The following is a 124,411-nucleotide window of genomic DNA, read 5'->3' on the forward strand; positions in this document are numbered from 1 at the left end:
TTGAGTGACCAAGGACAGCCCTCTCTTTTATTCTATATAAAAGCATGTGAAATGAAGTCTGGCTCTGTTTGAATAGAACCTGGTGTGAGAAGTCTTTTCCAGTAGATGAAACAGCTTGTGTAAAGACAGGAAGATAGAAATGGCTATTCTCAAATACTGCTTGGCACTATGTTTATTTGGAAATCCAACTCACCTTCCCAACTGAATTCTGAATATTAACTTGATATTCTATTTCTTAACATTAATTTAAAATAAAATAATAATAATAAGAAGAATTACCATCATCACCACCATCACCATTACCGTCATCACCACCATGAGAACTATGTTTAACAATTACATGCTAACTACAGTACTAGATGCTTTTCTATACTTGTTTTTTTCCTAATCCTCAAAAATCTTTGAAATTTTATAGCTGAGGAATTTGAGGCTCAGGGAAGGTGTGTTCTTTAACTTGACCAAAGTGATTACTTAGAAGACACAGACAGGGGAAAGACAAACCCTACAGAGATATGCTGGTTCCCAAAGTCCCTTAATCTTGAAGCTCAAGGCCTCTTTAAGAACATGGTTTCAACTCTTGCCTTGCTTGTTCAATGAAAAAGGCTCCCTGTGATTGGTATTGGAAATCCTCCTCTAACCCCTTCCCAGTCATCTGTAACTATTAAGTTGTTAGTGCAGTCCTGAACTAAAGATCTTTAATAATGACTTTGTCTATCATGAAGGTTTCTAGCTCTTTAAAAGACAGAAAATCATTATTTCTTCTGATAAGCCCTTCTTCAAATGGGATCTTAATCCTCAAACCTGAAGGAATATTGACACTGGGAGGAAGTCATTGCTCAGCCCCAGTTAGCACTGCTAATCTTTGGGCAAACTGCTTCTTTTAAAGTCATTTCCTTGACTTGGCTTTCTGTGTAAAGAACCTGATTACAGAGAAAGCATAGGAAGGGCTTTGCCACTGATACTGATCAATAACCTTCAAGAGGCAAGGAGGAAATGACAGGCTTAAGTGGCCCCTGGCGACCCTCTTGAGCCAAATGCACTTTCAAGATATGTACAACAATGGATTTTTAAAGATTTTATTTATTTATTTGACAGAGAGAGATTACAAGTAGACAGAGAGGCAGGCAGAGAGAGAGAGAGAGAGAGGGAAGCAGGCTCCCTGCTGAGCAGAGAGCCCGATGCGGGACTCGATCCCAGGACCCTGAGATCATGACCTGAGCCGAAGGCAGCGGCTTAACCCACTGAGCCACCCAGGCGCCCAACAATGGATTTTTAAACCCAGGTCCGTATTCAGAGAAAAATATTAATTTGTGCATTTGTTGCAGTCTCTGAGATTGAATCTTTGGGCCAGCAAAAGAAACTGTCTCATCTCCATTCTCTGACTCATGGTCCCCGTATACCACTTAAATGACTCAGTCTGTAAAAGAAGAAGCAGGGCTATGGACAAGGACTGTGGCCCAGGAAGTAATATGAATCACTCCAATGTGGTACATGGGGCACCACCTCTCGTTGGCATTAAATTCCAACTCTGCCCTGCACTCAGCATCCCCTCCCACTGTCTGCTCTGGTGATTTGTCTACCACACAGTCTCATAAACATAGCTCTGAGTTGGTTGCTAAGACCAATTATTGGCATCTATATAACTCTTTGTAGTTAGCAAGGCATTTTGAATCATTTGTCAATCCACCCATGCATTCATTCAGTGAAAACGTACTTAGTAATAATAGTAATATTATGGGCCCACCATGGGACAAACATTGTGCCAGACATAGAAGGTATAGTGATAATCAAAAGAGTCATACAGTCATGGTCACTGCCATTATGGAGTAGGTAGTCCAGGGCAGAGGTTTTGTTTGTTTGTTTGTTTGTTTAAATGATTCAGTGAAATTCAGTTGAATTCTGATATAAAAGGTATTTCTTACTGAGGATCATGGTCAAAAACACAGAAACACACTGGTTTAGTGAAGGGTATTGTCAAAGATTCCTCTAACTACCCTTCTCAAAGTCACTGGAGAGTTCATGGAGTCTCATGCAGGAGACAGAAAATATTACTATTCTTACTTGTAATAATATTCATCAGGCATTGTACCTTGCAGGGTAAAACAAAGGTTATCAAACACATCTGTCCTAGCCTTCAATCCTTTTGGGACTCCCCATTACCCTCAGGATGAAGGCTCAACATCTTAGCCTGGAGGATCTTGTTTCTCTCTCTCTCTCTCTCTCTTTACCACTATTCATACTGTTCACCTTCATCCTTCTCAAATGCCCTTCTGATCCCAGCTGCCTGGAAATACCTCCTCACCTTTGAACACTCAGGTTAAGTGTCACTTCCTCTGTGCCGTTGCTTCTTGTTTGGTCTTTCGCTGTCACATCTCCTTATATCTTCTGGTTAAGGCACCCTTTTTTCATTAGGAAGTCCCCTCAACCCCACCACCACCACACTCAATAAGGTGCTGATGATAGGCAGGGCTTATCAGGTGGTCTCGTGATCCAGACCTGGAACCCCATGTTCTGGATATTGCAATTGGTTCAAGGATGGCATACAATCCAAGCAAGGCCAGTCACAGTCTGTGAGCCTTTTGTGTTAAGACAGTTCAAGTTGGGTCCCCAAATGGTCATGAATATACAATGTCTAACTTTATAGCACCCTTATTTGTCTATAACATATCTCCTACTGTACTATAAATTCCCTCAAGCAGAGACTGTTCTTTGATTTAAAAAATATGTGTGTATGGCTTTGTGTGTGTATAAAAGTAACATATTCTCTTTGTAGAAAAGTGGGGGATAATTTGCTATAGAAAAATTTTAAAACACACAAAAACATTGTTAAACACCTATAATCCCCTCTCTCCCAAAGACATTCTTTAAAAGATTATTTATTTATTTATTTATTGTAGACAGACAGAAAGAGAAAGAGAAGGGGCAGATGGGGAAGGAGAGGGAGAAAGAATTTGAATCAACTCTGCACCAAGTGTGGAGCTCAATGTGGGCCTTGATCCACGACCCTGAGATCATCTGAGTTGGATGCTTAGCTGACTGAGCCACCCAGGGGCCCCTCCCAAAGACATTTTAACAGTCTTTTTATAATGCAGATACACACAAAACTCACATTTTGCATACGTACAATATAATTGAACATATGACTTTATAACTTCATTTTTTCACTTACGTGATACACTGTGAAAACTTTCCCATCTAATTAGCTGTTTTTCCTCATGATTTTTCTTGGTTATCAATTATTCTTAGTCAAGTAGAAAAGGTATCATGGGCAATTCATCAAAACTCTATTGGAGGGGGAGGAGTCAAGATGGCGGAGGAGTAGTAGGCTGAGATGACATCACGTAGTAGGAAATCAGCTAGATAGCTTATCAAACGATTCCAAACACCTATGAATCCAACAGGAGATTGAAGAGAAGAAGAGCAGCAGTTCTAGAAACAGAAAATCGACCACTTTCTGAAAGGTCGGACCCGCGTAGAAGTGAATCCGAAGCGACGGGAAGATAGACTGCAGGGGGAGGGGCTGGCTCCCAGCAAGTGGCGGAGCAAAAGAGCAAAAAATCAGACCTTTTAAAAGTCTGCTGCACTGAGGGACATTGCTCCAAGGCTAAGTGAGGCTGGAGCCCTCACAGGGACAGCATGGTCTTGGGTCCTGCAGGGTCACCAGAGGATCGGGGATGTCTGAGTATTGCACAGCTTACAGGTATTAGATCAGGAAAGCCAGCTACAGGGATGGAGCTGAGGCGTGAGCTCTCAGCTTGGGGTTACCTTAAACATGATCTGTGGCACTGTCAGACCACTGATCTTTGAGCAGGGACTCCACAAGTGGCAACTCCAGGGACAGCTCCCTGGAAAAGCGGCAGTGATCTGCTGGGTTTGGGGACTTCAGGTGAGGCTGTGTGCCAGAGACAGAGACACTGGGTTGCAGACTGGGTGAGCTCAGCGCGTAGCTGGAGGCCAGGGAGATGGGAGTGATAGAGCGCTTTTCTTCAAGGGCACACTGAGGAGTGGGACCCTGAGCTCTCGGCTCCTCTGGGCCAGAGATTGGGAGGCTGCCATTTTCATTCCCATCCTCCAGAGCTCTACAGAAAGCATCCAGTGAACAAAAGCTCCCAAGAGTGAACCTGAGCAGATTACTTAGCTTGGGCCCTGGCAAGGGCAGTGCAATTTCGTCTCTGGCAAAGACACTTGAAAATCACTGCAACAGGCCCATCACCCAGAAGATCAGCAAGAAATATCGCCCAGACCAAACTCACTTATCAAGGAGAACAGCAGAATTCCAGAGAAATTCCAGAGAAAGCAAAGCATGGAATTCATGTCTTTCTCTCCATGATTCTTTGGGTTGGCAAAGTTAATTGATTTATTTTATTTTATTTTTTTCTTATTCTAATTTTTTTTAACTTTTACTCTTTCCTCCTTTAACGTTTTTTAACTAGTTTATCTTAACAATACCTTTCATAAAATTTTTTTTTGAACCTTCATTATTATAGTCATATTTTAGCCCTCATTGTATCTAACTTTACTTTTTGTGTACACATAGGGTCTTTTCTTCTAAAAAATGTTGGGATACAACTTCTTCTAATAGATCAAAATATACCCTAAATCTAGCACAGGGCTTAGTCTCCAGCCTGAGCAAATTCTCTCCACTTTTTTTTTCTTTCTTTTCCCAACCAACTTATCAACTCCTTTTTTAGAATTTTTTTTTAAATTTTCATCTTTACAGTCATATTCCATCCCTTCATCACGTTTACACTTATTTGTGTGTGTGTGTGTGTGTGTGTGTGTGTACGTGCGTATGTGTGTGTTTCTTACCTTAAAATTTTGGGAGGTAGTTTCTTCTAGAGACCAAAGTACTCCCAAAATTAAGTGGGTGGCTCTGTTCTGTTCACCAGGCTAATATCTATATTTTCTTAATTTCTTTTTTTTTTAATTAAAAAAATTTTTTTGAACTTCTTTTTACCCCTTTTATTTCCCCCCCACACACACAATTTGGGGTCTCTTCTGATTTGGTTAGCTCATATTTTTCTGGGGACTTTTCCACACTTTTAGTATTTCATCCTCTCCTTCATATATTCTTATCTGGATAAAATGATAAGGTGGTAAAACTCACTACACACACACACAAAAAAGAATAAGAGGCAGTATCGAAGGCTAGGGACCTAATCAATATGGACATTGGTAATATGTCAGATCTAGAGTTCAGAATGACAATTCTCAAGGTGCTAGCTGGGCTCAAAAAAAGCATGGAAGATATAAAAGAAGCCCTTTCTGGAGAAATAAAAGAAGTAAAATCTAACCAAGTTGAAATCAAAAAAGCTATTAAGGAGATGCAATAAAAAATGGAGGCCCTTACTGCTAGAATAAATGAGGCAGAAGAGAGATTTAGTGATATAGAAGACCAAATGACAGAGAATAAAGAAGCTGAGCAAAAGAGAGAAAACAACTACTGGGCCATGAGGGGAGAATTCGAGATATAAGTGATACCATAAGACGAAACAACATTAGAATAATTGGGATTCCAGAAGAAGACGAAAGAGAGAGGGGAGCAGAAGGTATATTAAAGAGAATTATTGTAGAGAATTTCCCTAATATGGCAAAGGGAATAAGCATCAAAATCCAGGAAGTGCAGAGAATTCCCCTCAAAATTGATAAGACTAGGTCTACACCCTGTCATCTAATAGTAAAACTTACAAGTCTCAGTGACAAAGAGAAAATCCTGAAAGCAGTCCGGGACAAGAAGTCTGTAACATACAATGGTAAAAATATTAGATTGGCAGCAGACTTATCCACAGAGACCTGGCAGGTCAGAAAGAACTGGCATATATTCAGAGCACTAAATGAGAAAAACATGCAGCCAAGAATACTATATCCAGCTAGACTATCATTGAAAATAGAAGGAGAGATAAAAAGCTTCCAGGACAAAAAACAAAAAAATAAACAAAAAAATCTAAAAGAATTTGAAAACACCAAACCAGCTCTACAGGAAATATTGAAAGGTGTCCTCTAAGAAAAGAGAGAGCATAAAAGTAGTAGACCAGAAAGGAACAGAGACAATATACAGTAACACTCACCTCACAGGCAATACAATGGCACTAAACTCATATCTCTCAATAGCTACCTGGAATGTAAATGGGCTCAATGCCCCAATCAGAAGACACAGGGTATTCAGAATAGATTTAAAAAAAAAAACAAAAACCATCAATATGCTATCTACAGGAAACTCATTTTAGATCCAAAGACACCTCCACATTTAAAGTGAGGGGTTTGAAAAACAATTTACCATGCTAATGGACATCACAAGAAAGCTGGGGGTGGCAATCCTTATATCAGATCAATTATATTTTAAGCCAAAGACTATAATAAGAGATGAGGAAGGACACTATATCATACTCAAAGGGTCTGCCCAACAAGAAGATCTAACATTTTAAATATCTATGCCCCTAATGTGGGAGAAGCCAATTATATAAGCCAATTAATAACAAAATCAAAGAAACACACTGAACAATAATACAATAATAGTAGGGGGCTTTAACACCCCCTTCACTGAAATGGACAGATCATCCAAGCAAAAGATCAACAAGGAAATAAAGGCCTTAAATGACATACTGGACCAGATGGACATCACAGATATATTCAGAACGTTCCATCCCAAAGCAACAGCATACACATTCTTTAGTGCACATGGAACATTCTCCAGAATAGATCACATCCTGGGTCACAAAGCAGGTCTCAAATGGTACCAAAAGATTGGGATCATTCCTTACATATTTTCAGACCACAATGCTCTGAAGCTAGAACTCAATCACAAGAGGAAATTTGGAAAGAACCCAAATACATGGAGGCTAAAGAGCATCCTACTAAAGAATGAAAGGGCCAACCAGGAAATTAAAGAAGAATTGAAAAAAATGCATGGAAACAAATGAAAATAAAAACACAACACTTCAAAATCTTTGATCTTTGGGACACAGCAAAGGCAGTCCTGAGAGGAAAATGTATAGTGATACAAGCCTTTCTCAAGAAACAAGAAAGGTCTCAAATACACAACCTAACCCTACACCTAAATGAGCTGGAGAAAGAACAACAAAGAAAACCTAAACCCAGCAGGAGAAGAGAAATTATAAAGATCAGAGCAGAAATCAATGAAATAGAAACCAAAAAAACAGTAGAACAAATCAACAAAACAAGGAGCTGATTCTTTGAAAGAATTAAGAAAATTGATAAACCCCTGGGCAGACTTATCAAAAAAAAAAGAGAAAGGACCCAAATAAATAAAATCCTGAATAAAAGAGGAGAGACCACAATCAATACCAAAGAAATACAAACAATTTTAAGAACATATTATGAGCAACTATACACCAGCAAATTTGAGAATCTGGAAGAAATGGATGCATTCCTAGAGAACTACTGCAACTGAACCAGGAAGAAATAAAAAACCTGAACAGACCTATAACCAGTAAGGAGATTGAAGCAGTCATCAAAAATCTCCCAACAAACAAGAGTCCAGGGCCAGACAGCTTCCCAGGGGAATTCTACCAAACATTTAAAGTAGAACTAATTCCTACTCTCCTGAAACTGCTCCAAAAAGTAGAAATGGAAGGAAAACTTCCAAACTCATTTTATGAGGCCAGCATTACCTGGATCCCAAAACCAGACAAAGATTCCATCAAAAAAGAGAATTACAGACCAATATCCTTGATGAACACAGATGTGAAAATTCTCACCAAATACTAGCCAATAGGATCCAACAGTACATTAAAAGGATTATTCACCACAACCAAGTGGGATTTATTCTAGGGCTACAAGTTTGGTTCAATATCTGTAAATCAGTCAATGTGATACAATACACTAATAAAAGAAAGAACAAGAACCATATGAACCTCTCAATTGATGCTGAAAAAGCATTTGACAAAGTACAGCATTCTTTCTTGATCAAAACTCTTCTAAGTGTAGGGATAGAGGATACATACCTCAATATCATCAAAGCCATCTATGAAAAACCCATAGCGAATATCATTCTCAATGGAGAAAAACTGAGAGCTTTTCTGCTAAGGTCAGGGACATGGCAGGGATGTCCATTCTCACCACTGCTATTCAACATAGTACTAGAAGTCCTAGCCTCAGCAATCAGACAACAAAAAGAAATTAAAGGCATCTAATTTGGCAAAGAAGAAGTCAAACTATCACTCTTTGCAGATGATATGGTACTATACGTGGAAAACCCAAAAGACTCCACTCCAAACCTGCTAGAACTTGTACAGGAATTCAGCAAAGTGTCAGGATATAAAACCAATGCACAGAAGTCAGTTGCATTTCTATACACCAACAACAAGAGAAGAAAGAGAGATTAAGGAGTCAATCCCATTTACAGCTGCACCCAAAACCATAAGATACCTAGAAATAAACCTAACCAAAGAGGCAAGAGTCTATACTCAGAAAACTATAAAGTACTCATGAAAGAGATTGAGGAAGACACAAAGAAATGGAAAAATGTTCCATGCTCATGGATTGGAAGAACAAATATTGTGAAAATGTAAATGCTACCTAAAGCAATCTACACATTTAATGCAATCCCTATCAAAATCCCACCCATTTTTTTTTCAAAGAAATGGAACAAATAACCCTAAAATTTATATGGAACCAGGAAAGACCTCGAATAGCCAGAGGAATACTGAAAAAGAAAGCCAAAGTTGGTGGCATCACAATTCCAGACTTCAAGCTCTATTACAAAGCTGTCATCATCAAGACAGCATGGTACTGGCACAAAAACAGACACATAGATCAGTGGAACAGAATAGAGAGCCCAGAAATAGACCCTCAACTCTATGGTCAACTAATCTTTGACAAAGCAGGAAAGAATGTCCAGTGGAAAAAAGACAGTCTCTTCAACAAATGGTGTTGGGAAAATTGGACAGCCAAATGCAGAAAAATGAAACTGGACCATTTCCTTACACCACACGAGAAAATAGACTCAAAATAGATGAAGGACCTCAATGTGAGAAAGGAATCCATCAAAATCCTTGAGGAGAACACAGGCAGCAACCTCTTCGACTTCAGCTGCAGCAACTTCTTCCTAGGAACATCGCCAAAGGCAAGGGAAGCAAGGGCAAAAATGAACTATTGGGATTTCATCAAGATCAAAAGCTTTTGCACAGCAAAGGAAACAGTTAACAAAACCAAAAGACAACTGACAGAATGGGAGAAGATATTTGCCAACGATATATCAGATAAAGGGCCAGTATCCAAAATCTATAAAGAACTTATCTAAGTCAACACCCAAAGAATAAATAATCCAATCAAGAAATGGGCAGAGGACATGAACAGACATTTCTTCAAAGAAGACATCCAGATGGCCAACAGACACATGAAAAAGTGCTCCATGTCACTTGGCATCAGGAAAATACAAATCAAAACCACAATGAGATACCACCTCACACCAGTCAGAAGGCTAAAATTAACAAGTCAGGAAATGACAGATGTTGGAGAGGATGCGGAGAAAGGGGAACCCTTCTACACTGTTGGTAGGAATGCAAGCTAGTGCAACAACTCTGGAGAACAGCATTTAGGTTCCTCAAAAAGTTGAATATAGTGCTACCCTACAATCCAGCAATGGCACTACTGGGTATTTACCCTAAAGATACAAATGTAGTGATCGGAAGGGGCTCGTGCACCCGAATGTTTATAGCAGCAATGTCCACAATAGCCAAACTATGGAAAGAACCTAAATGTCCATTCATAGATGAATGTATAAAGAAAAGTGGTATATATACACAATGGAATATTATGCAGCCGTCAAAAGAAATGAAATCTTGCCATTTTCGATGACATGGATGGAACTAGAGGGTATTATGTGAAATAAGTCAATCAGAGAAAGATAATTATCATATGATCTCCCTGAATGAGGACGTTGAGAGGCACCATGGGGTTTTTTGGGGGTAGGAAAGGAATAAATGAAACAAGATGGAATTGGGAGGGAGATAAACCATAAGAGACTCTTAATCTCACAAAACAAATGAGGGTTTCTGGGGGAGGGGTGTATGGAGAGGGTGGTTGTGTTATGGACATTGGGGAAGGTATGTGCTATGGTGAGTGCTGTGAAATATAAATCTGGCGATTCATAGACCTATACCCTGGGGTTAATAATACATTATATGTTAATTTTAAAAAAAAACCTCTATTGGAAATTTAGTGGTTTTTACTTCTCATTATTATAAAAAACACAGTGTCTGATTTCTGCCAAAGATGACACTGCAAAGAATGGTCTTTTCCTTGAATGATGCTGATTAATGAGATACCCATATGGCAGGTGTATTTTTATCTATTGCTGGGTCACAATATTACCATAAACTTGTACTTTAATGCAATGTAACATGTTATCTCAAAGTTTCTGTAGACAAGAATTTAGAATGGCTTAAGCAGGCCCTCTGCTTCAGGGTCTCACAAAGCTGCAATCAAGGTGTTGGCTAGGGTTGCAGTATTGTTGAAGTTTCAACTGGGGAAGGATCTGCAATCAAATTCATGCGGTTATTGGGAGAATCCAGTTCTTTGCAGGCTGTCAAAATGAGAGCCTCAGTTTGTTTGTTTTTAAGATTTATTTATTTATTTTAGATAGAGAGATAGTAGGGTGAGGGGAGGGGTAGGGAGAGAGAGAATCTCAAGCAGACTCCCCACTGAGCATAGGGCCTGAAGCAGGTCTCTATCCCACAACCCTGAGATCATGACCTGAGCCAATATCAAAAGTTGGATGCTTAACCAACTGAACCACTGAGGCTCCCCAAGAGCCTCAGTTTTCTGTTGACTCTTGGCTTGAGGCCATGCTTAACCTCCTTGCTGCATGCCTCTTTCCATGGAGTAGCTCAGAGAGAGACTCCTCCCTAATTGGGTGCTACAATTTTAAGTAACATAATCACATACATCCTGTCACCTTTGCGATATTTTATGAGTAAGAGACAACTCACAGATCCCACCCACACTCATGAGGAAGGGATCACCCTAGAACATAAGCACCAGTGTGGGAATCATAGCGGCTGCCCTCGACTCTGTCTCAGTGAGTTTCCCAAACTTGCTTGATACATGGCACCTGTAATGTCTCAGTAACTTTTTTCATGGCACCTATAGCCCAGAAAAAATACCTAACATTTTTTTAATTAAGTAGTTAGATCCAAACAATTTAGTAAATATTTATATCCTAACAATTTCATAATCATTTGAAAAAATAGTATATATAATTTGAAAGAAAAATAGTATTTTATTTTACTTCAAAGCAATCACAATATTTGTTAATGGGTTTATACTCCTGTTGGGCACTGTAGGGCTTCTTGGGCCTTGAATCATATTGAACACCATTTCATACCTCCGATTTCAAGGGGCATTTACTTTTACCACAAGCAACTTCAAAAAACCCAGCTTTGCAAAAATATGATATCATTGAAGAGAATGTAGTATGATTCAATGTTAAACTGTGAACTACTTACTCCAAGTTAATAGTTTTTGTGGTATCCAACAGGTGTCACTGTGCTTCTCTCAAAAATGTAAAATATCTTCCAGCACCCTGTGAATTCACTATGGCTTCCAATGGTCACTTGGTACATGGTTTGGGAACCATGGCCATATGGAAATATTTCCTAGACCTTTACTTCATACCGTAAACAAAATCAATTTCTGATAGATTGCTTATGTAAAGGTAAAATGAAAACAGTAAAGCTTTTAGAGGAAGAACATTTTTCTGATCCTAGGCTAGTGCACAATCTCTTGAATAGGATTCAAAAATGTACTAAACATAAAAAATTAATAAATTTGACAATATTAAGAATTTTTTTTCAATCAAATGTGAGTAAAAAGGCACCTTAAAAAGGGAAATAGATTTGAACAGACTTTTCAGAAAAGAGGATATCTAATGACCAATAATTCTAGGACGTTTTCAACTTCATTAATCATCAGGAAATGAAAATTGAAACCACACCTCGATACTGACACACCCACCAGATGGCTAAAAATTTCTTAAAGTTTCATCAGGGATGTGAAGAAACCAGAACTCTCTTACAAAGTTAGTGGGGGTGCGAACAGGTGCGATCATTTTGTTCAACTACGTAGCACTATCTACTAAAGTGGATCATATGTGATTACCCAGCATTGTCACTCCCAGTTATATACTCCAAAGAACTGCAGATATATCTTAACCACAATACGTTGACAACAGCACTGTTTACAACAGTCTTGTAGTCTGGAAACTACCCAAATGTCCAAAAATAGCAGAATAGTAAATAACTTGTGGTATATTCCAGTAATGGACTACTATAGAGAACAAGCAGCTTATAACTACATAAACAGTATAGTGGAATCTCACAAACATAGTGTTAAGTAAAAGAAGCCAGGGCATCCCAACCTTCTTCCTTCTCCCCCCACTCTGTGCAATGTAAACCACATTCTGTGTGACTCCATTTACATAAAGTACAAAAAGAGTAAAATTAATCTTTACTGTTAGAAGTCAAGCTAATAGTTCCCCTTGGCGGGAAGGGCATCTGTGAGTAGAAAGGGGCAAAAGAGGGCTTCTGGAGGGCTGGGCATGTCTTCTTTCTTGATCTGGGACCAATCATGGCTGTGTTTAGGTTGTGAAACAGGTGAGCACTATACTTTATTATATGTTTACCCAATACACACATGTATGTCATACATTGATACAAAGCTGAAGAAATGCTGCAATGAACATTCTTGTAGCTGTATTTTTGCAGATATACCTTTTTTTTCTCTTTTGACTAAATTCCTAGAAGTGGGATTGCCAAATCAAATGGTTTGAACATTTTTACAATTTACAATATATCTTGCCAACTTGTCAGGGACTGCTTTTATTTGTCTCTGTCTCCCTGTGCTTAGCATCATTCCACGGACTAATTGACATTTGAATGGGTCAGTGGATGAATCAATGAGGGCCTTCTTTCAATTCCTTGAATGAATTGGGTTTTTTCAAGCCTAAGAGCAGGTCCTATTTGCTCTGCCCAGAAATCTTGTTCCCCTATTCTTCGTACTTCTAACTCCCAGCTTTAAAAATACTCAACTGAGAGCCTTCCCCACCTATGCTGTCTAAAGTACTCCTCCTCTTATTCTCTGGCTTAGCTTCTCTTGTTTACAAATCCCAATGAAAAATTATTATATTTGATTTATTTGTGTAGTTGCTTGCTTGTTACTATCCTCCCACTAGACTCTAAGTACCATTGAAGATAGGAATGATGTATGTCTTGCCCACTATTTTAACCCCAGCACATACCTAGCACACTGCTTAGGAAAGTGAGAGCCTTTATGTTAATGAGACATTTTCAACCACAAGAGTGGCTCAGATGGACTCAGATAGAATTAAACAAAAAAAAAATTTTTTTTTTGGCTCATGTAATTGAGAAATTCAAGGGGTAAGTTTCCTTCAGATGTGACTGGATCCACAAGTTCAAATAATATTATTAGGCTCTTGTTTCTTTCTATTTCTTGTCACTATTTGACTTCATTTAAGACAGGTTGTTTTCTGACAGAGGAGCAAAAGAACTACCCACATAGTCCCAAGCTTACACTGCTAACCAGCTCAGAAGAAAAGGAAGCAACTTTTTGATAGCGTTGTCAAGAATCTTGGGGAGGATGTTCATTGTGCCAGCTCAGAGCCATATACCCATTACTGAGCCAAGCATAGTGGGTATGGGGATGGAGTTCTACACCCAGGCCTTGGTTCCTTGACTGTCTCTGAGTGGGTGGATGGGTGAGAGAGGAGGCTCTACCCCATCCAAACCACAAGCATAGATGTGCACAAGTGCAAGACCACTTGGAGCTAATTACTTGCCTAACTCCCAGTCCTACTTACCACTTGATGAGCTGCAGGGACTCAGCTCTCTCACTGGGCATATGCAGCCATTAACCTAAACCAGGCAGCTGAGACCTACAAGTAATTGAACTATTTTCCAGCTAAGTGAGGCCAGCTAAAATTAAGTGCTTCCCTGAACCTTGATTGCCGTTTTTATTCAGGCAGTATATTGGCATTCCCTGAATGCCTTTGCCCTTTGCAATGTATTTGGGTTTTAGGTGGAGGTCTGCCCTTTGTAACAAACATAGGTGTGGAGTTCATGTATAACATTTTCCTCCTTCCCAATCCTTATCCTAAACTAAGTCTGTTTATACAGTTTTCTTGATCTGTTTAAATCTCATGCTCCCACCCTTCTGTTTTATCCACCTCCTTCACCTGCTTCAATCAGATCAACCTAAAATTGACTGAGCTAAGTGACAAATAGGAATTTTCTCATTGGTATGCAGAAGTACATCAGATACATAAACTCACTGGCAGCCTTAGTATTCATTGCCTTGCAGACTCATCACTTTAGACTTCCAATTTGGCTCCTTTTTCAGGGTTTGTCCATGACCTTGAGGAAGTCAATTCCCTCTTTCTGGACCTTGGTATCTCTAGCTATAAAATGAAATAATTACCCCATCTGCTGAATAAGATGGTTTCTAAAGTGTCCCCTCAGATATCAGATCCCAGAATTATTTTTCTCCCCTCCTTAGCAATCTGGTGATAAGAAGGTTATCATTAAGTGTGAGGTGGCTCTAGGACCAGCCACTTAATTTCTGGATTCCCATACAAAATGTCCAGAATTATTAAGAATTTCAAGGTAGCAACAGCAAAGCCTTAAGCCAAGTATGGGGCCCTTCTGAGAGTGGAGTCTTGTGCATCTGCCTGGGTTCCACTTCTGTGAAGCCAGCCACGGATGTCTGAATTAATTTGATAGGATTAACCAGCTATGCTGATGACACTCCTCAAAATTCTGCATTATATATCTCTGCCATCTTTTGGAGGGGTAACAAAATCAAATATCTATAAATTAATGAGTGATGTGGGCTGGGGTTGGTGGTGACTGTGATAAAATGGAGAACAAATGTTCTCCCTAAAAGGAGCAACTAATATTATCTGCCAGTTTTCACCATGGGAGAATTTAGGCTTATTATTATCCAACCTTTTAAAGTTTCAAAAGAAACCAGGATCAGGATTAAAAACAAAACAAAACAAAAACAACTCCCGAGTTTTTTTTTAATGTTGGTAACTGTTGACAAAAATTATCTAAAATTTGTCAATGAGGCAAAAGGATAATTGCAATTTCTTTTAATGGCACCCAAGAACAATGGTTCTCAAAATATGCATTCTAATCAACAACATCAGCACTACCTGAGAACAAAGAATTAGTATATATATGCTTATATATAAGTGATATGAATAAAAACAATGATACAAGAGACAGAAGGGAAGAATTGAGGTTATTTTGTTATTATAAGGTATTCACACTATCCTTGATGTGGTATAGTGTTATTTGAAAGTGGATTTGTATTAGTTGTAAATACATATTGCAAACTCTAGAACAACCACTAAAACAATTTTTTAAAGTATTGAAATACAATCAATACACTAAGAAAGAAAATGGAGTCATATAAGATGTTCAAAAAACCCACAAAACGGTGAAAAAGACTGGAAGACAAAAATAAGAACAAAGAACAAGGACAACAAATAGAAAACATAACAAATATGACAGATATTAATCCAACTATATTAATAAGCTCTTGGAATATCAATAGTCTAAGTGAACCAATTAAAAAAAAGAGAGAGAGAGAGACTGTCAGAGTGAATAAAAAGACCCAATTATATGGTGTATACAAGAAACCCACTTTAAATATAAAGACATGTATACATTGAAAGTTAATGGATGCAGGAAAATATAACATGCCAACACTATTCAAATAAAAATAAGAGCATCTTTATTAAGTTCAGAGAGAGCAGATAACAAAACAAGGAAAATTATTAGGGATAAAACAGAGCATTACATAATGATAAAGGGGTAAATATCCAAGAAGACACAACAATCCTTAATGTGTTTGTGCCTAACAATAGAGCATTAAGGTATGTGAGGCCAAAACTAATAGAATTTCAAAGAGAAGTAGATGAACCACTATCATAGTTGGAGACTTCAACACCCCTCTATCACAAATGGACAAGGTTAGCAGGCAGAAAATCAGTAGGGACACAGTTGGACTCAACAACACCATCAATCAACTAGATGTAATGGACACCTATAGACTAGCTTATCCAACAATAGCAGAATACATATTTTCCTCAAGATCATATAGAACATTCTTCACCATAGACCACATTCAGAGCCATAAAACACGTCTTAACAAATTAAAAAGAATAGAAATCATACTATGTCAATACTCAGACCACAGTGAAATTAAATTAGAAGGCAGTAACAAAAGGATAAATGGAAAATTTCAAAGCACATGAAGATTAAATCGTACACTTCAAAGTAACACATGGGTCAAAGAAGAAATCTCAAGAAGAATTAAAACTATTTTGGGTTAAATGAAAATGAAAAACAGCTCATCAAATTTGTGAGATACAGTGAACATAGTGATTAAAAGATAATTTATAGAATGTGTATATTAGAAGGGTGAAAAATCAAAAATTAATACCTTAAGCTTCTGTTTTATGAAACTAGAAGAGTAAATTAAATTCAAAGTAAGCTGAAGAAAATAAATAACAAAAATTAGAGCAGAAATCAGTGAAACTGAAAACAACAAATCAATATAGAAAGTCAATTAGACCAAAAGCTGGTTCTTTGAAAAGATGAATAAATTGATAAGCCTCCTAGGTTAACTATGAAAAGAAGACAGAAGACACAGATTACCAATATCAGAAATGAAAGAGGGGACATCAGTACAGATCCCATGGATATTAAAAAGATAGTAAAGTAATACTATGAACAACTCTATACTCATGCATTGGAGAACCTAGAGGAAATGGACTAGTTCCTTGAAAGATCCAATTTGCCAAAACTGACACAAGAACAAATAAACAAATTTCCATTAAAGAAATTGAATCAATAATTAATAACTTTCCAAAACAGAAAGCACCAGACTCATGGATTCACTAGTAAATTCTACTAAACACAATAAAGATGAAATTATACCAGTTTTCTATAATCTGTTTCAGAGAACAGAAGCAGAAGGAACACTTCCTAACTCATTATATGAGACCAGCATTACCCTTACACCAAATCAGGTAAAGACATTGCAAGAAAAGAAAACTACAGATCAAAATGTCTCATGAACATTGATGCAAAAATTCTCAATAAAGTATTAGCAGATTAAATCCAACAATGTCCAAAAAGAATTGCATACAGTGATCAAGTGGGGTTTATCTCAAGTATGCAAGACTGGCTCAACACTCAAAAATCCATTAATATAATCTGTCACATCAACAGGCTAAAAAAGAAAAATCACATGATCATATCAATAGATACAGTAAAAGTGTTTGACAAAATCCAAAACCTATCCATGATAAAAACTCTCAGCTTGATAAAAGCTATTGATAAAAAACCCACAGCTAACATCATACTTAATGATGAGAAATGGAACATTTTCCAATAAGATGAGGTAAAGGCAAAGATGCACCTCACCACTCCTTTGCAACATCATACTGGAAGGTCTAGCTAATGTAATAGGAAAACAAAAGATGTACAAACTTTTGAAGGAAAAAATAGTTATTTTCAATTGCAGATAATATAACCATCTATGTAAAAAATCTGAAAGATTGACCAAATAAAGCTCCTGGAACTAATAGGTAATTTTTGCAAGGTTGCAAGATATACAAGGTTAATACACAAAAGTCAATCACTTTCCTATATACCAGCAATGAACAAGTGGAATTTGAAATTAAAAATGCAACATCATTTATATTGGCACCCCCTAAAGTGAAATGCTTAGGCACAAATTTAACAAAATATGTGTAAGATCTACATAAGGAAAACTATAAACTTCGATTAATGCAATCAAAGAACTATGTAAATGGAGAGATATTCCATGTTCATGGATAGAAAATTCATTATTGTCAAGATATCAGTTCTTCCCAACTTAATCTACAGATTCAGTGCAATCCTTATCAAAATCTTGGCATGTTATGGATATTGACAAAGTCATTCTAAAGTTTACATAAAGAGGCAAAATACCTAGCAAAGCCAACACACTATTGAAGGAGAACAAAGTTGGATATTACTCAACTTCAAGACTTACTATAAAGCTACACTAATCAAGACAGTATGATATTGGCAAGGGAATAGACAAATAGACCAATGGAATAGAATAAAGTTCCCAGAAATAGACCCACATAAATATAATTAACTAATCTTTGAGAAAGAACAAAGTGCAATACAATAGAGCAAAGGTTTTTCCTTTCCACAAATGACATCGGAACAAATGGACAACAATATACCAAAAAAAAAAAAAAAAAAAAAGGACTTTAGATAAAAGCCTTACATTCTTCACAAATATTAACTAAAAATGGATCACAGAATGGAGGGTAAGATAGGAAAAAACCTAGATGTCCTTGGGTATGCAGTGACTTTTTAAATATAACACCAAAGACACAATCCATGAAAAAAATAATGGATAAGCTGGACCTCATTAAAATGAAAAACTTCCCCTCTGTGAAAGACAATATCATTAGAATGTAAAGATAAGCCACAGACAATATTTGCAAAAGAAATTTGGTAATATACTGTTATCCAAAACAGAAGTGCCTGAGTGACTCAGTTGGTTAAGCATCTGCTTTCAGCTCAAGTCATGATCTCAGAATCCTGGGATCAAGCCTCATGTCAGGCTTCCCACTCAGTGGGGATTCTGCTTCTCCTTCTCTCCCTGCCTTTCGCTCTGCTTCTCCCCCTGCTGCTCATGCTCTATCTCTCACTCTCAAATGAAAAAAAAAATTTTTTTTTTAAACAAAGTATACAAAGAACACTTAAAATTCAACAATAAGAAAATAAACAGCTTGATTTAAAAATGGTCCAAATTTTTAACACCTCATTAAAGAAGATATACAGATGGCTAATAAATACATGAAAAGGTCTTTGACATCATATTTTGTTAGGAAATCACAAATTAAAATGAGATACCACTACACACCTATTAGAATGGCTAAAATCCAAAACACTGAACACCAAGTGGTGACAATAGTATGGAGAAACAAGGACTCTCATTCATTACTGCTAAGAATGCAAAATGGTACCACCACTTTGAAAGACGGTTTGACAGTTTCTTACAAAACTAAACATACTCTTTTATTTATTTATTTATTTTTATTTTTAAAACTAAACATAGTCTTAACATACAATCTAACAATCATGCTCCTGGAAATGAATTGCAAACTTATGTCCACACAAAAACTTGCACATGTTATATATAGTGTATTTATTCATAATTGCCCTGAACTGGAAAGCAACCAAGATGTCCTTTAGGTAAATAAGCTCTGGTATATCAAAACAACAGAGAATATTGTTCAGTGATAAAAAGAAAGGAGCTAACAAGCTATGAAAAGACATTAAGGGACGTTAACTGGATAGTGCCATGTGAAAGAAGCCAGTCTAAAAAGGCCATATATCGATGATTCCAACTATTCAACACTCCAGAAAAGGCAGAACTAGAGAGACAGTAAAAAGATCCATGACAGGCAGTTTGGGCTTTGGGGTGAGAGATGAATAGGCAGATCACAGAGGGTTTTTAAGGTAGCAAAACTACTCTGTGTGATATTTATAATGGTAGATACACACCATTACACATTTGCCAAAACCCATAAAGTTTGTAACACCAAGAGTGTAAACCAGATACTTTTGGCAGATAATGATGTTATCAGTGTAGGCTCATTTCATCAATCATAACAAAGGTACTACTCTGGTGGGGGATGTCAATAGTGGCATAGGTTGTGTGTTGGGGGGGAAGGGAAGTATAGTGAATTCTTTATGCTTTCTGTTCCATTTTGTTGTGAACCTAAAACTTCTCTGAAAAATAAAGTTTGTTAATTCGAAAAATATATTTCCTTTAGGGTCCTGTACAAAAAAAAAATATCAAAACCTTTTCCTGGCTGTTCTGCCAGCTGTGGAGTTACCACCACCCTGTTCTTCTCAGAAAAACCTGAATTCAGCCCAGTTTCCGGAGCGACAAGGAGGAGATGAGGAAAAAAGGCAATGTGGCCAGGAGGTTGAAGCTGGGGTGCCCTGTGAACTCGGGCATGGTAGATCCCACAGTCACTTCAGGCAACCCCACTTTGTCAAGCCGCAGTGGGCTCATCTGTAATAATACCACAGCAGCATAGTGGTTACAGACCATAATGGCTTCAGGGGCTCTGAAGCTCCTCATATTTCAGTTTGAATTTGGGTTTTTCTCCAATCTAGTAAGTGCATGAACATGGCTTCCATTGCCACCCACCTCTAGCTTCAAAGTACGAATATCAGTTGTACTTACGGTGAAGGGTTGTCCCAAGGATAAAATGCGATAATGCACCTGGCACATGGTAAGCCTTGTGCAATTGATCATAACTACTATTATTAGGTGGACATATTACATTGCCAAAGTTTGACCCATTCTGACCTACAAAATCAACAATTCCATGTGGTTTGACCTTATATCTCTTATGGGACTATTATCACTCAAGGAGATAATATAGGCACTGAGCTTGCTACCATCTGAGGTGCTCAATACATGATCATGATTATTATTATTATTATCCACAATCCTAGGGACAGCACCTGTTGTTGAGAAATCAAAGGACCCAAGACATACATTAAGAAACTTGATCATTCTCTGTAACTGTCATTTCATTTACTGCCCAATTCCTACTCCCATCTCTCTTTTTCCTGACCCCTCTCTACCCTAATTATTATAGTGAAGACCTTGTCTTAGAAATCTTTGTATTTGCAGATTTTAGCAAATGCTACGCATGTAATAAGTGCTCAAGAAATGCTACTGAATGAGTGATTCCAAGAGTTTTATAGGTTTCCTAGGGGTTGGGAGGCTTTGCTTCTCTTGTGGATTACTGGGGTCAAAAAAAGGAATTAAAGACTAAAATCTTGAACATAACCAAGGGACTTGAGTAAAAGACCTCTTTAGGCTTTAATTCATTCTGTCAGAATGGATCCAAGAATCCTAAACTTGTTCCGTCACAGAGTATTTGAATTACAAGAGTGTTGCTGGGAAAATACACATCTACTAAAATGGCTAAAATTGAAAGAAGTGATGATACCAAGTTCTGACGAGGATGAAGATCACCTGGAACTCTCTTATATTTCTGGTGAGAATGCAAAACTGTACAACCACTTTGAAAAATACTTTGTGTAGTTTCTTATGAAAGGAAACATATATTTAACCACAAGACCTAGCACATTCACCCCTAATTATTTTCCCTAGAGAAATGAAAACTTACATTCACATAAAATTTGAGTATTTCTAGTGATTTTATTCACAATTGTCAAGAACTAGAAACACCCAATGTCCTTCAACTGGTGAGTGGCGAAAGGAAATGTGGTACATTCACACAAGGGAATACTACTGAATAAGAAGATGGGAACTACTGATACATGCAACAGCATGGATGAATCTTAAATACGTTTTAATAAATGAAAGAAGCCAGACTCAAGCTAAATTCTGAATAGTCCCATTTATATAATATTCTGGAAAAGGCAATGCTATAAGGGCATAAAGCAGATCAGTAACTGTTAGTGATTGGGAGTGACAGGAAACCGGAGGGAAGTTTTTGGAGATCCTTATTGTGGAAGTGGTGATTTGATTGTATGTATTTGTCAAAACTCATAGTCATGTACACTAAAAAAAAATGGAGAATGTTAGCATATGTAAATTATACTCATATAAACCAGACTTTTAAAAAAGAGCTAGTTGCCGAGGAAATGGTTTACAAAGCAAAGTTATCACTGGGTCAACATTATTACCATAGTAAGGGCCAATGGAGACAATTCTCCTAAGAGCAACTTGGAAGAGTTCTGAGCCAGAATGAAACAATAATTATTAATTATTTAACTTATAATTTATTTGATTAAACATTTATTGTGCTTTCCAAATGCTAGGGGGATGAGAAAGGAGTCAGGGCATCTCCTATTCACAAAGGATTCACAACATAGTGGGAGTGGGGTAAGAAAAAGAAAATTACGGTATAACATAATTGTTATCTTTGATAATAATTAAAGAACAAGCATATAATTAGACTCTTCACACATTACACAATTAAAAGGACAAGCTAAGAATTAGGAATACACTCCTTATCCCTGTACTTAATAGCAGTAGAATGAGGATAACAAAAGCTAGTATTTAATGGACTGCTTACTTTGTGAGAGGTGTTATTCTAAGCACCCATTTAAATCTCACAAAAACCCTATGAACTAAGAGCCATTATAGAAAAGTTTATTTACCCCTGGTCACTCAGCTGTAAAGAATAGCAACGGGAATTAAACGCTGGTGTGACGGCCATCTCCTAACCATGACCGAATACTGGAGCTAGAGAGGAACAGTGACCTGCTCACCTGAACTCCCCAAATTGGGAACTGGTTGTTCTAACTCTACCTCAGTTTCCCTAACATCAGAGGGAAGAGTCAAGCATGCAAAACTCTGTGTAAGACACCAGGGTAAACTGTGATTCCTCTTGGGATCCTTTCCTGTGCTTGCTATTTGCCCACACTCTCCCATTAATAAAGTAATATGGAATTATTATAAAAAATGGAAGAGGCAAAAAAAAAATAAAAGACAAACAAAACCCAAGAAACCAACTTAAACAAAAAAAGCTTCATCCATTCATAGTCTCACCACCCAGAGGTAAATATTGCTAACATTTTGGCACATTTCCTTCTAGTCTTTAAAAAAAAAAAAAAGTATTTTATTTATATAGCTGAGATCATACATAAATGTAATTTTGGACCCTGCTTTTTTTTTCACTTAAAATCAGAGCATGAACCCTTCATAAACATTATTTTAAATGGCTATATAATAATCCATCATATAGATATTCTACAATTTATTAACCGCTCCTTCACAGTTGCATATTTAGGTCATTTCCAATATTTTCACTATTATAAATAACACCACTATTAACATTCTGGTCCATAAATCTTGTAGATTACTTTTTTAGGATAAGTTTCCCAGAAATGTAATTACTGGGTTAAATGTCAAGAATATTTTAAAGATTACACAGAGATGTAGTATTCTTTAAAAACAACAAATATATTCTTTACAAACAAATGGAAAGGCTTCTACGGGGTCAAAAGTTGTTTGTATGTTTGTGTATGTGTAAGTATGGAGGGGGTTGGATGAGAGACAGAACTGGGAACTCTATCAGTACTTGGTCAGTGCAGTAACTATGTGACCTTTTCTCTTGTGAGCTACTGCTCAATTTTCAGGGCCACATGCTGATTAAATATTGTTCCCTGAATGCCACCAAATGGAAGCAAGTTTCAGGTATGGAGTTTGTATGCCTTTTGCAAGTATATTGTCCATAGAATCAGTGAGACTTGGCACCTGTGTTTTTCACCAGGCAGAGCACTTTCACTGCCATTAATTACCTCAATATCTTCTCATAGCTTCTGGGTGAAATGGGTTGGGACAACCGTTACCATTCCCAGGTCATTGGTTAGAAACTCAGGCCCAGAAAGAAGTGACTTACCCAAAGTCACAGAGCTTGTTGGAGAGAGCTGGAGCTAGAATCCTCGTCTCATGGTTCTAAGGTAAAAGCCCCTGTTATAGAGTGAATTATGTATCCACCCCCTCCCCCCCAATGCCCCATCCATACGTTGAAGCCCTAACCTGCAATGTGAACTGTATTTGGAGACAGGACCTATAAGGAGGTAAAAAAGATTAAATGAAGTCATAGGATGGGGCCCTGATCTGGTAGGATCAGTGTCCTTATAAGAAGAGGAAAACCAGAGCTCTCTCTCTCTCTTTCTGCACACCCACAGAGAAGAGGCCACAAGAGGACACAGCAGAAGGTGGCTGTCTACAAGCCAGGAAGAGAGGCCTCATTAGAAATCAACCCTGCCAACACCTTGATCTTGGAATTTCAGCCTCCAGAACTGTGAGAAAATACATTTCTGTTGTTTAAGCACCCAGTCTGTGGTTTTCTGTTATGGCAGCCTTAGCAGATTAATACAGATTTTGGTACCAAGACGTTGTTGTTGTTGGTGGGGTTATTGCTGTAACAAATGCCTAAAAATGTGGAAGTGTTTTTGGAACTGGGTAATAGGCAGAGGCTGGATAAAATTTGGGGTACATGTTAGGAAAAACACCTAGATGGCCTTAAAGGGACTGTTGGTAGAAATCAAGTGTTAAAGATAGTTCTGGTTAGGGCTAAGGAAGAAAAGAGAAGAACTGTTAAAGAAAGCATCTATTATTTTAGAGAAGACACACATCATCATGGACAGAATGTGGTAGAACTGTGAACCTTAAAGGCGTAGAATTCTAGTGAGGTGTCACATGGAAATGCAGAACATGGAAATGGAAACTGGCAGAGAGGTGATCCTAACCGCAAAGTGGCAAAGAACTTGGCTGAACCATGTTGCAGTGTTTTATGGAAAGTGGAAATTGCAAGTGATGAACTTGGATATTTAGCTAAAGAGATTTCTAAGCGAAGTGTTGAAGGTGCGGCCTGATTTCTCCTTGTGGTTTATAATAAAACATGTGAGGAGAGGGATAAATGGAAGGGACTGCTAAGCAAAAAAGGAAACAGAATTTGAAGATTTGGAAAATTCTTAGCCCACCCATGTGGCAAAAAACAAACAACCACCACAACAACAAGAAAACACAAAACAAACAAACAAAAACAACCAAGAATGCATGTCTTAGGGAGGACACCAAGGGTGTGCCAGGCCAACAACTCTAGAAGGAGAACCCCCCATGCAGTTCATCAGACATCTCAGCAGAAACCGGTAATAGAGATGAGAGGTATACTAGCAAGAGACACTGCCACTTTGGACCAAAGGGAACAAAGAAGGGACAAAATTAAGAAGGCTGTTGCACTTCCAGGATTCTACAGTACAGGATGGCTGAGCTATTTGGCAGTGAATATGCTTTATTCTTCAAGAGACAGGAAGAATGAGCTTGAAGGAGATTCAGAGATCATCAGGGCTGCCATTCCCACTATATGCCTAGGGTACTCAGCCCAGAGGGCAAGGCTATTTCCTTCTCAGGTTCAGAGGGTAAGGCCTACTCTTGGTTTCAGGGAGTTGGACCATCCCTGCCATGTGCTTCAGATGCAGGGCTGCACCAAAAAGCCACAGGGATGGGGTTGCTGCCCAGAGTCGAGGAGGTGGGGCTCCTGCCTAGGGCAGAGGGATGGCAATAGAAAATTCAGCTAAAGGATTATTCTAGAGGTTTAAGATCTGTGTGCTAGGTTTTGGGGGATTTGTCTGGAACCTGTCACCCCTTCCCTCTTTCTGATTTCTCCCTCTTGGAATGGGAATGTCTATCTTATACCTATATTTTGGAAGCACATAAGTCATCTGGTGTCCAGGTAGAGAGGCATTTTGCCTCAGGATAAATCATGCTTGAAACTGCATCTGTATCTTATTTAGGTGATATTTAGATGAGATTTTGGACTTGGAATTGGTGTTAGAATGGGTTAAGACTTTTGGGGCTGTTGGGATAACGTAAATGTATTTTCTATATAATGAGCACATGAATTTTAGGGGGTGGGGTCAAAGGAAAATGTTATGGACTGGGTCTCCCTCCAATTCACATGTTGCCCTAACCCCCGCGGTGACTGTTTTTGGCAATGGGCCTATACAGAGGTAATAAAGATTAAGTGAGGTTATAAGGGTGGGGCTCTGACCTGATGGAGTTAGTGCCCTTCTAAGAAGAGGCAGAGAGAAGAGCTAGCACCTTGATCTTGCACTTCTAGCCTCCTGGAACTGTGAAAAAATAAGTTCCATTGTTTCAGCCCCCCAGTCTGTGGTATTTTGTTATGGCAGCTCAAGCAGACTAATACAGCGTCTAAATACATCAATGGCAAGACGATATCTTTTATTTATCCCCTGGGTGCCCAGTGGTTTTGACAGACCCACCTACCTAGTCATCATCTTCAGGAGTGTCTTGTCCATCCCAATACACAGTATTTTGTTGACTTGTGCAAACCTGGGTTTAAAGAAAGAGGCTCAGTGAAAGGAACAGACGACAAGAGGTCTGAAGCTTGGTTTCTAGAACCAGGCTTGGCCAAAACTTGCTAAGGGATCTTAGGCAAGCCACTTCTCTCTGATTATCATTATCCATCTGTAAAATAAAGTGTGCTGCATCAGGCTCTGAAGTTATACAGATGTGGCCTCAAATCTAGACTCTGACATTAGTTGTGTGACCTCGCACAAGTTTGCTTTTCTCATCTCTAAAACAGAATAATAGTACCTACCCCAGAGATTACTGGTTAATTAAGAGATGATGTATCCGGAGTCCCCAGCACATTTTAAAGGACAATAAAGGTAGTTATTTTCTTAGATTCATTAATTAATTAAGTTAATGTATGCAAAGTGCCAAGGACAGTTTCTGGCACTTAGAAAAGGCTGTATCCATCTTAGTTGCCTCCCCCCACCCCCGCCTTATTCTAGCAGATAGTTAAGTCCTCAGTAAGTAAGATCCTTACTATTATTTTCAGGCTTCATCTCCTTTCATTTCCCTCTAAAGCCCTAAATCCTAACTTTACCTAATTTTGTTTCCCCCCAATACAGCCCCTAGGCTTTGCTGCCCTAGTGTATTTGTCTACTCCGTTTTCTCTGCCTGATGCTCCATTTCTTTTCCTCCAGAGCGCAGCTGTCTTCTCCACTGGGAATCCTCTCTCCACTACCCTCCTGCTCCCAGGCAGAGGACTGGCTCCTTGATTTGTGTCTTGCTAAGAAAACAACTCCATATAGCACTTAGCTCTTTGTGCCTGGTGGTTCTGTTAACTCTTTCAGAGCCTGCCTCCACGAGTAGCGGCCTCTGAGGCACGGTGCTGGATGAGCAGCCTCTGGGTGTCACCCAAGACGTCTAGCACAGTGCGGGACAGAGGAAACGGCCCCCAGGGCAGAGAGGGGTCCAGTTTAACTCCTAGAAGCCCGAGCCTCCGACCCTCCCCAGGCCGCGCCCACCGTGAACCCTGCCCCTCCGCGGGCTCGCACCCTCCCTCCGCTGCTCCCCAACACCTGAGTCGACCCGGCTCCCAGGGGTCCTCCGGGCTCCTTCCCGACGGTCCCTCCCGCCCCCATCCTGGCGGGCGCGTCCCCTCCTCCACCCCGCGGCGGAGCCCTGCGGAGCTGAGGGCGGAGCGTCGCGGCTGATGGCTGGGAGCCGGGCTGGGAGGTGCTGGGCGAGCAGTGGGCTCCAGACGCGCCGCCGCCTGGCCGGGGGGCTGGCATGGCCGCGTGCTTGTGAACGCGGAGCGCGCGAGGGGCCGCTGCCACCATGCCCCGGGGCGTGGGCGCCGTCCGGCTCTGCCTGCTGGCGCTCGCCCTGCAGGCGTGGACCAGAAGTAAGTGGCGGGGTCCGGGGAGGGGGTCTGGGGGAGGATGGAGGCGGGTGGGCTCGGGGGCCCGAGGACCTGGGAGTCGCCCCCTCCAAGTCCGCGGGGCTTTCCCCGCGGTCGCGCAGCCTGGGAGTCCGGGCTTTGTTCCCACGTTGTGCGCCCCTGGAGGTGGTGGGGGTCCGGGAGACCCAGAGCAAGCAGAAAACAGCCGGTCCCCTCCCTGGCTTGCTTTTCTCTGTTTTCACTGTTTTTCTGCGTTTGGTTTCTCTTTCTGCTGCTTTTCCTCCCCAGTCTTGGTGTGTGTGTTCCTATAAATATATATCGATAAAACTGGAACCATACCATATGTACAGTTTTGTGCCTTGCATTCTCCATTTCACATTATGAGCCCACAACGTTACAGTCTCCAAAAACATGATTTTAATGACTGTAGATTACGTCAAGAAGTCGCAGAAGTGTAATTTTCAAAAAGTTAAAAACATAACATACAAATATAGGATGAATGGGAGGAAGACATTCCTTCAATTCATTAATGAGGTGGTGAGTAGAATGGTAAAGCTAGTGCAAAGCTCGACAAGAATGGGTGCTACAAGCACTGAGAAAAGGTTGAAGTCGCTGCTGGGACAGATACAAAGTGGTCAGTGCCCCCGTAGGGTCAAGGGACCTTAATTCTTCGTTCTCTTTCTATCATATGGAAGTCATTTGCATCTCTACTAGACAAAAATCTACAGCTAACATGTAACTTCACAGAGTATGTTTTTTTGATTTGTTGTAAAATTAAAAAGTCAAACCAAGGGGCATTCCCCTAGAAAAATGTGGTGATCAGTGGGAGGGCCTGTTAAACAGTGCTCCAATGTGACATTGAAAGGACAATCCTGCTTGCTTTTTGCCTCATATGCTAGTTTTGAACAATTTTTCTTAAGATGTACTGTGTGCCTCTATCACTTGGCCTTGCTCTCTGTACTTTTTTGGCAATCATAAAGATAATTTCATTCCTTTAAACATTCCATTAAATATCATATAATTCCTTTTTATTGCAAAGAATCTAGACTTACCAGAGCCACCAGAGCAGGAATATGCCTCTCTGTTCCCCCATGAATATCAAGCACCTAGCGTAGTACTTGGTTGCTAGTTAAGCATTCAGAAAACACATTATGAATAAATGAGTACATTGCTTCTGATTTTTACTAGTACGATGGAACTAACCCTTGTCTAATGGGATTATTTTTCAGATGTATTTGACTGAGAATACATCCTATCAGTAATCTGAAAGCAACATTAATCACTCATAATCCTGCCATTTTACCAGCACAACTGTGGCTGGCTTTCATGCCATTTATTGTATTCTATGTGATCAATGTGGTTGGTTTAGAGAGAATAGATTTTGCATTGGGGAAGGTCTGTGCTATGGTGAGTGCTGTGAAGTGTGTAAACCTGGTGATTCACAGACCTGTATCCCTGGGGCTAATGATACGTTATATGTTAATTTAAAAAAATTAAAAAAAAAAAAAAAAAGAACAGATTTTGAAATCCTCACTCCTACCCCGGGAGTCCTATGGATTTGGTCCCTTCTTGTGAAGACTAATTGGTCTAGGTCTTGGGGAATTACTGCTTTATTAAGGGGATCTGCAAAAAGTAATTTGAGGTCAGAGGTATGTAGAACAAGTCTTTCCCCAAACAAGTTTCAGCTCACCTTTCTTGGAAAATAGAAGTCCTGCTACCCGTCTTGTCTTGAGGATGACAAGGGTTGATTGATAGTGATTAAGAAAGTAAAAAGTGATCTACAAAGACAGTCTTGCCGTTAGGAAGCTCGGGGTAGTGTGATGATGCTTTGTGGATGTGGGAGCAGTTTCATGGTGACTCTGTCCAGTACTGCTGTGAATAGGCAGGCTGGTATCACTGTCTTCATATGACAGATGAGCAAACTGCAGCTCAGGAGGAAAAACCCATGGGCCTGATTTCCAGAACATACCCAGAATCTGACCACTTCATTCCTCTTTACTGAGCTCATTTTAGTCTGAGCCACCGTCATCTCTCACCACGTCTCCAGACTTGCTCTCTTGCTTCTATTCTTATGCCGACCCCTCCCCCAGTGTACCCTCCATCTCCACCCAGCAGGCCGAATGATCTTTTAAAAACCTGAATGCAGATCATATTGCTCTGTGTCTAAACCCTCCAGTGTCTTCCAAGACTATCTATAATAAAATCCAGACACTTGTCATGGCCTCTGGGATCTCAGAACCATGGCTGTTTTGCTGATCGTGTCTCCTACCAGCTTCCCTGTTCACTTGCTAGATTCTAGCTAGCTCTGCCTTCTGCATGTTCCTTAAATGGGCCAAGTCATCTTCCACTCAGGCAGGACTATTGCCCTTGCTGGTCGTTCTCCCTGGGGGCACTCTTCCCCCAGGTCTTTTCATGGCTGCCTTCTTCTGGTCTCTCAGCTCTCAAATGCCATCTTTGCTCACCATCCAGTCTAAAATAGGCACCTCCTCTTCGGTGTCTCTTTACTCCATGACCCCACTGGCCATTTGAGAATATTTGTGTATTGTGCATCTCCCACCTCTAGAAGGTAAACTGTGAGGATTACAGAGACCTTGTTTTCCTTGTTTACCACTATATGGCCAACAGCTAACAGTGCCTGAATTACAGTAACTGCCAAGAGCCTGGCACCCAGCAGGTAGTCTAGTGACCCAGGAAGGGGGTTGTTCCAGTTGGCAGTGCATGCTTAGCTTAGCTGGGGTGCAGAATTCTGAAATGCCAATGGTTGTGCATCCTGTTTTGGCAGGAGGGAATGGGGAAGGCAGCCCCCAGCTACAGCATGAACGAATAATACCTCAGTGGAAGACTGCAGGAAGCCCCACCAAAGAAAAGGTAAGACACAAAATATCTCATTTTCAGAGGCAGGAGCTGACAAGTCCATTCTGTGACATGCAGGGCCCCCTTCTCAACTTTCCTGAAAGGCCAGTCATTGCTATTAGTTCTGTTTCAGGCCTACTCTGTCCTCTCTGTGCATTGGTTTTGAAAATCCCAGATGGGACTTTCCTTCATTGTGTGACAAATTTCTAGAACACTTCCAAATGCTATTAGTTGAGGAAATGAAAATTATTAATGCTGACACAAGCTAAGTGCAAATATATGTCACAAAAATCACCAGCTCTCAAATGGAATTGATTAAATATTGTCACTGTTATCTTTGCTTTATATAATACATGCTTTACTTTATTGATGAGATAATGTACTTGGAGAGAAAAATAATAATTCAAGCTATTTTTAAGAGACAAGGGAGGGATCTCATACTGGGGGATGTATCTTAAAATGCAATAGTGTCCTTGGGCCGTGACACCAGGAAAATGCACCAGCTTTATCATGGGGATTGGGAACAAGACAGAAAACATTAACCTATTATGCAAAGAGGACCTGGATATTCTTTGTGGTTCTGGTCTTTACAGTTCAAGTGAGACATGAAAGAGCTAGAAAGGAGGACAATTGCTGTGTGCCAGAAACCAGCTATGGGACCTTCCCCTTTCTGAACTTCCAATTCCTCATTTATAAAATAGGGATTCTAGGGGATAGCAATAAAGAGGGCTGGGGAGAAGCGATAGTTAATAAGGTCCTTTAGGGCTCAAAAGGACAATGATTTATTGGGCAGCATATAAAAAAAGCAAGATTATAGTAGAAGAAAATGGAGAGAGAACTGTGTCAGGAAAATGTTAGAAATGGAGAGGACAAATGCCTGGAATCCTTGAAGTTATGGCTAGGGTAATACACACATGTCCATAATGCTTCCCTTTGAATTTATTAAGGGAATTTCCAGCAAAAATTTTGGGAGAAATGAAAGTAACATTTTATCCTAAAGACAATAAATGTGTGGACCTTATTTCATCAAAAAGTAGGAAAGACTGAAAATAGCTTCAGGAAGAATCTAGACAGATTGATGGATGGCCTTCCTAGAGCAGGTTATTTTTAAAAATTAGGATCTTGGATAGTCCAACATATCTGTTATTTCTTGAGGAATGGATCCAATACTTTCTGTAGAGGCTCTTTGTTCCTTCCAGATGTGGGTGCCTGGCATCCTCAGGAAGGGCCTGAGAAACAAAGTGGAGCTCCAGATCCCGTCTTTATTCCTAGCCATTGTCTGCCCAGAATCTGGGTCATTGTATTTTGTAGGAATAGTCAGCACAGTGCCTGGTGCCAGAAGTACTTGTTGAATGAACAAATGAATGAATGTCAGAGAGGGTGTAGAAGGTAGACTTCAGTCAGGACTCTTATTCTCATTTCTGTAATTAATTCATTCACCAAACATTAATTGAACACTGACTGTATAGTAAGTATTGTACTAGATCTTAAGTGGCGGGTGCACATACACAGGACAGGTTTCTGATACTCTATGAAGCTGAAGATCTATTTAATCTACCCCTAAAGAGAAAGGAATTTTAACCTTTCACGGGAAGTATAACCAGCGGGTTGGCTCCCTCCACCTCCTAGGAGAGGTGAGCTTGCCTCTTCCTAGCGCAGAGTGGAATGGCAAGGGAAAAGCTCAGCAGGGGAGATCCATAGATCCTGACAGAACTGTGTCATTGTTTTGCTTGAGTTGTCCCTTGGAAACAAGGGACAACATATTTTAAATATCACTGAGCATCTTCCACACCAGAGAGAAATATTTTTGGATTACCCACTTGTAGGCATTTGTTACTCATGTTGCAGCTTGTGTCTCTTTGGAGGAGAGGTGACAGTGATTTGATGTCAACTTTCCTTTTCTGTGTGGACTGTCACGCTTGAATAAGGGAACTGCTGCAGTTCTGTTGCTGTGTACTCTTCCTCAGATGCCCACTTGCGACTGTGTCCCTGATGCTTAATGTGACTGGACAGGGTCCGTCTTCTGGAATATCTGGCGTAAAGTGGCAAAGCCTCAGCTACCAGAATAGCAGTTATCGGGGCTGAATCAGGGCGTTAGAGGCAGGGATGTGGATCCCTTAGTGAAAGTTATTGGGCAAACAACCACCTAACTTCCTCTCCCGTGGTTTTGAAATGTCCTTTTTTAAGAGAAGTCGGTAAGATGAATTCATACAAAAATAGTAAAGGACAGGGTTGCCCAAGCTTCCTGGATCAGAATGTTCAGATCTCGTTGGAGCCCTTGGTGGCCTGAATGTTTCAGGGATGCCCAGTGCCTAGGACCCTAAAGGGAAGTGCAGTTTGGGGCAAATAAAAAGAGGAGTGTGCTTGGAAGAGGAAGGCCCCCAACCAGGGGTGGCAAAGCAGTGGACCCACTTTCTCCAATGCTGAAACTAAGCTTTGGGGTCAACTTCAGGAATTTGTTAGTTCCTTGGTCCCAAGTTAGAGAACATATATTTAAAACACACCAAAGAATTGAGCCTGTTTTTAATATGCTTAAAAATGTAAGTATCTCATTTTAAATAAATAACTGTACCTTCGAAATAAGCTCAACCACCTCAAGCTGAACTGTTGAAGCATGGAAGTTTGTTATGACTTGAAATTTTTTTCCTTTTTTTAAATTTTTAAACATTTTTTTAATTTTTAATTTTTTAATGTTCAGTTAGCCAGCATATAGTACATCAAGTCTTTGTTGTAGTGTTCAATGATTCATTCGTTATATAATTTTCCACAATAGTAAGGTAAAAAGAGATGAAAAGTCCCTTACTTAAAAATATCAAAGCAATTCTAAAAACATGGAAAGATCCACAAAGAAAATAAAATTAACCCATGGTACTACTGCTGAGAGGTCACTGTGGTAACGTTTTGATTTATTTTGTTCTACAAAAGTATATTTAAATAAAATATATAGTGTTGTTTTGAGCCTCTGTCTGCTTAATAATTATCATGTCTACTTTCTTGATAGTTTAAAAATTATTTCAAGTCATTGTTTTTAATGACTGTAGAGTACTTTGTCATATGATTGGTCATCATTTATTTAACTATTCTTCTATTTTTTGGACATTCAAATTATACTTCATTAGCCATTATTATAAGTAATGAGTATCCCTGTATATAAACCTTTGCCTGTTTCCGTTTGTTCTCTTCGGACAGAGTTTTGTCTAAACATTTAAAAACTCTTGTCCATCTGTCAAATTATTTTCCACTGAGTTGGTATCAATTTAAATTCTTACTGTAGGGTATGAGAGTGCCTATTTTTCAGTGTGCTCATTGTGACTTAACGGGTTTTTAAAAATCTCTGTCACTGTTTTTTTTTTTTTAAGGTATCTTTAAAAATTTTTCCTTTTCGGTGGGGAGCAGTTACCACTGATGTTGAACATGTTTTTTGTGCTTATGAGCCATCTGTATGATATCTTATGTGATCTCTTCTGGGTGTGCTGCTCTTTGGCCATCTATAAGTTTTTCTCATGTGTAAAATGTGTCTTCTCCCAGCTGTCTCCTCTGAAATGGTTGGGAAACTGAGACCCAAAATGAAACTGAGAGCCAAAATGAAATAAAATACGAACTCACTTGGAAGAGTGGTCTCCTGGTATTTTTTATAATACCCAACAAGTATCAGTGGTTTTCTCTGCGCCAGCTCTGTGACAAATTATTTACATTTGCTATGTCACTTAGTTGGTACAAGATTCCCAAAAGGCTGACTGTTATTATCTGTTTTACAAATAAGGAAGCTGAGTGGTAGGGTGGTTCAGTAGCATGCCCAGCTTCACGTACCTGGAGTGTGAAAGCCAGCCCTGGAATCCAGATCTGACTGCACAGAAAATTGACCATCCAAGATCGTTGAGCGTGTGCCTTGATCAGACCTGCATGGAAGCACTTACATCATAGTTCAGCCTGGAGTTCCTTTCCTTTGTGTGTGAGGAGGAGGCAGATGGGGGAGGGGAACCGGGTCCTTTGGGGGTTGAAGTCATTTCATGTTTGGGCTGGAAATGTAATTGACCCTTTTTCGTTCACTTCCTGTGGATCAATGTCAGAGCACTGTGCTAGATCCTGTGCCTGTTCCAGGGAGCCTCGTCCCCCGCTTTTAGGAACTGACATTCTTTTGTTGTTGCTTTCAGCATCCACACAGAGCTGAGCTCAGGATAAAGGCCGAGGGGCGAGAATTCATCTTGGACCTCGAGAAGAATGAGTAAGTGGACTCCTCATTTATCCATAATGAAACAATTCACTTCCATGTCAATGCCGGATGCAGGTGCCACTGTTTTGGAAGGAAGCAGTTTGTGAAATCACCAAGCCCTCAATCTGTGGTTCCTTTGCGGGGAGTATCTTGCAAAGACAGCATATCCACAATCTCTTGACTTGCTGTGAAATTACTGGACTGTTTAACGTCTTCCTTGAATTTCCTCTGACTGTATTTCCGGGGCCTCCTAGAGTTCACTGCAGGCACACAGGGGTGTGTGTGTGTGTGTGTGTGTGTGTGTGTGTGTGACGAAGGGAGGGATGGAATGGAGGACTTTGGCAGCTGACTTACTAGCTCCAGCACAGCGCATGGCAGGAAGTGAAGATTAGAGGAAAACAGCAGAAAGCAGAGAGAGAGGCAGGGTGGAGTGTTGTGGGATTTCGTGCCTGGAACACGGGCTGCTCCATGTGTTTTGGGTCAGATAAGTCTGAGCTTCTGCCGATAAGAGCATGGTCAGCAGTCTCTTGGCTTCATCAAGCTGATTCCACCATCTTCCTAACCTCATTCATCTCGGGTGGCTGCCTGGCTCAGAATAATTTCCACATTGATTTGCTATCGAGCGCAGTTGTGTCTTGATTCATGTTATTGAGCAGGTGAGTAGACATAAAGCATGGCTGCTCGGGGGCCATTCCCAATCTGCCTGGCCACCCGAGCACTCTCCTTCCTTGGCTGGGGGATGCTGAGGCCTCTGGTATTTTCCCACTAACTAGTTCTGCCCCGCAGACCTCCCAGATAAGACTGCATGGCTCAGAGAACTGCCTGCCTCCTCTTGGCAGCCTCTGGAGTCCCCTGGAAGCAGATGAGTAATCAGACGCATCACTGCCAAGAAAGGGATGGATAGGGACCTTCCCGTATCCAGAAGGATGGGAATGGCTGCTAAGCTTGGATAGGAGGCAAGAACATAAATTATTCCAAATTTGGGCTTTTGGATACTTGCAAAGGAGGGTGAGTCGTGTTGGTAGTGTGGTAAAAGCATGCCTTAAGCAGCATGGACAGGAATTGGCTTCATCCACATCTTTCCTCTGCCTCCAGAATATGGTGACCTCCGGGAAGCTGGAAAGTTGGGCATCTTGATCATTTTTGCTGCTTTCCTCCTAACAGTGAAACCACCACAAGAATGGCTTCCTTTTGTCCCATTTGATTGGAACAGAATTGGCTGGCTGTGTCCCCAGAAGGTGTCGACCCTGCCTGCCTGGGATTTCTCCTTGTGTTGTTTTCCTCTGGTCCTGCAGGAAATGCCTTCCGAGGGTCTCTTCTTGGTGATTTCTCGGGAGTCTGCTTTCGTTTAGCCCTTTAGCTCCAGGCTGAATGTCCCTCTTGCCACCCGCGGCTAATCTGTCCTATTTGGCCTCAAGAGGATCCCTTGACCCTTCAGCTTCCTCTGGGCGGTCCAAGTGATGGGGGGATGTCATGGACAAATGGGATCCCGGGACTCATTCTTCCCTCACGTTTTGGAACCTGCGCAAGAGGCCATAGGAAGTTCAAGGAGGAAGATGTCTTAGAAAACACTGGGCGCAACGGTCTTACGCTGTTGGCCATTTGTGTGATAGTCTTAGAAACTTTGAATCAGAGAGAGATAGGCAGGCACTTGTCTAAGGTTGCACAGCAAGTAATTGAGAGAGGAGAGACTAGGATCATTTGTGTTCTTGGCTTGGGTCTGGAAAAAACACCGGTTTAGTTCCTAACTGTATAACCTGGGTCAGCTTGCTACGACGTATGTCAGCTCAGTGTCCTCATCTATAAAACGAGGGTAGTAAGCTACCGCCATAGGGTGGCTGTGAATGAGGCAGTGTGCTCAAGACAGAGCATGGTGAGTGAGCAGCAGGGTGCTGAGTTTTACGGTCCCACACTGACAGCTTCCGGAGCAGAGCCCTCCCGTAGTTCTACTGTCTGCTGCCCCACGCAGCCCTTTGGTTTCCCAGCGAGCAGCGGGGGGCTGGATACGGTTCCTGGCCTCCTTGAGCTGGCAGAAGGCAGGAGACTTGACAAAAATGGAAGCAGCCGAGCCAAGCAGTATGACCTCACCAGGTATCCCTGGGGGACGGCTTCCTGCTATTTTTGTCTAAATTGGGCTTTTTGTTTTTGAACATGTGTTAGCAAGCGGAACTCTAACTGCACACGACTTCCTAGTGTGTTTATTTCCCCAAGCCTGTTCATTCATGGTGCTTGTGAGTCCGGATTCAAAACAGCTCAGTGGTGGGGAGGGGTCAGGGAGTGAGGCTTTTCTGATTTTTTCCAAAGCGCTGCGTTAAAGTTTTTGTAATCCCATGATACTTGAGGGGAAGCTAGGCCCTGTGCCAGGTGACTTCTCAAGCTCTGGTTCTGAATTTCCTCAACAGATTCATTCATTGTTATTCGTCCATTATGCATTTATAGCATTGCTGGCCCAGCGTCCCTACTGGGGACCTGGCTGTAAGCAGAACAGTTCTGCCCTTGTGGAGCTTATATTCTAATGGCAGGAACAGTAAACAAAAGAATAAAGGGAACTGTGGTATGCCCCAAGACCACAGTGGGGGGCGGGAGGACAGGTCTGGAGGGAGGGCCTTTTCAACACAGTGGTCAGGAAAGGCCTTGGTGGTGAATTAGTATTGGAGTCAAGACCTGAAAGAGGTGAGGAAGTGAGTGTGTGGAAGACGAAGAGAAGACAAGTCCAAGGAGAGGCAAGAGACAAGTTCAAAGCCCCTGATGGGTTATGAAGGTTCCCTTTCTCCGCAGCTCACCAGCCCCCCCGCCCCATGCATTTCCCCATATATTGACTTCTCGGGCCTCTCAAGGCAACGGCTGTGGGCAAGGGCTTCTGGAGCTTGTGAGGGAAGGGAGAGGACATTTCTAATTTATTTTTCATCATCCCGAGGTGTCTGGCCTTCTCCCATCAAGTCAGAGCCGGCGTGCTAATGTGTGGCCCAAAATAGCAGTGAGCAGGCCTTTAATGGAATTCACACTTGAAGAGATTGCCAAGAATGGTGAGGATGGAGGAGCGGGGGGTGGGCCAGGAGAGCAGGCACATAGCAAACGGGCCCTCAGCTCAGGAAGCAGACACCCCACGTTGTCTTAATTTGATAACATGACGACCGGCAGCCTTTTCCTTCTGTGAAGCAACTCAGGATAAGTGGATGCGTCCGCATTGGAGGCACACACGCTTTACTGAGAAGGAGTGGCGCTCTAGGGCTAATCTTAATATGGCTTTCATGTCTGACAGTCCTAGGTTCAGATTCTAGCTCTGCAGCTTACTAGCTGTGTGTGATCTTTAAGTCTCAGTTTCCTTCTCTGGGATATAAAGATAGTCCATGCCATGAACCATGGGAGGATGAAATGAGATGGTGTGTGGAAAGCCAGCACGCTGCCTGGCTTCAGTCCTACTCAGTAAATGGCAGCTACTATTATTTCTTGCTCAGGATTTTTTAACTGTGAAAGTAATTCATACATGTCGTAAAACATGTAGCAGTACCAAAATATGGTAAGTAAAAGAGTGAAAGTCTCCCAACCTCAAGAAGAATCCATTGTTAGCAGTTTGTTGGGATACCCTGGACCTTGTCTGCATGTGTGAGAACATGCACACAGATACTCGAAAACACAATCTCACACTGGCAGCTATTTTTGTCGGGGAGGGAGGAGCAGGGAGATTATACTATGTATCTTGTTCCATACTTGTTTTTTTAGACTCAACTGTACATCTGAAGGTATTCTACTCTAATAAAAGTATTATGTTGTTATGTTATGTATTATGTTGCTTCATTCAACAGGCATACACATAATTTGCAAAGGTTGGTGCAGAGCTGTTATTAGGAGAGCCTTACTTGTGATTGAGGCAGTGTGGTTTGTGGAGTGAGGACTGAACTCCGAGACAGACAATGATGATCAACATGCCAGCTGGCTCTCCTGGAACTCAACATTCTTCATCCGTAAAATGGGGATTTTGACCCCGTTGAGCTCTAAGAGCTTTTTCTCACACTACCTATTTAAAGGACTTGGTGTCAGTAGAATAATAGAACAGAACTCCTGGCCTCAGGGAGTTTTCTTTTCATTTAGTTTAGAGACATTCAGTTTAGAGACATCTTCGAAACCAGGGCACTGGGATAAAGGCAAATGCCGCAAAACCATGGACCTTGAAGTTGAGAATGAACTCCTAGCTCAGGATTCACCACTTAGGCAACATAAACACAAGAAAGGAAATGACAGGGAAGAAATTATAGGCTGCTATTTCTACAAGCCACAAATATTGTTTCTGCATATAATTTCCCCCATGCCCTGAGGACTGCCTCATCAACCCAGAAGCTGTACTGAACAAAAATTTGTTTGCTGAAGTTAAATGGAATCCTCCTTAGCTGTAAGCATCTAGGGAGATGAACACCTCCAGGAAATGTAGGCTCTGGCTCACTCCTTTCTCCTTTATATACTTTTCCCCAAGGAGGGCCTACTGAGCTGTTGAATCAGCTTGCAGGATGCTCATTGGACTGCATTACTCAAGGGCAGGATCACTAGGTTACAAGGTCACCTTCAAAAACATATGAGCAGCTCAACTAGTGGGCACTCTGCCCAGAGGACCTTTGGCCATGCACTTTTCTCTGCTGGTCTCTTGAGCACATTCTGGAGCTCTTAATTTCCTCAGTATACTGTCCTTCCTTGAGTCCAAACGATGATAAGATTCAGATTTTGGCTTGGGAAAGGGAGAGATATCTTTTGGTCTCATTCCACTCATTGTGCTCCAGCCCAGCTAGCGAAAGGGAGATCCTGTTTGCACGAGTCTAGCTAATAAGAATGGACATTTGTTTTCTTTTGTGTGTATGTCTACCTCCAGACCTCATGGAGAACAATAACTGTTGAGGTAGAACTTGGGCCTTTAGAGGCTCAGTGATTGTGGCGTCCACCGTTACTTCTGACGTTCATCTCTCCTCATCTCTCTAATTTCTTTTTTTTTTTTTTTTAAGATTTTATTTATTTATTTGACAGAGAGAAATCACAAGTAGATGGAGAGGCAGGCAGAGAGAGAGAAGCAGGCTTCCTGCTGAGCAGAGAGCCCGATGCGGGCCTCGATCCCAGGACCCTGAGATCATGACCTGAGCCGAAGGCAGCGGCTTAACCCACTGAGCCACCCAGGCGCCCATCTCTCTAATTTCTTATTAGTCCCTCAGAGATGTCACTGTGAAGCAAACTGCTTTTGTTGTCCTGGAAGTCAAGAGACAACTTGGAAAATCAACATTCATTCACTGCTAAGGGAGTGATCTAGAGCCCTCATTTTCTCCTTTCCCCTGCAATTCTATTTGAATTCTATAATACTGGAGGATTGGAGAAGGAGAGAAGAGCAGGCAAAAAAGGAGTTTTCAGCAAGACACAGGCTGGATTAGTTGCCACCTCTTAGTGTTCCACTTCTCTTCCAAAGAAGCCTGGTGGAAATACATAGCTGATCCAGAGTAAGATCCTGACTACATGCAGGCCACGGCACTCTCTGCTGCATCTACCTCCCCAGCTTCCTCTTGAGGTGGGAGTAGGCTTTAACATCTTATCTAGGATAAAGGACTGCTCTGTTTGACCCTCTCTTGTCAGGAGCTTCATTTGTTGTTGGCAAAATTCAATTTCCTGGATCAAAGAGAAGCTTAAGAAAGGCTTAGGCGCTATCCCAATGCTCTTGGTAAACCATGCTTCACGGAGTCTCATTGAAATGAGTCAACAGACATATGGATTACATTTCACTTAAAATACACAGGGCTTAAGAAATTAGAGGATATCATTCCTTAACCGAGTATTTGGCAGATCTAAAGCATTCAAAATGTTTTTCCAAACTCGGCACGCAGCTGGGCTCCCCATTCCCTGCAGTGGAGATCGTGTAACCCAGAGAGCCCGGTGCCGAGGAAATGGTTGAGTGGATGGGTGGGGACACCAGAATTTGATGAGAGCTGCCTCTGAGGGTCTGGAATTTACTTCAAACGTTTTCTCAAGCATAGGGAACTGAGTTAACCCTGCTGTGTTGACTCTGAGGCAGGGAATGTGTAAGTGGATACAAATTCCAAGCGCTGTGCTAGGCACCTTGCCTCAGAGACACCTCGTGGTCCTGTTTGAGATGTAGTTTCCAATTGTAGCTTTGTAGGCTGAGATTGATTTCATCTGCATTTCCCCTGTTGTCCAGAACCCCTGGAGTTGAAGACCATATGGACTGCCAGCCAATTTAAGGTGATCTTTTTGCCAGCCGAATTCTCTCATAAGCAGGTCTTTATTATTTCCAAACCACTGGAGACATGCTATTGCTGTCTTAGGGGCCATTGCATAAATTCAGTTTCGGTAATTAAGAGTGCTGCTCTGAAGAGATGCAGCCATACGTTTGCCACACAGAGTATGAGGGAGGGTCTAGAATTGAAATAACCTAGGTGTGTTGATTCTGAAGGCCAGGAGCATGTAAGCCCGAAATTCCATAATCCATAGAGTAGAACAGGTTCTGGCTTTGGTGCCAGAGAGACCCAGATTTAGTTCCAGGCACTGACACTTCCTGGGTAGGTGTCCTTTGGCAGTCACCTGCCTTCTGAATATTTCTTCATCAGTATTCATAATAATACTCACTCCTTAGTGAGTATGTACTGAGAGCTCGTCACTGCAGAGGCACGTCAGTACTGTTCTAGATAATCCTCATGGCACCCCTTCGAAGAGGTGTTACTGTTATTCACATTTTATAAATGAGGACACTCAGATGGAAGGAGTTTAAGTAATTTACCCAATGTCAGCCAGAGCCAGGAGTCAAACTCAGTTGTATCCATCTCTTACTATCTTCTACCACATGCATAGAAATTAGATATTAATACTTTCATTGCAGAGTGGGCTAAGTTGGAAAAGGCTGCCCTCCCCAAGACATTCACATTCTAATCACTGGGACAGGAGAATATGTTACCTTATATGACAAAAAGCAGTCTTTGTGAATGTGGTTAAGTTAAAGATCTTGAGAAGAGATTATCCTGAATTATCTGCGTGGGTCTTCGGTGAAATCACAATTATATTTGTAAGAGGGAGCAGAGGGATGCTTGATCGTAGACAGGAAGAGGCAGTGCGACCATTGAGGCAGAGACCGGACTGATGTGGCTACAAGCCACGGGATGCAGGCAGCCCCTGGGAGCCTGCTGAGGCAAGGAGTGACACCTCCAGAGGGCATGCAGTCTTGCTGACCTGGTGATTTGAGTAGGACTATTGTCATTTTTCTGGCTGCCAGGACCGGGATTTCCTGTTGTTTAAAGCCACTAAGTTTTTGTTAATAGACAGCAGCCACAGGAAACAAATACACCTCATGAGGTTTAGTGGTAATGTCTTGGGATGTGCTCGGTCTAATGCCCAGCACATAACAAGCAGGTTTCAATACACGTTAACTTTTATTAATGCAAAAGCAAAAACAAATATTTTCTGAAATATCTGGGTAATGCATAGCATTGCATGTGGCCCCTGTGGGCTATATCTTCAAGTATGAGGTGACAAGAGAAAAACATATTGAGAAATAGCATGTGTGGTTATCACTCATCAGCATTTCCTAAGTTCCGGTCATGTTCTCGGATGCTCCATCTGCCTTCAGGTCGCTTCTGGCTGAGGATGATGGTCACATATTAATAACGATGTCAGCAATTACGGTAATCGTAGCTATTACCATGTAGAAGTTGCCTATGTAGCAGGAACTGTTCTGAGGTCCATAGATGGTTCATCTAAGTGAATCCTCACAACAACTCTGAGGCGGAGGTACTTGGATCAGCCTTATGTGGCAGATGAGGACCTTGAGTTATGGAGCAGTGTGACTTGCTCAGGGGCCCATGCGTGGGAAGGGGAGAGCCAGGATGTGAAGCTAGATCTGTTTGACTCTGAAGTCCAGGCTCTTAGCTGGAGCTGTGAACAGACAGATGTCTTCAGATGCCTTATTCTTGCTTAGTAGGCTCTGTCTTGTTAGAACTGGCATTACTTCCCCATCCTATCCTCCCGCTTCCCTTTTTTCCTAACTGTCCTAGGCCCTGATTAGTATCCGGACTTCAGTGTGGGATAGTAGTATCGTCCAGGTGTTTGGACTCGGAGCTTGGCTCCTTGCACCCACTGGCAATGTAAGCTTTGGCAAGTCGCTTCACCTCTGTGAATCTGTTTCCTCATTCACTCGGTGGGGCTCATGATAGTGGCCACCTTGCTGGATGTTGTGTGAATTCGATAACGTAATGCTGCTAAAGGATGTACACTGTGCCTGGTGCGCCATGAAAGTGCAATAAATAGTCGCTATTATTTGTATGTTGCAGGGTCGGAAAAACAGTTAAGAATGAAGTAAGAGGGAATTCCCCTGAGTTGGTTTCCAAATGTAATTTGGAAGGGTTGACCTTAAAACCCATGGCCTGAGAGAGGAAAGTCACTCCTGCTCTCCAGCTACAGCCAGTTTGATCTCACTGTATCTCATGAACCCAGCTCTGCAAGGCTCTCCAGCCAGCCAAACTGTACGTCTTTTCTGTGCCTGCGGACTCAGTGCCCATCTACTCCCTTGGCAAGGCCCTGAACTGTGCGATAAGGAGGCCAGGATGTGTTCGCCGGTTCCGGCTCTCTCTCCTTCCAGGGACCCACAGCCAGGGCTGCCTGTGTAGCCAGGAAGGATGTCCATGGCTTTCTTTTGTCTCAGGCTTATTTCTCCTGGCGGCCCTGCAGCAGGAGCACGGGGTGAAATGAATGGGAGGAAGCTGTCAGCTGGCCTTAGATGGACCATGGTCAGAGCAAAGGGAAGCAGTGCCCTTGGAGGAAGTCAGGATTGATTTCTTGAGTTTGAGGATCCCTTTGCCATCAGGTTGTTTACCTTAAGATAACAACGATCACGGGCTTTCCGGTGTGGGAGCATTTACCCCGAACTTACCATTTTACGTAGGTTACTTTTTTTAACCCTTTGTAAGTTTCCATGTAAATTTACTCAAATGGGGTTATACTGTATCCTCAGTTTTATGTGTGTATTTCTTTCACTTAGAAATAGAGCACAGACAGGCATCAAATCATTTAAAAAATTTTACACAAGAAATTCTTGGAGTGTGTGAAAAGTTTGATAATAAAATACTAGGAAAAAAATTACACACGTAATAGAGTTTCAGAATAAATGAGATTATGCTCTCTATGCTCTGCCATAGTTGGCTTTTTTATTATTTATCTTCGATATCTTAACATATTAGCATATTTATAGGTCTGTCTCATTCTTTTTAATGGTGCCATAAGATGCCACTAAATGGATGGATCGAAATTTATTAATTTCCCTATGAATGCACAGTTAGGTTTCTAATTTCTTGCTATTACAAATAATGCTGCAGTAATCAGCTGACACCTTGTCTTTGAGAACACTTGCAAGCATCTCTGTAGGATGGATACCTACAGATAGAGTTGCAAGGTCATATAGCATATATGTTGAAAATGGTTTAAATTTGCATCAGTTGTACCTCCCATTCCACAGTGTCTACCCCCGAAAGGCTGTACCATTTTGCAGTCAGAAAGCAGAATGTGAGAGCTCATGATAGACACATATCCATGTAAATTTACAGATGATTTTTTATGCAACAATTCTTAATAGCTGTTTTATATTCCATTGTATGTGTATGCCATAATTAACTTTGAAAATTTCTTATAAGAAAAATCATCAAATGCACACAGAAGTAGAATAAAATAGTGAATCCCCATATACCCACCATCCAGATTCAGTAATAATATAGATGTCACCATTAATGTAATTACCCCATATTGATGGGCATTCAAGCTGTTGTTTCTCCTCCTCCTCCTCCTCCTCCTCCTCCTCCTTCTTCTTCTCCTTCTTTTCCATTTTTAACAAACAGTGTTGAAGTGAACACCCTTGTATTCTTTGGAAGGTACTTCTAGAAATCACCTTCTAGGTTTCAGTCCCTGGATCAGGAAACTACATGGAACACATGGATAAAGGCACATTTTCTTTGGCTTCTCTCCAAGTTACATCCTCTAGACTTGTGGAGAGAACTTGTTTTCATACACTTTCATCAAGGGGTTGATTTTGGAGCTTGGGGACACTCTTTAAACCCAGCTCTCCTGCCATTTTTAAAAACAGCTTTATTGATCTATAACTCATATGCCAGATAGATTATCCACTCAAAGTATACAATTGAGTGTTTTATAGAGTTGTGTAACTCCACATGTTCTAGTTTTTGAACATTGTATCACTCCAGAAAAGAAGCCATTAGTCGTTTTATGGGTTCAGTGTGTCCCCTGAACTTGTATGTTGAAGCCCTAACCCCAGGACCTCAGAATGACCTTATTTGAAAATAGAATCATTGTGGATTTAATCAGTTAAGATGAAATCATGCTGGAGAAAGGCGGGCCCCTAATCCAGCATGACTGGTGTCCTTATAAAAGGGGGAGATTTGGCCACAGACATGTGCTCAGGAAGAAGGCTGTGTGAAGATTGAGGTCATGCTGCCACAAGCCAAGGACTCTCAGAAGCTGGGAGAGAGGCCTGGAGCAAATCCTTCCCTGGTGCTTTCAAAGGAAGCATGGCTCGCCAGCCCCTTGATCTTAGACTTCTAGCCTCCAGAACTGTGAGATAATCAATCTGTTTTTTAAACCATTCAGTTTGTGGTCATGTAGGCAACCCTGACAAACTAATATGAGCAGGCATTCCTCATTCTCCCACACACCCATCAGCAACAGGCAACCACTGACCTACTAATGTCGAGATTGGCCGATTTGGGATATTTCATATAAAAGAGATTATGTAATTGTGTGTGTGTGTGTGTGTGTGAGTGTGATTGGGCTTCTTCACTTTACAGTAATGTTTGTGAGTTGTGTCCATGTTGAATAGCATGTATAAGTACTTCATTCTCTGTTGTTATATATTGTCCCATTGCATGGATATACCATATTTTGTTCATTCATTCATCAGTTGATGGATCTGCTGCCTACTAAGCCAGAGCTAACTTGGGTCCATTCCCCAAGGTTGATTTCAGCAAATGCTGGTTGAGCACATAGGTGTACACTCCTACGCTATATGCTGTAGGGAGTATATGCAAACGCACCATCCTTGCCCTCTGGTAGTTTGCTCTCTGTGAGACGGAAAACATGCAGGCAGCATAACTCAAGGCAAATTACAAATTTAATAACAGAGTTGAAAATACAGGGCTGAGGAGGCAGGTGGGAATAGAGACTTTCTGGCTGGGGTTAGAGAAAGCTTCCCTAAGGACAGTCACTTGGAGCTCTGTCTTGCAGGAGCAAGGTGGGGAGGCTGTTTTTTTGTCTTTTATATTGAAATATAATTGATGTACAATAGCCTATTAGTTTCAGGGGTACCTGGCTTGATATTTTTATACATTATGAAATGATCCCCAGGATAAATTTAGTTACTATCTCTCACCATGCAAAGTTATTATAGTATCATTGACTATATTCCCTATGCTGGGCATGACAATCCCATGACTTATTTTATAACTGAAAGTTTGTACCGCTTCATCCCCTTCGCCTATTTCAAGCCCCCCCTCCTCCAATAACCAAGTTTGTTTCCTGTTATCTATGAGTCTATTTCCGTTTTTCATTTGTTTTTGGCTTTTAGGTTTCACATGAAGGTGAAGTTACATGTTATTTGTCTTTCTCTGTTTGACTTATTTCACTTAGCATTTTACCTTCTAGGTTTGTCCAAAGGAGGGGAAACTTTGGATGAGGGAGGGAGGAGAGGTGAGTGGAAGAATGAGAAAGGAATTCAAACTGAGAAATTAATATATAAATATTTGATCTGGATCAAGGGGAGCCAAAGCTGTACTAATAATCTCTTAGGAATTCAGTATTCCAAATAGCCAAATCATTTTAATTCAGAAGGGTATTATGTAGGAAATAGGGAAGGTCTTTATTTTTCCTTCCACATCTTGCTACCGAATGATTTCAGTGCCTTGAAGCTCAATTTTTTAGTCTCTCTTATTGTTGACGTTGAGTTGGACTCTCTTCCCTCAGGTAAAACCATGTGATCAGGGAAGTAGGTGGGGTACTTCCAGGAAAGATGAAAGATGCTTGAAGTACACTCTAAAGTTAGGCTGTATTTTTTTACACATGGGATGAGAAGAAGCTTTTCCTCCTGGCCTCCCCAATGAAGGAAATTCAGGTTGAGTCAAGTAGATGGAGTCATGGACTGAGGGGTGAGCCTAAGACAGACAGGGGTGAGTCTAAGTTCTTCCCAACTTAGGGATTGGAGAAAGCCTCTTAAGAAGTGGAGCATGGTGGGCGGGATGCAGATGGATGCGAGGATGTACTTTTGGGCTTGGGAGAAGTGTGGAAGTTCCACTTTCAAGACTTCTATTTTCTCCCTAGCTGCTAGGATGCATCTAGGCTCTTCATCTAGACTCTCTAGAAGTTGGAGGATATTTCCACTCCCCAACCTTTGTGCTTGGGCAATGGAGCATGAGTATCCCAAGAAAAATCTAAGGGAAGAGGGGGTCAATACTGGAGCCTCTGGATCGGTTCTGTCCTAAGAAGGAAATTGCATTTACACTTCACCCGGGAAATACTTTGATTTTAAGAAAATGAGCTTACTCTTTCTCTGTGTGAAACTTAGTGCCATAAACAGACCTTTAGCTGACACCTTGAATACTAAATAAATCGGCCCTTGGGCACCATGGTACAAGTTGTAGGTCTTGCTCAGACTCAGCTGTGGGGAGACTTTGGATCAGAGAATCCCTGGTTCTTCTTTTTTTTTTTTTCTCTTAAAGTAAGCTCCATGCCCAACATGGGGTTTGAACTCATGACCCTGAGATCAAGAATCGCAAGGTCTACCAACTGAGCCAACCAGGCACCCCAAATCACTGACTTTTCTGATGAGAGTTTCTATTGTACTGGGCTTGAGTTCTAGACTACTCACTGGGGGTTCTTAATTTCTTGTCTTTCCTTCCTTCATTTAACAAATATTGTGAGCGCCAGCCATGTGGCAGGTGTTAGGCTGGGTCATGGGTGTTCCCAGGAGAGCAGTGGTAAGCAAAACACAGTCTCTGTTGTCACGGGGCTTAGAGCTTAGTGGAGGAAATAGGGAATCAAATTATTACGGAACAAGGTAGGGCTGTCTTGGAGGAAGAGGAGGGCATTGTGGGACCTGGGGAAGGGGAACAAACATACTCTGAACTGGGGAGAAGGGATGGCTTCTGGGAGGAAGTGAAGTAAGGAAGAAGTAGGGTTGGGGGGAGGAGGATGTGATAGAGTTGTCATATTCAAGCTGCACAAGTGGCAGAAACAAAGGCCTAACAGCAAGATTAACATGTGGAGATGTAAAGAAGTTCTTTGTGGTTAGAGCAGAGAGGGAGGGGACTGGAGGAAGCGGTGAGGGAAGAAGTTGGCTAGGTAGATAGGGTGAATCCTTGGAGGACCTCAAAGGCTTCTTAAATGGCTTAGCTGTTTACCTTGAGCGCAATGGGGAACTAAAGAGTATTTTGAAACTTAGGTAGTAATAGCCCCCAAAATGCATTCGAGAAGGACTACTTCAACTGAAGTGTAGGAGGGATTCCAAGGGGCAAGACTAGGGAAGTTCTAAGACCCATTCAAAAGTTTAATCATCATCTGAGTGAGAAATTATGGTGGTCGAATTTAGGGAAGAGGTAGCTGATATGAAGAGAAGAGGATGCATTACAGAGGAGTTTACAGCGGGGAGTCACGGAGACTGAGAGATGCGTTGACTCTGGGCTGAGAGAGGAGATGGATTCCAGGGCCAATCTGAGCGTCCTGACTGAGTAGGTAGCAGGACAAAGCTGCCAGTCCCTGGGTTTGTCCTTAGCTCGTGCTGGGACCTCAGACAAGCCACTTCTTTTTTTCAGGTTTTTAATTTTCTCATTAGATAAAAACAATAATCTCCAGTCACCAACTTTGTGGGATCATGGTGGGGATCCACAAATAAAATCTAAGTGTAAAGTAGTGTCCTGTTCTCTTTCCATGACCGTAAAAGGCTGGGCAGAAGCAACGTCTGTCCTTACCCTGGTTATCTTTGTAATTTGGGCTTTTACATAGTTTTCCCTCCTTATCTGTAATTCTAAGCACTTAATCACCCAGGAACTGGTGAGACCTCTGCCTGTTTAGCCGCTGAGGCCTCACTGGGGGCCTTTCTGGGGGTTCTCAAACCCGCTTTTGTTTAAAACAATGATATCATTGAGTGGGTGGGGCTGGGCCAGGCTTTCCTCAGCTGGTTTAAGGAGAAATAGGGTCTTTATGACTTCTGTACTTATGGCTCTTTTCCAGTCCTTTCCATAGCTCCCATGTGCCCCACTGCCCCCTTTCCTTCTTTCTCCCTGAGGTTACAGATTTGTGGAAAACTGGCAGCCTCCACATTTTCTCCTCTTGCATCAGTCTCCCCAGAGAGAGGTCCACATGGGCCACAGGGGCTATAATGGCTGCATTATATCAGGCATGGTTCTTTTTCCAAGCCCCCTCCTCCCCTGAAAGGAAAGGCAAGTCATGGGAAGGGATTACTTTGGAAGGGAGACTGGAATGCTAGGGAAAGAGGTGATCTAAGTGTTGGGAGAGATAGCAGGCTTCTTGTATTCTAGAAGCTCTTTATCTCTTGAGTTCTTGGTGCTAAATTTGGGGCTTGGGTAAGGGTGCAAAGACTGAACTAGACTTTCAGTTATGTGGTGGGGGGAATACGGCTGGGGGAAGGAAAGCAGAAATGTTGAATAAGGACCCTTAGTTCCTATTCCTTTACTCCACTCTTCCTCTCTGTCCTCAACACACACTCACTCACGCACATGGACGGACGCACACACATGCGCACGCGTGCACACACACACACACACACACAGAGTTGCATAAGCACCCTTCCTCCATAGATGTGTAGGCAGCTTGTTAGGGGTACTTGGAAGCTGGTTAGCTAATGGCTTTGCAGCAATTCCAGGAAGGAAGGAAGATAGGCTGTTTAACAGTGACTTGGCCTCCAGCGACCAGATGGTCATACCCACCTTCTGTGTGGTCTGTTGGTGTTTGCCAAGTGCTTTCATAGCCGACCTTGTAGGAAAGGAAAAATCATTTTCCCTCTACCTTTCTAAGTTCTTGGCTGGGAACTCTGTAACAAAAGACAGATTAACGAGAAAAACAAACAGAAGTTTATTAACGTGTTCATAAGAGATACCCAGGGAAAAATGAGCAGTAACTCCAAGAGGTAGAATTCAGGCTTATGTAGCATCTTTCCCAAAGAACAATAAATCTGTAGAGAAATGACAGGACAGAGGAAAGCAGTTAGGTTTCCAAAGATGGTAAAATGTGGAGAGGTAGATATATGGGGAACTAATGGGAGGCAGAAGAAGCTAGTCAGTAAAAAAGCTGAAGTTGTCTCTGGTGATTAACTTTTGTCCTTCCTGGTAGAGAGGGGAGGAGGGACACCTTTGAAGTTTTGTCCTACTTTTAGGCAAATAGGGGGAGGACAGAGAGGTTTTGTGGTTTTGTTTGGTCGGATTGATTTTGGGTTTTTTGTTTGTTTTTGTTTTTGTTTTTGTTTTGTATCTGCTGCTTCTCTTTCATCTTCAGTGCAAACCAATCCTCGTGCTAAAGTGGCATATTTGTTGAGTGGCCTATTCTGCCCCACTTCTGCCTCCTCTGATCTTCGTGATGGGAGATGCAGGTGCTGGGTGGAGGACGGAAAACCTGTGCTTGCTTCACTCACATCCCCTAGTCTCCTGGCAGGTGCTCAGCACACCCCTGGCCTCAGTCAATATTTGTCGAATGAGTAAATGGGTTTACAGATGCAGAGCCTGAGGCTCAGAAGAGGTTCTGCCGCTTGGTGGGTGACCCAGCGCAAATACAGGGTGAATTCAAACGTGGAGGAATTGGGTCTTGCTGGGGCTGTGTGCCCCGCAGTTTGCACGGCATGATGCTGTTCAATAAATGGTTAATGATGCTCCTGCACAAATGTCCTTCCTTCCTCTCTGCCTCCTGGGAGTGTCTGAACGGCCAACTCTAGGATTACCTGCCACTGACCTTTAGCTGGCTTTTGTTTATTGAGACTGATGGGTTCAGAAGCAAAATACAACTATGTGATGTTGGGTGAGCTGCTTTTGCTCTTTCTCAAATTCTATAAAAGTGGATTGAGGGGAAGTATTGGACAGAGAAGGTAGCAAATAAAGATGCTTTTGTGGCAGTCAACTCTGCCATTTGTATCCTGAAACATATAGAATGTGTTGGGAAAAGAAACTGAAGTACTAGGGCTCAAAAAGGACAGGGTCTAGGAATTCATAGGCAGCCTTTTCAGGTTCCACCACTGGGGTGATTCTGCTCCAGCCATTTTCACCAGATGTCACCCACCATGGAATTCGGTGAAGTAAGACCTGATTGTCCTGGCTTGTCACTATGACCCCAGGTGCCTGCAGTTAGTATGCAGTTGAGAGGAGAACACTTTTCTCAAGGCAAATCGGGGCAATCTTCTGCCAAGGAGGTGGCAGGGATGCGGGAGGCTGGGGTGATAGCTGTTTGCTACGATCGAGGAGGGCTTTCCAACATCTGACCTTCTTGACTGTGCCAGAGCTATGGTTTAGGAGGCCAGGAAACATGGGATGAGGTTTTTCAAAGTTACTGGGATATTCATTCAGAGTCTGAAAGGGATCAAGCACACATTTAGGGCAGGTTGGTTTGTGGTCTTCACCCATGTGCTGTTTGTTTGTTTGTTGTAGGATGGTCCTCCATTCCCCTTTTTCCTAGCATATTCTCAGAGGCCCAGTGATCTTCCAGAGTTTCCTTTTCTTCACTTACCTTTTGTCTTAATCACAAAGTGTATCTCTACAGTATGCCTGTTGCCTCTTTCTTTGGCCTCTCCCTTCAGGTTGATCTGTTAAATGGGCACTATGGTTATTTATCAAAATTTGGTATTTAGGGATGCACGGGTGCCTCAGTGGGTTAAGCGTCTGCCTTCAGCTCAGGTCATGATCCGACGGTGCTGGGATTGAATCCCGCATTGGGCTCTCTGCTCAGTGGGGAGGCAACTTCTCCCTCTGCCTGCTGCTCCCTCAGCTTGTGCTCACGCTTGCTTGCTCTCGCAAATAAATAAATAAAATCTTTTTTAAAAAAATGGGTTGTTAGAGAGGCAGCTATCTGACAATGTTTTCATTTTTTTGATTTTTTTAAGAAATAGAGATAGTGCCCCATTTCCTTTAATGGTGGTGGTGGTGGTGGTGGTGGTTCCTCTTCTTCTTCCTCTTTTCCTTCACCTTCTCCTCCTCCTTCTTTTTCTTTCGTAGTCCAATAAATGCTCGTCATGGGCTTTTCAGCACACTGCAGAACAAATTTATTAACTCTTGGGTGAGCCATTTTTAGGTCCCTTACCTCAGGTTCCTGACAGTTAAGCTCCCCGATCCCAAGAAATCAGCACTGTTTGCACAGAGAGGTTACTCATTTTTGTGGAGTTAGCCAGGAGAGAGGCATGAAGAGGATTAAATAAAGACCCTGCTGGTCAAAGGAGTAAACAGTGCTCATCTAAACATCCTCTGGTATATAAAAGCAAAACACAGGACCAGGAGCTGGTCGGAAGGATGCCAGGTCTTGTGCGGACTGGGAGAAGATGTAATGAGAAGCAGTTGGTGAAAATGAGTGTTGACTTAATGCATTGTTTGGAAACTTCCTTAATAAAAGGTTAAAGAAAACATGCCATGTAGCTTCGGCCTCTTGCCAGGGTTATGGGTGGCGCCATCTTGCCTCAAAGTGTTGCTTCTGGGGCTGGTCTTCTGGCAGGAATGATGATACTTGTTCAAGGAAGTCCTTGGGATAGGAGGAGATCCCCACTCTTGAGATTAGGACCAGTGTTTAAAGTTCCTATTTCCTTGGCCTTTCTGTTCCCTCCAAAAGGAACGCTTCTGCCTGTGGGCCCCTGGGCTTGTCAATCCTTATTTGGAGGTAGGGCCCATGCCTTTGGCTTGTTGGTTTGTTTCCATTCCTCTGGAGTCAGAGGTGGAATGAGCACTGGTTTGGAAATCTTGGTTCTGAAACAGCTGTCTCTTCTCCCCTTTACTTTCTCCTTCGAAAACAAAAGAAAACAATACTTACTGAATTTGTTTTTTGTTCCAAATATGGGCAAACATTGGGCATTACATTAGAACAGCACTCAGCTTTTCAAAAATCCTTCCCGTGCCTCCCTGTCCTAGACTATTTCTGCTTGATTGAAAGGGGGACTAATGCCAAGTAGCTTGTGATTGGCATAATGTCCCCTAGCCAGTTAAAAAATTTTAACACTCAGGGGCACCTTGGTGGCTCAGTTGGTTAAGCATCTGACTCTTGATCTCAGCTCAGGTCTTGATCTCAGGGTTGTGAGTTCAGCCCTGTGTTGGCGTGGAGCCTACTTAAAAAAAAAAAAAAAAAAAAAAAAAAAATTAAGCCCCATAAAGAAAGAGACTAGTATTGTGAACCCTCAGATACGCATTTTCGGGATTTACCAATTATCAAGGTCTTGCCACATGTGCACCTAGCTATTCCTGGAGAAAATTATAACAATGATTTGTAGAACACAAATACTTTATGCTTTACGAATAGTTCTTTCATAGTTGTTGATTTTACTTGACAAAATTTCATAGGCTTTTGACAGCAACCCTGTTAAGTAGACTCTAAAATTCTTCCTATTTTATAGATGAGAACAGAGGCACAGAGAGGTTAACTGACTTGCCCAAGCTCCCCTGAATTTGAAGTGTCAGAGCTAGTGCTCGAATGTCATTTTCTCATTTGATCCTTTCAGCGATGCTGTGAGATAGTAATTATTACTCTGTTCTTTTTGGTTGGATTTTGGTCAGCTAAACCTTGGAGGTGGATTAGATGGCTCAAGTTCCTTTGGTCAATGACAGTTAAAATGCTAATTAACACTTGTCAAAGTTTGATTTATCTCATTCATGGGGGAGCCAGAAAGATGTTAAAACTGGTTTAAAAGTTGGATAAGGGAAACATATACGTAGGCGTGTATTTTTTTTTTTAATAGTGAAAAAATGAATGTTGAGATAAGATCAATAAGTTGGATCTAAAACTGGTTAATATCATTTTACGGGAAATGTAACCACAACCTTTGGAGTCATCTTTTCTACTGGGTGGAAATCATTTGCATCTCTATCGTACCTCATTAGCCTTTGACAAGTTAACATCTCATCTTTCAGGGTTGTAGCAGAGCAGCCTTAATTGACTAGTCTTTCAAAAACTAAGTGGTACCCACCCCTCCGCCCCCCCCCGCCCACCCCCATGGAGTCTGAAGACCCTTAGCCTGGCCTCTCTGAGCCTTCAGCTCCATGAAATTGAAAGCAACTGTGGTCATCTTTGGCCTCATTTCTAGGGTTTCAAAGGACAGTCATCTAGAGAGCAGTGTTGATGGTACTTAAACCAAAGCTTTCGGAGACTTGACTTGTCCTCTACTGGGCTGGTATCATCTTCCGGTTTGGAGGGGGTGATCAAGAGCCTAAAAATGGGAAAAAGAGATCTAGATCCAGTGGAGCAGGAGAATTCTCAGAGCCTGGAAATGCATCACCTGGAAAAACTATTACAAATGCAGATTTCTCCGTCCTCTGGAGAATATAATTCTCAGTGGGGCCAGTATGCGGCCTGGGATTTTATAGTTTTTCACAGCGCTTTCGGGTGTTGTGCAGTTCCTGGTCTAAGTCCCATGACAACGGCATTGAGAGTATGAGCGACAGATGATGGAGGCTTGCATTATCATCGGCATGGGTGGACAGTGTGAGGATCCTCCGAGGAAAATGAGAGCGGCCAGCAAGGTTGTACCTCCCCAGTGTTTAAGCACCAGGATACTCTTGACAGACCTAGAAGGAGCACGTTCTGGGGGCATGAGGTGTCCGTGAGACTAACCACTGTGGGATGAGCTCAGTAATGTTGACCTGTGCCGAGCAAGGCTGCACAGGTTGTTATCACTTTGTCTTCACCGGGTGCTTATCTCAAGCAGAGGAAGGAGGGTTGAGCTCCGAAAAGCTGTTTTTTTGAGCCCTGCTGCCTCTCTCCCCAGAGGGAGTTTTAGAGATTGAAGTTCGGAGAGGCCATTGAAATGTGTCTCATAGCGAATGGAATAGTCGTTAAAGGGGTTGTTCTGGTTTTGAAGGTGCTGAGCCTCTGGGGAGAGGGGTCAGGGCTGTTTCAGACTGTGGTGTACTTTTGGGGTCTGGCTGTGCCTCCGCATAGGGCCCCGGCCGCCCCCAGGCAGCTCTGTTGTCTTTCCCAGGAGAGCACTCTTATGTCTAGTATTTGGGGGACAGCTTCTTTTCCCAGGTGGGATTCGGAAGATGAAGGTTTTGCTGGAGGACATAGGGTCTGATCAGTCTGGTTTTTGCCCCAAGTGAGCATTTCTGTGGTGGCTTCTATTAGCACTGGAATACTGTCTCTGCCTGCCTTGTGGGCTTGTGAGCCCAGAGGGTGTATGTATGCAGTGGGGGAGAATGTCATAGAAACTGCTTTTCCATCAAAGCCAGAAAAAGGAGGGGGTGGGGTGGGAAATCTTGGATAGTCCTTCTCCCTTCCTGGACGCACTTCACTCACAACTTGTTTCCTGAAAATCCTAATACACTCCAGTGGTGAGAGATGGCTTCCTGCTGAGCTGCTGAGCCAGCCCCTTGTCAGGGAGGAGATGAGAACAAGATGTGGCCGTAGAAGGGGCGGATGGGCCAAGCTGGGCTGCTCATTGACCCCCTAGCCCCCTCTCTGAGTCCCAAGAGCACTGCCAGGGTACCACCTGGACACACAGGCATGGGCGGGCCTGTCCAGGGCTGTGGGGAGGATATGAAAGTGGTGTTTTGTCTCTCAGTAAAATTGCATGGATGGTGGCGATGAAACGTGACCCTTTTGCTTCTGGAAAGAAGGACCTTGGCCAACATTGGCAACCCCATTTGGGGAAAGGGTTGTTGTTTCAAAAAACTGGCCCCGAAGTCCTTATGTATTCATCATCTTTCTCCTGCTGCGTGCTTTGCTTACCCATATTTTTCTCTGCATATATGCACATCTAATAGCTCATGACATTTTTGTGACATCCCGTATGACCCCAAGGCTGCTATCGTTATCATCAAATTGTGGTCTGGACACTGGTTCCTGGAAGTGTTTTAGTTTTATGCTTCCACTTTCTAAGAAAAAAACAGAGCAGAAAAGTGCTTAAAAAGTATGGTCAGGGCCAACAGCCCCGGGTCTGAAACCTGGCCCTAACATCATGCCGGGAGAACTTGGACAAGTTAAATGTGGAGTTTCCAGGGTCCTCAGTCACACAGTGGGGAAAGGGTTAGGACCTACCTCAGGAGTCTGTTGTACGTGGGTATGTTTGATGGTTTAACACTTAAATATGTGTGAGCTGTTTTGATGGAACTTTTCTGGGTTTTTCAGGTTCAGAATGATCCAGGATGTGGTAGAGGCAGGAAGATGATGGGGGTTTGGGGAGTGAGACACTTTGATATTTCTGAGGTGTGCCTACCTCAAAAGTTAACTCACTAACTTGTGGTCTAGGGTGGTGCTTCTGCATCAAAATCACTTCGGGAGTTATTACAAAAGATGGCTGAGTTTCTCTCTGCCCCAGTACATCTGGGGTGGGGCCTTGCAATCTACATTTTTAACTAATTCCTAGACGCTACTGGTCCTGAAATGGCTGTTAGGCGGAAAAAGAAGCAGATCATTTCATGTGGATTCAGAAGACAGAATGAGGCCAGTGGGCACCAGTTACAGAGAGGTTCTGTGTAAGAACTTTCTCTGACTGCTAAATGGGTTCCAAAATGGAGTGGGGGCTCTCATGAACTCTGTGTCGCTGGAAATGTCCAGTATTGAATGGCCATCTGGCAGATTCCCACACAAGTAGAAGATTCATTCATTCACCTATTCATTCATCCATTCATCCACTAATTCACAGAGTAAACTGGTATTGCCTGCTGGGAGGTGCTGGGAGGTGGGGAGAAGCCTCGAACAAAGCACCTGTGCCCTTGTTCTCAGGGAACCCACAGTCCAGTGAGTTTGGCTAAATGATTACAAAAGTCCCTTTTAACCCTGAGGCTCTGAGAGTCCTATGATGAGATCCTCAACATAAGAAGCTACAGAACAATGCTTACCCTGCTGAAGACATGGCCAGGGACTGACAAGAATGTGGCCATCTCTGAGGTTCAATCTGGAATGTTCTCTTCGGAGCATCTTCATGTGACTGAATCAATGATTCTCCCTCCCTAAGACTCAAAAAGAGGTTAAAAATGTATTTGCCAGGAGTGCATTTCCTGTGAGAAAATTCAGATTTCCCACTGGCACTGAGATAGACCATTAAACTCTGAACCCATGACTAGCTGTCCATAATGCTATCTGAAAGCAGACCCAGGAAATGGGGTTGTGAGAATGAGCTAATTGTTTTTTCAACTCTCTCAAGTGATCAGCTGGAGGATTAATGGCTGGGGACAGTTAGGGGGAAAGAGGTACATTCCATCGGTTTTTTCTGGGTTCTTCTGTCATTATTCCTGGTGGAAGCAATGATGATGATTGCTGACCTTTACTGAGCTCACTCTGTGCGTCTAGGCTTGCCGTTAAGCTTTCTTCACGCATTTTCACTTAATTCTTTTTTTGTTAGATCCCAATTTCTCTTCTCTTAGGAACCTTAGACACCTCTTTGCCCCTGGATTTCAATTTTCTATAGATGCGTTTTGCTTTTAATGTGGCTGAGCTAATTGAAACCTCCACTTGGCTCTTTTATTTTTCTTTAAACTTTTAGAGAAATTCTAGGAACCTTGTTTGGTGTTGCCTTTGCCTTTGGTGAGAGATTCTCAGCCTCAGCCCAAGGGGTCTGTGGCAAGGGGGAAACCAATGTCCAATTTTAGAAAAGAAAAGAAAAGAAAGAATTATCTGTAAGGGTAATGCACAGAAGCAGCAGGTCTCAAGAAATCTGAGCCACTAGGTCTCAGAAAAGGCAGGCAAAGGCCGTGCGGGGAAGTCACGCAGCGGGAACAAAGGAACAGATGAATGACTCCCATCTGGTCAGTTTTTGCAACGTCATTCCATTGGCTTAGTTTGGATCGTGGGACACCGTTGGCCAGGGCCAGGTGGGACACTAAGACATGCAACAGGAAAGAGAGTTTCCCTTAAAGAAAACCTGGCATACTGAAAGCTGGTGGGTGCCGTGCTAACATTACCAGTCAGTGTAGGTCCCAGATCCGAGTCCACGGACCTTGGCAAGTTCTGAGGATGTGTTCGCGTGTGTATATTCTAGGTTGCAGAAAGCGTTGCAATGCTGCTTTAGTTTTGTCTGCTTCATCTGGTTGTGTCCAAACTAGGTGATGAACCCACTGAATACAAACTAATCCCCTTCCTCCTGGTTTTCTTTTTGTTCCTGAGGCCCTTATGGCGGCTTATTTTCCTGTGCTAGGAGAAGCTTGGGTGGTTCTTCCTGGGTCACTGAGAATGGCTGGCCGCTGTTTCCAGGAGGGCAGAGGCCATCACCTAAAGAGACAAAAACCTGTGTTTATTCTTTGCAGGTACCTTTTTGCTCCAGCCTACACGGAAACCCATTACACTCCAAGTGGCAGCCCTCAGACCACCAGGCTGAAATCTGAGGTAAGTTCAGGTCAATAGAGATCTGCAGTTGGCCTATCCTTGTCCCACCCCTGGGGAGTGAGGAGATGCATGGTGGAGACAGACCCCCCTTTGAAGGGTTTGTTTGCCCTGACCCAAGACCAAGGGCGTGAGCAGGAGAAGCATTCTGTGAATTTGTTGTCTCATAAGGCTTCCCTCTCCTCTGCTGGCTAAAATGGTCAGACGAACAGTAGTTTAGGTAATTGCATCTGATTAAAATTGGTATAAATAATTACAAAGCATACATTTTCTTTGTTGGATGTTAATCACCCACATATCAACAAAAGTGTAAGTGAAGGAAATGAGTTACCAGGGATCCTGCCGTGTCACTTAATTAGATGTTTAATTGATCCTTTCCCATATGGATGGATAGGGTTTTGTAGTCTGCCTTCTCAATGTGATTTCAGGCTATGCAGATTTTCTTGTTTCGCTGCCATGTTTATATTGGATTCTTTTTTTCTTTCAAAGTGTTTTTGAGTTCAGATATTTGCACAAAGATTTATCACTTAAAAAATGGTCTTTCAGGGTCTTTCAGCCAACTGGATGGCTCAGTAGGTTTAGCATCCAACTCTTGATTTCAGCTCAGGTCATGATCTCAGGGTCCTGGGATTGAGCCCGAATTGGGCTCTGCACTCAACTTGGAGTCTGTTTGTCCTTCTCCCTCCTCCTGCTGGACTCTCAAATAAATAAATAAGTAAAATCTGTTTAAAAAAAAAATAGTCTGTCAAATCGTTTGTCAGATGGATGCATTTTAGTGTGCTTCACCACATGCCACTGGTGGGCATTTAAGGTAGTGAACTGTACCCATTTCACAGTTTGCTGACGTTTCCTACCAGGGAACCGTTAGTGTTGGCGGGATCAGAACAGTGGTTCGTAGCTAGGAGTAATTTTGCCTAAATCATCTCTTTTACTTAAACTTTTGTTAACGTAAAGAAAGTAGGTTTCATGTTGATGAGGTCAATTTTAATCAGATGCAGTTACCAAAAAATATTCTATTTGTTTGGTTGACCATGTCAGCCAGCAAGGGAGGGGACTCTTGGCAGCGTCTGGAGACAGTTTTGACTGTCACGACTGGGAGGTGGATGCTACTGGCATCTGGTGGGTAGAAGCCAGGAAAGCCGCTAAGTGTCCCATAATACATAAGGTGGCCCCTCCACAACAGAGAGTTATGCGGCCCCAACAGTGCCCAAGATGAGAAACTCTGGATTAGAGTGAACTTTCTCAGTGTGAGCAGATGAGATAGGGTGAAGGAGGGAGGATGGACTCCAGCAGGAGCAGCAGTGGTCTTCTGCCTTTGGGGCAGGACATCATGGACGTTGGTGGCATGCAGATGCGGAGTGTGGTGTATAGGGTAACAGGATAGGCCCCTTAGCCTCCGTGTTCTTCTGGAAGCTTCTCGTGGAATCAGAGAAGCTTCATGGGTTTCCATGACTCATCTTTAAAAGATCTCTGCTGCAGCACAGATGTCCAGAAGACAATGACTGCCACTCTCCGTCAGTAAAATCTCAGATTAGTTTATCAGATTAGCCTTAATGGGGAAAGGGACCCAGGACTTCTACGTTTTGACAGATCTGAAAGTTTGGGAGCATAGTGATCAGGTAGCTGAGGAGCTGTGTTCCATCAATGCTGTCTTCTTCACCAAGACCTTTCTGGAGGGGGAGGAGTTGGCAGTGTGGCCTGGACCCACGGCGGGCAAGTTGGCCTTGTCTTCTCATCTCTGGGGAGGCTCTCCAGGTGTGGCTCCTCACCTTCTTCAGTGCCCCTTGGTCGAAACTCCCTCCATTATGGAGACCTCCACTCTCTGCCTCCAGGGAGACAGGGAGGAAGCAGGCGTGCCTCGAAAGCCCCAGGACCTCACCAAGCACTGTCCTCTGAGTTTGGCTTTGGCACTTCTCCACCCGCAGCTCAAGAATGGGTCTCAGTGCACAAGTTTGCCATGAGCTCATACTTCCTGCTGTGAAAGCCCCCTTGGGTGGCCCCCTCAGGCCGAGAAGCTGAGAAGGAATGCGGTGACTTCATGACTGTTCATTTACTTGTTCTTTGTGCGCTCCGAGTCAGGCAGAGACGCTGTGAGGGCCTTTCAGAAACAAAGGAATGGAAGAGAACTTCCCCTCACCCCCAGAACACCCCTCCTTCCTGAAGGTCCTGTTGACCAAAACACATCCTAGCTGCAGTATGGGACGACCCATTATTTTTGTACATCCCTCCTACTGGACTCTTGCAAAGCCCCCATCCAGCCCCATGGAACTCCTACTCCGCTTTCTTACCTGGGAGCTGATGACTTCAAAGAGATATGAGAATAGAATACACCATTTAGCTGTGTCTGACCCAAACATGGAGGGCTACGCCCTGCAACCAGCCTTGGCCTGGGCTACTGGGAGCCCTGGGAACCATCAGACCCATCCTTCAAGCCAGCAGGAGTTCCAGATTTGGAGTCTGAGACCAGGCATGTAGACTTGCCTTTAACCAGCTTTGTGACCTTAACCAATGCTTTTGTCCACACTGGGGTTGAGTTTCTTCATCAGAAAATTGGATATATTAAGATCTGACTCTCAGAGCTATAGAAGGGTAAGATGAGTCACCGAATTTGTGGGAATTTGTAAACATATCTGCCAGCGCTACATTTTACTCATGAGGAAATTGAGAAGGGAGAAAGTAACATGTTTATGTTCAGATAACCAGCCAGTGGCAAGGCTTAGACTAGAATTAAGTCCCTGGTGGGGCTAGAAGGGAGTAGAGCTGTGACCAGTTCATTCCTGCACACTCTCCTGGGGCTGCTTTTGCTCGGAGAGGCTGCTGAGTCTCGAGTTAGGCTGCCGTGGTTCCAGTCTCCTCCTGGCTTGTGTGACCTGGTGAGCCACAGGAAACCTCTCCCACCTTTAATTTCCCTTTTTAAAAAATGGGAGTTAAAATACCTACCTCATAAGGCTGTGAGATTATCAGAATTAAAGGAAAAAAAATCTCCATTAGTTTTTTTTCCAGTCTGCAGGGCTGGCTGGATGTTAGCCTCATGGTTTACAACAGAAATGGCAGGTATCATTAGCATGTGTGATGATGTGTGTGAAAGCGCTTGGTCGATCTAAAGCATGTTATTAAAGTCCGCTGTTATGCTGTTTGAGAGGGCACCTTGGTGAACACTATTAGCATCATCTCAAAGATGGGAAGAGGCCCGGGGAGTCTTCGTGTCCATCCCTGGATTTGAATTCTCTTGATTTGTAGAGGGACCCGGATTTTTGAAACTGTAACTGATCGTCATTTCTGAACTTTTTGACTCTCCATCATTCCAACATCTGCAAACCCCACTGACCCTATATGGGCCTGGCCTCGTCTTCCACCGGTGAATGATTTGGGCTGTGGAGTTCATGGCCCTGTGGCTGAGTTCTAAGGATCGGTTCAGAAGCTGCGAGTTTGATGATATGTCTCCACGTCTTGGGAGTCTGGCGGAGGGGGAGAACCGTGTGACAGGCCGGCATCTGCCAGCGGGTGGAATCCTGGCTGGAAGGAGGGTTATGCCTCCTTCCCCTTCCTTCACAGGTGCCGGCACAACGCCTTTCCTCAGTGTTCCTCTGAATGCCGGCATCTGGCGCATTGGAAGTCCAGGAGAGTTTGATGCAAAGAGAGAAGCCGCTGCCCATCTCTTGTCCTGAGCTAGAACGGGTGGAGGAGCCGAGCCACACTGCCAGCCAGCGGGTTGTCGCCACGAGAAAGGGCACCAGTGCTCTGGACCCTGCCCCTGAGCTGAGTTCCGGCCTGGCCCGTAGCCTGTGACCTGGCATGTGGCTCAGCTGTGTATGACCCAGAACTGGTGTAGGACCACTGAGGGTTCAGGCCCTTGGTGGGCTTCCGGCTCCCTCGTGGCCATATCCCACCTTTGACGATGAGACTTCAAGGCCTGTATCACGACCACTAAGATTTGTTGCCTGCCGCAGGTCCTCAATGGAGAGTTTTCTCACAAGCACCTCTTGAGGTAGAGACCAAAGACACTGGAGGTCGGAGGGAGGTTGTGGAACTGTTTCGACCGCGGGCAGGTGTGGGCGCTTGCATGTAGATCCAGCCCGGCCGCACCAATGTGCCTGCATTTAATCATCAGGCCACTGCCCTGCCCAGAGCTGGGCAGGAGGCGGGGCCAGAGAGTGCAGACGAATGGGTTTGCGAACAAATGGGTTTGCGGCCTCCTGGGTCCTGTCCCTGCCGGCTTTGGACCGAAGAACGACCTGAGGGATCGCTGGGCAGATCCGTAGGCAGATGCCCGAGATTTCTGATTGGACCTGCCTGGGCACTGTGGGGAAAGAGAAAACTCCCGGGTCTGCAGCTGCGTAGCTCAGACCCTTCCTAACACCTTTGCGAAACCCGGCTCTGCCCCGGGGATTTTTCCTTCTCTCTGTTCTGAGCAGCTGAGCTCCCTTGAACTATGTGGGAAGAAGTTTGTAGGAGTGTGCCCCTATGTGTGCTGGGGGACAGTCGTGGGCTGCGCCCATCGGTCTCTTTGGTGCTTCGCTGCTCCCAGCTGTGTCCCGGGTGGCCTCGTAGATGCTCTGGTTCCCCTACTTACAATACACTCTGCTGGCACCTCCAACTTGGATTTCAAGCCTCTCTTCAGAGTTTGTAATTAAATCTCTGTATGGCTTTTTAATTAAGATTGGCTCTCGCAAGACGCTAAGTCCCAGGAAGGCTGGAGACGTGCGTGCTCTCTCCTTGTTGTGTCTCCCGGACGTAACCGGAGGCCTGGCCCGGAGCGGCATTTGGCAGCTGCTTGTAGTCAAGGGGAGCCCAGCCAGGTCGGGAGGACCAGATGGCTGTGAGACACACCGATGCGAGAGCAGCATCAGCCCTCCAGGCGTCTGTGGGTGCAGGGGCCAAATCGGGTCTGATCCAGGCGCACAGGGATTCAGGGAGGTGGGCAAGTGAGGAGCTCTCCGTCTCCCCAGGGCTGCTGTGTCGAAGCACTGTGAGCTTAGAGGTGCAGAACACAGTTCCGGAGGCTGGAAGTCCAAAATCACGGTGTCAGCAGGGACAGGCTTCCTCTGTGGTCTCTAGGGAAGGATGCTTCCTTGCCTCCTCCAGCTTCTGGCGGCCCCCGTCAGTCCACGGTGCTCCATGGCTTGCAGCTGGATCTCCCTAATCTCTGCAGCTGACTTCAGAGGGTCTCTGCTCTCTCCCTCGGGCTCTCTGTGTCCGCCCTTCTTTTTCTAAGGACATCAGTCCAGTATGACTTCATCTGAACTTAATGCCATCTGGAAATACCCTGTCCCAAAGAAGGTCCCATTCTGAGATTCTGGGAGGACACTCATCTCAGCTCTGCTGGGGATCCTGGAGGTGACTCGAGCGGGGAGGCAGGCTCTTCAGAAGCCATCGTGGCGTGTAGCCACGTGTCTTGGCAAGAGCCCTGAGCTAGACCTGAAGTCCTGGCTTCTCTAACAGGGAGAGACCTTCAGCAAATCTTTCTGCTTCTCTGAATCTCAGTTGTTCATCTGTTCACTGGAATGATGACATCTGCTCTGTCCCAGGACTATTACAAGGATCACATAAAAGGGTGGTTTAGGAAGCTCTTTGCAGACTGTAAGTTAGGGCATGCATAATCGTCCCTGACCCTCACGGGACATGAACGTTGCCAAGCTTATCAGTGTCCTTTCGCCTGACCAGCCCCCTCTTCTCCTCGCTAGGACCACTGCTTTTACCACGGGACAGTGAGGAATGCCGAGCAGTCCAGCGTGACACTCAGCACGTGCCGGGGAATGAGGTAAGAGGCCCTGGCAGCGCTGGGGGGCACCTGTCACACCCCGTACGCGTGGAATTTTTAGGACAAGCAGGGCTGGCCTTGGGCAGGGACCTTGAGAGGCTGTCCATTGAGAGTGTATGCAAGCCAGTTCTACGAAGGGCTGAGCTTCAGAGAGACAAGGAAAGTCCCAGATAATCCACAGATTCACTGGGCTTGAGCTTTCTCTTTCTTGAGGAGCTTGAGGTTTCTTTATTATTTAGGCATGGGGAAGCCAGCAGGTCAGGAGATGACTATGACTGAAAAAACAGTTTGCTGTTCTCAAGATCCTAAGAGAAGGGGCACACCACACAGGGAAGCACAGGGGTCAGTCAGGGGCCAGGGTGTGGGAGGTGAGGGGATGTGGGCAGGAGTCTTCACTTCAGTTTCTATAGGAAGAAACCGGCACGGCAGGGTAAGCTGGCTTTGGATTGGCCACTTTGCAGTGGGATCTGGGGCAAAAGGGCTGTTCCTAGTTGTCTGGCACCAGCTCCCAGGGTGATCAGGGCAGGGGGACTGGCAGATCGGGTGGCACCTGCCCCCGGGCTGATCTGGGCAGGGGGACTGGCCGAGAGGGTGAGAGCCTGCATCTCAGAGTTGTTTACCGTCCCTAGGAATCGGCTAATCCTGAGAAGGGCAAGGCCCCAGCTGTCAAAGCATCATAACACAGAAAATAAAAGTCATGGTTCATGCGCTTGAAATGAACGTGAGCGCTTATTCCCACTTCTCCTTTGCTCTTTGCTGGTCTCAGAACTAGCAGGAGATGAAAAAGGAACTGGGCATTTAGGAGAAGAGGAGGGAGGAAGAGAAAGGAGAAGCTAGGTGATTTTCAGGATGACAGGCGAGGCAGAGAATCTATGTTAGCTACGGCCCTCTACAGTGAAGCCCTGTGCTGAGACTTCACCCAGGCTCACGTGCAAGTGCAAGACCCCTCGTGCTGAGATCCCATGTGTTTGTTTATAAATTGGGCCATGTCTCCTCTGTAAGGCTTCTCGGTGCGTCTGCCGGAGGGAATTAGGCAGGAAATAAGCTTTGGCTGGAAGACCATAACCGTGGCTCCCAATCCTCTGCTCAGATGACCCAGTTGAGTCAAGCCAACTGGTCTCCAGTGGTGTTTACAGGCCCAGCTGCCACCACCTGCAGTCTGCAAGTAAACAACGTCTGTCCCAAGAAGGAAGAAAGGGAACACGCAGGTGTGACTCGCTTCTCCCTGCCTCTTCCTCTGTGTCCGTGGTCTGGAGCAGTGGGAACTTGGCTTGGGTTCTCACAAATCATTCCCGCAGCCGTGCTGACAGGGGGAAACCGGGTGAGCCGCCCATGTGTTTGTGTTCTGCACGCTTCCCTCTGCTGCAGTCACCCATCTTACTTTCCCAGCCTTCTCACTGCACACCTGAAGAACTGAAGGGCATCTGAGGGCCCGGCTGGCTTAAGAGCCAGAAACGTATACCAGATGTCTCATTCGGACCCTAGAGAAGGAACAGCTGCAGCAGCAGCAGACTTCAGACCCATGTAACCCTCAAGTCCCTCCCCACGGCTCATAAAGCCATGCTTCGTGGAGGAACCTCCATAGTGACGGCGCTTCTCTCCTGGGCACATGCTCTTTTGATTAGAGAAAATAGGTAGGATTTATATCAAATGGAATCTTTGGCTGGTAATACAAATACAGAGGAGTTCCCCTGAGTTTGCAGAGTTTCCAGATTGTTGCGGGCCCCCCTCTTCTCTCCAAAGCAATGTTTGAGTGACTTTAATTGGAGCAGTGATCTATGATCATGGTAAAAACAAATTCAAGTAGTACAAAAGAGAGGGTACAATGAAAGATGGGGTCTTTTTTCACCCTGAATTTCCAGGCCCCCCCTCCACCAGAGGCAGCCATTGTTAGCAGTTTCTTGTTTATCCATTTAGAAATATTTCTTGTGAAAAAAGAACATCGGTAGGTCAGATCCTGTTTTACAATCGTATTTGGGCTGCTGACACCTTTGAGAATTGTGTGACAGCTATGGATCCTTACGAAAAACACCAGCAGAAAGATGGGGCATACCATTTCACTCGGGATGTTGGGTGTCCAGGCCTCCCAGCCTGTCTCTGATCAACTACTCATCCTTTAAATGTTCACCTGACTTCTTGCATGCACAAACGCTTTGCAGAGGAGCACATAGAATCAATGTAAGGAGGGATGGTTATCTGTGAAGGAATCCAGACAGTATCAGGATGAAGTGACCGTGAGTGAACCTGTGGGTTCTAGGAGACACGCTGTGTGTGTATATGCATGTGTATGTGTCCCTAGCTTGCTCTCTGCCAGCAAGAGAGGTATGGATTGCAGTAAAACTTTTTTTTTAACCTCATTGGTAAGTTGCTTATTTTTAAACAAAATGCTGTTTAAAAGTTATTATTGCATAACTGATGTGTTAACCATTCAAATAATCTAGTGTCAAGTTAAAAGAAGTGGAAGTTACTTATCCCCTCCCACTGTTCCAACCAGTTGCTGTTGGGGATATATATAACTGAAAGACATAAGTGTGTGTATACATGGTGATTCTTAATCCAAATAAGATAACCCTATACATAACGCTCTGAAAAGTTTTTCTCACTTAACATTATGCCTTAGGCACACATAGATCTAGCTCATTCTTCGAATGGCTAAATAGTGTCTTTATGAATGTCAGGCAAGTTTAATTACATTGAAGGTCTTTCAAGGATATATAGTAAATCTGATAGCAGCTCTGTCCTCAAAACCCTGGGCCCCACGTCCACTGTGGTTATACTGACCCTTCGCCCCAGGATCCAGGTCTGTGGGAGAGGGCAGGAGAGAGAACATGAGATCGAAAATGCGAGAGAACGTGTAAGAATGTGTGCATGATGGCCTGGAAGGAGCTCAGAATTTAGTCAAGGGACCCACCTTTGAGGCTCCACACCTCCTGGAGATGGGGACTCTGAGTTTTGCCTTGGCTGGACTGGGGTCTCCCGTGGGCCTTCGTCGTGGATGGTGCTCATGGGGCAGAGGCTGGAAGGGGGCCGTGGGTCTGGGGTCCAGGGGCTGGGGTCAGGGCCCCCCTGGGGAATGAGGAGCCTGTTCACCAGGAGGCTGGGATCTGCCCCAGCTCTAACACTAACTCACTGGGTAACCGTGCACGTTCCTTTTTCCCTGGGCTTTGGATCCTCTCATCTGAAAAAGAAAACAGATCAGATCATGCAAAGGACTGTTGAACGTTGGAAGTTCTGAGCTACAGAGAGTGCCTGGGGCAGGAGGGGGTGGCTCCTACGCCCTGCAGCAAGCCAGCCCTGTTAGCCCCTCTCCCGGGGAGGGGCATGGCCTTCTGCCTTTGAAAACCTGGCCTGGCTTCTGAAGAACACAACATAAATGCTGCCTCTGTGTCCAGCACAGAGTAAGCCGTGGACGTGTAGCTCCTGGAGTTGAACCAGTCTCAGTCTAGAACCTAATTCCCCGGCATCGGTTTTCTCGCCTATAAATTGAGAACATTTGCGACACCTTCAGTGGATTTACATGAGGGGATGAGGGCGGTCTCCTTGAGAGCAAGGGACTCCTTTCAGTCCTATTACCTCCGCGGTGCCGAGAACAGTCCCTGGCACATTGTAGGTTCCGTATATGTGTGCTGAGTGGCTAGGGAACAGCTCCCTGTACTCCGGTCAGTTATCACAGCCACCGTGAGAGCCGGCCAGCACTGTGGACTTAGCACAATGCTGGTAGACAGCAGCCGGAATTTGAGCCCAGGTGTGCTCCCTCCTGAGCTTACGCTCTCCACTTGTGCCTTGGCACCCCATACCCAAGGGAGCACATCACCTATGTGCCTTCTTCCTTCTGTGCCGATTTTGATGCTCACAATATTTTTTACTCATTGGATGCAGATTGTGGCCAGGGCGGGGAGGGGAGGGAAAGAAGGGGAACCAGGGTGGTTACCTCTTAGGGCAGCTCTGGATGTAGGGACCTGGGGTGTGTCCCCTTAGGTTTAGCTCTGAATGGACACATTCCTAGGAGGCACTTCTTGCCTAGGTTGTTCAAGGGTGCATTTGGGTGAGACCCGTGATCATTGAGGAGTTAAGCGTGCATCACCCACCACTGCCTGCCTGCACTTCCCTGCCAAGGTTCCTCTGTATAATTTCATTTATATCAAGCTCTTAACAATGAGCAATAGGGTGGAGAGTGGACTGGAAAATAGCGCGTGAGGTCCCAGCCTCCCAGCTTCCTGCGTCCCCCTCCTGTGCCCCCTGACTGAGCTCTGCCAGTGCTTACATTTAGCAAATTAGATCATCTGAGGCTCCTGGAAAGATAAATGACCTGTGGGTGCTCGGAGGAGAGCAGCTAGCAAGATTTTGGGGGTGGTGATGGGGGTGCCACGGGAAGTGGATTCTGAGACATCCCCTGACCATCGTGGGAGCCAGTGCTCACTGTGAAGTGCTGGGGTTCACGCCAGCTACTCCTCCAACCCTGGCAGTCGGGGAGGACTGCAGCTGTGCCATGGGGCCGTGACCAGGGGCCACAGTAGGGGGAGGGGTGGGGAGTAGCCACGAGTTCTCAGTGTCCTTCTGAGACCTAGTATCGGCCACTCTCCGAAGCAGCATCATCTGGGCCTTTGTGAAAGGACAGGCTTCTGCCCCCGAGCCTGAGCTCCAGGCCAGACTTCCCGAGTGTGCCTGCGCTGGAATTACCGCTCGACTTGTTTACGCTGCAGATACTCCAGCCCCAGAATCAGAGTCTCCGACATCTGTCACGTTAATGTACACCGCAGAACAGTCTGATAGGTAGCTCTGGGGGCTCTGATCCTGGAGATCTATGACCCCTCGGTTTGGAACTCACTGATGGAGGCAGATGGCCCAGAGGCTGCCAGAACTTAAATCTTTGGCTCCAGATACCCATCAGACCTTGTTATGCAACCTCTCTGGGGCTCAGTTTCCTCATCTATAAAATGGGACTCATGATGATGCCTTATAATGCTGAAAAAAAGAAAAAAAGAATGATGATTATAAGCCCAGAGCCTGGCCTATGGTTAACTCTCAAAAAAATGGCCTCTAACAAGGAAAATGGGCTAAATGCCTCCTTTGTCTTCTTATCTCCCTGCAGACTGGTATCTTGCTTTTGACAGGCCGATCTCACCTCTGCGGGGAGTTACTCATGCCTGTCAGCTGTAGCCATCTATAAACCGGGAGTATCTTTCTGCCCCACTCTACAGGGCTGTGTGACGGAGGTAGTGTGACAGTGTGGTTAAGGTTGTGAGACCTGGGACCAGACTGCTGGTGTTCTTGCCTGTGTGACTTGGGGGCAGTTTATTAACCTCACCTAGCCTTAGTGCTCTTGTTTGCACAATGGGGGTCAGAAATGTTAGGGTGAAGAAGGAAATACTCAGCACAGTGCCTGGACCATAGCAGAACCTCCACATAGCCACCATGATTAATATTACTCACCATGGATCAAACTTTGGCTTGATCTCTGCTCTGTTTGACCCAGAGGCATGTTCAAGTGATGCCTGCCTGGTCAGCCACACGGGAACCTTCACTGGTTCCTGTGCGGAACTTTCCACTCACTGGGTGTTATCTTCGCAGCCACAACCTGATGGGCATAAAACCATCATCTGACTTGCTGTCAAGCCCTCTGTTTCCAATGTTTGGAGTCCCTGGGGGAAACTGAGGTCATGGGAGGGGCCTTGGTCAGCTGAGATGAGCAGAAAGCTTGGGAACAGGATGCCCACAGTGGCTCTGCCCTCTACCCTTTCCTGTCTGGACTCGAGAGCGGATGTGACCCTGGCTGTTCACCCACTCCCACCTCCAGCTGTTCAGGGAGCACCTTGGGTGTCCTGCCGAGGGGATTGCTGTGTCAGCCTGGGTGAGGCAGCCGGGAAGTCGTCAGGCTCCCTGGCACCGGAATGAGGTCAGCCAGGGATGGGTTCCAGGAAGGCTGCTGCTGATCCGCCTGGCGCTATCTCTCCAGCAAGCATCACAGGCTCTTCCCAAAAGGGAAAACCTGGGTGGGGATTTGAGGGGGTAGGGGTGGAGGGGGAAGCTGGGGCAGCCAGAGAGAGGTCCTGCCAGTTTGGAGAGGCAAAAACCAACTTGGAGATATCTTAGCTTTGAAATTTCTGGACAGATGAGGGCCTGAGGTTTTGGAGCCCATACTGGTGCCCTGGGACTTATTACTAGGCTTCTTCCTCCCGCAGAGCCCTGACTGAATGCCTTCCTTTGCTACAGTATTCATCTCACTGCATCAAGGAAGGTAGACGCCTGCTACATGGGCCCATACTCATCCTTCCATGGATTATAGTGTGGTAGTGATCAGTAGAGGGTCATGGCCTTGGAACCCTCATTGATGTGATGCTCCCAGGCAGCTGTGTCCAATCCATTCGTGTTAGGGGTGATGAAACCTTTGTGCTCTGTTATATACTCTGTTTTGTACTCTAGTGGTTTATTCCCAGGTTCAGAGTCTAAGCTCCACGGGGTCCGGGACTCTGTCTGTCTTGTTCGTGTCTCCATCCTCCTCATCTGGCTCGATGCCTGGCACATAGCAGGAGCTCAGGAAACACTTGTGGAATGAGTGACCGTCCTGCAGTGAAACTGAGAATGACTTGAGGACGGGGATTATGTCTAGATCACATCTAGTACAGGTGAAAAGTTCAGTGAGTGAAAGAATAAAATGAATGAACACATGTCCTTATTCTGAGTTCAGTGTTTGTGTCTATAACCAGAAGCCAAGAATAGTCTCACATCCTTGGTTGTGGACATAACTTCACTGAAGAGCGGCCCTACTCGGGCTAGTAGCAATGACATTGGTGATGCCTCTAGTTTCTTCTGTACACAAAAATCTTTCCATTTAACCATCTGGAGTCCTGTTAAATTAGTTAATTATCATTTGCATTTACACATGGGAAAAGTGAGTGATTTTTTTTTTTAAGAGGTTTATTGAAGACCATTTGACAGCTTAACGTTGGAGTGAACACCAGAACTTGGACTCCTCACCCTCAGGCCACTGTTTTCCTTTCCAGTCACCAGATCATCATTTTCTCAGTCTCCAAGTTTTAACTTTTGATTTGTCATATGCCATGTTTGAGTTGGGGGGCTTTTTGGAATCCTTGTCTTACCATCCTTTATATATTAACTGTCCTTGGTGAGCCTTTTTAGACCCTTTCAGCTTCTTTGTAACCAGCTTTCAGTACTTGAAATTGTGTACCACCTTTCATATACATGTACAGATTTCCCTGGAGAGAAGTCCAAGTTGGTGTCAGATTCTTACCAAAAGTTTCATGACCCTATAGTAAAGTTGAGAACCAACGATCAAAACCAACCATGTCACTTTGCATATGGAAAACCTGAGACCTGAGCAAGAAACTTTTCCAAGACTATAATCTTTGATCAGAGATTCTGTTTCTCCCGTTGACAGGGGACTGATTGTGGTGAGCAGTAACCTCAGCTACATCATCGAGCCCCTGCCTGACAGCAAGGGCCACCACCTTATTTACAGATCTGAACATCTCAAGCTACCCCTGGGGAACTGTGGGGCCGAACATTCCAAGTCCACCCCGGGGGACTGGGTCCTTCATTTCACCAACCAGACCAAGAAACGACCTCGCAGGGTGAGTCTCAGTGCAGGAATCAACCTGGGGGTAGGTTTGTCCCCTCTGAGTATCCTTCCTTTGGATCCAGGAGTATTTCCAAATTAAAGGAGATGGCCAGGGAGGAAGAAATAACCTTTCTCTTAGAATAAAAATTCTAAGTCACTATCTTGTTCACTGCTGTGAGATACACTTGTATTGGATGGAATAACTGTTTTGGGGAAAAATGCTATGACATTGAAAACACCCTGAGATGCTGATTTCAGAAATTTTAAAATGTGAGAAAAAAAAATATGTCTCTCCTTTTGGAATAACCGCTTAACCATACGCACAGAATACTTGTATTTATGTGTACTGGAAATAGAGGTATGTGGTTTCAGTGCGTTTTGGGAACTTGGTTGTCAGCATGTTGCCTCACAGTTTGGTGGCCCCTGTACTTGCCAGCCCAGCTCATTAGTTTTTGAGTATGAAGGACTGGACCCATAGTCCCAGAGCAGCCCCAGCAATAACCAAGATGGTGGGCGGAAGGTGTCGTGACGGTGGTGGGGACTATGGCCAGCATCAAGTGTGAAGTCAGTGGGGGGGGGGCACTGCTTATTAACCAGTACCATTTCTAAGCAGTTTGTTTTAAAATGAGGCCACACCCACCACTTCTACAGCTCTGATCCGCTCACATCTCTTTCTTAGATGAAAAGGGAAGATTTACACTCCATGAAGTATGTGGAGCTTTACCTCGTGGCTGATTATGCAGAGGTAAGGGGGAGGCAGTGGGTTTTAGTGGAAAAGCTACTCTGTTGATAGCTTCCATTTCAGGCTTCCAACCACTTTGGGGACATGCTGAAACATTCCTCTTTCTCCAGTATGTCATGTGATTTTGTCCTTAAATCTGACCAAGGGCTCTTCTAGCTATTTTAAATAAAGTTGGGGGAAAAAAAAAAAAGAAAGAATCTCTTCTGGCTCAATACATTAATCAAATAGAAGATCGGCAACTAGCATTATTTGGATTAATATTTCTTTATTTTTTAAGATTTTATTTATTTTTTTTGATAGAGAGAAATCACAAGTAGGCAGAGAGGCAGGCAGAGAGAGAGGGGGAAGCAGGCTCCCCGCCGAGCGGAGAGCCCGATGTGGGACTTGATCCCAGGACCCTGAGATCATGATGTGAGCCTAAGGCAGAGGCTTTAACCCACTGAGCCATCCAGGCGCCCCTGGATTAATATTTCTTAAACTGAGTCTTAAGACCTTTTGGTTCTAGTGCTTATTCTTAGGGAGCCCATAAATTCTCTACAGAAATTGCCAAAAAAATTTTTGCAAAGATAGTAAGGATAATCAGTCATCCTATTGAATACAATTTTCCTGCCCATGTGTGGGTCCATTTTTATAATCCCCTTGGTGCCAAATTAGATCCATGGGAACCAAGGCATCAGCAGAACCTGGGAACTTTTGAGTGTAAATTCTTGGGCCCCACCCCAGACCTGCTTGAGTCCTAATCTGTGGGGCCGGCGTCCAAGAATCCCTATTTTAACAAGCCCTCTGGGTGATTCTGGACACAAGCAAGTTTGACAACTACTGACCTAAGGAATAGCTGTTTACCCTTTAATTCTGTATTTCTCAAATGAGCCAGCTTCTCACGGGCCTTGGCTCCTCAAAGTTGACGAACACTCATCTCTCACTCTTTCATTTCATCTGTTCATCAACGAAATCTTGGTTTTCTCATGTGTGTCAAACACAGTGTTTGGCCTGAGAAGATTAAGACAGTCCTATCCCTGACATCAGAGTTTACAATAGCAGCACAAAAACTCAAGTGTGGTGACTGCCAAGATTGATCGTTATGGAGGATTAGAGCAAAGATCATGAAAGATCATGCTTTTGGGAACTGGGGAAAGCTCCAAGGGGAAGATGTTGGCGCTGACACATGAGAGTAGGTTCAGGCTCCAGAGCACGTGTTTCCCTCCACTAGCCATGTTTCACCCCCAAGTCTCACTCTATGTAGTGACTCAGCCACAGCTAAGCACATCTGGGCAGGGACAATCACCATGAGCTGAGCACTCACCATGATCTAATGCCACAGCCTTGCCTGGGGCTCCCCTAGGACAGAACTCATCAGAGCTCCGTCTGTCTCGTGTCCTATCCAGATGCTGTAGTTAGCAGCTCCCCGAAAAGACCTCATCCCAAGGCAGCTTTATCTAGTCCACACTCCCAAAGCATGGGACCTGGAGCAGAACAGGTCATGGAAAGAAACTAGGCTTCAGGCCTGAAGAGCTGCCTTTAAGAACGCTAGTGACAGGAGCAAGTGGACTTGAGCTGCCTTAAAGGGCAAGGGGGTCTTAACTGGGCAGAAGGGTGTGGGTGAAGGGCATTTCAGGCCGAGGGAACATCAGGTTCTGCTTTGAGAAGAATTCAGCTTTGTAACTGATGTAGGTATTGGTTTTTCCAGCACGCTTTCCTTTTTTAAATTTCTCTTTTGTTTTCCTTTCCAAAGGCTGGTGTGTGTGTAGGACAGGGGAGTAGTGTGGGGGAGCAAAATCTAAAGTTGATTTAAAAGCCGAGGCTCCACGGTCAAGGGGAGAGGTTAATGACGCTGGCCCTGCCCGGCAGGATTGCCTTTGCAGTGAGAGGGCTGCTGGAAAAAAGCTGAGCTCCTCTGACTCTAGGACATTTTTCCATTTAAGCTTTTGTTAGATATCTAAGATCATCTCATATAGTGGTCTTGAAACTTTCCTTTATATATATATATATATATATATATATATATATATATATTTTAGCCACAGAATCATTTGTACAGATAAAGCTCCTAGGCCCCCCAAAGCTCCTGCTCTAATGTGAAGGTGGGATGATCCTCCCCTTCAACCCTGCACTTGGCCCAGTAGCATCTGGCTGGAGGGCTCTAAAACCTACTGGGTGTGAAACTCGGGAAACTGAAGTTGTGGGGGTGGGGTAGGGATTGAGCATCTTCAGTCTCATGGCATTAGGGGTCACAACAGAGCCCCAGGAGGAAAAGTGGCCCCCAAGTTGCCTCTAGGACTGTGGTGTGGTCTAGGGCCATCTTGTTCCAGAGGAGAGAGCCTCCAGCGCTGGCCCCATAGGCATTGACTACAGGGAGTGACTCGTTCAGGGAGTGACTGTGGGTCGGCCCGTGCTCGTTGCTCAGCGTCCTGGGCTTCGAATGATTCACTGGAGGGGGTTGTAATCAGCCAGGCTAGGTTCACAGGCTTCCAAATCCCTACCTCCTACACCACCTCTCCCAGACTCCCTCTCCAAGGGGCAGAAGTGAATTCCTGACAGTTAGTTAATCTGAGAGGTGGGGAAGACAGGGAAGGGGAGGGCTGCCTTATCTGTGATTTACAGCCTGGTGCTGAGACAGGCCAGGCTTCTTCTCTGGGCTCTGAATTTGGCCCAGGGTGCACAGCCGCCCAGAGAGCCCAGTAAAAGTGACCAAGCAGCCTGGGGCCACTCTCCCTTTATTCATTCCACAGGTGAAATAGGAAATCTAGGCAGGGAAAAAACAGCATAGTCTGTTGCAGGAGGATGTGGGATGGTTGTACAACCAGGCCTGCAGACTGCTGTCGTGCTCCGGACACCTAGTGGGGTGGCCGGCAAAGGCCAGGTGATGTGCCACATTTTACTTCCTTTGTCACCCTAGAAAGTATAAGATTGAGATACTTCTTTCTTCCCATCAGAGGTCCGCAAACTCTAGCCTATAGCCCACCACAGGTTTTGTAAATTGAGTCCTACTGGCCGAGATGCTTCCTGCTTGTATGTGTTGTCCGTGGCTGCTTTGAGCTGCCGCGGCGGAGTGGAGTAGAAGGGACACGGCGTGTCCGCAGAGCCTCAAGTATCCACAGTCTCGCCATTTACAGAAAGTTTGCGACTCCTGCTTGAGTCTTCTCTTCTGGAAAACATGGTACATGTCTTCAACTACAGTGGTATTTATCAGGCAGTTGTTGAAAGACAGGGTTAATAGATTTGAAAAACAGTGAACTCTGACTCTGATGTTCTAATAAATATTCAGTAAATGTTGCAACCCTTTCTCTGCAGTGAGACCAATTTAGAAATGGGACGACCAAGAAACTTCAGGATTCACAAGTCATAGGTCCAAGTCATAGGGCTTTGCATCGAATTGCCCTCTAAAAAGCAAGGGTCAAGTGAGAGGACGGTTCAGGTGAGCCACAGTTCCGAAGAAGCCCAGGAAAGTCCACAAGCAGTGGGAGAATAGAAACAGTGGCTTTCTCGCCGGCTCATGGCCAGACACACCCTAGTCCCAACAGATATCCCAGGGTGTTTTATCTGGCTGTTCTTTGTGATTCTTGCTTGAATGTTTTTCTGGGATGGGATGGAGGAAGGATGCGAAGTGTTGGAATTGAAGTACCATATACAATGTGTGCGAGGTAGATCAGATAGGCACCCTGATTCTCTGTGACAATGGCAGCATACAGGACATGCCCATATTTGCAAATTTAGGTTACAGTTGTAGCAGATTTTCTCTTTACACTGTGAAGCTTTCCTTCATCATTGCAGCTGAAGGAGATCTATTCCCTCTCAGGCAGGAATGATAAATGTGAGGCTACCTACTGGAATGTCTCCTCCCTACTGGTTCCCATGGCAGACATTTGTAATCGAGCACAACACTCTTTCCTGCTGAAGCCCATGCCATCTCAGAATTCTTCTCACTGTAGAAGGCCCTGCCAGTCGATCCAAGTGGCATATCAGACGAATCCTGTGTGCCGAGGTCTTACGGTCCTGGTTGCCAGCCCCCAAGTGTGTCATTCACGTGACTTCCCATTGCCATTATTTATGTGCCCATTTTAATTGTGTATTTCTTAAATACAGATTCTGCCATTGTTTTATTTTGGGCTTTCTTTCTTTCTTTCTTAAGATTATTTTAGAGAGATAGAGCAAATGAGCAAGCAGGGGGAAGGGGGAGGGAGAGGAAGTGGGAGAGGATTCCCAGCAGACTCCCTGTTGAGTGCAAGCCTGATGCAGGACTTAATCTCACAGCCCTGAGATCATGACCTGAGTGGAAACCAAGAGTCAGACACTCAACCGACTGAGCCCCCCAGATGCCCTTCTCTTTCTGTTTTAATGGAGGGTCCTCTGGACCATTACCAGGGTCTCACACTGTGTCCCATCTAGTGCCAAGCATAATGCCTTGCACATGGCAGCTTTTAGCAGCAATTTGATCAGTGATGATTGATCACATGTAGGGAGGCCTCGTGAGATCCCTGTGATGATGGCTTCATGTTGGAGCGATGACCAACACAAGGATCAGACTGGTCCCTCGTCTAAACCCCTGTGAGAGTTTGCAGGAGACCTGGTAATTTGGAGGACTGGAGAACGGGTTTGACTTCAAGGCCTGGAGGAAGAGAATCCAGTTTACTCTACAACTATGACATGTCTACTGTGTGTCTTGCACTGAGCTGGTAGCTGGGGATACCAAGATGACTGTGACCCAGGTTCTGCCCTCCTTGAGCTGACACTGTAGGGAGGGTGTGGGGAGAGAGGAAACTGTATAAAAATAACTGCTCTCATAGAAGCCTAGAGAAAATAAAAGCTCATTGAAAGACAAGAAATGGGGTCCAGGAAGGGATTCTGGGGCCTCACCTAGCTCTGCTTGCTCCATTTAGTTTCAGAAGAATCGACGAGACCAGGACGCCACCAAACACAAGCTGATGGAGATCGCCAATTACGTTGATAAGGTGAGACCAGGTGTGTACTTTGTGGGAAAGGTGCCAGCACCTCCGAGGGGCCACAGGACAGGAGATGGCATGGCACCTGAGCTGCCTCAGGGATTGGTCACCCCAGCCAATCTCTGAGATGGAATAGCAATGCCATAGAGGCTCAGGGTGGTCACGACCAAGCTCTCAACTCTGTGACCTTAGCCAGGGAGCTATCTTCTTTGGGTTGCAGTTTTGTGTTATGTTTAAATTTACAAAGTAGAGGGGCTGGCTTGAATCAGTGGCTTTCAAAATTTTTGTTTTTCTGGTGGAACTCTTCTTTTCAATGAAATCTTATGCCGTGTCTAATATAAAAGATAAAAACGGACTCTCAAGGCAGGGGTGAGCATCCAGGGTGCGGTCCTCTTGCTCCTTCCCCTCAGCCCTGCAAATGGCTTCCAGGCAACATAAGACACAGAAGAGCCCAGCTGAAGAAAGCTTTAAGGTTCTCTAAGGTTCCTTCCAGGCATAAAGCCCAGAAGTTTTCTGAGTTAGGGGAGAATTGAGGTAGGTGAGCATGGGAAAGGTACAAAGCCTTAGAAATTGAGTATATAGTCTTCATCTATACACTTCATGTATCATGAAGACTGTGTGGTCTTCATCTATAAAATTGGTTCTAAAATTATTTCTCTCTCAGAAACACAATGTGAACGGTTAACTTTCCTAGACCAGGTCCTTTTAAAACATGCCTGTAGGAAATACCCAAATTCTTGAATTTTACTAGAATAGTCTGGTCTGGGACTTGGAAATACTCTGTTTTTATAAAAAAGGGCCTTTGTTATACTGCAAAATGCAGTAGAATAGATAACCTTAAATTACAGTATGCTCTGGACAGGCTAGTAGTAAATAGTTTTTAAAACTAGATTTTAATATGTTCAAGGTCACAGGTCTCTAAGAATCTGAAAACATTTATTGTACAATTTCAGGGCACCTGCAGTGCTTCTGCAGCTCTGGGCCTGTTCGGGATTCATGGAGCCCAGGTCCAAAGGAGAAATTATTTTTTTCTAAACATTAGAAGATCAAGAAGAGAACTTAAAAAAAAATTTTTTTTTTAATGGATTTACAAGCAAAGGTGGTAGCACTCTGAAGTCATCAGGCGGGAGAGTCTGTGGTCTATGTTTTTGTTTTGCCCTAGATGGCTCTGGAAACACTGGTGACAGGTGAAAGTCATGAGCATTTCCTGGAAGGAAGGCCTCCAGGGACACAGCTCAGTCCTCTCTCTAGCTCTCAGTTCACTCAACAATAACATTTAAATGATCCTACATCCCAAACACTCAACATCTGGGAAAACAAGAGAAGCTCATTTCCTGGGGGGTAGACGGGAGGCAGACCCTGTTCTCACCCACGCGCGGTGTCTATTGTTCTGGAGACCCAGCAGGTGGGAAGCTTGGCTGGGTCTCCCCTTTGTGAACTCTCCAGCTGGTCTGCGGGGGTAGAACCAAGGGTGCTGATGAAAAGTGGGAGAGAGACGACACTACACCTCAGCCCTTACGTGAAGCCCCAAGCCTTGCTTAGCTGGTCCCTTCTGGGCTTGATTTTCTCCTGAGCAGCTGATTTTAGTCACTGTGGCTGGGGTGAAGGAAGGCACTTCTGAGGCTTGCTGACCTAGCTACATGAACTGAGCTGTTGTTGAACTAAAACTGGAATGAACTGCACTAAATTTGCTGAATCAGGAACCCAATCCAAAATGTTTTTCCTTAACTGTGAAAAAAGCCAAGTTTAAGTCTTTAAAAGCTCCCTCATGAAGCAAGTTCAAATTGGAATCCTAAATAAAACCCTTTATTTCCTGTTAACGATTGACCTGGCACAAAAACGGGAAAATCAGAATTTCCTTGGCAATCAACTGCTCTTTCACCAAAGCTGGAACCCATCTTAGGCTGCAGCTTCTTGGGGGCAAGATGATTCTCTAGATCTGTGAATATGCCGGCCCCGAAGTCAAGAGGGTCTTGAGTGACTCTGAGATCCGATCTCATCGTCTAGGCCTTAATCCCGCCTCCACCGTCCTCCTGCTGAGACTCTGGGCCAGTCACTGAACTTTCCTAAGCTTCTGTGCTTGGGACATAGAATGTGCTCAATAAACATCGATGTGACGATTGTTGTTTTTAGCTGCCACACCACCCACCAATTTTGGATTAAGATGGTATCTTCTGCTCACGAGACCTGGGTTTCTGTGCAATTTTGTTTTCAGAGTAACTGCCTCAGTAATCTCTAGGGTAGGCCAAAGAATCCCTGGGACCGGTGCCTTCCGGTGGCACTTAGCTTTGCAGAGGACCCTCTTCCTGTGTGTACGTGTCGGAGATGAAAGAGACCACATCACAAAGCCCAGGTGTCGCCCTCCTCTGAAAGAACCTGAGGGTCGGGTCTCGTTTCTAGAATTTCAGGATCTCTGGACAGAACTCGAGAGGTGATCTGGGACCTTTGCAGCCTAATGCTGGCCACTTGTTCGTGGTATTTGTGACCAAGTCCGAACACCTCCAGGGACGAGAAAGGAAACTTGCGAATGAGCATCTCTCTCAAGGTGTAGGAGACCCCACACAGTAATGCATCCATCCACAATCCGGCATATCCATACAGCGAAATGCTGTTTAGCAATAGAACGAAGGACAAAGTGATACAGAGGCCATGAGGGAGAGGAATCTCAAAAACACGCTGAGTGAGGGAAGTCAGACACAGACACCTCATGTGTGGTCTGGTCGTTCTGGTTAGAGGAAACATCTAGGAAGGGTAAATCTGTCGAGGCAGGAAGCAGATTAGTGATCACCTGGGTCTGGGGGTGAAAATGGGAAAAGACTGTCAGTGGACATGGGGGTCTTTCTCAGTATGATGAAAATACTCTCTAATTGGATTGTGGTGATCATCTTATAGCTTGGTAAATTTACTAAAAATATTGATCTGTATGCCCCCCCCCAAATGGGTTATGTAAGTTACACCTCAATGTTTAAGAGGAATTTTGTATAATAGAACTTTTTAGACATGTATAAAAAAGATAAGTAACCATGTAAGGAACTGGGAGAGAGGATTGTGCTGGATGCCTGGACCCAGGGTCCTTATCACAGACAACAGCAGAGCTTAGCTCTGAGCTTCCTTATGACTAACTCTAGTTACAAGGATTTTTTTTTTTTCCTATTTTAAAATGAAACGGGTCTTCCTGTCTGTCATACCTATTGGCCACGCCCCACTTTAGGAGCAGTTTAGAGACAGCATTGATGCTGTCTACACAGGATAGCCTTGTCCACGTGTGGAAGCAAGTCTGTGTCCTGTGCCCTATCCTTCCTCCAAGCTAAGTGACCCCAGCTCTGCCTGCACAACATTGGCCATCTTTCTCAGGGTCTCACTGCTCTCTCCTGAGAAATGTGACTCACAGCCCCTGTCGCCCCCCATGCCGGTGGGGGGGGGCATGTGCCAAAGAGAAATCTGGGATCCACTCTGAATGCCGAGCCTAGGAAGGGGCATGTAAATCTCAGGGTGGTGTTCACAGCTGATGCCGTGGCTCTCTGTGTGCGTTTTCAGTTTTACCGATCCTTGAACATCCGGATTGCGCTCGTGGGCTTGGAAGTCTGGACGCATGGGAATATGTGTGAAGTTTCGGAGAACCCCTACTCCACTCTCTGGTCATTTCTCAGTTGGAGGCGCAAGCTGCTCACCCAGAAGAACCATGACAACGCCCAGTTAATCACGTACGTGGCCTTTGTGCATATGTGTCTCCTCGTGCACAGCACGCGCCTGCAGTGTGGGCACCCTGTGCCCGCCCTCCCCCGCCCACCCTGTGCTCAGTGGGGGTGGTCCTAGCCATCCTGCCACTCTGGTCCAAACAATCCTTATTTCTCAGACATGGGCTCTGCTGCCAGGACACCCAGGAAAATATTAAAACCCTAAGAGTCAGAACAACCCCAAGAAGTGCTGATGATCTAGGTGAGAAGCTGAGACTTACACACATTCCGTTGACCATCTGAAACAGCAGGACATGTATTTGGGAAGTGACTGACCGTCAGGGGCTGCTTCCAAACAGCCTAAGGGGCTCCTTTTGGTCCTTGTGGTGCTTCGTTGTAGAACGCATGCTCATCTGCCAAAGCTGTAGCTTCCTCAGCTTGCCCTTCACTTTGTTCCCAGGGGCTCAGCACCAAGAGCCGGAACCGCTTCAAGAGGCAGATAGTGCGTTGGAGGGGAGGGAGACATTGGGGGTGGGGGGAGTTGTGCTGGAACTTCTTCAATTCCAGAGAGAAAAGAATAGTGTTGGGGGTCATGAGGGCCCCTGAAGTCCCCCAGGGGTGCGGGAGGTGCGAATATCTGGTATTTTTTTGTGTTGACTTCAAAAGGTGTTCTGAGATGGTTATAAGAAAAGGCACATTACATAGTAAAGCTATTTCCTTTTGTTCCCTAAAAAATCTTTCTGAATCAACAATCATTTAAACATTTGTGGCTTCTTTAAAAGAAATGGGGAGGGCACCTGGGTGGCTCAGTGGGTTAAGCATCTGCCTTCACCTCAGGTCATGATCCCAGGGTCCTGGGTTGAGCCCTGCATCCTGCTCCCTGCTCATTGAGGACCCTGCTTCTCCCTCTCCCTCTGCAGCTCCCTATGCTTGTGCTCTCTCTCTCCCTCTGTCAAATTAAAAAAAAAAAAAAAAGTCTTTAAAAGAACTGGAGAAATAACTGTACCAAAAATCTGGGCTATGGTTATTTCACAATGGTACATTCACCTAGGAGATTTTGGTGTTTTGCCTGAATTTTGGAAGCCTGTTGCCCTGCTTTGGGCAAAACCTTGAATCCAGGTGTCCAGTAACACTTCCCTAAGGCCATTTCTAAGTTTATAAAATAACCTTTGGAGCTTCATAGAGATTTGCTTGTATTTTATGTGTTTTCTTGCAAATTGTTTCTCTGAAGAAGAATCTGCCTTCAATTCAGCAAACACTTATTCAGTGCCCCCATGTGTCAGTTCTGGTGATCCCCCCAAAGAAATAAGGCCATCTTGGCTCTCAAGTTCTCATGGTCTAAATGAGAAGACAAACGGAGCTATGAGAGCCCCACGTAATGAACTTCCATGTAGATCCTTTAAATAAATTCCCTGTTTTTGGTGTGCACGAGAATACTGGTGTTTTGTTCATTCCCTCTCCCCTGCCCTGGATGGATACAGCTGAGAGAGGGATGGATTGAGCCGGGGGGAGCGTCGCTGGCTGTTGGCAGGTTTGCATCGCCATTGCAAAACAAAGGCAGAAACGGCTCATCTTTGCACCCAGCTGCATTTTCCTAGGCTCCTGATGGGACACATCTGTTTCTTTGGTCCCAAAGTGATGTGGAAATGAAGCATCAGCCCCCACAGCTGCTGCCCAGTCCCTCCACCCGCCCTGTCCCACATACCGCAGAGCCGAGGGTATGGCACGGGACCCTGGCAGCTGGCAGAAGTGGTCATGAGTCACTTAAGAGTCAGAACCTGTGCCACTCTTCCTCAGCCCCTCCCTCTGACCTTTTCCTCTGCAGCAGGAATGGGATGCAGCTTTATGAGCCCTGCCCATTTCCTTCCAGGGAATGGGGCTCTGGGCATACTGTGGGAAAAAGTGGCCTTTTGCCCTTTCTAGTTCTCTGGAACAGTGAGAGAGTAGGTGGCAGGAAGGGAGAGGTGTGGTGACCTGGAAGTTGTCCAGCTGGCCTAGAACACTGGGGTCTCTCCTTGGCAACGATCTGGGAATGGCAGCGGGGCCAAGGAACACCATGATGGCCACCTGCTCCTGGGCACAGAAGAACAGCCCTCACAGTTACCATCTGAATGACCTTCTCTTGTTCCTTCCTGCAGGGGCATGTCTTTCCACGGCACCACCATTGGGCTGGCCCCCCTCATGGCCATGTGCTCCGTGTACCAGTCTGGAGGAGTCAACATGGTGAGTCTCTGCCAGGATGTTGATGCTGTAGAAGGCAGAAAACTGCCTTACAGGACAGGAGGTTGTCTTGGGGGGGGCGGGTGTGGAATATATATATATATATATATATAAAATTGCAGGGAAAAAAACCCTTGACATCAAGTACGGCAGTTGTTTAAAATGAAATCACTAAATTCTAAGAGATGGAAGTATCCAGGGGTAAATTTTCATTTATTATAATTTATCCTCAGTTTTCAAGCTCAGGAGAGCCCTACATGACATCTAGTGATGTCGCTAGATCTCTCAGGTATTCCAAACCAGGGACTAGAGAATAGTAAGATAGTAGAGATTTAAAAATATTCTTTATCCTAGGTTTTATGTTATTATGCATATCATTATGAAACAAGAGCCCATCTCAAAGTCATGGTTAGGAAATTCCAGCCTTCTTTTGAAGTTCTCTCTGGCTCTGTGGGGTTGTTTGGATGACTCGTTTCTGACCTGTGAAGTAGATGTCAAGGAGGCCTTCTCTCCCATCTGTCTGTCCACGCCCTTTTACCACAGATGTAGCATGACGGTTAAAAGCACAGGCTTCCATCACGGAGTCTGTACACGCTGATCGTGGAATCAGTGGGCAGCTGTGAGGCCTGGCTAAAAAAAGACAGACCCAGGGAGCAGGGGGAGATGTCTTCTTGACCTGAACTCTCTCCTTGGGCAGGACCACTCCGAGAATGCCATCGGCGTGGCCGCCACCATGGCCCACGAGATGGGCCACAACTTTGGCATGAGCCACGACTCCGCGGACTGCTGCTCGGCCAGTGCGGCTGACGGCGGGTGCATCATGGCGGCTGCCACCGGGTGAGTTGGACGGCAAGGAGGGGAAAACAGAGCCTGTGAGGATGCTACAACCTGAGTGTTCCTCCCCATGGGCCCTAGGAGCCTCTGTCATAGCTCTCACGGGGGCTTTGGAGAGAAATGTGGTTGACGACAAAGAAATTGGAAGAGAACCAAGAAAGCAAATGTGTGCAAGGAGCTCTAGGTCTGTAGCAGGTGGTTTGGTGCTGGTGGACCCCTAGATATATTTAATTTCTGTCTTAGGGTCTTCAGCTGGAAAATTGGCCTGACCCCATGTATCCTTTTCACTTCATGAATTTTTGAAGAGGACTCGTTTTGAACAGCCTCAACCCTTAAGTCCCTTCATCCCAAGGGAACTTGGTCAGTGCTGACTCAAAGTTCTGATAGCCTGCACAAAAAGGAATAGGACAGGGGACACCCATGCCCACATAAGTGACTCCTCAGGGAATTTACAAGTTGCATTTACCATGAGGAACAAGAGCAAGCCAGCTACACCTCCCTGTGTCTGTGAGAGGTTTTTTTAACCAGAGCTTTTGAAAGAAAATTCTGTTAACACCGACAATTCTTAGTTACAACTCTTAATATTTAGTATCTGAACTCGTGCAGCAGAGGGCATTGGGTTCTTCCAAGACCCATTGGGTTCTTCCAAGACCTGAGTCACTCTTTGGAAGGTATCGTGGTGGGAGTTTGTGTTCCCTCTACCCCAAGCTGTTAGAGCCTGCTTATGCTCCTTAGGGAATAGTGTTTCAGTGACCCTAAGAGGAAATGCAACTCTCTTGGGGTTCCAGTGTTAAGTGTTTTTCTGTCACTTCTTGGCTGTGACATACAAAGGATGATGTTGATGCGCAAAATACAACTCCACGGGTCGTGCTCAACTCCCTCAGAGCTCACGGTTAAGGCCACCCCTTTCTCTCTCAATCTAAAAAGCATGTTTATAGTCATATGGTTGGGAGTGATATTAATTATTACTCTATTTTGTTTTAAACTATACACAAACATAAACTACTAAAGTAGTTTAAAAATTTTTGGCCACAAATGCCTTATGACAGAACGGACAATGGAAGGGGTTAACCTCTAGTTGGTTTAGTGCATTGCGGACAGGAGAACTCTTCCTTTACAGACCTAAATTGTGGTACTGACCCAATGCTAGAGAATGTATGACTTCTGATTCTTTTTTCTTTTCCAATAAAAGGACTCGGCACCTTTCATAATCTTGTGATAAAACTATGCATATGTAAATTGCTGGTTGAGTTTGGAGTGCTCCCTGTATCCTTAGAATAGAGGTCATAAGATCCCCGGCCCCAGTGAAGAAATTAAACCCATGATCTTGGCTTTTTTTGGCCTGTTCTTTTGTTCCAAGAAAATCTCCATCTAATAACAGCTTCAGGAAAGTTTGGATTGGCTAGTGTTCTGCTCAGCTCTAAAACTCAGGAAACCTATTATAACATATTCAATTACCCTTTATTTATGGCACCCTTTCCTACAAAGGGCAGAAATTGCTGCTTCTGATTTTCACATACCTCCTCTGTGCACAGTGAGGGAAAAAAGAACGTCATGGGGTGCTGAGAAACAATTGTAAGATAATGTATCGGTGATGTTCTAAGGGGACAGAACACATGTGCCTGGGACTATGGGGGTCTGAGTCTAGGTGGAATCGGCCTCATGGGCGGTAGGACTGAGACTGTTCTGGCCTCCTGGTGCTCAGATCCCAGCTGACTCCAGCCTTACTCTCTGCCAGGCATCCCTTTCCAAGAGTGTTCAATGGCTGCAACAGGAAGGAGCTGGACAGGTATCTGCAGTCAGGCGGTGGGATGTGTCTCTCCAATATGCCAGACACCAGGACGCTGTATGGAGGCCGGAGGTGTGGGAATGGGTACCTGGAAGATGGGGAAGAATGTGACTGTGGGGAGGAAGAGGTAAGGTGTCATGGTAATGCTAGGGGGAAGGGGAGAGTGTGTACTGGTTTCGAATCTTTGCATCAAGGAGAATGCAACTGAGCACTTCTTAGTCTTAGGCATTTCCCACCTACGCATGGCTGTCAAACACCCCATCACAAATCAGATGTGGGGAGTAAGACTTCAGTATGCACCATTTGTGCAGACTCTTTCAGATTGAGGTCAGCCCTGGTGATGTCCACCTACCTTGTGAGTGTGTCTGGTCTAACCAAAACCCATCGTCTCCTCCCCAGTGCAGTTACAGATGGCCTCTTGGTCCTCCAGCTGCACAGACTTTATTCTAGAGGCCACGCAGTTGGACACATGAACTTGAACCTGGGCCTTGAGGAAGCTTAAAATAACAAGCTTGTGCTCTTTAGGCTGGAGAAGAGAGGATTGAAAGAGGAGGTAGGAGGTACTATTAGGTCTAGAAGGGGCAGAACTGTGTTCAAGCTCTGTAGTTCCTTCTGATCTTCAAACTGGTGGGCATGCAGCATAGCTCTGTCATTTTTGCCAGATGTGGGTTGTTCTGCAAAAAAGGAGAACTGGACGGTTTCGTGTCTATTTTCTGAAGGATGAAATATGTACGTTAACGTATGCAAAACAGTCAACTGTGTGTAGGGGAGACTGAGGGTTTGTATACGACTGTTTGATGTTATAACCTTCTCTATGGTTTGATTTTTGGTTTTTGTATTGTTTTTATTTTGAGAAAGAGAAAGAGAGAGCAAGGGTTTGGGGAGAGAGAGAGTCTTAAGCCAGACTCCATGCTCCGTTCAGAGCCTGACACAGGAATCCATCTCACGACCCTGAGATCATGATCTGAGCTGAAACCTCAACTGACTGAGCCACCCAGTCACCCCTGAGTTTTGTCTCCCATGCCAGCACCCAACTTTCCTAATAAAACAAAAACTAAGTAAAGGTTCTGCCACTCCCACCACCACGAGTTCAGAGAGATCGATCCAGACCCATCAGAAAGGAGGGAGTCAGCCCTCTTGCCATGGAGGGTCCGGTGGAGTTGAGGAGCAGTCTGCGAGTGGGCTCAGCCAGCTGGCTTGTGTTCAGCAAGTACTTACTGAGCGTGGGGCACTATGTTGGGTGCTAGGGACAGGATGGGTAGCAAAAACAGACAGGGTTCCTGTCCTTGTGGAGCATATCATCTAGTGCGGGAAACATCCATTGACCAAATAATGCAAAAGCATAAGAGGACAATCTCTGGTGGAGGCTTAGGAGAGCCAGTGGTATGTGCTGTGAGCACCTGTGTTGTGAGAACAGCTGCCCTACTCAGGTGGGCGTGTGACCTCTGACCCCGTATCTGAAGGCAAAGCTAGGAGTTCCTGAGGAGCACAGGGAGAGAAAGCACACTTCAGCTGGAGGAGGAACCCCGCCCTGAAGTGGGAGGAAACCCTGCCTGGAGCCCAGGACAGTGGGAGATTAATGGAAGGAAAGCAGCCTCTTCCTTCTCTTAGGGAAACAAATGGATGGTATCATAGCGGGGCATGGGATGTGTCTCTCCCTGCCAGAGCTGGGCGGTTAAGGTTATGATATGATTCGTAAGCTTGGGACACGCCCCAGGCAGACATGGCTTAACTTCAGCTTCAGCACTTGCTGGGTGTGTGCGGGCCGGCATAGGACTTGTCTGAGCTCCATTTCCCCATCTGTGAAATGGCAGTAATCATGCCTCACAGTGCTGTGGTGGACCTAGGGGGCCTGGCATATTGTCAAGTGGCTTAGGATAGGCCTACAAATATAGCAGGAGAGTGATAAGGACACTCAGGATCATTGGGATGTTTCAGCATCTTTTTAGATTTCATGCTATACATCAGCACGTCAGGACCCATAAGGCAAGAAGGAAGAACCCATAAAGACGTTTTGTTCCAGAAAGATCCAGGCCAGTGAAGGGTGAGGAAGAGCAGCAGGTGGGGAGAGCAGTCTGGGGAGGCAGGTCTCAGGACTGACATAAACTTCAGATTGTTCCAGCCTGGCCTTGGCTTTCGGTGGCCTTTTCTTATGGGATATCAGGCCCAGGAGTGTGGGGGCGGGGAGGGCAGGAGCACATTTTGTGTGTGAATATTTACAAAATGTGTGTCTGTGTTGTGATGTTACTGATGATTGTGCCTTTGTATATTTTCTGTGATTAATATACACGAGCTTCATAACAAACCTATAAAGCGAATTTTGTGGTAAAGATTTTCTAGGGAGCTTGGGCCCCAGGGGCATGTGGGGCAGGGGTGGGGAAGTGTGAGAGGTGGGGGAAGGGCTTCACCCCACCAGTCTCCTTGCTCAGCTGCCCCAGAGCCTCATGGCCATACCCTCCGCCCCTGCAGGAATGTAAAAACCCATGCTGCAATGCCTCGAATTGCACCCTGAGGGAAGGGGCTGAGTGTGCCCACGGCGCCTGCTGTCACCGGTGTAAGGTAAGAGGCCCTTTTCCCACCCCACTGCCCTCAGAACCCCAGGGTTCTGATCTGACAGCTCAGTGCTCTGCTGTGGGCTAATGGCTGGGACTCAGCCTCCATCCTGGGGAAGGGATGGAGGAACATGCAGCTGGGCTGACTCCCCGGATAAAGGTTACTATTTCCTGTACCGTGCCTCACTGGCTTCAAGTCATCCCAGAGGGCTGTGCTACCTGGAAGATGGAAGACCAACTTTATTTATTCATTTATTAAAACTTTATTTTATTTAAATTTAGCTAATTCACATATAGTTTATTCTTAGTTTCAGAGGTAGAGTTCGGTGATCATCAGTTGTCTGTGACCCCCAGTGATCATTACATCACGTACCCTCCTTAATGCCTGTCACTCAGTTATCCCATTCCACGCCCCTTCCCTCCAGCAACCCTCAGTTTGTCTCCTATCATTTAGAGTCTCTTATGGTCTATCTCCCTGACTTTGTTTTATGGAAGGGAGACTTTTTTTTTTTTCTCTTAAAATAAGTGTTCAGAGAGAGTAGGCTTGATTTCATTTGGAGCTCCTAGTAATAATCGACCTAATTTTGATTAATATCAATGGACTTCTTATTAGATGCCAGGCACTATGCAGAGAATATATATTATATATATTATCTCATTCAATCCTCACAAAAGTCCCATGAGACATCTATTAACATCCTCCTCACTTTAAGATGAGTAAACTGGGGCTCAGGGAATAAGTGGCTGACCCCCAGTCACATGGCCAGGAGGGGCTGAACCATGCTTCCCTGCTTCTGGAGCCTACACACCTAGTAGCGATGTGGAAGATATTGTTACTCATTGCCACTGTTGCTTTACAATCTCTTATCTGTAATTCTGAAATTCAGAAAATTCTAAAAACCGGGAAAAAAATTTCTTCACACATTTGGTGGCAAATTTTACCTGAATTGACAAATGACAGTCTTTTTTAAGAAAGATACACTCAAAGTGGATATTTCTATTGTGCTGCAGAAAAATTAATGTGTTTGATTATAAAGTATAACCCCAGGCCTTCCTGGGGCGGTCATATAATAGACATATGTAATGTGTGAATGCATATACGTACATATGTGTGTACACGTGTGTAATGTCTACTTTCTGAAATCTGAAAAGTCAGAAGCCCATCTGGCCCCAAAGTTTGGCTAGGAACTCTGGACCGACGCTTCCATCCCCTACTTGCCAGGTGCTCGTTATGTGTTAGATACTGTTCTGGTGCTCTGTTTGAAGGCAGTCCTTGTAACAATCCCATGAAAAGGTGGTTATCCCCGTTGACCCTGCGCTAACCCAGAGAGGTTAAGCAGCTGCCCCAGGCCCCACTGCTGGTTAAGGAGCTGCGATCTGAAGCCAGGCAGGCTGGCTCCAGGTGCATCCTCTCCACCTCCCTCGTGCTGTGGTGGTAGAGACACGTCCTGCCTCTTCCTCCTCCACGTGTCACCAGGGTCCACCCTGGCAGCCGAGGCTCCGTGCTTTCAGCAGACTGTTCAGCAGGGCCATTCTCTGCCTTCTCTCCTGGGAAAGCCTTGTGGGTGGTGTGGGGTGCCCTGGGAGTAGGGAGGGCCTCTTCTCAGATGTAGCTTTCCTTACAGGCCTGGGGAAACTCACCATCTAGTTTGACTCCAGGGTAGACTTGGCATCTCCCCGTGGAGGCTGTGCTGGTTGGAGTCCTTTGAGGCTCAGATAAGGGCTGGAGAATAAGCATGGACAATGCCCATTCAGTTTGGTTCTCAGAAAGGATTCTCTAGAGAGAAGTGTGTGCAGAAACAGGAGGCTTGGAGCCCGAGACCTTCCGTTCAAACCCTCTGGTGTGATCTGGGGTCGCCTACTAACCATGTGAGTCTAGGTTCCTTATCTACGAAGTGGGAGGAGTGTTAATAACACGGACCCACTGACCACCCAGGGACACGGGAAGACTCAGATGGGAAACTTCGTCTTTACCATTGCCCACTGTTGCGCTATCGATCAGGTTATTATTTTATCTCCACCAAGAGGCAAATGACAGCATCTGGCTCATGGATATTGTGAGGCTCACACAGGATCAGAATGTGTAACTTAGCCCAGTGCTTGGCTCAGTAATGGGGATATATTACTGCTCAAGTGCTTTGTAAACTCGTGGGTGTTGTGTGAATGGTGTGTGTGTGTGTGTGTGTGTGCACACATTCGTGTGAATCTATTAGTGGGCCTGGCTCTTCAGCCACTTACTGACCAGTGGACTTCCCAATACCTCGCTTAACCTCTTCTGCCTCAGGTTTCACATTCTGTAAAATAGGGATAACTGTATGTTATGCAGAACTCTCAGGAAAAGTAAATGAGGTAATATTCTTACTGGCCATTAAGTGGGAGCTCCATAAAAGTAACCATTCTTACTAAAGCACTTAGTAAACTGTAAATTGTTGCCTAAATATTAGTCTTACCTAGTTCTTAAAACTGCTAAGAAGAGGAAATGAGCTAGCATCTTTGAAAAGCTTTAAGTCATTATTCATCTTAAAAGGCCAATGATGGTTGAAGCTAATGAGGTCATGCAAAACAGCGGTGCCTGGGATAATGGAAAAGGGAAACTCTGTTCCACGACAGGGATGCCCACGAGTCCTTTGCTGGTCGGGTTGAGGACATGCAGGAGGCTGACTGTTTTTTCCCCTCTTGTTCCTCTCGGTTCAGCTGCTGGCGCCTGGGACCCTGTGCCGTGAGCAAGCACGGCAGTGCGACCTCCCAGAATTCTGCACGGGCAAGTCTCCGCATTGCCCCACCAACTTCTACCAGATGGACGGCACCCCCTGTGAGGGCGGCCAGGCCTACTGCTACAATGGCATGTGCCTCACCTACCAGGAGCAGTGCCAGCAGCTGTGGGGGCCTGGTAAGGACTGTCCTACAGAGCAGCCCTCCTCCCACCCCACCGCTTCCAGGCAGCATCTCTAGATACTACCTTTCTACTTCCCCTTGACTCAGTGTAGACCTTCAGAGAGACAGTGAACAGCATTCTTCCCAGTTCCTTGATGCTTTAAATCCTCAGAGCGGGTAAATGGATAAGAATAACCCAACAGAAAAATGGGCAGAGGATGGAGACAGAAAAGGAAATGCAGATGACCCTTAGCTGTGAAAAGGTATTTAACCTCACTTATATTAAGTGGAAACAAATTATAACTACGATGAGATGGGATTTCTCTAATCTTGGACTGGCAAAGACTGAAACAGTAATATAATAATCATTATATCATTTTAATACCATAACTATAATAATAAGAGTGGTAATAATGTAGTGTGGAGAATGTGAGGAGACCTATAGGTACAGCCCCTATGGAAAGCAATTTGAAGATATCAGAATTCATGTGAGCTTCCCATTGGACCTGTCCATTCCACTACTTAGGAGAGTATCCTACTCCTCTATTTGCCCATGTATGTGAAGATAGATTTAGAAGGATACTGAGGTAGTGTTAGTGATAGCTATAGGACCCTAGACATCCTTCGGTAGGGACCAATTAAATTAATCCTGGTACACCCATGTCGTGGACCCCTCTGCAGCTGAGTAAAAGAAGGAGACAACTCTGTATGTACTGAATACAATAAATTAAGTGGAAAATGCAAGTTGCAGAATAGTTATTAGAATTGCTGCCATTCTTTATTCAATAGATTATCTCTAGAAGATACATAAGAATTGCTTCTAGAAGAGAGATACAGTTATCTTTAGAAGATACACTGTTAGTTGTGATTACTTCTCTGGGTTGTGGGGAAGTAGGAACAGGAATGGCTACTTAGAAAAATACATACTTTATTTCTTTAAAATTCTGTGCGTTTATTACCTAATTTATAATCTGAAATGGGACATGGCTTTTTCATTACAGAGAAGGCTTAGCACACAAACCTCCCACAGATATAACACCTCAGTATGGTATAAAGAACTGACATAAAACCTTTTTCTATGAATAGGTCTTGATGAGAAGTTGGGGGTGGAACAACTTGCTGGGGGTACAGGAAGAAGGACCCGACCATTCCCTCCCCAGAAACGTTCTTAACCTCATGACTTTACCAAGGGCTAGCTTTGTACTTTGGGGGCTTCTGACTTCACCTAAAGTTGGCTAGTGTGCTGATAAATGTTTCTTGCCCACCCAGGAGCCCGGCCTGCTCCTGATCTCTGCTTCGAGAAGGTGAATGTGGCAGGGGACACCTTTGGAAACTGTGGAAAGGACATGAATGGGGAACACAGAAAGTGCAACATGAGGTGATGACCTTAGGGCTAACTCCAGAAGAAGAAGGGTGACAGGGCCATTTCTGCTCTGTCCTCATTCCTGCCCAGATCAGCAGCCTGGGCCTTCAAATAATTGTCAGTCAGTCCCCTATTCCAGGCCCGTTGTTAGACAATGTTCCATTCAGTCTAAGGAAGTCAGAGCGACAGTGTGGATGGCAGCGCTTCCTAGAGAGCTGACTGCGCTTCCTTTTGGGACCTTACAGTTGAGCAGGGAATCAGCTCTCTCGGGTCATTTCTGTGGGATGCTAATTATACCCTCTTCTGAATAGCCAGTCATTCATTCATTCATTCATTCATTCATTTCAACCAACCATCCACCCATCTGTTGAGCGTTTGCCGTGTGCCGGTATGATGCTGAATATGTGGGACTTTTAATTAACAATACCAGGTGATAACAGAACTGTGGAGAGAGCCACCCAACCTGGTCTTCGTAGGTCAAAGTGATGTCCCAAGGGAAGGTTCACCTATACTGAGATCTGGAGAAATTATCTAGTTGAACAGGATGGGGAATGGTGCGGGCACATGGGAGAGTACATAGATGAGCAGAGAAAAACTGGTGATAGGAGGAGGTGATAACAGTTTGATGTAGTTAAGTATGATGTTGGGGTACAGTGGAGGGGATGCTGCTGACAAATGAGCCTGGATGGCTGAGCAGGAACCAGATCATGAAAAGCCATGAAGGCATGATTAGGGCAGTTTGAACTTTGGCTGAGAGGAGTTTGGAAATTGGACTCCAGTGGAGGCAAGACAGGAGGCAGAGAGATCCAACCCCCTGGCAGGGTGATCCAGGTAGAGAAGGATGGTGATGTGATTTAGGGTTAATGTATATGAGGGATGATTGACAGGGCTCAAAAATCACTTGAACCCAGGAGCAAGGGAGAATGGGACATTGGGGCTGACACCAGGCTTCTGGCTGCAGCCCCTAAGTGCAAGGGGGTGGCTGGAGGATAAGTGGGCAGTTGCTCAGGTCAGACAGATGTCTTTGCAATAGAGAGGACTTCCCCAGGCTGGTTTTCCGGCCTAGATCTACCTGCGGACAAGGATCTTATTTTCCTGTCCTGAGTCTAAGCTCACATGAGATCTCTCCTGCTGGGTTCCTAGAGCACACACAGCTCCCTGGCTCCTCCCCTACCTGAGCTGCTCTCCTGGTTGAGAAAGACCAAAGCTCTTCTGTGCCCCAGCTCTTCCCCTGCCTCTGATTCCACCTCCTTCCCTCCCTCCCTCTCTCTTGGGCTCAGAGATGCCAAGTGTGGGAAGATCCAGTGTCAGAGTTCTGAGGCCCGGCCGCTGGAGTCTAACGCAGTGCCCATCGATACCACCATCATCTTGAACGGGAGGCAGATCCGGTGCCGGGGCACCCATGTCTACCGTGCTCCCGAGGAGGAGGGTGACATGCTGGACCCAGGGCTGGTGATGACTGGGACCAAGTGTGGCTACAACCATGTGAGTACTGCCTCACTCAGGGGAGAGAGGAGTGACTGACAAATCTGAGCTCTGGAGGGCAGGTGCCTGGGCTCCAATCCCACCTTCCCAGCCTCCCCGAGCCTCAGTGGCTTCCTTTATAAAGCACGTTAGCAATAGCATGACCCGCCCCATAGAATTGTCATTAGGATTAAATGAGAGGATCCCTGTAAACCACTTCGAGTAGCTAGCTTGTATCACTTTTGTCCTCATCATAAATTATTATATGATTTATGGAATGGACTAAACTCTAGTCCAGAAGCCTGGGGAAAATAAGGGCACCTATTTCACAGTTAACTGAGAACAAAATTATAAAAAACATGTGAAGCACTCGCAGAGCTGACTGCTGTCACCTTTGTTATTTTTTAAGGATAATATTAAAATCAGTGCATATGAGTATATAACAAAGTAACTAACATATAACTGACACATTAATGTAGAATGTAATAACATTTATTATATTAAATATAATGTTTTCAAAATGTAATGTTTGTTATTTTCTCCCAGGTCACAAAGGGAATAGCAGAATTTAGTTAACCATCAGGTTGTCCTGGTTTTTCAGGTCATTTTCTTTTTTTTCTTTTAAGATTTTATTTATTTAATTTTATTTATTTGATACAGAGAGAGACAGAGGAAGAGAACACAAGCAGGGGGAGTGGGAGAGGGAGGTGCAGGCTTCCTGCTGAGCAGGGAGCCCGACATGGGGCTCAATCCCAAAGGCAGACACTTAACGACTGGGTCACCTAGGTGCCCCTTTTTAGGCCATTTTCAGTTTTTCTCTGTAATAAAATACCCAAAACGGAGTTCATTTTTGAGTCCCACATGTTCTAAGTGTAAAAGCCCCGGTTCCTGGTGGCTAGCCAGCATCCCTTCCCTTGGACTGACAGTTTGGTTTCCTCCTCATTTCAGATTTGCTTTGAGGGGCAGTGCAGGAACACCTCCTTCTTTGAAACGGAAGGCTGCGGGAAGAAGTGTAATGGCCACGGGGTACGTGTGCCCAGGGTTCTGGGGCTCCTCTGTGCCAATGCCTGGGGGGGGAAGGCCCCTTGGGGGACCAAAGCCCTCCAGGGTGCTGACACGTGTGCCCTTCCCTCGCTCCAGGTCTGCAACAACAATCAGAACTGCCACTGCTTCCCGGGCTGGGCCCCGCCCTTCTGCAACACGCCCGGCCAGGGGGGCAGCATCGACAGCGGGCCCATGCCCCTCGACAGTGAGTATCTGGCTTGCACAGGGGCTCTGCCCACTTCTGTAAAAAGGGGTGGGTGGCATGATGCAGACAAAAAATGAGTCCGCTCCATTGTCCTGACTTTGTAGATGCTGGAACAAAAAGGGGGGCTCGGTGGGAGAGCGGCGGAGGCTGGCAGGCCAGTGTGGGGTTCATCTCAGCTGCTCTTTCACTTATTTCTACTGAGGAGGGTGACACTTCTTGAGAGAGGGAGAAACCTAGAGGGATCATGGGTTATTGAATAATCCTCATCTCATCTTGGACTATGGGGCTGGTGACCAGTCCTTCTCAGCCACATAAAAAGAATCATGAACTTGGGGCACAGTATAGCGGTTCAGAGTCCTTGGATGAACCAAGCTTAAAATGGAGAAACAGACATGTGGAAAAATTTACAATTTTTAGGGTAAATCACAGAGATTCTAGCCTTTTGGTTTTCAAGGGGTTTTTTTCTTTCTTTTTTTAATAGCAAAGTACTTTTATTTGAATGAAGTCTTTTAGAGAAGAAACCCCAATATATAAAATGGGTAAAAGTAGTAATATCACAGGTGTAAATATATTTTGTTCATTTAAATGTGTAATTTGTGAGAACACTGAGGCAGCTTTGATGAAACCAAATATGAAATTGTGGATTATTTGTGAGACTTCTAGTCTTTGATCAGTCTCAGCCTCTCAACATTTTGGGTTGGTTGCTTTGCATCCAGAAAAAGTCCTATTCGGGCTGAAAATTAGTGGTAAGTGATAATAGAACTTGAGCTCCTCATCTCAAAAGGAACTTTCCAATTAAACAGAAGGAACTGGAGAAGCTTCATTATAAGGTCTGCACAAAGCCAGTTGACCTGACTGTTTAAGCCAATATTTGTGGTTTCCCAGTGGTACCTGATGTGTGTGTTTCATTATACTTCTTTATTTAAAATAAATAACACAAATTAAATGTAAATCAAATATCTGAAGAAGAATCAGGTCATTGCTGCAGCCTGAACAGCTTCTGAATTTCTCATTCGGGTTCTGTTTCTGGAAGGTGTTGGTCCTGTGATAGCTGGAGTGTTCACGGCCTTGTTCATGCTGGCGGTCCTTTTGCTGATCTACTACTGCTGTAAACAGAACAACAAACTGGGCCAACTCAAGCCCTTAGCCCTCCCTTCGAAACTGAGGCAACAGTTCAGGTATGATGGGGTGCCAGAAAGGACTTGGGTCCACTTGTGGGTCATAAAGTTTTTTGTAAGTAAAATGTGGTAAAAGCAAAAACAAAACAAAACAAAACAAAAAACACCCTGTGGTAGTGGGTCTAATTCAGAGAAGGCAAGTGAGACATCCATGCCGCCAGCTTCTTTTCTGCCCTGCTTTACCACCATGGCAAACGTTACTAGTTGATCTTACTCTAAGTTCTCTCTACTAGTGTTCACTTCAGAATCCTCAGCAAGAATGTCTCTAACCAATTCCAGTTGGAATACAAAATGAAATCTATTTGCCATCCTCTTTGTAATTGTCTGGATTTCCATTTCAAAGAGCAGGAAACTGAGGCAACCCAGATGGACTAGCCAGCCTAAGTCAGTCACAGGGGTGGCTGGACATCCACTCAAGACTAAGGCCTCCCCCCCCCACCCCCTCCAGCAATTCACTCCTTTGGGTCCCCAGGGTATGTGGTTTCTGAGTCCCCTGTTAAATTATACTTGTTCTGGAGAGGATTTTAAATCCCAAGCCTACCTGGATCGACGCCTGAGGGAATTGGTGGATAGCTGGTGACATCCTTGTGTCTCCTTGAACAAGAATGTTCACAAAAGGGAAAAGAGAAGGTGTCAAGTAAAATTCTGTTTTGTAAAGGTCGGCTCTCTTTCCTTGAGAGTTCTCTACTGGCCATACAGTGTCTCCGCACGTAAGAAGCAGGGGTTCAGGGGGACTAATCCCACGTTGTCCAGAGCAGACATGGGGGGATTTAGCTTCTTACTGGCCATGCTGGGCCAGAGGGAATTCAGACACTAACCCTCGATGAACATTCCTCTTCTTCCTTCTCCCCCATCCTTGTTACTAGTTGTCCCTTCAGGATGTCTCAGAACAGTGGAACTGGCCACGCCAACCCAACGTTTAAGTTGCAGACGCCCCAGGGCAAGCGAAAGGTAAGGGCTTTGCACCACTGAACTTGGCTGCTTTTCCTTTATCCCCAGGACCCAGCTGGATTTTCCCAAGAGCTTTCTGTGGGCCTGTGGGATTGGTAACAAAAGCCACTTTCTTGGCTTGAGAGAGATTCTGCTGGTTCTCACATCCCCTCAGGACTTTAACGATTGCACCTGACCCCTGGGCCCCTGGGGGTTTGGTACATCAACACGTCCTCCCTTTGGCCCCCGGCCATCCCGGTGAGACGTGCAAGGGCTCTCTGAGTTTTGCAGCATATTGAGGGTTCCTGTTTCTCAGGAATCCCTTGTCTCATGCATACAGGTGACCAACACCCCCGAGACCCCACGGAAGCCCTCCCAGCCTCCTCCTCGGCCCCCTCCCGACTACCTGCACGGTGGCTCCCCACCTGCGCCATTGCTGACACCGCTCAGCAGGACCGCCAGGAGCTCTCCGGGGGCTGGGTCTCGAGTAGAGCGGAAGGAGTCATCCAGGGGTCCTCCTCCAAGCCGGCCTGTTCCCCCGGCCCCAAACTGCATTCTCTCCCAGGTAAGCGGATTCCCAGCAGCCTTGGACTGGGGCCGTGCTTTCAGGGCCGCCAGCAATAGGGAATGGCAGGCTGCGCGGATGGGACTCTGAGACGGGAGCGGACCGCCTTCCCTGCATTCTGGGAAACGCAGGGAGCACCCAGAGTGGGAGACTGGTGAGCGTGGAGAAATGGACTCCCCAGGCACCCACCCCACCCTCCACTACAGAGGATTTCCTTCTGGGTTGGCCTTTTTGCACCAGCCACTACCTCCCTTCTTCCCACAGTGAACCTCCCTCAGTTCCCTGTGCTCCTCTCTGTCTTGGCAAATGCTTCGTCTTCTGCCTGGTAGCCTCTCCCCCCACTTCTCCACGGCCAGCTCCTGTTCCTCCTCAGATGTCCTCCTAGAGGCCACTTCCCCCAAGAAGCCCTTTCTGACCCCTCAAGCCTGTTTCTGGTGCCCTTGTACTTCTCTCATCATAGTCCTTGTCCCACCAAATTGTACCTTCTGCTAATGGGGAAGTCTGACGGGGGATGCTAATTCAAGGGCAGGTCAAGGGTCAGGGGCCCCTGGAAGGTGTGAGTCACCTGCCAGCAGCCTCTTATCTGGTCTGTCTGTGCTCGAATGGCTCCCATTGCATCTTCTTGCAGAATTTCCCGCACCAGAGACACACACATTTCCCTGGATGGTGTTGAGCCTAGTGCCTTCCAGAGCCATCCTATGTTCTGGGGGTGACCGCTCAAGTGAGATGGGCAACTTGTTTATTTTCCTCCTGGGACAGCTTTTGTTGAGCATGGTTAGGGGCTCCACTGGGGCCTGGCTGACCCTGCAAGGTTGGTCCAAGCTGTGGGAGGGTCCCCCGGACACGGCGCAGCGCCACAGGTTAGCAGAGCCGAGCTCCTCAGGTTTGCTTCTGTGACGTGAAGCTGCCGGCCCCCCATTTTTCTCCTCTGAGACAGGAATGGGATGGAAAATGGTCATGCAGAAAGGGAGGGAGGGGAAGGCCTGGCAGGGAGAGAGGAGAGGGGAGAAGGGAAAAGAGCAAAAGGGCAGAAATGAGGAGAGGAGGCAGAGAGTTCATTAGCTGGCTCGGGGGCCCTAACTGAGTCCCACCGACCCCCTGACCAGGGGCTCAAAGAGCAGAAAGTTGTCTTCCCCCAGTTCTGGAGGCTAGAAACCAAGACCAGGCTGTCGGCAGGGTTGGTTTCTTCTGGCTCGCAGGTCAGGTGGTCACTTTCTCCTGTGTCTTCGGTCAGTCTTTCCTTCGTGCCTGATATCTCTGTGTCCAGATTCTCTCTCCTCCTGAGAGCAGTCAGGCTGGATGAGGGTCCACTCTCATAGCTTCATTAAATGTAATTGCTTCATTAAAGTCCCTTGTTCCAAATACAGTCTCATTCCAAAGTCTGGGGACTTAGGGCTGCAACCTAGGAGCTGGAAGAGCTGGGATTTAATCTAGTTCTGACTCCAAACTCTACCACCCTGTGTGCCAGCTCCTCATCTGGGCCCTGGGTTCCCCCAGCTGAATGAGATACCACCCTGCCTTGGGGGCACTCATGGTCTAGATCTCAGCTCCACTGCTTGCTAGCTCTTCTATTCCCCAGTGGGCAGCGGTGAGCAAAGCAGACACCAGCTCAGCATCACAGGGCTCACATTCCACTGGGCAAGAGATCCCAATATGCGTAGTTACACTGGGGATCAGTACTGAGAAGGAGAGGGTCGGGGTTCTCAGAAAGAGTGTTTTAGGGGGACTTGACCTATTCTGGGAAATCTAGGAAGGCTTCCCTGAGGAGGTGACCTCTAGAGGAGAGCTTTTTCCTGGTCCAGAAACCTGCCAATAGGGAGCTCCTTTGGGCCCAAGGAGCTATGAGATGAGGCTGGAGAATCAGGAAGGGCCAGATTGTGCCACAGACTCCAGTCAGGGCTTTGCTCTACATTCCTTGGGAAGGGGGCCATGGTGGGGCATGGTGACATGATCCACTTTTCCATTTATAGGGATTGCTCTTTAGGCTACCTTTTAGGCAGGAGCAGGGTGCAGTGGCTGGGAGGAACCCCCAGCTGCTCCTGGGGCTCTTAATCTTCTGTCGTGCCCTGGGTAGGGATTATATAGGTGTGTTCACTTCATGATTATTCATCTAGTTGTACATTTATTATTCACATTTTTATATGCATATGACAGTTCAACTCTAAAACACAGGTTTTAAAAAATGGAAGTTTCCCTCCAGCTGCAGTATAAATCGCTGATGCGAGGGGCTGTGACGGGGGGTGTCGACATGCTAGTTGGAAGGCTTAAATGCCTCCCAGAGGAGAGAGGACGGTAGCCCGGAGCAGGGAGCGGCAGGAGGGCTGGATCGAAGCTGACGGGAGATGCGTAGGAGAGAAAACGGATGGGACTTGGGGAACAATTGCTGATGCCCCCCGTGTCTGGTTCACGCAGCTTGGCTGAGGGAGGTGTTGCCCCCCTGAGTGAGCAGTGGGCCAGAGCATCTCATGGCTGTTTCTGCCTCTGGCGGTGCTGGCTGAGGTCCCTGGTTGAGCCCAGCTGGGTCTGCAGTGTGGCCTGTGGCAGGATGCTGCTGCGGGAGGCCTGGTGTTGCCTTGCCCGCACGGCTCCCGCCCAGACACCCGCCCTGCTCCGCGATTGCTCATTTGGCACGGCAAGCAGCTCAGGAACACAGCATTTCCCACAGCAGCCTGACATCTGCTCGCAGCTGTTGCCTTCCCTCAGAAGGTCTCTGTCCCGGCCTCCAGCAGCCCCCACCATTTGGCAGCTGTCTGGGCTGGAAGGGTGGGGGATTGCATTGTCCTTGGGGGAAGGGACGGAGTTGGACAGCATGGCTTTTGGGTTACAAGACTCTGCTAGTCTTCTGTTCTTTGAGCTTTAGTGTCTGCTCTGTTTTCTGATAGATGAGAAGCTTCTTTCCCCAAATCCCACTTCTCTGATTTGCTCCTACCCGCTCCCTTTGCTTGCCTTTTGGCCATTGTTAGGCCTGCTAGGGACCTCAGGAAGGGGAACAATCAAGGGCTTTGGGCCCCGGAACTCCCAGTGCCTGAAATTGGCTTCTGTCTCACACTTCGTTGTCTTAGGGATCTGTGAGTGGTGGTATGGTCCATTTCACCCTGTTTAAGAAAAAAAAAAAAAAATGGATTGCAGAAGAAATACATATTTGAAGAATTTTGACTAGCTCAGAAATTTATTTTTTAAAATATTTTTTGTTTACTAATTAGAGAGAGAGAGCACGAGCAAGGGGGAGGTGCAGAGGCAGAGGGACCCTGATGTGGGGCTTGATCCCAGGACCCCTGGGATCATGACCTGAGCTGAAGGCAGGTCAGGGGCTTAACCAACTGAGCCACCCAGGTGCCCCTCAGAAATTTATTTATTCAACAAATATGTGTTGAGTGCTTACTGTATACTAGGCACTGATCAGTGAACCAAACAGACAAGGACCTCTGCCCCTGCTTCTGGTCTTGTGGCAGCTGGAAAGGGCAGAAAAGACGAAATAAGTAAGTTGTATGGTATTTCGGAGGAGGAGTAAGTGATACATATGACCCCTCCATAAAAAGGAGATTGGGATAAAAGGGTCTGGGAATCCTGAAAACTATGGTGAGGGGTGTTGTAATTTTAAGTAAGGTGGTCAGGGAAGACCTTATTGAGAAGGTAACAAAACAAATACAAAAGCACAAAGTGAAGATCCCTTTAATTGTACCACCCACAGAAAACCAGTACAGAAAACATGTTTTCTTCTTTAAAAAATTTTTTTTTAAATCTACTCAAGTAATACACATATATGATCATGTTAAAAATAATTGAATGTTCCCCTGGATGACCCCCTCCCCACTCACACCCCATCCCTAACCTCTGTTATCAGTTTGGTCTGTACTCTTTCTGACTTTCTTCTGTACATTTACATTGACATTGGGGTGGGGGTGATGGAGGGGCAAGGTGGTGACTTATTTTACGTAAACCGTCCTCTCCGACTTGTATGTCAGCTTGTAATGGCTCTCTACCATCATTCCATCTCAGCTGTACGCCCTGCTTTTCTTTTCAAACACCACTTCATCTGTCACTATGTAACTTTACTAACTTGTCATTTGGGCTCTTTGTGATTGGCTTCGCTGTCACAAACAGTATTGCAAGCGACATCCTTGCAGTTTTGTTCTTGGGCGCCTATGCAAATAGCAGGAAATGGAATGATCAGATTGGAGAATGACCATTTCTCATTTTAACAGATAATGCCAACTTGCTGTCCAGAAAGGCTTTTTCCTAAAACTGTAGACATATGCACACAATTTCTTTTTCTTTTCTTTTTTTTTGTTAAAGATTGTATTTTTTATTTGACTGAGCTCTCAAGTAGGCAGAGAGGCAGGCAGAGAGAAGGGGAGAGGCAGGCTCCCTACTGAGCAGTGAGCCTGATGCGGGGCTCGATCTCAGGACGCTGGGATCATGCCCTGAGCCGAAGGCAGAGGCTTTAACCCACTGAGCCACCCAGGAGCCCCCACAATTTGTTTTTAAATAGGGCCATGCAGTATATCTCTTTGCTCCTCTGATTTGAATCAGTAATATTTGGGGAGCATTTTCTTTCAAACAGGCCCTTCTGGCCTTCAAGTGAGGCTTGTGGCTTTCTCCGCAGGATTTCTCCAGGCCGCGGCCGCCACAGAAGGCCCTCCCAGCAAACCCAGTGCCCGGCCGCAAGAGCCTCCCTCGACCAGGCGGTGCCTCCATCCTACAGCCCACTGCCACTACCCCTCTTCAGCCCCGGCCTCTGGGAGCACCTGTCCCAAAGGTGAGTCTTTAGAAGTCTTTGGAAGCCCTCAAGGCATAAGTTGGGGCCACGGGGCTCTGGGAGGCAAGAATGTGGTTGAGAAAACAGACCAATTCCTGCCTCTTTTAGCAGGGGTGTGAATTTCCAGAGCAAAAGCCAAGGACAAAAGCTTAGTGTTACTTAGTACCTGTATGACTATCCTTTAAGTTAGGGCTAGAGTTTTTTGGTTTCCTATGAGAGGTGAGGCTTAGGAGGCTGAACTATGGTGGCTTCCAGACAGTCTACAATTCTCCTGCTGAATGACTCTGAGTAACTTGCTCTCGAGCCCCATCAGGCTGCTGTAAATGTCAAGGCAATTCGTTTCTGCCAGCTTATGGGAGGCGATTTACAAAGGGCCCCTCTTCTGACCTCTTCCCTGGAGCTGACGTTTTCAGGCTGCCAGTCCGGGAGTCGGGGCAGAGGGGAGGAGGCAAGAAAACTGGCTGACTGCCCTGGGCTCCCACCAGGTCCGGGAAGTCTGCAGGCTGACTTGCAGCTTGGGCCCCCACCTGGCTTCTCGCTGGAGGCTTGACAGTGGACACACAGACATGGTGACAGACTTCTATGGGAATCCATTCTTACCCGAAGGTCGGTTTATCCTCCTGACCAGCCGAAAGCCAGAGGACAGCTCCCATTGACTCCACCGGCCAGCATGTAGCTGATCTCTCTCTCGCTGTCTTCTCTGTCTTTCCACAGTTTCCTGAATACAGATCGCAGAGGGCTGGGGGGATGATCGGCTCAAAGACCTAGACCCCTCTGAAGGAGCTTCTGCCTTTCCTTGAGGACTCTGAAACCCCCCCAGAGGATCCTGGCCATGGAGTCTGGAACAAGCATGTCTGGCCGCCTCCAAGTCCTTCCTCCTCTCTTTCCCTCCTCCCAGAACCACTGCATCTCCGGAAATCTCCTTCTTGACTCGGTGCCTCCTTGGCTTCCTGGGAGGCCCAGAGAGACTACTATCCGATGGCATCAAAGCGTTGTTTTGTGCAATATACTGCCCTGGGGAAGGGAGGAGAGAGCACAGAAGAGGATAAATGGTGGCTTCTTCTCCAACCTCCCTCCTGCTGGCCCGTCACCTCAGAGGTGCCAGTGGGGATGGTCTGGGCTGTCGGAGCTGGTAAGCCCAGCTGGGAAAGGTCCTGTTCAGCCCTTCGGCCCAGGGCTTGGGTTGGAGAAGCCATCCATCCACGTCCTATGTCTCAGAGCTTTCCACGGCTTCTGTCTTCCTTGAAAGTCCCAAGCTAGACAGAGGCCAGATGCTTACTCATCCCTTTTAGCTCTGAGATTGAGAGAGGTCAAACCAGCTTCCACCGCGGCCCTGCCCAGGGCTTGGCTGAGGTCACCACTCCTGGGTCTGTGCCACATGTGACCAAGAGAAGTTCCCTCTCCTCCCCCTCTCCCCGAAAGCCCCACCTCCCCTTACTTACACGGGTCCCCCTGACTCTGACAGGTACTACTTGTGGGCAGTGTAGACAGCAGAGGGAGCACCAGGCTTGGACCTCCTCTGAGCCAACGCCAAAGGTTGTGGCTCTCAACTCGGAATCATTCTTGGTTGCCTTTTCTTTTCTTCTCTTTCCAAGTGCTCGGCACTTTTGATTTCTCCTTCAGAGATTTCTTCCCCGCCCTGACCTACCTGATGTGTGGTGAGTGGGCGTTCAGCACTTCAGCCTCTTGGAGACCTGGTGCTCGCGACCTACAAGCGAGGAGCCTGCTTCAAGAGTTGGCCACTGGATTTGCCATGTGGTTCTAAGAGTGTCTCAAGAGCGTCGAAGCTTTATTTGCCGTTGTGTTTTGTGGCCTCGGCAGGGTGAAGGTCTTACCTTCTACTCCCTGATGGAAATCGAAGGTAGGTCCTCAGGGATGGATGGCAGCAAAGGGGCCATGCCCCAGCCTGTCCCTAGGCCTGGTCATTTATTTGAGGCTTGATCATTGCCCTCTGAGCAGAGAGCTGACCTGTCTCTAGAGATCTGTAGAGAAGCAGCCAACTGTCTTGATGGAACAGAATCGGAGCTGGGAACACCAGGATTTTTATCATCCACTTCCTTGTGTTCTTTCCTCTGGTCACTGCCCTTATCTGACCTTTACAGGAAGAACTTGGAGCAGCTGTGGAAATGGCACTCCAATGGGTACTACCCGCCCCCCACCAACCGCCCCCAGCCCCGGCGCAGGGAAGGAAGGCTATGTGGTGCTCTGCTAAAGTGGACGACTCGTCACTGGAGATGTTCTCTGGTGACGGTTTCCCACCCCCAGAAGGGTGCTGTGCTGTCCCCACCTCCTGCAGTGAGCCGTTGTTCACTCTTGAAAACCTCAATGCAAGGAAGAAGCTTGAGCTTTCACTCCCAACCACCAACCCAGGGCCCCCTTACAGTTCTCTGCATACAACAGGTGCTCAATAGATGTTCTCGGGTTTTAGACTAGTGGGAGATTTGGCATACGCACCTGGGAACACACATGGGGTGGATTTAGAAAGATCTCAGGAAAATGAGGTTCTTTTCCCTCAGGTAGACTGTTACTCATGCCTCTGTCTCCCAGACTTGGGCCCTGGTTGATCCCCAGAGCTAGTTTCCACCTTCCTTGCTGCCTGATTAGGTCAGGGGACAGCCTTCTGTGTAATTGTGTAACTTCAAACGCCCCAGGCCTCAGGGTTGGGGCCCTCAAAAGTAAAGGTGAAAACACCTTGGCAAAAAAAAAAAAATCAGACTTCTACCCACCTGCATGCCTCCCAGACGTTCCTGTGGTATGTCCAGCTTTTCTCCCAGACACGAGGAGGTCGAAGGCTCTGAAGTGAAAATGCCACAGCCACTGTGGCTGCATGAGCCTTTCGAACCTGAAATCCACCCTCCCTGCATCCATACCGGAAAGAGCCCTGGGTTGTATGTTATTGTTTTTCTGTTTTTGTCTTCTGTTATTTTAATACCACCTCCACCCGTAAAACTGTACTGTGAACTGGAAGAAGGTTGAATTTTTAAAATTTGATGAAGACTTTTGGCAGCGGGCTCTAATTACAGTTTCACTTCTGGCTGTGTTCAGGGACTAGGAGTCGCCATTTTGGCGGAGGCTGGGGAGGCTGCCCGGAGCAAGAGCGGCCCTTGCGAGGTCCTTTTGCCCTCCTGTGCCCGAGTGCTGCTTTGAGGTGACAAATGAAAGCAAATACAGCCTTAAGAGGGGCTTTATTGGAAAGGCTTACTGCAAGGAGGGGAAAGGGAACTTGTGATCCGGGCATGGGCTCTAGCAGTAGGGAGACTGCTCAAGGGAGTTCCTGCAAGATCCCACGAGCATCTCAAAGCTCAGAATGAAGGGGCCTTTTCTCTGATCGCTGGAGTAGACTTGGCCAGAGAGAACCTCAGTGGGGCCGTCCTTGTCAAGCTCAGCCTCCCCGGGAAGGGGCTGCTGTGTGTTTGGTGCTGGCTCAGACCTGAGTGTGGGTCCAAGTTCATGTGGGGAGAAGAGGAGCCCAACTAAAGTCTGGTGGAGTCTGCCCTTTGTTCAGATGGAGCTGGATAGAAATCTTTTTAAACACTAACTTAGCCTGCCAGTTTTACAATGGAAATGTTTTCCTTAAGAACTGGGGAGCCGTCTCTGAGATGTAAACCTCAAGGGGCTAGCACTCCTGCTCCCTGTCTCTGGGGGATTTTATCCCATGTGCCTGGCTCCAAGTTGTAACTACCTACTTGCCATTCATTCTTTTTAGCCTCGTTGACTTTTCCCTAAAAGGCCCTTTTCTGCCCCAGCTCTGAGATGCTTGCAGATCTTACAGGATTGGGGGAGCCCCTTCTCCCCACTGCAGTAGCCCCTTGCTGTCTCTTGCAATAGTCCTTTTGAATAAAACCTCCCCTCGCCTATGTCCAAATTTGTTCTTATTTGGCAAAGGGTATGGAAGACTTGCATATTTCACACTGGGGACCAGTTCTAAAGTCATGATTGTGTTAAATATGTGTATAACAGCTCTGCTGGGCACCCAAGGGAATGCCAACTGGAAAGGTGCCCCATCCCTAGGGAAGCTTGCTAAGAGGGGTTCTGTAGAATCCAAGCCAGTGTCCCCAAAGCCACCCTTCTGTGCAGCCTCTCACACCATCCACTGTGTGTACGTATGTGTCTGGGATCTAGGGCAATGTGAATTTTCTTTTTATTTGGAGATCGTTCACGAAAAACAGATCCTTTTCTCTCTTGTCCGCCTATTAATTGTTTACAATATTTGTACATCTATGCAAAATACTTGAATGGGCCATGGTGCCTTTTTTCCTTGTTTGTATTTAATTAAAGTAAATTGTCATTTGAAATGCTGTCTGGTTTGGCGGTTCTTTTTTGTGTTTGCTTTAATCTCCCCCTGCTCAGCCTGGGTAGGATCCATCCCATGGGGACGTGGCGGAAGAGTTCCCACAAAGACCATCAGTCCACCTGTCAGGCCTGAAGCCACAGAAAAGCCCTGGGTTTTTCCATGACCAGTCGAGGGGGCTATTTGTCTCTGTCCCTGAACATAGGCTGGTCTCGTTTAGTTGGGTCTTGGGTCATAAAGGCATGAATGATCTGGGAGTCTCTGCTGTGTTCCTTGTCTTGCTACACTACTGGGTTAGGAGACAACCAAGATCCTGTGTTCGCCTCCTCTTCTTATTGCTATAGGTCAGATGCACATCAAAGTGGTGGGGGGGAGGGGCTTGCTCAAGGTCTGTTGGGCTGGGTGGGCAGGTACAGAGCGAAGCCTGGGGTTGAGTAGGCTTTTGGACTCCAGATCCCTGTGTGACAACAGCTCACATCCAGTAGTGCCTCCGAGTCTGCAAAAGGACCTCACCCTTATTCTCTCATTTGATCCCCACCTCAGTTCTAAGGTTCTCCAAGAGAGAACATAATAACCACGAGAGCAGGTTAACATCCACTGAGTTTTGAGCTGGCATTGTATCCTACTTTCTTTATGTGAATGATCTCATTTAATCCTCACAAAAGCCCTGAGAGGTCTTTGGTATCTGATTCTATTTTTCTAACTTCTCAGGGCTTTGAGATTGCCTAAGGATTTCAAAGGCATCAAACACAAATGCTTTGACTACTGCAATGCCTGCTCAAGAAATTAGCCCCTTACCGAAACCCTGCTGCCTGCTTAACGCCATCATCTAAACTAGCCGCCAGTCCTAGATTGGCCAGCCACAGAATGCACAAAACCTGGGCAGACAGACCGAGGTCTGCGTCCCAGCTCTGCTGCTTACTAGTTGCGAGAGAGTGGATGAGTTCCAGAACCTGAAGCCTCTTTCTGCTACACTGTGGGAGATAACCATAGAGGTATAACACCTCCCTCAAAAGTGTCGTGATCATCAGGAAAGTGCACCCCGTGATAGCACCCACCTGTTCCTGGCACAAGCCAAGTGCTCAGAAATTGCTATGACGGTTTTAGAGTTGCTCTTCCGGACAGGACGGGGGGGATTCATTTAATTCTGATCTGGACTGAGAGCTGGCCCCCAAACGTTTGGGCAAAGAAGGACTATTGGAACAGAATTGTCCCTACATTCAATAAATGTTTTTAGGAGTGCCAACTATGTGTTGAGCAGTGAGAATAAGCAGCAAATAAAGACCAACTCCCATGGGGCTTCCGTCTACACAGGGGAAACAGCACAGATCACAGAAAAGAATCAAGTAGTGCCAGGCTTCTTTAGTCCTTCCGGGAGATGGACTGCCTGCTGGTTCAGATTCAAGACTTGGAGCCGGATATCAACTTTGAATCTTCCTGACTGCGTGACCTTGGGGGATTACTTAACCTCCCTGTAACCCTTTCCTTGTATATAAAATGGGGATTGAAAAATGTATCTACTTTGGGGATTTGTGAGGACCTAAAAGAATTCACATGAAACTTAGTACTGTGCCCGGTTCCCAGTACGGGCTCAGGCATTAACAAGGGATGAATATTTTCAATGGACTATTCCCCAAACGGTCTTTCCCACTGGAGGGAGGGGGTGGCTGCAAAAGTTACTGTAGGGACTTACTTGGCAGCCACAACCCTGCAGAGATTGGGTACCAGCTCCCCGGCCCCAGACAAACCAGTTTCATTGTTTTGCATCCAAAGAAGGCCAAGACACAAGTATTGAGTAAACGTACTCAGGGTCTTTATTCTTGACCCCGCAGACCACACTCTCAGGGCCCTTCGATGACTGCCATTCTCAAAATCCAACATGTTGCATTGATTTTAGCCACAGACAGAAATCCACATTCATTAAAAACCGGGGATTTGAGGCTGGAGGTGCAGGAAACCAGTCTGTCGGTCAGACGAACCTGTGGAGGTTCAAGGCCAACAACAGTCCGGCCCCGGCTTGGCTGTGCTCAGGGGAGGGGGCGTCAACCCAGGACACAGGTACGGGGTTATACAGGGAAGCTCTGTGTCCTCAACCCAGGGGATGAGGATCAAGCCTTCCCTCTTTATAGACATACTGGCTCTCTTACTTCCCCTTCAATGGTCCTTCCAACACCTGGAGCTAGAAAGAAGACAGGAAGCAAACTCTCTCCAGCTGCTCTTGTGTATTGAATGCTTCTGGTCAAATGTGAGGGGACTAAGGGTGGTCCCCAAAGCAGGTGGTGTTGGAGCAGTCATGACCTGCTATTTCACAGGGCGGGGAGCTCATCAGTGGCCCTGGGGACTTGGTTGCAATCAGATCAACAGCCAGAATGCACCCCATGGCAAGCTTACAACCTGACAGGTCACTCAAGTTCAAAGCGGATCCCACTGCTCAGGCACCTGAGGCTACAGCCCAGAAATTACCCAGAGCCCCTCCCACCTGGGCTCTTGGTTGGGCACCAGAGTAAACACAAAAGTTAGCTCCGGGTTTCTAGAGGGCTTCTGGCTGCTTTCTGCCAATTTCTGATGCTGCTCCTCCTTCTCCCCATCTCCCCAAATCATATTTTGGTTGACTCCTTGAGGAAAAGGAAAGTGCATCTGCCAAATTCTATGACGACAGCCGGACTACTTTTAAGACCAGCGCAAACACGGTTCTCTTTCCAGAGTGAGGCGAAATGAAACACTGGCTGTGGAGGACCTTCTGTTACCGTTGTTCTTGTCATTTTGTTTTGAGTCCTAAGGTAATTGCCCAAATGCCTCAGTGACGACTCCTTAGGACAGAGAGAGAGACAGAAGGGGTGGGTCTGGGGAAGGACGGAAACAAAGACGCTGACCTCCAGGCTGGAGTGCTCGGGGAACAGGGCTGCTGCAAATGGTCCCTGAGACATCAGGTGGTTTTCACCGTAAGAAGATCATCTGAGGTCATGCTTTTGTCCCCAGAGACCGAGTGGCAAAAGCAGCAGGACGTCTCACATCAGTCAGTCCTGGATGGGGAGGCGTGAGGAGCTGCTGTCTGGGCCTCTGGCAACGCTCTTCCTCCTTGGGCGGAGGAATGGGATTCAGTCTCAGGAGAGCGAGCACTAAGGATTTCCCGACAACCAGCATCTCAGGGAAGGTCTTGGCCTGTGCTACATTCAACGGGTCAGATTCTCCCTTCTTCCCCACAACGCAGGGATGGCACCGAGGACACAAGTGGGAAGGGAGGTCCAAAGGACCTGCTGGCACCGATGTATTTGGTCGCTGAGGCTGTTTCCACGAAGTTCTGCTGCCACCACTCACTGGGTAGGGAAGCTTCTTCTGGAAACAGTGATGAGGTATAAATGAACATCTCGAGAAAAGAGAGCCCGCTGGTAACAGTGGGGACGAAAGTAACCAGGTGCCTCTGAAATGGAGAGGTCAGGCTATACCGTAGAGCTCATCTTCTCACTCACCAAGTTTTAAGAATGGATTATAAATACTCTGGGCTTCTCTTCTGGTGATGGGGTGCTAGAGAGTTCTATATTGTCCACAAGGACATTCTTGTCTTCCAGTCTGATGACGGTGGGCTCAGGGGTGGGAGAGGGGGTTGGGTTTTTGTGCATGTGGGGCAAGCTGGTCTGGCTGATGTCCAGGTCTTTGAAAGCGTGAAGCATGAACACACCCAGAATGATGGTGACAAAGCCAGAAAGGGTGCCCACAATGTCCACTGCAGACATGCTGTGCCATTCCTTGAAGAGGATGACGGAGGAGGTAACCACCACCGTGGTGAAAAACACATAGTAGATGGGGAACACCAGCGAGGTATTAAAAATGTCCAGCGCCCTGTTGAGGAAGTTGACCTGAGTGCTGAGAGAGAGTGCCAGGATGAGGGACAGGATGTAGGGGAGGGGGTGCCGCACCACTGGCATCCCTTGGAAGAAGTTCTTGATGGTGATGCCCAGGCCCTTGACAGCAGACACAGAGAAGGCTCCGATCACAGAGCAGATGATGATGTAGACAAGGATATTCCTTTGTCCGTAGCGTGGAGCGACAACGAAGATGAGGATGAGGCAGAACACCAGGAGAAGCACAGCAAACACGATGTACCCTTCAGAAGGGGTGGGAGACAGAAAACCAAGCTGCAGAGGGAGGGCTTAGTTTCTAGAACCTTCTACCCCTGGTCATGGGAGATAGCACTAAAAACCTGAGCCCTTAAAGTTAGACAGACATAGGGTCCAGCCCCATGTCACAACTTTTAAATAACTTGGGCAGGTTATTAATTAAAGTGCAAAACCTCCATTTCCTTACTTGTAAAATAGACCTAATAATAGGACCTTTCTCATAGATCTTTTTTTGTGGGATTAAATGAGATAATGCAAACTATAAGACTGTGTCATTCCCCCCACCCCTGTTAATGCCCAATGTGATGGTATTTGGACATCAGGCCTTTGGAGGGTGGCACCCTTTGAAGATGGCACCCTCATGAATGGGATCAGTGTCCTTATAAAAGAGACCCCAGAGAGCTAGCTCCCTCACTCCTTCCACCATGTGAGGACACAGAGAGAAGTTGGCCATTTATGAACCCAATTATGGCCCAAACCAGGGCCTTGATCTCGGACTTCCCAGAAGTATAAGAAATACACTTCTGCTGTTTATAAGCCCTCCAGTCGGTGGTATCCTGTTACAGTGGCCTGAACATACCAGGACAATGCATAGAATGTATTTAGAACCGTGCCTGGTACGTAATAAACACAGAATAAATGACATCAATACACATCAGGCTGGGAAGCCTGTGAGCCAACCCTAAGACAAGCCCTCGCCCCCCCCACCCCCGACTTTCCTTCTTTAGCCTCCTTCTCCTCCAAGGGGCAGCACCTGGCACGGTCAGCACCCAGTGAGACCTTCCCTGGGGTTCATCGCCTGTGCTTTCCAGCTTCCGCGGGCGGGACGGGGCGGGACGGGGCGGGGTCCTACCTGTGTCTTTCATCTTAGCAGCCATCTCCACGATGGTGGCAACCTTCTCTTCCTCCGGGGCGTGTATCACCATCACTGTGCTGCCAGCCACACAGATCACACAGCCCAGCTTCCCCAGCAGATTCAGGCTCTCTCCCAGGAAGTATGAGGACAGGATGGCACTGCAGGTGGACATGGGAGAGAGGGATTAGCAGCCGGGCCTTTCCCAGCGTCCTGAAGGAAAATGGTGGCTGAGCAAGCATTCATGGAGAAGAACAGATCAGGACTCACTACTCTCCCCCACAAGATGTTTGAAATAGATACTCATTTATGGGAGGGTTCTGGTGTGTGCTGGAGGAATGGACATATATGTGGATTTCTTTCACTAAAAGGATCCCCCAACAGAGAAGTCACAAAAGCCCTCATGGCATTGTCTATCTTCCCACCCAGTAAGCACATCTCCCCTTAACATTACGAACAGACGCTTTCAGGCTTGACTTATATACCTCTGATGGCAAGCAACTCATCCCTTCACAAAGCAAATGATTCTATCGTAGGTTCATTCTAATTACCAAAAATATGATAATTTCTATTCAATGTCCTATTTCTGCTCCTTGAGTTCTTTGGGTTCGTATAGAACAGATCTTCCATTTGTATATGTCAATATAAACCACCACAATGACAATTATAGGTGCTATGTCCTAGCATAATACCTAGTACATAATATATGTAATGTATAATGTACATAATACATTATGTACCTGGTACATAATACATTACATATATTATGTACTAGGTATTATGCTAGGAACCTTCTACTTATTTTTTTTAAAGATTTTATTTATTTATTTGATAGACAAGATCACAAGTAGGCAGAGAGGCAGGCAGGGGTGGGGGGAAGCAGGCTCCCCACTGAGCAGAGAGCCCAATGTGGGGCTCGATCCCAGGACCCTGAGATCATGACCTGAGCAGAAGGCAGAGGCTTAACCCACTGAGCCACCCACGCGCCCGGGATTTTCTACTTATTATATTCCATTAACATCTTATAACTCTTTGAGAAGTAAAATATACTATCCCCATTTTATAGATGAGAAGACTGAGTCTCCTAAAAGTTAAAATAACTTGGCAAGGTCATACTACTAGTAATTAGCAGGGCCAGGATTTTAGCCGAGTTTCTGTCTGATTATAAATCCTATGATTTTTCCTCTACCCCTCATTGAAGAGAATTCCTGTGACCTCCCTGTGTTTTCTCTTGCCTGGGCAAAACCCCTCCAGTTTCTCGCTATTCCTTGGTGATATGATTTTCGTTCCCTCACATCCTCAGATGAGCTGGCAGAGGTGAGGAAGAAGGGAGGGAAACTGGACAAGGCAGGTATGATCGCAGGACAGCTTTCTGTTTCTTTAGGAAGGTAACATGAGCATAGGGTAAAAGACAGTTGGCTGATCTAGGACTGAATTACTCCCCAAAGTTCTGTTTAAGGTACCAAGAGAGAGGGCATTGATGTCCAAGCTCCTCTGAATGTCTTCCGTCTCTCCTCTAAAACTACCAAAAACATTGGCATTTGAGAGAGGCTGGGGGCATTTGCATAGGCAGGTCACACAGTGGAGAATTCCTTACCTCTCCCAACTTCCTGAGAGTGGAAATTCGTACAGTAATCAGATAGGCGACAGTGTAATCATGGCTACATCAGCCAGCTGTGTGATGTGAGTCATGCCTCTGTTTATTCTTGATTGTGTCAATGTTACAAAATTGTAATCAAGATGGTAGGAAAAAAAACAAAAAACAAAAGAAACTGTGTGTACTGGGTGTGGTTTTATGGGATTTACCAAGGCACCCAGGTTAAAGCCAATCATCACAGCCAGCTTCAAAGGGGGCTCCAAGACCCCCCTCCGTCCCCAGGAACTATGCTTATAGTTAGAGAAGAAGGTGGCAATGGGAAGCCCACAGAGTTAGTCCTTGAAGCAACGCCCTAGGGATTATCATCCGCACTGAGCAGAGCAGAAACAGAGGCTTAGGGGAGTTTAGGGGCTGGCCCATGGTAATGTAATTACTGAGTGGCTGAGCTTAAGGTCAGAGCTCAGGGAGAGGCGATCTTGAGCTCCTGCTTTCCAGCTTGAACGCTGCGCCTACTGACCCACCAAGACATTGACGTGAGACGTCCGGCTTGGTGGCACTGGAAGCCCTTCCAGCTGGTCTGGACTTGGCCGCCCCTTCTATTGGCCGTGCTTCTGAGGGGATGCTAGAGAAGAAGCAGCCAACAGTCCAAGGCTCGGAACTCGGACCAGCACAGTGCCTCTTTCTGGGAGCTGGGACCGACCCAGGTCCCTGACTGCAAGCGGCAGGTGACCCCAATTACAGCTCCAGACCTCAACAAATTGAAAACAGGAAGGAGGGAGAGACAGCAAGAGAGGAGATGATAACCTTATGAGGACACTCAGCGCTCCCAGAGGCGTGACGACTGTCGCAGGAGCAAATGCGTAGGCCCCGAAGTTGGCAACTTCTCCAGCAGCCACTAGGAAATGAAGAGAAAAAACAGGGTAGTGTGGCTTCGAGGCCCCATCTCCAGCCCAAACTAACCTGGGTGGAGACAGTTTCATTCAGTGATCAACCATTCCCAGAATCCCGAACCCGCATTCCCTTAGAATCTTGGTCCTTATGCTTTGCCTCTGGCGAATCTGATCGGAATGTCAGGCCCAGACTCTCCTGATCAAATCCTTCCATTTTAAAGATGGGGCAAGCTAGGCCCAGAGTCCAAAGTCACATGGCATGGGGGCGGAAGGACGCCTTCCTATCCCCGAGGCATCTTGGCTTCTAGTCCAGGCCACCGTGAAGTGTGCCTCGGGGACACCCGATATTTGGCCTGTATCTACACGGTGCACTCTAGGAAGTGTTAATACCAAAGAAACATTTAGTTATTGATTCTCCAGGTACCACTTGGTCATGGAGCCATCTGTCCCAGAGGAACTGTGGGCAGGTGGTTAGAAATTCTGACACTCCCCCACAGCCTGGACGAGATGCATAGAATGTATCCTCCGCATTTGAGTTTCTAGTTTGCAGACAACTACAAGTGCGTTTTCTGTGTCTGCTGGTCGAGAATGACCTGGGTCTGCCCTTTGGGAGGAGAGGATGAATGCAGTGGCCATGACCAAGACTGGGATCAAAACCTGACTTATAAATGGAAAGCTGGCTAATTTTTCCATTCGAAAGAATTAGGACTGGAAAGCCAGCGAGGGTGGGTGGAAAGCGGGGGTAATGTGCGAATGTGTAAATCTGGGCAAACTTTAAGTGGCAGACCAGCCATCCACTACGTCAGCCAACACACTGCCTGTGGAATGGAAAACCTGGCTGAGGGGTGCCAAGACACTGCGACTGGTAGCTGGAGTCCCTCCGTTTCCAGGCTAGTTGAGTAATGACATCGCTCTCATTAGCAGCTCTCTACAAGCCTCTCTGGGGTTACAAGTCTCATGGATGCAGGACTGACTTGGGGTGGAGAATGTGATCCGAAATACGGGGAAGATGTTCTACCTGCAACGGCTGCCAAGGTTTTCCCTTTGAGATTCACACTTCGCACAAAGACAGAAATAGTCCCACCACCCCCCCCTTCGTGTCCGCCTCTGCCATCAGTGCGTCAGTGTTGTTAGGAAAGAGCCCACTTACTGGTGAGAAAGCCAGCCCACCACATGGCGTCCTTCAGGTAGCCATACCCTCCGTCCACTGTAGAAAGGAATGGACACAAAGTCAGAACTTGGCCGTGCTTTCTCAGGTCCTTTCTCCTTTCTACCTTAACTCTCCAGTCTTGAAGGGTTCAATATATGTTTCCCTTGCTTAGTCCTCTGGGCGTGCCTCTGGGTCCCCTCGAGTGACTTTATCCATTCCCAAAGTTGCACATACCATCTTTATGCTGGCTTTATTTCATTTACGGGTACTGAGCCTTTCTCCTGAGCCTAGATGAATGTCCAGTTGCTTACTTGACGTCTCTTGGATCTCCCACAGGCATCCCAAACTCTGTCCTAAACAGAACTGTTGATTTTAAGGGCACCCCGCCCACCGACCCACCACAGGAAGCTCAGTAAGTGGTACCTCCATGTACCTAGCTGCTTAAGCCAGAAACCAGGGAATCGCCCTCGACTCTCCCCCTCCTCCACCTTCTGGGTTCCATCCAACCTGCTGTTTCCCTCTCCAAAGAGCATCTCACATGTGTCTAGTCCACTGCCACCACCCGACTCCAAGGCGTTACCCGCTCTGGCCTGGGGTGAGGCCACAGCCTCCCAAGGTTCCTCTGGTGTCACTGCCATCATCCCTTTATAACCCATTCACTCAGAGCAGCCGCTGGTCTTTTAAGGATATAAATCATACTGTCACTCCTCAGCTTTTAACAGGCCAATGGCTTCCAAATACAAGACCAAAATCCTAAACAAGCCAGTTCATAGCTTTGACCCTGTTCCCATCTCCAAAGGTACCTCTCTCCTCTCTTCTTACTACTGTCTAGCCACTCGGGCTTTCTTCTAGCTCCTCTAAAACGAGGAACTCTTTTTGGCCTTAAGACCTTTGCTTTTCTGTGTCAGGAATAGTCTTCTTAATGACATTGGCTTATATCTACCCTCACTCTTCGGGGCTTTGCTTGAACGTTGCTTCCCCTAAGATGCCCTCCCTGACCCCTTATCTCTGTGATGTCTCCCTTGGGATTCTCTTCATCACACCAGCTCTTGTCCTTCATGGTACTATAATTTGAGTTAATGTATTTATTTTCTGGCATGTTCCCCCACTCAAATGGAGACACTATGACACCCAAAATTGTATTTTGGGTCAGAAATGGAGCTAGAATTGGAATCTCAGGAGTCTGCTTCCAAAACACAGTGTCTCACAGAACACGACACTGAACATGTCCAAACCTGAACCATCCTGATGCCATAAACCTGCTCATCCTGCACTCTCCATCTCAGGAAACAGCGCCCTCGTCTCCCCAGTCGCTCAAGTCAGAGAGCTGAGTCAGTCTCTACTCTGTTTTACCCTCCCCTTAAAGCCAGTCAACACCAAACCCAGGAAGTTCTACCTTTGAAAGCTATCCCTGGACTCCACCATGGTCTCTGTTCCCACCGCAATTCCCCCAGTCCAAGCTGTGCTCTCTCTCTCCCCTAACTGGTCTCCTAGGTGCTGTGTTTGTGCCCTAATCCCTTATCCACGCAGGAACCAGGAATTTCTTCAAAACGTAAATGGAACTATGTCTGTCCCCTGCCTAAAACCTTCGCCACTTACAAGTGTGCCCAAACTCTGGGACCCCGTTTATAAGACTCTTTGCCATCTGGCCCTTCCCCCGTCTCTTACCCACCACCCCACCACCCCCTCAGCCCTCCTGAGCTACTTTCAGCTTCTAATGTCACTCATGTTCTCTCACCTTGGAGCCTTTGCACATGCTGTCCTTTCTACTACGACCTCCTCTTTCCCCCCTCCCTTAGCCATCTCATCATTCAGGTCCCAGCTTCCAGATCACCTTATAGAAAACCTCCCCTAGCCCTCCTGGCCTGGGCTTTTCATGCCCCTCCAAAATACCCCCTAAGTGTCCTGGATTTTCCCCATGATAAAGAGCATGTCACACACTGGGGAACAGTTGCCTGGGTCCCCCACTCGGCTCGATGCCCCATGGGTCCCGGGTCCCCATGTCCAGCATGGGACCTGGCACAGCAGGTATGCAGTGAATGATAATTAAACGAACAAATTCTTTTACACATGTTTCCTTTTCTCCAGAATGGGTTCATAGATATACACCTTATTGCAACAACTCCCTTGTGGACAGAGCCTCAGTCATTCTTTTGTCGCCTGTGAGGGGCTCCATCTGAGAGGCCGCGGGGCCACCGGAAATACCGGTGATACCACTGGAGATACCACTGCTCTGGGCAGAGGTATCTGTATTCCCACTTGGCAGGGAAATCGTGGTTGCCCAGGATGACAGAGCTGGTAAGAAATAAAACTGGACTCGATCTGGGGTTTCGGATTCCTGGCCCTGAAACTTTTCTTTATCTGTACCCCAATTAACATATCTTGAAGTTCTCCAGAAATGTTGGATTTTTAAAGGGAGGTCTCCTGAGGGTGGACTGGATTCCCAGCGGGGTTAACAGTGAACCCTAGACCATGGAAGCTAAGCTCGCCAACTGCCGCAGGGGACCCTCGTGAAGGGAGGTTCACAGGGCTGGCTGGGGGCTCCGCTGCCTAGCACCCCATGCCCGTCCTCCCTGCCAGGACCCTACCAGCCCGTGTGGCCCCGGAGGCCACCAGTCGCTGAAGGCCTTTCTTCTTGAGGATGACGCTGCTGCCGATGAGGAAGCTGGACAAGAAGGCCAGGCCCAGACCAACGTAGAAGCCATAGTTCTGCCTGAACCTCTCCTTCCAGCTGTGAGAGGTGACATTACTGGGCACCTGGGGGCTGAGGTCGCTGACGATCTGGCACAGGACTTGGTGGGAGGAGCAGTACAGGCTGATCAGGGAACCTGGACGGGAAGAGCATGATAAGAAAGTCACACCGGGGACATCCGTGTGCTTTCAAAATCCTGGAACTGGCCACTGTTTCATACCCCATAGTTCAGCCGCAGTGGGCCTCCGTCCACACAAGGGGCTTCAATCCAACAACAATAGATAGCATCCTCTGAGTGCCTATACCCGGCTAGGGGTTTTATTTGCGGAACTCATCCAATTTTTATGACCATCTGTCAGATCAGTGCTGCCTTGAGTTCCCATTTCATAGATGGGAAAATAGAGGCCGTGAGATGTCAGGCACCTTGCCTAAGAACACAGACTGCCTGATTCCAGAACTCTAGCGCATGACCACTAAGGTGTTCTGATGCCCCACACACCAAGCAGGGTCCTCCAAGCTCTCAGACATCACTGATTCCAACCCCCCACCCTCCCGAGGCATCCCCTCCCAGCCTCTGGACCTCGGATAGCTCAGGATCACACAGGGAGTCTCCCCTCCAAGTGGCCTCTTCACTGCCATATCCGCACCTCCAGCCACAAGTGGGACTCCTGATAGTTAACATGAGGGATTGAGGCTAGAACTCCCACAGCCCCTTCAGAACCAGCAGATAACTAAATATAAGCAGCCTGTTGGTTACAACAGACCATTCCTGGGCCTTATTCTAAGACCTCTGGGGCCCGTGGCCAGTGGCGGGGGCCTCCTTCCAGCCTCAGACGGATTACTGTCCCTGTCGCCCCATGAAGCATCCCTTTAGTTCGCCTTCCAAGTCCTAGAGATCCTGAAAACCTGAATCAGCCCTCATGTCCCAGAACCCACCAACCCTTGCTTGCCTTCTGGCACAAACACTAAGGACAATAGGACAACCTTGGTCCCGAGGGGCACGCCCTCTGTCAGGGGAGCTAAGTTGCCCAAGTTCAGAAAAACCACCTAAATCACAGCCAGTAATTCCCCAGCGCCACGACCACATGCTCCTCTGCTCTGGGGTGTTCCGTGAGCATTCCTATCGTGGAAATGGCACAGGGATCATGTCCAGGGTTTTAGCTGAAGAAACTGGGGCCCTGATAAGTTTGGTAAGCTGAGTAAGACGACACTGGCAGCACACAGTGAAGCCAAACTGTTCTCCATGTGATGTCAAAGCCATGCTCTTAACTGCTACCGGTGCCCCACAGGGCAGGCAGCAAGGGCAGGCTGGGTTTTCGCTTTGTCTCTTGAGGGTTGTTTTAAACTATGAATTCATTACCTACATTTAAAATCATATTTCCTGGGGCGCCTTGGTGGCTCAGTGGGTTAAAGCCTCTGCCTTCGGCTCAGGTCATGGTCTCAGGGTCCTGGGATCGAGCCCCACATCAGGCTCTCTGCTCTGCAGGGAGCTTGCTTCCCTTCCTCTCTCTGCCTGCCTCTCTGCCTACGTGTGATCTATCTGTCAAATAAATAAATAAAATCTTTAAGAAAAAAAAAATCAGATTTCCCATGAAAATCCAGCTTTTGATCTGCCTCTGTTTACCTTATGGAGCGCACCTTCCCAGAGCCCACCACTGACTGTCGCTGAGAGTGGCTGCCCCCTTAGGACACGTTCTATGCAATTCCCCGGGGTCTGTATCTGCTGCCCTTCAATCATTTGGGTTATGTGCTCAGCCCCTGTAGGCATCTGAATTTGTGACCGCCAGCGGTAGAAGGTCTTTTTTAAACTGTGGGGCACAAAACTTCAGGCTCCTGCGCCAAGGATGGAAGCCTGGGCCAGGCACTTCTCCTCAGAGCAATGAGAACTACAGGCCGGCACTGGATGGGCCTCAAAGTCCAAGGTCATGCAGCTTTGGCATTGGCGGTATCTGGATCATAGAGTGGCATCTAGATCCAATAAAGAAAGAGTAATGTTGACCTTTTCTCCCATGGCACAGAAGCAGAGAACAATGGTGCTGGAGAGCCCAGGAGACAGGCTGGTTAACTCTCTTACTTGCAGCCAGGAAAACTGAGGCCCAGACGAGGGGAAGGACTTGCTTGAGTCTCACAAAAACCTAGTGGCCGAGCTGGGCCTGGAAGCCACTGGGGACATCCATGTGTCTTTTGCAATGAGTGATCTCTCTTCCTAACACCTGTGTCACAATGAAGAGAAGGTATGACAAGAAGCCATCTCCATCCCTACTCAGATTTGGTCTGACCTCTCACTCCTGTTCCTCAGCTCAAACGGTCGAGTCTGGGGAGTTCCCTGAATGCAGGAAATGAGCCAGAGCCAGGATATGGGCCAAGGAAGGTGACTCCCTAGAAGAAGGCCAATCCCATTCCCACGCCCTTCACCTGCCTTCCTGAAGGTGCATCTCCAGGAGGTGGAGCCAAACGGTGAACTTGCCTGTTTTGGGAAGGCTGAAGCACCCAAGGCCTCGGCAGCCTCCAGTGAATTAAGTTTTCCCATAAGGACAGAAAGAAAAAGAGAGAGAGGTCTGATGGCCAAAGGAAATCCAGCTCTGGGGGGGATGCTCATTAGACAAATAGCTGTTGGGCCTGGTGATTCCTATTTCTCTTCCAGAATATGCTAGGACCAGGGAACATATTCTTCCCCAGGGGAAGGTGAGGCCGAAAGTGGACTGCATTGTTGGTCAGGAAACCAAAGCCAGCCAACACCCACAGAGCTGGCTTTGAACACTTCGCTGGGCAAGAGAAGTTAGAGAAACGACGCTCTCTGACAGGCCGCCAGAGCAAGGGGAGGTAGGAACACGGAGACACATCAAGAAAGGGGTATAGCAACATGAGAATCCAAGAGCTCTAATTTTACATTCCACTCCCCCAACTGCAGGACCCTTGGGCAAATTATCGGGCTTTTCAGGGCCTCTGTTTCTTTCTCTCCAGAAAGGAGACAGCAAGGTAATAATACGTACTTGCCCTCTAGAGTGAAGGACTAAATGAGATAATGCGGGTAAAGGGCCTAGTGCACCACGGCATTCCTGGTAAGAGCTCAAGGCACAGCTCAGGGTCTTTCCTTAGCCCTTCCTGGTTTTCTTTCCCTCATTTTCCTACAAGGTGCATTTGGGTTTGGCGGTGGTGAGTGTCTGCGCCCCTCTCCCTGGTCTTTGGTGGGCCCCAGCGAGACAACCAGACCCGGGCAGGTAAGAGAATCTGAAGCAACTATACATAAGAAACCACCGTGAAACCCCCCACCTCTGGCTGACCAGCTCCAATCAATTATGCCTGCCTCCGCTTCCTCCCGCCCCACGCGTCCCTTTTCCTCCCATGCCCCCTCTCAGCTCCCCAGCTCCGAAGGTGGGTAAGTCAGCCAGAACCCTGCTCTTCTCCCCCGCCCAAGACCGGCCCGACCATAGGTCATGCTGACCCAGCCCTCCCCGGTTTGGGCCGCCGCAGGAGAGCACGCGAGGGAAAGGAGCAGCGGGGAAGGGAAGGCGCGAAGCGCGCGGCGCTCCCGGGTCCCCTGGAGCCCGCACGCACCGTTCTGGCAGCTGGCGTTGCTGGCTGGCAGCTCCATGTGCCCCGGGCGCACGGACCGACGGACGGACGCGCGGGCGGCTGGCGCCCAGGGCTCCCCGGCTCCGGAGCAGGTGGCCGAGACTCGTCCCGGCTTGGCCAGCGTGCGAGAAGCTGCTGGGGTCGGGCCCAGGGGTGGAGAGAATGACGCGGCCCGGAGGGGGACGGTCCCTAGGGAGGAGTCACCCCGGCGTCTCGGGCAACTCCCTGGGTCGGGGGCCCAGCGACGGGGCTGCCAGCACAAGGGCACGCGCCCTCCCGGGGTGCGGAGGCTGCCGGGCATCCCGGGAGGGAGTCGCCGAGTTGCGGGGGGTGGGGGGACTCCCCACCCCCACCCCGGCAGGAGGCAAGGGGGCGGGTCCCCTGGCGCCACCCCTCCGCGACGCCCGGACTGCACAGTTGCCTTGGCAGGAACAGAGTTGATGGGTCCTCAGAGGTGGGAGAGGGGGAGACTTCCTGGCCAAGATGGAAGTGGAAACGTGGGAGTTGGAAAAGGCACTGCAGCCCGTTGGAGCCCTCTCAGACTGGGGGTGGTGTCCGAGACCCTGGTTTTTTTCCTGCCTGCCTGCCTTCCTGGCTTCCTACTTCCCGGCCTCCCTGCCTTGTTCATTCATTCAGCATAGGACTGAACTGTGCTGGGCACTAGCACACCACAGGCACACAGTAAGTAAGTGCCCCCAAAATGGTGACTACGTCTTCGCGGAATGAATGGACGATAGACGCTTGAGAGAAGTATATTTCTTCTTCCGAGGGACTGGAGACCAAAATGAGTTAGCCATATTCTCTGTCCCTGGAGAACTTTATATATTAATGAGAGAAACAAAATGAGATTTATTATCGAGAATAAATGGTGTCTTCCAAATCACCAAAAAATCACCAAAAAAAAACCCCACCCCAACTGTGATTATGGGAACTGTATTTGCTCCTATGGGTAATAGTAAAAATAAATTAGAGAAACTCTATTCTGGACCATAAAAACACTTGTGCAATGCTTGCTATAGGCCAGGCACTGTTATTAGTGCCGAAAAATCCCTGTTCGTTAATCCTCATGACAACCATACACAGTATATACTCGGGAAACTGAGGCACAGAGCGATCAGGTAACTTACCAGGTTTCCCAGCTAGGAAGCGGAGAGTGAAGATGGAGAGCATGCTCCCCGGGGCCTCGCTAATATGCCTGGCATTTTAGCCCGAAATACACTTGTGCTCCTGAGTAGTGAAGACATGGGACCCCCAAGAAAGCAGTGGCCAGTTTTGGCAATCATGTCACTGACTTCCTGGAGGAGGCAGCTTTTAAAAATAGTTACTTACGGAGTCTTCACTATGGGACAGACCCTATACACGGGACACCTGGGTGGCTGAGTGGGTTGAGTGTCCGGATCCTGGTTTTGGTTGAGGTCATGATCTCAGGGTTGTGAGACTGAGCCCCGCTTCAGGCTTCCTGCTCAGAGCAGAGTCCACTTGATTCTTCTCTTTCTGCTTCTCCCTCCCCCCCCCCGGCTCCTCCCCCTGCACATGCTTCTCTCGCTTTCAAATAAATAAATAAATAAAATCTTTAAACCCTATACAGACATGACCCCTCATTTGGTACGTACCATTACCATCTCCATGGTACAAGTGAGAGAAAACTGTACTTAAAAAAAAAAACAACTTTTGGTTATAAAATAACTTCAGATCTGTAGGAGAGTCACAGAGGTGGTACCCAAAGTTCCCATATATCTGTTACCAGGATCCCTTAATGTTGACATTTTGTATAGGAATATACAAAATATATTAGGAAATACTCTGAGAAACTTGCCCCAGAGGTCCCACAGCTAGTGAGGGCACCAGGAGTAAACAGGCTTTGCCCTCCCCTTGCCAACACCCCCACCCCTCCATCCCCCACCACCAGCCTGTCCTCCCTGCCCTCACTTTCCACCTTTCAACTTGTGGCCGTCTAGCTGGGACGCAGGAGATGGGTTCTCCCAGCATGTGGCTTCCCCTAACTTTCTGGGTGACTTTAAACAAGTCATGTACTGTCCAGGAGAAACAGTTTCTTCATCTGTCGGATAAGAGAGCTCCTTTCTCTCTCTGTGTGTGTGTGTGTGTGTGTGTGTGTGTGCATGTGTGCATGTGACCATGGGGTAAGGTAGGGCTTAGAAGGAAAAGGAAATCACAGCTATTTCTAACATTACACCTCAAAGTTCAAGGGGCCTTAATGCTCCCTGTCCTTCCCCTCACTTTGGAGGGATATGGCACCAGAGTTCACATGGAAGTGAGACCTCCAAGTCCAGTATGAGCTGGACCACAGCGCAGCCGGAAACTGGGTGATCAGAAATGATAGTTCATTACGGAAGCCTCCGAGCTGTCTGAGAAGGAGGATCGGATGCGAGAATTTAATTGGCCTTTTTTCTTATGTAAGCATTTCTGAGGCTCAGATCTAACACGTACTACAAAACAGCATCCATCTCAGCCCTGCAGGAGGACCATGCTCAAACACTCTGGGCCTGCACACTCGACTGCGTTTGTTCCAAGGACACAGACCAAGAGATCTGTGGTCTTTCTTTCTGGCCTGGGCTTTTTTAATCATGAGAGAGGATGTTTAGATTGTGGTCATGTTATGCCAGAGCTGAGCCCAGATCTTGAGGGACAGATACACACCTGTGTGCTTTAATATATATGTTTGTGGATGGGTTTGTGATTTGTGAGGCCGCTACATTTTAGGGTCCTGGGCAGGGGCTCCCTCGTCCCGAGTTAAGGGCTTTCACCCTGTGCTTCAAGACAAGGCTTCTGAGAGGTCCGTGAGTTTCATGTTTTAGGGCAGTGGGCT

At 46.0% G+C, this 124,411-nt stretch overlaps 2 protein-coding genes across 2 annotated transcripts; one reads left to right on the forward strand and one right to left on the reverse strand.

The window, feature by feature from the left end:
- Positions 1 to 27,038: 27,038 nt before the first annotated feature.
- ADAM19 (ADAM metallopeptidase domain 19) lies at positions 27,039 to 106,715 on the forward strand. Its single transcript, XM_044230532.1, has 23 exons — positions 27,039 to 27,334; positions 30,114 to 30,199; positions 34,339 to 34,409; positions 57,866 to 57,944; positions 63,626 to 63,702; positions 71,102 to 71,294; positions 71,961 to 72,026; positions 76,901 to 76,972; positions 80,501 to 80,667; positions 82,779 to 82,863; positions 83,558 to 83,697; positions 85,433 to 85,610; positions 87,953 to 88,042; positions 90,730 to 90,925; positions 92,179 to 92,287; positions 93,553 to 93,757; positions 94,685 to 94,762; positions 94,877 to 94,985; positions 96,019 to 96,163; positions 97,030 to 97,114; positions 97,434 to 97,658; positions 102,265 to 102,417; positions 103,132 to 106,715. Exons 1-23 carry the CDS (start codon positions 27,268 to 27,270, stop codon positions 103,183 to 103,185), a joined length of 2,730 nt encoding a protein of 909 aa, XP_044086467.1. The 5' UTR covers positions 27,039 to 27,267; the 3' UTR covers positions 103,186 to 106,715.
- Positions 106,716 to 108,499: 1,784 nt separating this feature from the next.
- On the reverse strand, positions 108,500 to 121,647 carry NIPAL4 (NIPA like domain containing 4). The gene is made up of 6 exons (XM_044230546.1): positions 121,567 to 121,647; positions 117,905 to 118,144; positions 115,317 to 115,373; positions 114,081 to 114,171; positions 111,680 to 111,840; positions 108,500 to 110,813 (listed from the first exon to the last, which is right to left on the reverse strand). Exons 1-6 carry the CDS (start codon positions 121,601 to 121,603, stop codon positions 110,185 to 110,187), a joined length of 1,215 nt encoding a protein of 404 aa, XP_044086481.1. The 5' UTR covers positions 121,604 to 121,647; the 3' UTR covers positions 108,500 to 110,184.
- Between the last annotated feature and the right edge of the window lie 2,764 nt (positions 121,648 to 124,411).

This window comes from Neovison vison, chromosome 1 (genome assembly GCF_020171115.1).
Source record: "Neovison vison isolate M4711 chromosome 1, ASM_NN_V1, whole genome shotgun sequence".
In the NCBI taxonomy this organism is placed as follows: Eukaryota; Metazoa; Chordata; class Mammalia; order Carnivora; family Mustelidae; genus Neogale; species Neogale vison.

Bases quoted from the DNA above. Each gene is read 5' to 3' on its own strand.
- ADAM19 (XM_044230532.1), top strand. From the start codon at position 27,268: ATGCCCCGGGGCGTGGGCGCCGTCCGGCTCTGCCTGCTGGCGCTCGCC. The intron at 34,410-57,865 runs GTAAGTGGACTC...TATTCTTTGCAG, and splicing joins TTGGACCTCGAGAAGAATGA to GTACCTTTTTGCTCCAGCCT. The intron at 57,945-63,625 runs GTAAGTTCAGGT...TCTCCTCGCTAG, and splicing joins CCACCAGGCTGAAATCTGAG to GACCACTGCTTTTACCACGG.
- NIPAL4 (XM_044230546.1), bottom strand. From the start codon at position 121,603: ATGGAGCTGCCAGCCAGCAACGCCAGCTGCCAGAACG. The intron at 115,374-117,904 runs GTAGGGTCCTGG...TCCTTTCTACAG, and splicing joins CTCCGGGGCCACACGGGCTG to TGGACGGAGGGTATGGCTAC. The intron at 114,172-115,316 runs GTAAGTGGGCTC...TTCATTTCCTAG, and splicing joins GTGGGCTGGCTTTCTCACCA to TGGCTGCTGGAGAAGTTGCC.